This window comes from Macrosteles quadrilineatus, unplaced genomic scaffold (assembly GCF_028750875.1).
Source record: "Macrosteles quadrilineatus isolate MER2022 unplaced genomic scaffold, UCM_ALF_1.0 Scaffold_3__2_contigs__length_128488019, whole genome shotgun sequence".
Taxonomy (NCBI): Eukaryota; Metazoa; Arthropoda; class Insecta; order Hemiptera; family Cicadellidae; genus Macrosteles; species Macrosteles quadrilineatus.
The window spans coordinates 17,689,644-17,833,822 of NW_026542596.1; the positions used below are offsets into that span (position 1 = coordinate 17,689,644).

The 144,179-nt window shown below is 33.2% G+C and overlaps 1 protein-coding gene across 1 annotated transcript; it reads left to right on the forward strand.

Annotated features, from left to right (window-relative positions):
* Positions 1 to 30,146: 30,146 nt before the first annotated feature.
* LOC128989023 (uncharacterized) lies at positions 30,147 to 111,147 on the forward strand. Its single transcript, XM_054410878.1, has 7 exons — positions 30,147 to 30,300; positions 41,145 to 41,285; positions 43,247 to 43,513; positions 55,691 to 55,828; positions 97,688 to 97,753; positions 103,110 to 103,204; positions 111,037 to 111,147. Exons 1-7 carry the CDS (start codon positions 30,147 to 30,149, stop codon positions 111,145 to 111,147), a joined length of 972 nt encoding a protein of 323 aa, XP_054266853.1.
* The last annotated feature ends 33,032 nt before the right edge of the window (positions 111,148 to 144,179 follow it).

Consider the following 144,179-nt stretch of genomic DNA (forward strand, 5'->3'; position numbering starts at 1 on the left):
AGCGAAACTTCGCAAGACCTCTTACTATTTTACATTGCCTTCTCACCTTGTACTGATATTCAACTAAAAAAACGTGGCTTTATGTTCCTGTTTTAATGCTATAATCATGACGTAATCCTGATGCTTGTATAACAGATTGTTCAGCATATAAATAGAAAATGCTCACAAATTTTAGCCAGGGGAAAAGTTTTTTTTTGCTCAAAATAATCAGAAAGGGAATCAGGAGACAAAAGCTTCCCTGTAAGCTGGTATAAACAAAGCTGGATCGTACCAGAGATCGATTTAATCCTACGGTGTGTATTACATGGAATATTTCTTTGTTTTAACCCGATTTTTGTGGTTGTTTCTGTTACTACTCATAAACTTATTAAACAAAAAATTTTAGACTCTTATGGCACGTCTATTATCAGTTTATATAACTCCTAGTTGAAGTATTGTTATAAGTAGTTGCCTTAAATCAGTTACTGCATCATTTTAACAAAAAACTATTTGTATGTTATAAGAATGAGATAGAGTGTTAATAATAATTTTACATTAGACTTTGTATTACAATTATTTAAAAAAAATAGTTTTATCGTAATTATTTAGATTAACAAGTAAGAATGCCAAGCTAGAATTAAATGATTAATTTAACCGTAGAAAGTTTATTAATGTAAACAGCACTATCGCTGCAATCGCATGCATCTTACTAAAGCCCTCATGTCCCCTTTTTAATATAAAAGAAGATGCCTTGGGGTCAGGGATTTATTTTATAGAAATTAAAATTAAGTTTATGGTATACAGTAAAACAGTTTTTTACGGGTTTTCGTGGAGGGGAGATTAAAAAAATCTCTATACAAAATGAATACCCCATCATTGGTCTGGGCCTTGATAAAGTAAAGATTATATCCTAAGAAACTGTACAGAGATGAATCCCTTATAAAGTGATAGAAATATACTAGTTGCATTTTGGGTTATTTTGTTTTACTCTATTCAGGATACTAGGGTTTACGTATGAAGATCTTACGTAAATTATGGACCGACAGGAGACCAATCTGTTGCAATAAAAAATACAAATTAAACCATCAACTAAATGCACAACAAATTGCAGAAGCCATTAGCCAATTGATCTTTGTTTGGAATTTTTTTTACCATTCTTTTTACTTAAAGAAAGAATTTTTTTTCTAAGAAAGTCTATACAGGTTTTTGCACGTATATAGCTCTTTCTTTTGCAATTTTAAGTAATTATTTCACACAATAAAATCATGGGAGGTCAATAATAGTAAAAAAATACGTGTATGTGTACTTCTAAAAATATGGTGCTATTGAAACCCTACTTTGAACAGTTAACCTTTTTTCAACAACATTGCTTGATAAAGCTCGTGCTCAGTGTAGTCTCCCATAGTCTCGTCCTGCTGTAACATTTAACGCTAAACTGCTCTGGCATAAACCCAGCTAGTCCAGCTTGTTTGTGATTAAACAACAGCGTTCCCGCTGAATATGTAGGTATTATAGCGCATTGCAACTGTGTAAGCATCGTTTTACTATATAGTTTGTCGGTTAGTTCTTGTTATTAACAGAATGATCATAAAAAATGAAGAGCATAAAAATATATTGTTCGTAATTGAAATATATTTTATGTTGAGTCATAGGCAAATATATTGTCTATTTTACAAACTATCTATTTTTTTTATTGGGGTATTTTATAAAGTAAAGACAGAATGGGAGCAAGTATATGTTTATATACCGTATGAATGCAAACGGGCTGGTAATAGTTATTTGTGCAACTAGTTGGCAAAGGGAGCAATTGACTCACTCGAGGGAAAAACTTACTCACGAGCCGTAGGCGAGTGATGAATGGTTTCTCGAGTGAGTCAATCGCACTTTGCACTCGAGTTGCACATTATATTCTTCCTACAGTTACCATAGACCAAATAAATTGGTAAAGAAACGTGACATATTTTTACACAGAAGTGAACTTTTAATATGACATTTAATGTCGTGACAAATACAACAATACAACAGCTGACCAGCTGATTTACAGCCAGTGCTGCCATCGTATTTCGCGCGCATACAACCTTGTCTGCATGTTACGCGCTCACTATTTCGTGCCTTCACGTTGCAAATCTGGAGTGAGACAAAGTAATTAGAGTGAGACAATGTTAACATTGTCTCACTGATGAGCGAATTGGCCACTTTCCCTTCTCAAACCAGTGAGAGAACATGTACATTGTTAGGTAACTGTAGGAAAAATTATTTACGATTCAACCTAGCCATCTCGTGTGCATATGCCATATAAATCTAGGAAACAAAACCCAACAAAATTATAAAATTTAATAACAGTACTGTAAGATGTACGCTAGACGTTGGATTAATGCAAGTAGCCTCAAATTGTAAACTTTGTAGGTGGTTTTTGTGTATAATTCAAATCCGATAAGCTAGTGTTTCCTTATAGCAATAGGATAATAATCATAGAACCAAATCATCTATCACCTATTTCTTAGGTTGGGATGTTAATTTTATAAAAAGCCTTCAAACATAAATTACACCTGGAACTAAAGATATTGTTGTGAAATATGCACGGTTCAACCTTGTTTGAACTACCAAAGCACAAATTACTACAAAGCGAGAGAGAGACAAAGAGCCTTGATGCCTTATAATAAGTTAAACAATCTTCTTTTATGAGGATCTTTAATGTTTTTGGTGTAAAATTACAAAAACAGGATATTTCATTGATAAATGTCTAGTTTGATAAAACTGGTTTGCTAATTGTATATTTTTTTTTCAGACACGAGCCTGGCATTTGAAACTGACGCCCCAAACAATGTAAGTAAATTCGTAGCTTGTCCTATATATGGGTCTTCTAGCTGAGCTGATATAGTACTCACGTGATAAAATGAAGGTCACTCAATAGTTTAAGGATCAGTTACTTTATAATTATTTAAAAAATGACCCAATTATCCCTGATTTCAATCAATGATCTTGGATGAAGTACAGTCGTTCAGAGTAACGAAGCTACTACGTTTTTATTACTGATATGTTATTAAGTTAAAATATTCCTTAGTTGGGTCCCGATTAGACAAGATGTAATTATTATAATTTTACGTAAAAGTGTTAAGTTTTAGTATTTGAAATACTACTATAACAAATATTACATGACAAAGATTAGTGGGACGAATATTATTATAATCGGCTCTATAACATGATAACTGTGATGGTATGTTATAACATACCACATTATTGCATAATTTTCTCATGATCCTTTAGTTTGACTGTCATAATCAATTCAATAAATATGATAAACGTAAAAACAGTGTTAATCATTTCTACATACAAAAAAATTGTTTATCCTTTAATATCGGTAAAAATATACACTGAGTTATTTCCAGGCATACCCATATACAGGATAACGCAGAAAGCTGCGGTTAAAGTTATTGTTTTACATTAAAAGTTACAGCCTAGTGATCAAGTGAATTTATTAACAGATAATCCGTTTTATCGCATTCCACAACTGGACAGCATTGGTAGATAAACCAAAACCTTGGTCTGGTGACGTCACAGACTGTATTGACCGGTCACGTGACCACGACGGTGGCGGTGAGGGGTGGCAATCGCAAGAACTAACCACCCTCTGCATAGTGCTGCTGCCAAGCGGCGATTTCTGAGACTCTCCCCAATAATTGCAACGCATAAATAGCGCTTGGCTTTTCTATTTTCTTTCACACTTTACTGCTTTCATATTTAATGCTTGCGAAAATAAATTTTCATCTGTCAAAGACCGTTGGTTTAACTCTCTGTGAATACTTAAAAGTTTTGTTTTCATCCGAAAGCGGATATTTTTGTTTGACTGTCTAACTTATAATCAACGCTTCCATTATAAATCTTTTATTCCTCGCTGACGTTTCATTAAGGTCATCATTGTTTATTTATTTTACGCTTCTGTTTTAAATTTATAACTTTGCTATGTGTAGAACAATATTTGTTAATCCCTCGACAAGTTTTTTTTTTACATCTGTGTAAATTAAAGTTTGATACCGAAACAGAATTATTTTTTTACTTATATGGTAAATATTAACTTAAAAAAGGTTCACATTTTGATCAACTGTTTTAATCTGTATCACCAAGGTTGCCTTTGATTATGAGTTGTTGTTCAGAATTACCAATTATATGATTTTAAGTAATTTCTAGCTATTATATAAATATATAAAACTGAACCTTGCTTACGTTCTAGATGAAAGTTCGTAAAATATGTGTTTATCTAGTTTTTATGTACCGGTACCTTGTTTATGGATGAATATTTGTTTGAGCTCTAAATTTAGTATATAACAATTATTTAACCTTTTGTACTCGTGAAATCATTAAATACGTTAATAATAAATACAGTTTAAATGTAACAAGGTTTATTGATGACAATTGAACTAAACTTGGATATGGGAAGATTTGGCGTTAAAAAAGGTTTTGAGTACCTAAAATATTGTTTTAGTAATGAAACCTCAGGCAAGTAAATTTGACTTTTCAATTACGTATATTTCCACTAAAGGAGATTATACTTTAAATCATTCCTATGGCACAACATCCAAAATGTTGGTCCTATTCTTGGAATAAACTCTAGGTATAAACATTTTTAATGCAATAACTTAAACACTTTATAATAGCTTTTCCTTATAAGACAAAATTTAAGAGAAACCCAGGTAAATTAGAAATATTTGCAGATAAAACATCTAGCATCTAACTCCTTCTGTGCAGATATACAGTATTTTATGACAATGGTATGAATAAAAGCTTATAGATGAAATGAAACAATTTTGTTTCAATTTGACGTACAAATTTGAATTATTTTCAATCACGTACGCCCATAAATTAGACACTTTATCCGTTCCCTAATTATGTTTGTTATATTAACAGTTTTACATGACAAACTACCTTTGACCTGTGATATTCTTAATTTAACTCTGTGAATGAACATTTTACAAAAAAATTATTTATTGAAAGGTTGTGATAGGGTTTTGTTGACGGAGTTAATTGTTCTTAATTTTATAATTTGTTGTTGTTCATGTCAGAGTCTCTTTGTAAAGAAGAATCACTATCATTTACAAGAGAATGGGGTATAAACCGCTCAATATTTTTGTCGACATGTTGGGCATCGAACCCGCACCTCTCGCATTTAAGTCTGAGACTCAACATACATCAAAAATGGTTTGAGGACTTCATACTGTTTTCGATTCTTATAAATAGGTTCAACACTGTAGCTGATTATCTTCCAAGGATTTATTTCTAATATAAAAATGGTTTATTTTACCTTTTTGCGTCAAACGATCCGTGTGCAGTTAGTACAACTACAGCTGTTTCATACCACTAGGGTACATCTTCAGGTTGTTGGTAGAACCATTGACTATACACCTGTATAGTCAATGGTAGAACGTTAGATAAAACAGCATTCATTCATAGATGAACTTGTTGAAATAAATAAGTCTACATACACGAGATACACAAAAAACATTTAAATAACACGAATTTACGTGACGCAACATCCACCTGTCTCGTGTGTTCGTCACTTGGCCAAGTTCGTAAATTCGTGTTATTTAAATGTTTTTTGTGTATCTCGTGTATGTAGACTTATTTATTTCAACAAGTTCATCTATGAATGAATGCTGTTTTATCTAACGTTCTACCAACAACCTGATGATGTATCCTAGTGGTATGAAACAGCTGTAGTTGTACTAACTGCACACGGATCGTTTGACGCAAAAATGTAAAATAAACCATTTTAATATTGCAATTTACGATCCAGAGGCTTATCCACCATGAGATTTATTTCCGATCAATTCGAAACTTCTTCGTTTCCTGGTTATATTTTCTACATTCACCCTCTTGAACTACCTCCGACCTGCGATATTTACCGAGAGGCAAGTAATTAAACGAGATCGCTCGCATGATGTCATCACGGGGACATGTTTGATGTAAATCGACTAATTAAGTTGACTCCTCTCTTTCCAGCAAAGCTATGCAAATTCCATTTCACGTTCCCGCGGCGTTCCTCGCTCTGCAAGTCTGATTCTCTTGTCAGGAACGCGTCTTTAACTAACTTTAATACCTTCCCTAACTTGGCTTTTAAAATTACGCTTTGTTCGTTTCGCTGGTTCCATTCAGAAAATGGAGTGTACACTACTCGGTAGTCGCTGCTCTTCCGCATTCTTTTTGCCTTCTATTATTGTACTGTAGTAATGAGATAGTATATACTTACACATCTTACAACTGATAAAAGTCAGTTGTTTTTTAATAGTTTGGAATCGGAGATAATTCTTTTGTTTAACATTATTAATTTTGAAAAATATTGCTTGTTTATAACATTTTAACATCTCCCAAATACCTTGTTAACCTGCTTGTTGTAGTTTTCACATACACATCAGAAAGTAGTCATTTAAAACCTGAGAAATAACACTAGGTATTTGATGTTTTGAGACAGGACCAGACGTCCTCGTACAATTAACTCTTTTTAATAGCTCAGACTGAAGCAATAGTTGGTATTAATCAGCAACAACTACACAATACACGCATATGTAAATACGTGTAATGAAAATTAGTATATATATGTTTGATGGCTAATAGACTATATTGTTAGATGTTAAACTAACCTAATGTAAGTCTAACTTATAAACATGATAAACAACCGAAAATCTTCTGGACGTAGGTAACGTTAGACCTTTTTAAACTATTTCCTAACAGGGTTAGGTAGGTAAGTGAAGCTATCGAATCTATCTGACTTTTTGGAAGCAATCTTCTTACTTATCTATCTTATGTACCATAGGGCTTAGGTTTAATCGCATCTAGTTCTTACTTATGTTCAATTATGTTAGGTAAGGCTCTAAATCATGTTAAAACTAACGAAATACTGTTTATTTTCCTCAAATCATAAATAACATAGTTTTAAAATACTTTCCATGTCTTTAAATAAATACGGGGATCTTCTATAAAAGATTTATGGGTTTTTGTCACTACCGTTACCGTGCCAATATATTAGTCTACTATTTTGTTATGTTTGTATTTAATTTAACTTACGAGTGTTACAAATTTTAAAATCTTTCCATGGGAGTATTCGTCACTCCCATTTATTTACATTTTTACATTTTATGAAAACAACAGCAATCGGAAAATCGGAAAATCAATTTTCACGATCATCGAAAAATCGGAATGCACGTGTTAATAGAATACAGGTTAAGTGCTGGTTCAAAAAGAATTATTCCTCTTTCACTCGGGTAAATCCCCGCTCTTCACAGTGGAAGACATTATTTGTAATGTTATGACAAACACAACTGGCCGTAGTGGGGTACTGACGTGGCCCGGGGGAGCCGAAGCCACAGGATTAGGCCAGCAGCACGTCCACACATTAAGTGGTTTTTAATGCCCCTTTTCCATTTTGTATACGTGAGAGCGAATGCATTCAGAGTCCATGCCACCGCCTCTCGTAAGCCGGGATATGAAATTGTAATTCTGGTTACTTAACAGGCTTTAATTACAACCAGCTGGTCTCAGCGAAAATCGGACCACGTGGAGGTGTTGCAAGCATGAAACTCTGCTCGTCGATTGGTTTAGTGTTCACTTTTATCGGTGCTTTCCTGTTAAAGGGAACATTAATTATTATCGATCTGATTTCTTTCCGATACATCGATATTCTATTTTTGATCCGATAATGAACGAGATGTCAGCTGACAACTACGATAAGTAAATAAAAATTGTTCATTATCAACAAACAATTTAAAAATATTATATTGAAATGAAAATGTTCTAAACTAACCTTACCTAACCAACCAAACTTGCTGTAAAATTTCCAAATTCCGTTTCATGTTACTCACATGCGTTTTCTGTTATCAAACGAAATTTTTAAATGATACAGCAAACCCAGCAAGTTTGGTTGGTTATGTTAGGTTAGTTTAGAACAGTTTTACTTATTTATGTTTTGCCTAAACAAGATCAGTTGTCAATTTGTAATTTAAATGTGTTTGAAGATATTAAAACAGAAGGTATGGATCGTAAAGGAAATCAAAAATATCGATATATCGAAAGAAATCAGATCGATAATAATGAATGTTCCCTTTAACAGGAAAGTACCCTTTTATCCTGTATGGCATTCATACCTTGCTATATTGGGGTTGTGTTAATGCTTTTGACAATGTAATAACAAAGTGACTCGGTGGTTGTCTAAAGAAGGATCGCTACCAGCGGGCAATGACGTATAAAAACAGTCCAGTATCTCATACAACAGATGCCTTATGTTAAAAGCTGTTCCGATTTGTGTAATGCATTTTCAATCATCACATTATGAGTAATCAATCACATTAACTGTAGTTCCAACTTATATTATACATGAGTGATAGTAAGTATTATAAGAGTAGGGCTAAGAGTGGTTGAAAGGATAAGATGCAGAACTTCTGCTCTGTGGCGTGGGTTCAAACCTACGTGGTGGTTAAGAACACACTTTAAACATAAGGTAGGTTATAAGTTGTCTAGAGAAAAACTGCTTGTAAGTACTAGCCATTAAAGAATTTTATCTGTATTAGAAAAATTGAACACTTAAAATTAATTAATTTTATTTTATTTAATCTTTAGACTATTATATATAAAAAGTGTCAAACTAAACGTACAAAAAAAAACGCTTACAAAATATATTTGTTAGTTGTAATTTTAAATTTTACTTTGTAAAGTACAAGACTCCATACAATAAGGCTAATATTAAATGAAAACAAATAAATATTTATAACTTGTAAATACTATCGAGTATATTTTTATTAAACAGTAAGTAAAAATATATTATTTCATTTATTCAAAATAGTAATTAATTGCCAACCAGCAACTCAAAATGACTTGTAAAATGTTTCATCTTGTTATATATTTTTAACAAGAGGTTTTTTTTTTAATTACGTGGCTTATGGGTTTTCCACAATTAAGAGGAAAAAACATCCAGAATCCAGCAGGGTAAAATAATCCTTTTTGTTTTATAAGTTTGAATTCATGTGTCTTATCTAATAAATTCTGTATTTTTCTAACTAGGTAGTTAGTTACCTTACATTCTAAAATTGTAAAAATAACTCTGTTCACAAATATATAAATATTTTTCCTTTTTGTTACTTCGAAACTTACTATTTAAAAGCCAGGTTTGTAATCACAAGGAAAGAAAATGTAACATATTTTAAGCTACATAAAATGTAAAAAAACTTAAGTAATGATAAACTTTAATCCTCTTGATCTCTCTCTAATGATAATCTTTATTGATTAACATCCAGCAATATCCATTTCATAATCTCCGGCTTGGAACAAGTTTTAATTAACCCTGGAGACTGAAGGTAACAAAGTCATCTCGTGAATGCTGAGTGTATTTTTAGTGGCATTTGTAAGTTTTCTTCCTCGAACAATTAATGAGTCCTGCTACAAAGTGAATAGTCTATTGATGTTAAAGTTTCTAAATAAAATGCCTATTACTATTCGAAAATCATTATAAGTTATTTCCTATGAAGTTATTTATAAATAAGGTAATTAGTATTATAACACTAAACTTAAAAAAATGAAATGAAATTTACATATATTTGATGTTCTGCTGTAAACATTCACAATATGGCAAATATACATATGAGATGTACAATGCAGATGGATTTTGACTTGTCACACCGACCATCATCAGGCTTAATCAAAGACCAATCGCCATTTTGAACTCAATTGTATTTCTTCTAATTAAGTTTTGTTTAGGCTAACTATTCACCCTGGACACAGCAAGTAGCACGAATAGTAGAAAAATACCGGTATGGATCATAAACATAAACAAATGACGTTGTTGGCCCGAATCCTATACTAATAGCATTGAACATATGTTTTGGAAGTTCCATTTAAGCAATGTTAAAATCATGTTTATTTTCGGGCCAAAAACGTCATTTGTTTATGTTTATGATCCATACCGGTATTTTTCTAGTAATTATGGCAAGTAGCCATTCCCGGTTGCGCCGTAGTAACACATGTTTGTCTCTTATATTACGCCTAACTTGCTAACTTGACTTTATAAACTCTGGTCTAGAGTACAAGCAGCAGTGTTCTTAATACAATTACATCTGGTTGAAACAGTTTTAAAGCAGATAAATATACAGGAATAAACATCAGTCGTGTATGTGAATTCTACATCAACCAGACAGAAGAATAAGTTTCGATTGTGTCAAGCCATAAGGATGATATAATTTCATCATAACCTTATAAAATATAAGGTTATTGCTATGGTTTAACTAATCATCGCTTTGGATGGAACATTTTCGTATCCCAGCAACAAACCTTTTCACAAAGGGGATTACAATGTCTCGACCCACCCACCTTCACTTCTAACAAATTCATAATTTGCTGTTTTGTTTATAATTCTTTGTCGATATTATGCATTTCAGCATTTTAGATAACTCAGAATTTTCTCTTTAACATTTTATCTTTGACTTTATTCACTTAATACGTGGTTGTATATATAAAAATCATTAAAACATTTTCTTTTTATTTAAATAATGTGACAATGAATTAGACAAACAGTATTAGACTCCTCGTAGGTTATATTACACTAATACCCAAACAAATGTCCTTGAACATTATTTGGTATATTTAAAATTATTATTTACTGTACAAACATATGTACCAATGTACAAGTTTATACTGTATTGGCCCAAGTAAACATTGGTAAACAAGTTTCGATCGAGCACACCAGTCATCATCAGGCTAGTTGAAACTGGGAGAAAAAAAAATATGCTGTCCATGTTTCAATAAAATTTGTAAGTATGAACATGTATAAAATATTTATGAAATTCTGAATCAATGAAAATGTAACCCAATTATTTTCTAAATGTCGCTATCCAAGACATTTACGTGACATAAAGAATAAAGAATTATAATTTATTTTGGTATTTGAATACACAATCTATTTTTCAACAGTTAAAACTATTTTAGCAAACATTTTAAATGGCTAATTACCATACAACATTTTTGTTGTACTGTATCAACAATTTTGTGTAGTTTAGTTAATATTTTCGATTTATTTTTTTGGAACTATTGTCTTTTTCTCATCTAAAGCAGTGATGTCTGCCTAGTGAGAGGACTCCCCTACTGTAGTGACGTCAGGGGGTCTATATAGGGGCTTGTCCGTGTTGATAACAGTCAGTTCAGAGACCTAGAGTTCCTACTTGTCTAGTCAAAACTCGATTGCCTCTTTTATGAAAAAAATTTGTAATCTTAAATTAAATAGTATGATTCTATTGATGTATTTACAATATTCAGCACAAAAATGGGAAATGATTAAGATGAAAGGAGTAAAACCACTATATATAGTCAAAGGTGTAGGAAGACAACGTTTCAAACAGCAAGGTAAGTTTTACCAGTGATTGTTTTGACATCGTGACGCATGTTAGAGGGGAGGTTTGAAGGTGTTTTTGTACCCGAAATACAGGCATTGGTAGGCTCATTCGTAAAATGACTAATTGTGATGTATATAATTTTGCACTTCTTCATATCGGGCTGTTATAAAAAACAATGTTTGATTAAATAAATAATACTACCTTTATATAATCAGAGTACTATTCTTCTAAAGTATATTATCTGAACACAGGTATTTAGTCGACAGCCGCATTCGTCATCACTGAGTGTGTACATAAATAATAAAAATATTTTAAAAAGTAGGAGTATATTCTAAAAATATCCAACTGGAAGGAAGATAATCTTTTTTCTGGAAGTAAGATGATTTTGGGAGATTTTAATCTCTTTTGACGTGAAGGACTGTTGCAGGGGAGACTGAGAAGGGGGGAAATGTCAAACAAAGTAACTGTACACGTAAAATCATACACTACAGGAAATGTTTTTAGTATCGAGGAATACAAAATCCTACCTTTGTTCCCCTAGAATAGAGAACAACAAACATTTCCAGCATAATAAAATACGCCACATCAGGTTAAATTGGTGCACCACATGTCGGAAAGATATAATTTCCTTAGACAAAACTCATACTAGACAATACAATAAATAAAAATAGTTATAGTCTTTGAGTTCAAGGAGGGAGTAAAGACCTAAAATAAAGTTTGATGCTTATTTATGATACGGCTATCGATAGAAATATGTCATACGCAGCAAAATAAATAAAACGTAACAATGAAGTAAAAGTTAACCAATTTAACTCGAAATGGCAAACAAGGTAAAAAGATCACTGAGGACCTTAAATTCACCTCGTCTGAACGTCAGCATATTGAACCAGACTAGAGACCTTTGGTAAGATTAGAAATGATAAAAAAGCAAGCCCCCAAAAAAACTTGTATTTATTCCCCTTATCATGCTAAAATGACTTATTCTCTTTTCGATTTCAAAGATCTTTGTTACTAACCAAGGTATTTTTTACTATATAAAAAGATGCAAGAACAATATCTTAAGTCCGTCTTGGATTTTCAGCGTTATTATTTTAATTTGTTGTTACCTGTAAATTTCTATCATAACCGATTTTACTGTATTGATCCCGCCACAGAAGCTTCTTCGCTCTATGTGTACCATATACAAGTCAAATGTAGCCACTTTTAGATGGTTTAGTGGAACAACGCTACCCTCTGTATGTCTTCTGAATATTACACAACCTTTACGCTAACCATTGAATTAAACCGAAAGGAATACTGCGTTTTGAACGTTATGTTTCTGGTAGAAGAATACTTAAGATTATATAATTATGTGTGTCTTTTAAATAAGAAGCTATTAGAAAATTTGAGTAATTCTGACTGATAACACAATAAGTTTCTATAATAAATCAGGGAATTATAACTACTTGCCACTCTACTTGGCCTTCTAAGGTTTAATACAGTCTAGGAAAATTATTCTAGTTCTTCTTTAGGCTGAAAACTATTCGCAGTGAGTTTTTTTTTAACATTCTTTCACCAATGAGGATGGTTATGAATACACTCATCAAATGCATATTTTTTGCATGTCTATTATTTTATTCCTATTGTATTGTACCCATTTTTTCTCAATTTACATGATTGTTATTCTTTTATGCAAGGCTTTCCCTGATGTTTGTATATATATCAGAACATTTTCCGCAATCCTTTCAATCAGCCGATCCATACTATTGTAATAATGATGAGATAACTGTTACACAGAATTTAACACTCAAGCAGCTGAAATTATCAAGCTTTGATGTGAACACAAACCAACTTTAAAAGCTTTACACAAATAAAGGGTCTTTGTGAGTCAAGGGGTTGTAATTTAAGAGATACTCGACGCCTGTGTTACTGTTTAGTATACGATGCATTAATACGAGGTCAGATGGCGTTTGATTATTAAAAGTTTTTACTAAGCAAGTTATTTTAATTATATTTTTTGGAACTTGTATACATTTTTCACGTACATTCCAGTTTATATAGGATGGAAACTTTCAAGCAGCTTGTCAATTATTTGCTATAAAGTATAATAATATAGAATTAGTCATTTGCATTTATACATCGTTTCCTTAATTAACTCAATTAGCTATGTATACTCTGCCATATTTGCCAGTGACAAAAATCCCCCCAACTCAGCATTTACAGGGTCTGTTTGGTCACTTCCTGAATCATTTACTCGTAACTTTACCCGCTGTTTGTCTTGTGAACATTACACCCCCCTCCCTCTTCACCACCACGACATTTTCCCGGGGGTAAAACGCAGGAACTGTTTGTTTTGCATAGTTATTTGGCGTTAGCACCAAAAAGTCCTTAGAGAACCTAAAATGTCACATGTTTTGAGCGTACTGTTAAATTTGTATATAAGTTGTATGTAAGTTGTATATAAGTTATTCGCTTGCGATTAAACTAAATAGACGTATGTTAGTACTGTGAAATATTGTTTAGCTTTATAATTACCAAACATATATAGAAGGTCAAATAAACAGTATCTTACACATATTCACGCACTGCCCCTGAACTGGTTAAGACACTAAATAATAGGTTCTAGTAGGTATTTTAATAGTATGGAATCTCAGTTTTCCATAAATAAACCATCATGATAAGACGCTGGTAACCTCTTAAATCATCAAATCCACTATGTAATGTTCAACAAAATGATTGAAACTCAAGCGACGCGACACTGGCGCAATCTAGTAGCGGAGAATCAAGACAATGCAGAGGACAAAGGTCAGGTAGACTCAACAATGTTTCAGCTGTTTGTGACTCGGATGTCACTAGTCGCGGCCGAGAACTCGCTGCATGTGCGAGTCATGCACAACAACAGTCGGTAAATGATTATATTTATTTCCATCCTTTTATATGTGGACTTTATGTAACCGTACCTCAACCATATCCAATGATCCAATGGAATGACTACGTTTCACACTGGTGCCTGAAGATAGCAGAATAGTGAGGTGACACCTAGGTTGTAAGAACAAAATTATTATATTTGAACTATAAGACAAGTATTGTAACTAAACCATTATTAGTAAGGCCTAAACAATATTATTGACTATTAATAGTAAAAGTAAACTGTCTATTTCTTTAATTATTCAAAACTGCCTGATGTTTGCTACGCATGAGTAGGCTACACTGGTTATACGGAATGTAACTCTTATTTTCAAGGAGGTTTTTACAATTTGTTCCTCACGCTTTTATAATAATACTACAGAACATAAAGAGCTTCCAAATTTGTTTGTAATGAGTTTAAATTAACAGTAATAGGAGACAACTAAATAATCTTTATATATGCCGGATAACAACATACCTTAATATCCAGATAATACACAATAATGATAAAGGTATAGGGAAGGGTAGTTAGTCTGTCACAATATACTGTAAATTAGGTATTTTTTTAACTACGCACAATATTTGACGTAATTTTATTCATCAACAAAGCCACGAGATATCACCGTAGATGTCGATATAAAGAAATAATTTTTACATTTAGACTTCACATAAACATATGGTTTGAATTTAACTTAATATTAAAGCAAGTTGTTGCATTTAAATTAATGTTGGTGGAAAGTGTTGCCTAGCAACAAGATAGTTTGTGTATTGTTTAACTGACATTTTATTTTGTGAAAAATAAAGTCAGTTCTATAACTGTGTGTTCTCACTTCTATAACAGTAAAAGTAAAAACCCAAAGTAAAAACTCAACAGTCGAATCTTATCTCGGTAGGGTCAGTCAAGTCCGGTGTACACTGTGCACTGTACAGCTCATGAGAAGCTACCCGTGGCAGATCTGCAGAGGACAGGAACTTAAAATAAACGTAGTCAGCTCAGGTAGAAGTTTATAGGATGGATACAAATACTCACAAAAACAACTTAAATCAGACATGCTGCAACATTTTGCATATCCTCACTGTATGGGTGACCACAAAAACCTGTATGAAAAATTTTATATCTGTATTCACAAAATAAAAGTAATACGAGATGAACATAGGATACATTATTAGGAGGTTAATCTTTAAATAATCCACTTAGTTCAAAGATTCGATGTGTAGTTTTGCTCATATGGCTTTGAACTTACTAATTTTATTTGTTTAACTAAATGAAAATATTTTATAACATTACATTTATGATATATATAGGTGAATTATTAATAGCGCATGTTAAATAGGCAGGGGAGTTCTCACAACTACTTACAATTTTCGCTATTTATTTGTTAGCTATTTAGCTGGACGATTCACTAATTGTAAGTACTTAGTATTTTCTAAAAACTAATATTGAGAAATTACATCAATACCTATCCATACACTTTTTTACTATACTAAAGATTATTTAACTAAATTGTAAATGAACTGATTTTAAATTTATCCATACAGGATGTCAATTACATTGCAGACTCCTCTGTTACATGTAACCACAAAAACAAAAACCACCCACACAGATTTATTTCACATATCAGACAAACATCAAAGTATAAATCAGATTTCAGATCCTCTTTATACAAGATTACGTTATACGAATCTATCAGATTGAAATACTCTAATACAAAGGTACCAATTAAGAGGATTATGTGTTTCCCCTAAGGCACTGCGCGTTGGTACAGATTTTCTCGTTTCGCAACAAATGAATATTGCGTAACGGTTATTTAGACAAGTATTACCAAAAACCTTTTATTTATATGGGGTAATTTGGTTTGATTGAATTTTGATACGTGTTTGCTCTAACCGATAAACTGATTTAAAGCTAATGTATCTAAGTTAAGTGAAATAACAATACCCTACATATACCCCGCTCAAATTATAGTTGTTTTTGTAATGATGTGGATATTTTTCGTTTTATAATAATAGGTGGAAGATACAAGCTTTATTTACAGCACTAACTAAGTGGAAAATACTTTGTAGCCAGAGAATTATTTAAATATTATCTAACATAAGTCACATAGATATTTTTATTTTCCGAGTGATGTACACCTGATCCCAAGGTTTAAAGAGAGTCCAAGTTTATTTGGATTTAGTTTGATCAATGTTTTATTTTTACATCTAATATTTTGACATGTTTATATGAATATACCCCCCCCCCTTTATGGAATTACTTGAATTACTTATTATTGAATTTCACTATTTATTTCCTTTTAGCGAATTTCCCTATAGGAAATAAGCTATTACCGTAGGTCTCATGGTAAGACTTAGTCCCGGGGCCGATTTACTTTTTCATTTTGATGTCCCTAGAAGCCAAAAACACCATCTTTTCAAATTCATATATATATGTGTCCGTTAACACGATAACTCGAGCAAAAATGTTCCGATTTTGATGAAATTTGGTACAAACGTGTAAACCTACGTTTATTCGAAGGAGTTCGCGAACCAGCATGATCGGACCATGGGAACGGGATTTTATGGGGGGATTTATGGGGTAAAAATTTGTTTTTCTCATTTTTGACCTTCAAGACATAAAATTTCCCAAATTTTTTCTAGACCATTTTGAAGAGCTAAAAAAACCGTTAATTCAGTATATTGAAGTGTTTTTATATGGTTATTTGTTACGGAAAAAATTATAAATTTTAAATTCCCATGTTATTCTTATGGAGAATAAGTAAACTGTTGTAGTTTGCTTGTTTATGCATATATATGGATCAAACTTGGCCAATCTATTTATTTTATACTAAGCTCTATTAATATTTTACTAAAAACACACTTTATTACCCGTAGGCAGCAAACCTAGGTAGGCCTACTCGTTAAACCTAATGTTATTTGAATAGATTTAATTGAAAATCAAATCAGGCAAATGGAAATTAGCTTAGTCTGCAGGTTTGCTGCGGCGGGGGTATTATAGTCTAGGAGAAGGTCAAGCCATGGGTTGAATGAGATTAAAACGGATAAAAAATAAAACAAAACTCTATTATGGTTTTTTCATAACCAAAAACGGCAGTTTATTTACACTAATTATTTCATGATTTCATTCACATGATTTCTAACGAAGCATAAAATATAACAATACTTTTAACATACTTAATATTATTCTGTTGTAAAGGTAATTATTTTATAATTATCTTGAGGGTTATAAATATACTTTCCATTATTATGAAAGAAAATGCCTTCAGAAAAGCTTTTACCTTCATTGTCTGACCCAAGGGATCTCTCGAGCATCATTTCAAGAAGAAACAAACTTTAATTAACTAAGATAACTTGAGTGGTGAGGAAAACTCAATTCAATAAATGGTTAGTTTCCATTACCTCGAGATACTTATCATATTTTATACTTTCCATCATACACGACAAAACCTAGATCATCTTTAATTTATAACACATTTTTGGATAACTAAAGAATTGCACAGGAAAGAGGCATTTCGGTTAAAGCTAAAACATTAAATTTGTATCCGAGGTGGAAAATTCCTTATCATGAGCATCAATAAATAAATATATTCAAGTTATTATTGAAGCAAGTCCACTTTTATGTTGAAAAAGAATATTAAATAATTTTGAAGAAATATACAGTAAGATGGATTTATAAAATAACGTTCATTTTGAGTAGAATATTAAACTGGTATTTCAACATAGAGATGGAAAGTAAGATATTTTATTTATATTTTACAATTTATTAACATATTTTAGGAATACAAAGATATATCTTCTTACCTTAACAAATCATATTCAAATGAGATATACCAATATATTTTGAAACGATGCATCCTTTCGTTCTTTTTAAGAATCCTATAAAAACGCTAAGTACAAACCAAGGACGGTAAAAACCATTCTTAAGATTAGCGATTTGAAAATGACAAATTTGTCATACTTTAAATTAATTTTTGCCTCATCAAAACCATCTCAGTTAATTAAAGTTCATTCATCTTCAAGATAACATTGGCAATCCCCTAGGAGAAACAGTAAAACGATAGCCTCTTTAACTCTTTAAAAAGAAACTGTTACCTCCTGTGAACCGAATAATTCATAAACAATTATGTTTCTTGTTCAATGGTCAATTATGTATACCAATGATGGCATTGCTAAGTTGGACATCATGTATATGAATGCACCTTTTGAATTCTTTGATTATTACATGTTAAAAAACATACAGTTTGATACTAAGATCAAGTTTTTAGCTTGAGTGGGTACCAAACTACGAAGAAAATGGCGTCCAGAAAAGAGAGTCCTCCTCATACAGAACGTCAAAATATAATCTTTACTGCTGTACAATACAATCTGGCATAATGTTGGCTGGTTAGCTTTTGGGGTGAGCCAACTTTGTAATATTTCATATTTTACTAAATGCGCCCAAAGTGGTGCGCAATAAAGTGGTTTTGTCCTGGAGGACATGGTTCAAAACTCGCCATTTCAAGTGAGTTTAAGCATAGATAAAACATACTCCAACAACATTCTTGTGTTGGTTAGTCTATGGTTTATGTTATTTGATGATGCCTTGGACCCGTTGTTTACATTTAAATTTAAGTTGGATTTCCCTATCTATAAAAAAAGGAATATCCCTATTAGGTGAGGAAATACCTTTTCTAAACTTGGTATTTGCAGGATTGTAAAAAAACAGTTTTTCTTAAAAATGCAGGCTACCACTTCACACTTTATAATAAAGTATACTATTATTTATTTCAAATTGTATTCTATTAAAGTTTCAGAATGCTAGTCTTATAAATCAATATATACTAAAAGAGAAGTCATTACAATTGTGTTCATTTATATAAATAATGGTATGAATGGTATAATATAAATAAATATATACTATAAATTATGGTATTTATATAAGTAATGGTTGAATTGTTTACCATGTAAAATAAACAGTTAATATCTAATAAAAAGCATGTTACCAATTTGATTGAAAATACTTTAATGAGATAATTTTAACTTGAAAATAGCAACACTATTGCGAAACCGTTAGGGCTACCCTTTTTTATGAAATACCTCTCTTAAAAATGTAAGGGCAATGTATTCTAAATTTATGAATACGAAACAGTGTATGAGTTACAAAACATCCATACAGGGGCACATTTTTGGTTAGCTGTAAAAGCTGTAAACTACTGTCCCGATGACTATAAAGATCAGGACAAATCAATAAAAGTAGCTTAAATTTATCTGGGCTTACTGCAGAGGGACTTACTTGTACTTATACATCACAGCTTGTAAAATACACTTCAATGAGTTACAGCCTAAGCTACATGCACATGATAATCAAAGGTAACACACAAAGTTTTAACTCTCTAGGTAGCCGAGTGGTTATTTGTCTCACCTTAAAACCTGAAGGCTGAAGGCTGAAGGTTAGTTCAAATCCAGGTTTTATCGATTCTAGACCCAGATGATGTTAAGCTCAATGATGTTAGCTAACAAAATATCAACATTCGTAGTGTTTGGAGCCTTGTAAGGGAGGGTTTGGAGCCTTATAAGGGAGGGTTTGGAGCCTTATAAGGGAGGGTTTGGAGCCTTGTAGGGGAGGGTTTGGAGCCTTGTAGGGGAGGGTTTGGAGCCTTGTAAGGGAGGGTTTGGAGCCTTATAAGTGAGGGTTTAGAGCCTTGTAAGAGAGGGTTTGGATCATTGTAAGGGAGGGTTTAAAGCCTTGTAAGGAAGGGTTTGTTCTGTTCCTTTACAATAAACCCAAACAATTTACTGTGTAAAGGCGGTCGCAATTTTAATGAAAAGTATTAAAGTACACACTCTAAAGTACAATTTAAATAACTAATTTTGTTAGTGTTCATCTCCTTGAAACTCATCCTACCCTTATTTAAGCCGGGATATTTGCACCAACGCATTCCTCAACTGTGGCCCCTCGACTCACAAAGGCCCTTTATTTGTGTAAAACTTTCAAAGTTTGTTTATGTAAACATCAAAGCCTGACAAATTTAACCGCTTGAAGAGAGTTCATCCGTTATATCCCCTCTTGAACGTATCGTCTACACAATCCCATACTTGACGTAATACACTGCGTTATCCTTTCACCCAAGTATTAATTAAGTGTTATTTAATTTAATTTTACTTAGGCTTTTACAACTTTAATTATAATAGTCCAGTCGTTTAAGGATTTTAGGTGGAAATAATTCCCTAAACGGGGAAACTTTGCATATGTGTAGTAAGTTACTAGTACCCAGTAATAACATAAAATGAACATTCGTGCATGCTGTGCTACTTTCACTCTTTTAACCAAAATTGCACGAACCGTTAAAAATACAGACATTTTGTTCCAAAAGTTAAAGAACACAAAAAATACTAATTTCTGTTACGTCACTATTTGCTGCATCCCTAACGGTTTTTGAGGAAAATTTAATTAATATCAGCACGTTAGTTACCAACAGTTATTGGGGACGTGGTTTATTCCGTAGTTAACTTAATTACTACAGAAGACTAAACTAGTAATAGCATCGAATATGTGGTCCACAACGAGTTGGGTGAAAAAGTGGTTAAGAGGTTTTCAAAATAAACCAGAAGGACATTTTCATTTATCAATTTAACCTTATTTTGTTTCGTCCATTTAATGAATTGCTGGCATGTAATTGCATATGGTACCTTTGTTTTGATGTTGGTGGCAAAAGATTAGCACAAACAGTTTGTGCTCTCATTTCTATCTCGTCAACACCACTTTCACTAACTGATATTTTAAAATCAACCTTCATTTAACTTCCACCAACTTAGGTTAAGAATACGCGAGTATCAACAGGAACAAGCCGGATCAACAATTAAAATTGTCAACTGATCAGCTGATTAGTTGACGTTCGAAGTATTACAATTGTACTTCTTTTCTCTCAATCCTTGAACCTCATTGGTCCGTTACCCGTGTTGATATGAGAAAAACTATGCTGATATGAAATGAAACTATGCTGATATGAAAGTAAACAGCTGTTAAGTAATGGGACCCACTTATTATCGGCTATAACTTTTTTTTATTTTTTGAGAACTAACGAAAAAATTTGTGAACTTTCGAGAACTAACGATGAACTAACGATTGGTATGATCAAAAGTGGATACGCTAATATGGGTACGCCAACTTCACGGACCTGTTAAGTGAAACTTTTCAATTCTAAGAACTGAACTGAAATGGCTACTTTAAAAAACGGTCGTAGGTAAAAACTTTATTGTTCCGCTCAGCTGGCCCTCTCTGTTATGAAATAAAACCTAGTTTTATTGTAAACACCCTCATCTTATATTACTGCACATTTTAATTGAAATTGACATTTATAACTAAGTAAAATAAAATAAAATTAATGTTTAGTCTAAATAAATATAGTCAACGTAAGGCAGACTAGTTCTGGCGTATTTCCGCAAATAATTATTCATTGTGTATATATTTCTTACGTTGAAACTACATAATACGTCAAATTACTATTTTGAAGAAACATATTACTAAACATATGGGCCGGTCAAAGTCAAAGTGGTGTAAGTCAAAAATCATAGTTTTGAGATAAACGGTTTTATTTACAAAATTGTCGTACGTCAAAGTAGTTTGGATTTTGGAGGAAATTTTTTGACACATGGTACAGACCATATGTTATTACCTCCCTAAATTAAGAATGTACAAAAATAATTGTTTATTTAAAATTTATTAGTGTTTAAAAAAACTTACACCACTTTGCCTTAAATAATTTGTGCATTTTGATATTCATTCTCATTAAAGTATATGTTCACAACAATGGTCTAAGTCAGACTTACACCACTTTACCTGAAAGGGTGACTTAGTTCACTTTTACTTTTAAATCTTTGTGCTTATGAATTTTAAAAAAATAGATGAAAAAATATGACTTACACCATTTTGCTAAAAAAATAAAATGGATCAGAGTAATTGAGTTTAATGAGCAATAAAAGTCAATATTGTTACAAAGATTTTTTTATTAACACAATTTGTTACTAAAATTTAAAATTGTCCTCAAAGTGCTTCATAGAAATGTCCTCAATTATTTTCGATATGTTATATACCATCGTCCTCTTCGTCGTTCACTTGTTCTAGAGGACCAATGTCCTCGACACTATCACTGGTAATCAAACACTGGTAATAAGCATGATAAATTGGTATGTAGGGCAACAGCTCTGTCATGTTTTGTTTTTTCCCTTTGTCACTGGTAGAGGTGCTTCATAGAGGCAAGGCCAATTAGACCAGATACCTGTTCAGAGAAATAAGGCTTTTTCTTTTTATGATTTGACCAGACAAGAGAAACACTGTTAAAAGGTACATCTTCTTGTATTGCTTCCTTATAGAACAGTTTGAAAGGTTCTTCCCTTAAAAACCTTATCCATTGAGTTTTTAACCAACTAAATTTGCCTTTATCCTCATTTTTAGTTCTCTGGGTCACTGCATTACATAGCTTTTGCTGATTTAAACTCCTCACGTGTCATAGAAGTTACATGGAATTTGTTTTTGGTTTGTTTTTGGAAGTTGTGTGACCAGACCAGCTGTAAGTAACTAGTTCCAAACACAGTGGTGTAAGTCAGACTTGGGCCACTTTGCTTACTTCACATAAGTCATGTGTTTATACCAAAAAAGAGACATAATGTTGTAAGGCATAGTGGAGTAAGTCAGACTTGGATCACTTTGCTTTGAAACAGTTTCATACCAACACAATGTGGAACAGTAAAGTGCTGCCTCCTAGTGACGCTAGAAATGAACTATGACTTAGCTCATTGTGCCAAAAGATGAATCAGTGAACAAGGAATCAAAATATGGACTTGACTCATTTTTGCCAAAAATTGACTTACACCACTTTGACTTTGACCGGCCCATATACATGTCTATAAGTTATCTGGGAAAATGGAAAGTATTTTAACATATGATTAATCAAAATGCAATGAAGGTAAATGCAACCGATTGTTATGATTTTACTGACAACACACTGACTTATAAACTTATTTCTGTTTATAGCAACAGTTTATATATTTTGAGCCCTTTTGTTTTAAATGTTTGGCATTCAAACTAATATCTGGCTGCTCGAGTAGGGAAACAGAGAAAAGGATTATTTCGAATCACGCTTCCCGGATTTGGTAAAACTCTGCATGGTCGGTTTCAGCCTTCAATTTTAAATGCCAACGCACGTTGGTGGTGTACGTTTAGTTTACATGGGTTTGGTTGAAATTAAGTTGAATGAATTGCATCTTAACAAAAAAAGAAAAGCCATATTTCCAATTCACAAACTTTATTAACCTTTTTAAACTTGATGTGTCCTCAATGATTTTCTTTTACTGATAAATGATCTAAATAATGTTAGATTTGTTATTATGTTCAACAGAGGGGTATAAAGACGCATTATGATACTGTATAAATATGTGTTCACGTACATCCAAAACATTCCAAAGTACATTCACAATATTTCTTAGGAAAATAGAAAAATGCCTTAATGTTGCTAACTTCTGCAATGATTTATTTAATGATGATTGATGGATTTATTGTGGGAAAAAGTTATATTTCCAACAATACTCCTTGCATTACGCAATCCAATGTATAATTCAAAATTCTTTTTGGTAATGAACACAAAGAAAACAGAAAATTTTGGAACAAACAATTAGTTTTGCACTATTAATAAAAAAAGGCTTTTTATAAAATATGTTTTTTTAGATTTTCTTCTTATATATTTCATTTAAATTTATGTCAACAATTTAAAAGATCGATGTTTCTATATTGTTATTTGCAAGGTTGTGTTCTTTTAGAAATTGCTATGGGATTTGGGACTGGAGGTAATCTCGGGACCTAGGGTGGTTTCTGTTCTATATTTATGTCTTTAGTCTTCTCGCTCACACTTCTGCGTTCAATTGTACCTAGCACAGTTATACAGAACTAAATATTATAATTTATAGTTTTATTTGTATACTTATTTCTATCCAAAAGATCGAGTTTTACATCATAAAAATATACAGATTTTCATAGGAACTAACCTGCAGCTTTCACAGCAATAATTAGTCTATTTTTTTTAGTATTGGTTTTGATACTAGTATACTGAAACTGTTGGAACATTTATTTAATTACATACAAAAATTGTCAATAAGCTTTTAATTATTTGTATCAACTCGTTTGCTTTTATACATTCTTTCTGAATGTTTTCAGAATATATGATGTCGCAAACTAATTTGTACGTTGGAATGTTGATACCGTTTTAAACCTTATATTAACATGTATATAATCTGTTTAACTAATTCAGTTATACAAACACGTACAGAAAAATACAGCAAATTCAAAAACACTCATTTTTAGCGAATTTCCCATATAGGGAATAAGCTATTACCGTAGTACTCATGGTAAGACCTGGACCCGGGACCGATTTTTTTTTTCGTTTTGAGGTCCCTAGAGGCCAAAAACACCATCCGTTCAAATTCATATATATATATATATATATATATTTATATATATATTTATATATATATATATGTGTCCGTTAGCGCGATAACTCGAGCAAAAATGATCCGATTTTGATGAAATTTGGTACAAACGTGTAAACCTACGTTTATTCTAATGAGTTCGCGAATCAGCATGATCGGACCACGGGAACGGGGGTTTATGGGGGCTTTTATGGGGTAAAAATGAGTTTTTCCCATTTTTGACCCAAAAAACATAAAATTTTGCAATTTCTTTCTAAACTATTTTGTAGAGCTTAAAAAAACAAATAATTTAGTATATTGAAGCGTTATAATGCGCCTAATGGTTACGGAGAAAATTCCAAAAAATTGTAAATTTAAAATTCCCTTGTTATTCTTATGGAGAATAAGTAAACTGTTGTAGTTTGCTTGTTTATTAACATATTTTGCCCAAATTTGGAAAATGTTTTTATGTCAACGATACTAACTATTAAGATTTTACATAAAAAAAACCCTTTTACCCTCCTTGTTGCAGCAAGCCAATGTTTTAAACTAATTCTATTTAAATAGGGAATAAATGTGATATTTTGAAGGAGACATTTTAGTGAAAATTCATTCAGGGAAATGGAAATTCGCTTAGTCTGCAGGTTTGCTGCGGCGGGGGTATTACTTTTATAACATGAGATCGTTGTGTATGGAGGATCAATTTACAACGAAGATGTAGTGATACTGATTAGAACAGACGTCTAGTCTGCAATTAATGTGGGTAACGCCTTTCTGACACCCTGAATCTCCAGTAAATGGCTATCCTTCACCTGTTACTGTGATCGGGGGTAGGAGAGGACCCGTCTGAAAGAGTCTTAGGTTTGCAGTATTTTCTTTCGTTTTGGATATTTTAGAAACGATTCAAGCACGTAGTGAATTCTAGCAAATGTTTGTTTGATCTTCTTTGGATTTATCAGGTAGAAAATATGTAACTGATTCATGTGTTGGAGTCAATGTTTTATGGAACTGGTTGACTATATGGTTATGTTTTGTGTAGTTTGTTTGTAAAAGCATAGCACTGAGAGCTATAGGCATTCTTCAAAAGTTCAGGACGATAAATGCTTTATGCTACCATAGCACTGTTAGGGCATAAACTCTGAGCTGTGGTGAAGTTTTACCCAATTATGTATTGAGGATGATTATAGAAAGAGTGAAATGCTTTATGGCTTTATTACTAATTAAAACTAACTTATTTATACGGAATATTTCTTCGTCGTGAATTTTCCTAGTAAAAATGCGTCTCTCTAAGCACACAATAAATAATCTACATTATCATTCTTATGGATCAGTTGAATATGATTTTAAAATAATTTCTATATGGCTCATTTATAGAGCATTTTGCTGTTTATTAGTTTTTATTGGTTGTTTATTAGTTGTTATTTGACTACCTTGAAAACCTACACAAACCATTCCAAAATAAGACAGAAATAGTCAGAATGCATTAGCGAACTCATCATAACATTTAATGTTTGTGTAAGTACTGTTTCAAAATTTTCAATAAGGTGAAAATTCTACTTGCTTCTAATGCTTCTACTTTTTTCTCATATGCCAACATTAGTATACTTATGATGACATTGTAAATATTGACAGTTTCTTGTTACTAATTTCTAATGATCATGTTAATTGCTAAAATACCCTCCTTATAAAAAATTGGCCTGACTGCCATATTAATACAGAACGTTTTCTTGTTTAGTATTATTTACAATCAAACCAAGACATGTTAAGCTACTTGGAATCTCCAACGTTTGTACATATTAACAACAACACGTTATTATTAATCGTCATAGCGACCACGTGTGTTATAAATGTAGCCTAGTATGGAAGCAGCCGTGTGATGTAGTATCCTAGGTCAGGGGTGAAATACGACCCCAACAACACGCATACATTCTCATTAATTAAATACAGGACACGCCAGCGTGTGGCCGACCCACCCTCATACATCGCACTGTACTGTGTACTATATCTTGCATACTCATCACCACTATGCCATTTAGAATATGCGAAGTGTTAAAATAATCATTATGAACTAATTTGTATAGTCCCACTCAAATTATAATAGAACAAACGTAAAAAAGTTATTTTTCTTAGAGTGTTGTTATTTTATGATTTATTGATGTTATCACTGTGTACATGTTCTAGGTTGCTTGTACAGGGTGAGGCAAAGAGAACGCCACAATTTGTTTTAGCTGTCACATGTTAATTGTTGCAACAAAGATTGATCATCTGTGCTTATAACATCTATTAAACTATGCCATTTTAGTAAATATTATGCCTGAGGCTATTAACACTGAGATTTTTATGTCGAAACCTATTTTAAAAATAGTGATTCTTGTGCAAAAACCCAGAGATTGTTTGGACCACATTCCATCCTTGTTCAACATGGCATTGTTCCCGATTGGAAAACAATAATGAACAGGGTCAAATTATTTAGGATAAACGCTTAAACCTAAAAAAATAAGCGGTGGGTGCCGCAAAACTCTTTGTATACCAGCAAATGTTGAAAGAGTGCGAGTCGCAGTAACTCAAAGTCCAACTGAATTTTCCAGGAAGCTTTTGTTGTTGAAAGCTTTACGTTGGCTCCTTTTTTGGGAGGGGGGAGGGGGGTTGTTCTAGTAAGCTACTTGAAGTTCGAGGTTTTTCAAGAAGAAGGTTTTTCAAGAAGCTAAGAATCGTCCAAAAACTAAAGTGAACCTGAAGAAATGCTGGAGAAGTATTTGATGGAATTGTGCCTTAAAAGGAATGTCGAGTAGGACAAGGACGTCACTTGCAGGATTTTGTTCTCAAGAAATGGAAAAATGACTTTGTTAAGTTAAAATGGCAAAAGATAAGCTGTGTTTTGATGTGCTATTTATATCTATAGGGTGAATATTATTGAGTTTTTACAGCTTATAAATTGGGGTGCTTTCATTGCCCCACCCTGTATATTTAAAATAATGTAAGGTACATATCCTTCAATAATTCAAAGTGATTCCAGAAATAATATGGAGAAACGTTTGAGGATTAGCATGTAGGCCTACATATGCACTAAAAGTCGTAATATTAGCAAGTGAAAACTATCTCGTAAACCTTTATCACCCCAACTTAACTATATTTTATCTTTTAATACGATTGAAAAGGTCCTTATTAAGTAAGGTGAAAATGGGTTAGGTAGAGGTTATAAAGGCTTGGGTTGGGTTTAGATAAGTTAGGTTACGCTCCTTACTTTGTAAGGTTAGGTTGGGGCTCGTGAAGTAGATACAGCCGACGTCCATGAACATTTGATAGGTGTTATGATAGGTTGGGTTAGTTGAATTTGAATTTATATGTATTTTATTTTTATATTTTCTAGGGAAAGTTGCGTTGTAAACAATGGGATATCAGGTAAAACCTTAGGTTAATTATACAGTATACTAGCTGTTGTAACCGTGCTTTACAACGGGAAGAGGACGCGAAATATAAAGCTTTTTGATCTTTCATAAACGTTTATGGCTTTTAAATTAAGTAGTGAAAATTGACCTTTTTGTATGGATTAATTTTAAATCTTACCAAATTTTACAAAGACATTTCCATATACTTGATTCACCTTCATCTCCCTAATTTACTTATCTTTTGTATTTATTTTTGTCATTTTGAATTTCAATCAAAAAATTTTTATAATAAAGTTTCTAAGTTTAATTGTTTAATTTAAATAAAAAAAACTATTTTAGGTACATCGACCTCCTTAAGATCAAATCGCAAAATCCTTCAATCTTCATTCTCCACTCACAATAAATCATTTAAATACACAAAAATCAGATGTTATAAAGGTATGTTGTGCCTTATTAATAAGGGTTCGAAATTTATTAAAGAAACGATATGTATACTTTATAAAGTTGTAAATTATTAATTTACCACGTATAAGTAGCAATGCTAATTATGATTTTTTATTAATAAATAAAACATTAATCTTTGTATCTTTTAACAAATTAAATTTAGCATTGAAGACTACAAACAACACAAATATGAAAACCAAAACATCAAGCACTGAACAAATTAATGGTAAAAATATGTTTCATTACACCTCTTATTCTGCACTACAAAAACATTAACCTACAACATAACATTAACTAACAGCATTACATTAAATAACAGCATAACATACTAACCAGTTCTTTTTACCATGGATCCATTGCATATACATTTACATATTTACCAATGATTAAGGAAACATAGTAACAAATATTTCATGGGTTTTAGAAAAAAATGAACACTTTACAGCTTAAGAAAACAGTGTTAAGAAAAAATATGAGTATTTAGAAACATCATGGCACTCAATCGTTATCCATACATGAAACAAAGATAATAAAAGCTTTAGATTTTGCAATAGGATACATGTAGGTAAATGATAAAAATTCTAATAGTTGCTGTGTCGAAAGTCAATAATAGAAAAAAGACAAGTAGCCCTGTCCCTTTGAAAAAAATTAGTAGTAATAAATAATCATTATTACTCTGCTATGGCACAGTCTAATAATATAAAAAAAATTATCTGTATACCGGTAAAAAAAAAACAAAACAAGTAATAGTGTACAAATAGTTCTCTTGTATTTGTAAACATTTTACATTCATCTAGTTTCGAAAAACCAGACAATTTGTATTTTAAAGTCTAATAAAAACATAATTCAGTTTTCAGTTGTTAAATTGTTGGTTGTAAATTAGTTAACTAACAAAATGTAAAATCATTTCTAAACATGTAATCCTTATAGTTTTTTTTTTTTTTTTTTTTTTTTTTTTTTTTTTAATACTGTACATCTTAAGACTACACTTTAAAAACTCAGGGAGAAATCGTGGAACAACGGTTATTGATTCTTACTTAACTCCATAATCAATGATGGAATCAGGAAAGTTAAAACCAAACCTATCACATGGTTGAGAAAAAATGTTATTCCATTTGTTTGGTTCAGCTGTCTGAAATAATTGTGAAATGATCAATTTTGACAGTTCTGCTTGTTTACATTGAGATGTTATAGAAAAACATTTAGTCATGGTGGTTTTCTCATTGCAGCCATCGAGAACAATCAATATTTACCTTTTGATTCCTCACCTCAGACAATGAATCCTCAGAACTTGGTCAGTATCGAAGCGTGGATTGTCCTAAACGGATCATTGGTATAGTAGTTCTATTTTGGAAGAAGCTCAATCAGTAATCAGTTCAGTAATGTGTACGCCAATTAGTAACACACTTACGAACAGACGCCATTAGATCTGATTAAACATATAGATGTTTTAGTATACCAATAGTTTGCTTGTTTATCTACTTCTGTATATCATATTTTACTATATTCTAACCAACTTTATGTGCCTTCTGTTTCAGCCGTGACGAGTGACGAGTGACGTGACGCGACGAGTGACAGTGACGCGAGTGACGGTGACATGACGGAGTGATCGGGAGTGAAAGTGACGTACCGTGACGCGACCATGGATTCGTCACTGGGGCGTCGCAGTGGGGGTGTGATGCGACTGAGGAGGGAACGTCGAGGAGAAGATTGGCGGGAGTGTAGCACCAGCGAGGAGGAGCGAGAGAGAGAGGTTTATTCTGCTGGGCTGGCGTCCATCCTGGCAGGATATGCGAGTAAGTACTTCGTCGAATGTGATAGAGGGATGAGTCGAATGGAAGATTACATATTTTTGCAACTGGATACAAACAACGGTTCGGTCTATGCCAAGGTCCTCCGACGGCATGGGAACCGGAGTTTTGCCAACGGGTGTCAGGTAGATGGGGGGGATGCTGTTGGCCACCTCTTGATGCGGAGATTTGCAAACGGTGGGGGAGGGAGAAAGAGTGTGATAGAGGGAGAGAGAGAGCGATTGTCAGGGTTGTCTACGCTTGGGGTTGACGAGCAGGGTGATGACCGCGTTCATATGAATGCAGTTATGCGCTTGTCGCAGTGGGTTAGGTTAGGTTAGGTTAAAAATACAATCCATTTCTTTTCACAGTCATAGGTACATAACTGCATTCCTTTGAACACAGTCAGCATCCTGCCTGGTTTGTCCATCTCTAGCGGAAGCCACCCTCACTGTCACGTGTAATCTCTATCCCTCCCCCTCTCGCGCCCACCCCCAACCGATGGCAAAACTCCGCAGTATGAGGAATTCGCGTATAGGGACCAAGGGACCCTTTCTACCTGATACCCGTTGGCAAAACTCCTACACTCCGATGGCATAATGTGGCCCAATCATCACCGAGAGCAACGAGCCCTGGCGTTGACGTGACACATTTCCTTCTCCCACGATCTTCTGCTGACCAACTATGACGTCACTAATGCGGAGCCTTTTGTCGGCGGAGGATCTTGGCATTGTTGTGTCTCCTGGTAGAGTAGTCTTGGTTTTCCAGAGATAATGGCATTGAGCCTAAAGGTTCATTTTCAAGCTGTTTAAAACTACCGTCTTTATCCTTTGGGTTGTAAGAAGTCGCGTACACATAAATGAATACATGGACATGAAAACATAGAAAAAGGCTTGACAAATTATAATAAAGTACTAAAAGCGGATAATGTGAAATGCCACCAAAAATATTGATTGACTCAATGGGCAGCGCTATTAGTCATGACAGTACTGTAGACTTTACAGTAAAACCTCATTAATCCGGAACCGTTAAATCCACTCTTTCTATACAATTTTAGGATATATAGTACGGTAAACTTTGCAGGTATTGTAGCTAGACATCACAAAACTGATGGTGTTTCAAAAATTAGAATACATTAGAAAAGCTTCTTATAAAGGCGTTTTAATACAAAAACAAGGCGTATCCAAATTGTCTTGGAATAGGCCAACAGTTTTATTTTTCTTCATATGACTGTTATTTCATTTGTTTCGTCTTACATTAATTAAGATGACTTGAAGCCTACTACTGTATTACGAAATACTGAGAGTAGGTCTATACTGCCAATGAGCGACAAATATTTGAAGTGAATAATGTTTTGGTGATGATATGCAGCCATAATAAATACCCATCTTGTGTTAAAGATGGCAAAATCATATAGACAAGAGAACATTTGAGATGTTAATAACTCTGGACCATAATCAATAACTAAACATATTTTATAATTGTTTCAAAGTTTCTCTAATTTGAAATTCACATTAATTTGGAATCTTTTAAAATATCCATATTCAATTGCACCAACGCATCATAACTGTATCACTTCCTTCATTACTGTTGACTATTTACTAATTAATTCTCTTAAGATAAATAATAGATTTAAGGGGGTAATAATAATAGGGGGGGGGGCTGACACAGTAGGAGTGACTTTTCCTTAAATCTTTGGTAAAATATAAAAATACATCGATATGCAAGGCCCTTATTGTATTACACCTTACAAGATATTTATTTTCGCTCTTTTGAAGGTAAAGCAATAAGCCGCTCTTACAAGCCCCCTTTATTAAAAGTAAAGATATTAAAAATATTTGTCTTGCACCTCTCTTTGTGTTTTACTCCTTCAAACTTGATTTTTTCTCAAGGATTTCCAAGTGGTGGTTCTATACTATATTAATAGTAAACGTATATTAAAGGTTTTTTTATTTATATATAATCATGTTTCAGGAAGCAATGTTTAACTATTAAATTATTTACATCATTTTATTCAAATCTCCACCATTCGACAAGTATGTCACACAAAAAAAGCTTACATACTTAAACTAAACACAATAATTAAAATACCTACATGACGCAAAACATGGTACTATCGAAATCGCAAAATATGGCACATTAATCACTTTAAAATACCAGAATCTTTTGTTCACGTAGATAAGATATCTACTTGCAGTATGTTAAGCCAAATGTGTATTTGGTTCATATAATGGAATGCCTATTTGCAGTATCCAAAATCAATGGTACGTCTGGTTCACGTAAATGTAATGTATACATTCAGTATCTAAGGCCAGTGGTATTTTTGGTTCACATAAATTAAATTGCCTATTTGCAGTATCTAAAGTCAATTATGCTTAAGCCTAATTGGTTGTTCATTTTATTGCAAATTATGCTCTACGGAATTGCTCAAATGTATCTTCCCTTTTGGTCTCTGTTTTAATGAGCTATGAGCTCCAATGATTTATTGATAAACATATGTTAAGACGCTTTTATTTACATGTAATTGTTATCTTCCAAACATTGTTATGGCGATCAATCAACCCATATGGCCCATGTTAAATTTCTGAAAGTTTTAATTCATGTAGGGGGTGCACTGTAGTCCGATTTTGACTATTTCACATTTATACCTTCCTATAGCTATGACTATGACTGTGCAAAATATCGTGCGGATCACTTCAGCCGTTCAGGGGGAGTATTTGTAAAGCAAAAACAAGAGTGTAGTATAAGAGCTTCGCTCAATTAATTAGGACGAAAGAAAATTTACTCCAAGTCAAATTAAGTTACACTTTGAGAAAATCTTACGACGGCTAATGTTAATTTGTATCTATTGCCCTTTCGTGTTCCTTAAGGCAGTTAATCATGCACATGATTGAATGCCGGGCAAATGCGGACACGGAATATTGGGGACACATCATTAAAGAGGGCATAAGCGGACACTAGAGATTAAAGCTACCTGACTAGGGGTTGACAGGTTTCTGCAAATATTTCAAGGGCGGAACATTGCGGACACTTGTATCTACGACGGGGAAAAAGGTGCGAGGGAGGGAGGATTTTATACGCGTTACGTTTGTGCTTACAATGTTTATTTTTTCTTGAGTTATAGTGCTAATTGACGCAATTATAAATATCTTTATATTGCACTTACATATTTGAACGAACTGTTTTTGGCCTCTGGGGAGCTTAAAACAAAAAAAAATCTGTTTCGGTTCCGGGTCTAGGTCTTGCAATGAGACCTATGTTTAGTGAATTTCCATTTGTGCTATTGGATATACCAACCCTGTTAAACTCGCTAAATTTAACTCGCTTAAATTTAACAATTTACTTGAAACTAAATTTTTATAACTAACGTAATGATAATATTGTTCAGAAGTACATATGATATGTTTCGTTTTAGTTTTACATATGTTTACAAATGTAAACTGATTTCACTACCATTTAAATGTTTATATATCGACCCCCAATATAATTGAAATTATACATATCACTTGAGTTTAATGTATTCTTTATGAAAATACCTATTGTTTGTATTTTAATTACTTACTGAAAGCTGGAATATAAGTTGAACATCACTCTGTTATCGAGTTCTATAGGATATTATTAGTTTGAACAAGTAGATAGAGTGTTGTCCATTATCATTTATTAATTATTAATTATTACAAATTATTGTCAATAAACACGCATCAAATTACAATGCAAAATTTTGGATAAATATAACGCTTTTTGAAGCTGGACAACATTAAAATTATACAAGGCTTAATGTTATAAAAGTTAATCTTGTACCATGTATCATAGTTTGTAGGCCCATATTTGACATCGGGTTACCTTTGTCAATTGATTGCCAAGCCGATAGGCACGTCGTACAGTTTTGACATGCCTACAGGAATAGGATATTACACTACTAGCCCGGTAAGTGGTGTTTTACCGTGCAGGCACGACAGTTCGCAGATTTTCGCAGGATTTTCGTGCGAGAACAGGGAAGCTTACAGGGCGAGTACGGTAACGTACGATACCTGACATCATACTACACAGAAAAATAAGTACATTTTGAACTCATGAAACAATTTGTTTAGGATATAACATAAATTATAATATTTTATATTTCAGAAAATAAAAAAAGCCGTTGCATTTTGCTGTTTATTTCATCAGCTGACTAAGTGCACGGTAAACAACTTTTACACCACACTACATTATTTTGACGAACTTTCCACGCAAGGATTTAGTCCAGAAAACAGCTGTTTGCCGCCAGCTTAATCAAATGGGGTTTCATTGCATACTACTGTACTGTAATGAGTTTTGCCGGACACCAATCAGCTGATTATACTGTATTTGGATGGCAGTGAGTAGTTATAAACAAAAACATAACCTATCTAAGAGGTTATGACTAGTGATTTTGAGTCCTTTAGTTGGTGGTAATATATAAGGATTTGTACAGATTTAGTAGTATGGCGTAAAATATCGTACGTCACTCGTCCAAAATGTGTTTACCGGACTCGTATGGTAATCCCGTTCTCGTCCGGCAAACACTGATTTTCAGGACTTGTAAAGTAATATACTATTTTGCCACACTACACTGGTTTAACGAATTTCCCACACAATAATTTAGTCCAGATAACAGCTGTTTGCTAATAAAGTAAGAAGCCTCTTAGCGATGCCCAGTCTTCATTCTTTATTTTATTAACAAACATTATCAATCTGGCAAGCAATCTCTAATGAAAATATAATTATCAACAGCATAGCTCTACAAAATATTCATAATCAATAACAGCATTTGTTGAAGGCTATTAGTTCCAGTTTTTGAAATCCTTAGAGCAGTGTTTTAAAACATTGTAAGCACAAACGTAACGCGCCGTAACGCGTATAAAATCCTCCCTCCCTCGCACCTTTTTCCCCGTCGTAGATACAAGTGTCCGCAATGTTCCGCCCTTGAAATATTTGCAGAGACCTGTCAACCCCTTGTCAGGTAGCAGTAATCTCTAGTGTCCGCTTATGCCCTCTTTAATGATGTGTCCCCAATATTCCGTGTCCGCATTTGCCCGGACACCACATGATTCGCGCCTCAGACTCGCATTAACAGCAACAGCGCGCCTTGTGGTCGACAATAACACTAACTCATGTCTACTTGTGTTAATAATTACTGGCGGGCTACATAATTGTTTCACCGAGTCAACAAGGGGCAAGACACATGGGCTACCCGAACTAGGGATAACTTGTAAAACATACATTCTGACATACGCAGCTCACACAGTCTATTACCTATTCGACGTGTACACTAAATTGTTAATAGCAAATTTGTTCACTTTGTAAGAGTGAGAGTAGCTAGAACAAGCTCAAAACTTTAGTAATAAAAAACAATAAATGTGTTGTTAACACCACGAAAATAAATAAAACATCTACTTTGCTAGGCATAGGTATCAAGATTACATATGCTAAATAACATGGACCCCCTAGACTAACTTTCCACATTAAACTTTCTTTTGGAATTTTTTCTCTATCTTTCAACTCCTAACTTTCGAATTGTTCATATAAAAGACATGCGAATTTTGCATTTATATGTGTTGTTTTAGTCTCACTGGTTTGTTCGGCAGGTAGTTATACTTTAAGCACCAATAAAATATAATAATTACATATTTAAAACTAAGGTACATTAAAAAAGGTGAACTTAACTATAGAAGTATATATTTTTGGTGATTTGATCACTTCGCTATTTGTAAACGAAAAGCATATTTAATAACGTCATACATATCTGCAAACCATACAAATACGTTATGATAAAAAACTCTAGTTGAAATTAATAGAGGAATAAAATAATATATCACGATACCTACTCAAAATTCTAACTCTAAATAAAAGTTATCAATAATTTTTAATCTTCCCCATAACTTATATAAAACATACTTTGATATCGGTAGACATAAATAAATCGTAACAGAATAAAACCCAATAGCACTTAATTAAAAATTTAAAAAATAAACTTACCGAAAATATACTTAGTAAAATGTAAATGCATAAACGAAATAACGCAAATCGATGTATCCTAATACAGTACTCGTAAATAAAACAAAACCAAAACTACTCATAACTAATTTGACGAAGATTACATAAGACGCGGATCGAATATATTTATGATATCCAACTATGTTTATATATTTGCTGTTGTGATTCAAAGTGTCGGTGAAAGCCTAGTTTCCAGGCTGCCCGACCATAACAAGCGCCCGGACGTTGTATAAATGATTCAGCGAGAAATAAACGTCAGCCCCGGCAGTATCGCTGAGATATTTTCACTATTTTCCGCATCTAATAAGCTAAAATTTTCTCACCTCCAGCATACTGATCGGCTGTCTTACTCTCTTAAAGTGAGCATTTCTGTTGCTTCTGGATCATCAGTTGTGCATTTTCGCAAGAATAATAGTAAATATACCTACTTCTTATCGATGCAACTCCAAAGAAATATTAATTATTTTTCGGTCGAAAGATTTATTTGTGCTACCATTTATATCTAATAAAGTTTAATTTAAACAAATATTTAATGTTGGATTCCCCCAGCTATTTAGTGGCGTCTTCAAATTATGTTTTACATAAATGTTCAGCATTTTGAAATATGATTAATCTTTGGAATTAATAAAATCACTAACTCATATTTTATGTGTTGAATTTAGATACATTTCAAAATTCTGAATCTTACTAATACTTCTGAATCTAACACCAACAGCTTAGAGACATTACTAGTGAACATTTGATTTTGTGTCTGTAATCAATGCAGGAGGAACATTTTGATGAAAAAAAATTAAGAGGGTATGTAATATAAAATATTTCTATGTCAGCTACAAGAGTTATGTCTGGTGGAATCTTTTCCATTGAAACAAAAGATGAAAAATGTATAAAGAATAAACTGTATAAAATAAATGTATAAAAAAAATTATAAAATGTATAATGTTTGTTTTCACTTATTCTTGTTTTAAATTTAAATTTTAAAGTTTTTAAAAATCTTCATGAAAATTAAGGCTTATAGAAATGTGGAAGGTTTTTTTTATTTTTGGACGATTGCGTTTGAACACTTAATAAGAGTATATCTGAAACAACTAAAAACAAACCAGTAAGTCTTAAAATTGCTAGTAAAATCTGCACCTGTAGTCTAAAAAACATAACGACATATCTCCAAAAGATTATTTAATGAAAATCACTATAATCTTACAGAAAGCTTTGTACGATCAATTATATCTTCTCTATCAAACTCGAGGTATTTCAAAACACCTTATATCAAACGTTCATTTAGCTTTTAGGTTGGTTTTGTCATCAAAAGCTACAGTTGATTGAAAACATTGGTAGTTCAATGCCACGGAATAACAAAGATATACTGATCCCCTAAGAGCGCTTCCCTCTCAATAAATCTGTGACCACCCTTAAAAAGGGCCACAAATGGGGCCAACTGAGGGACATCTTGTCCCTTAAAGTGACAGTTACACTTGTTTATGGCTTTGTTAAGCATGTTAATGATGCATAAGTAATATAGTTTGTATGCTAAAAAGTAAAGGTAGTCATTAAAATGTAAAAAAATGTAGCATAATACACAACAATACACTTATATCACCCGAAATGAGGTTTTGTTTAAGATATAAATATCTTAAACAAATCTTAAATATCTGTCGCAGATTAGGCAAGTTATAGTTCATATGACTTTACTCTTATTATGTCTGAATCATTTTTTGTGTTATTACATTATCTATTTTTTCATTCCGACTGGTAAATCATATTTACCTGCGTGATGTAAAAACGCTCTTACTACACTTGTAAGGTATATAGCTATTACAAAGTAATCGTACCTACTACTGTCGGAAATATTTGGAGTTTATTCATCTTTTCACATGAAGAGATGTGATGCATTACTGTATTGGTTCGGTTATCCTTTATGTGTAATGTTTTAGGTACAATAAATGCGTGATTCCTATACGATATCATATTATTTAATGGTCTCATTTAACGGTTTTCCAAATTCGGAAAATGTACGCTATAAATAATAGTCGTATCTTTTGATTGAACGATATAGTTTTTTTTTATAATATGGCTAAAGTAATCTGGTAATTGTGTGAATATAAACCCAAGCCTCTAGATGTTCACTAGAGCAACCGCAGTTTTTTTTTTTTTTTTTTTTTAAGTAGGCCTAATCGTTGTATGTCAACCTCTCTGTTCTTAATTTTACTGCATACTACTTCATTGTATTTTATGGAAATACGAAATATGGAATATTGTTTGTAAATACTACCACAGTTTCTAATGTAATCGATTGTGCGAAAAATTACCGATACAAATCAACTTCAGTTTTGAACATGGTGAGACAAATTACTTAACTATTATTGTGGTTGTGGCGTAAATATTAAGAGAAATAATGAGATGTAGGCCACGGAAATGTGATTGTGTCGTTTGTCTAGAGACAGCTCCGCGGAGACGCTGCTCAAGATTGAAAATGAAAATTTAATAACGGCAAAGCGAAGTGGAGCCCGTCTCGCCGAGCGGCTTTTGTTGTTACTATACATAACGTGGTGATGTGTTTATCACTGGAGAAGTGTAAACAAAGGGGTAAATGTGTGGAAAATAGCCCTTTTCAGAGGATATAAGTTCTTGTTTAGGATTTTTGAAACTTGTTCGTTTTGTTAATCGGAAAAGTCACATTAGCCACTTGCAGAATAAATAAATTAAGTATATTAGGGGTTTTTATTAGCGAATTTCCCTATAGGGAAGTAGCTATTACCGTAGGTGGCACGGTAAGACCTAGACCCGGGACCGATTTACTTTTTCATTTTGATGTCCCTGATGAAATTTGGTTTTAAGGTGTAAAGCGGGATAAACTTGAATGAGTTCGCGAACCAGCATGATCGGACCATGCAAACGGGGCTTTACGGGGGGTTTTATGGGGTAAAAATTGGCTTTTCTGACTTTTGACCCTCAAAACACAAGATTTCCCAATTTCTCTTTAGACCTTTTTAAAGAGCTTAAAAAAACAAATAATTAAGTATATAACAGTATTTTTGTTCGGTTATTAGTAACGGAGAAAATTTAAAAATTGTGAATTTAAAATTCTCATGTTATTCTTATGGAGAATATTGTCAAATGTTGTAGTTTGCTTGTTAATGGATATATTTTGATCAAACTTGGCAAATTTATTTTTTTTGTACTAAGCTATCAATATTTTACTCAAAACACACTTTATTAGTTTCCTTGTAGCAGTAAACCTAGGTACTCGTTAAACCTAATGTTATTAAAATATATTTAACTGAAAATCAATTCAGACAAATGGAAATTCGCTTAGTCGGCAGGTTTGCTGCGGCGGGGTAGTATATGTTATCTTTTGTTTGTAATAGACAAATACTCAGAACAGTTTATAATGCATTAGTGAATTCTTAGATGGAATATGGTTTAACCATATGGAGAGGAACTAATTCTGTAAACTTAAAGCCAATTATAAATATTCAAAACACATTTTTTAGACTAATTATGAACAAGAAAAACCCCGACCACTCTTCCTCACAATGCTATTCAATCGTTAAGGATTTTACTACTTAAAAGCTTGTTCTATTTTAAAGTGTTACATCTGTTTTTTTTAAAGAAGTGGAAATAGGAAAGATCAGGAAACTTATTGATCTGTAAATTTACGAAAACGCGCATAGCAATCCCCAGACCAAACTTAACTCATTTTACAAATTTTTACTTTTACTCAGCCCCGAATTTTTTCAATTGTTTGCCTACAATATTTAAAAAATGTAAAACCAAAAACGTTTATTGGTGATTTATGGGATTATCTTTTATAAATAAATAGTTTTATTAATATGCAGATACATATTATTAAAGTATCTTTAATTATTTATAAATGTTGGAAAGGTTTATAACAGTGTTTATGTTTAAGAAACAGATAATGTGCGGTAGTTTTTATGTTTCTTTTGTGTTTATAAATGAATAGAATAATATTTGACAAGTGTGCCACCCACCATTACTATTATTGAGTTTATTATATCAAAGTAGATTGTGCAAATTCACCAAATCAGATTGAACATGATGGTTATTGTTTCGTGTACTGTAATTGCTGAATTTTAATGTTGTATGTAATATTGAAACAATAAAGATTTTTCTAATAATAATATAATATAATCGTTTAAAATATTTCCTATCGATGAAACTCTTGAACATGTAACAGTCCTTATGATTAGTATAGTGTTTTAGGGTTATATTAGTCTAAAAACGTTCAACTATATGATAAACGCCTTAAAGAGTAAGTGGGTAGCATAGGCATAGTTTATACTACAGTTAACTAGATTTTACTAAGTAATCAAACATAACAAGATTTGGTAGGTAGTTCATTTACGCATGGATATATCTAATGTACGAACTAATATCACATGAAATACACGTTATAAACAGTTAAGGGGGATTTTGTCGTGGAACTGCGGTATTCCATTTCTTAAACTGGGCCAAAACTAAACTAAGCATTTTTTGCTTACCAAAGATCTCAAATACACTTTCATGCCAAACATCATATTACAGCCTAGGGTGAAGGAGGTGTATGATATTTTTTGTCTCTAGTGGCTCTAGGTATAAATAGCCATTAACGATTGGGTTGATCTAAGCCCGGCCTGCACATCTGGGTCGGAAGTCTTGTATTCTGATCCTTTGATCAGGTGAACTCATACTTTTTAAATTTGAAGACTAAATAATTTCTTTTTAAAATTTAATTCGCGATAAAGTAGGCCCCTAGTTTGATGCAGTTCTCCAAATAGTCTTCTTTAACTCACAAATCCCCTTTTTTGCCTGCCTGTTTAAAATTATTGTTGTTTTCCCAGGAGGAGAGTCCTATCTAAGCAGTGCCAGTGAAGATGTGCCAGTGACGGAGAGGAGACCCCCAAGTGGATCAAACTCTCCCACATTACCTGCCCACTACCGCCACCACAGTCCTAGTAGACAGGCCTCACCTTATCCCATTGGTGCGTCAAATATCACACAATATAACTTTAGGTACTTTCCTGTTAAAGAGAGCATTTTTTATTATTGATGATTGTTTTCGATTTATCGATATTTTTGTTTTCCGATCAGAATATTGACAACAACAACTAACTGATCTTGTTTAGGCTAAAATAGTCTATATGCATTAAGAAATGAAACTGTTCTAAGCTAACCTAACATAACCAACCAAACTTGCTGTACCATTTAAAACTTCCGTTTGGGTTTGATAATAGAAAAGGCAAGTTAAACACGGAATTTTTAAATGTTACAGCAAGTTTGGTTAGTTATGTTAGGTTATTTTTTTATAACAGTTCCATATACTGAACAATATTTATCGTAGTTGTCAGCTGATATGTTTCAATTTGTTAATTCGATCTATCGAAAAAAATCATCGATAATAATGAATGTTCCCTTTAACAGGAAAGTACCTAACTTTATCTCTCTTCACATAGTTTCATATGCTAAGGTGTAGCTTAAATTATATTGAAATCTTTTGTAATCTCTAGATAAAGGTTTTATATTAATACTGTTTTCGTGATCGTTTTTATTAAATAAAATTGTATTAGTAATAAAATTAGTTTTGTTCCGTTTCAACAACTAATAAATATAGACATTCACTGATAAAATACACTTTAGTAGCGCTTAAGACTCGTTTCACTTCAGATAGAAAAATTTTTATTTACATTCCGTTATAATGATTTTAGTTCTACATATAATAAATTGCACTTTTAAATCCAACGCTTAAGAATCAGAAAACTATCTTTCTAAAGTATGAACCTCCATAGTATGCAGTGATTTGTCTTATATTTCTTCAAAAATATTAATCTGTCTTATATTTCAAAATGCCATAGCACTATCTGAAGCTTCAGTGATATATTTTATATTAATTCACCCAAGCATGGGAGCTTTGTAATTCAACCATTTTTTTACTTTTTTCACATTCTCCGAATCTATTTTTAGAAAGTCTACTAAATCTATGATAGAATGAATCCCTTTTATGCGTACGTAAGTGCAGATTGTTCGTGAAAGAGTCATTTTTGTACCTAGTGAGGAGTTTGTTTGTTTCATGTTATAATGAGTTAAATATATCAACTTTTTAGGTGGATGTTGGAATCGTTTTCCTAAACTTTATCGACTTTACTTGGTAATTTCTAGTGACGTGATTATACAGGATGTCCCTGTACTCTCTACTGACCTTTAAAGGCATCAGTCCTGGACCAAAGACAACCCAAAATATCAGGTTAAAAATTTCCAAATTCAAATATTACCCTTACAGCATCCATTTTGTTTTCCACTCATAGTATTCTTAAAATAAGTTAACTCCTTTGTTTATGAACAGGTTTTCTTAAATGTGGTATTGTAAGAATTTTAAGGGGCTTTGTTTACCTGGGTAGTTTTTTTTTTATTTTTAAATTTTATTTTACAGATAATGGCCGCCATTTTGAAACTACACATGAAAAAAATGATGGCTATGCTGGTAATATTTGTTAGAAATTTTTAACATGCTATTTTAGTTTGGTATTTGGTTATGGATCGATTTATTAAACGGTAAGTAGAGAGTTCAGGGACACTCTGTAGAAATATCTCTATGTACCAAGATTATAATTGTATCAGAATGCGCATTCATAACTTAATTTTACATCACAATTATGTTTGAATGGTTCTTTACCATTGTTTCTGGCAATATATTTAACTAGCTGTTACCCACGGCATTCACCCCGTTTGACATCATAAGTATTAATAAAACTATTGATTGTTTAAGCTGAGGTACTTTTAATTACGACCTTAAAGGGCAATTTTTGAAATAATCGATAGTTTTGCGCAAGGTTTCTCGTCATGACGAACATTTTAAGTATATGGTTTATGGGGGTATGACTGGTAGTGTTCTCAAAAGTGCATGGGTACTTTTGACTTTTTTTATAGATAAGCAAATCTGTTGCAGAATCAACAAACCTAACGTCGGGCACGTCAACTCCGGTGAACCCTAGTCTGAGTCCTAGGTTTGCTGCAGGGAGAGCTCAGGGGTACAAGAAGTCCTCTTCTCTGACCGGAGTAGTAGTGGGTGGCAAGAACAGCACAGGCACTCTAGGCAGCCGGAGAAAACATGTGACGTCATCGTCCAGTATGACGTCATCCGCCAGCTCTGACAACTGCTGTCACAGTGACGTCACATATCCCGAGGTCGACCGAAGGAAAGACCTTGTTGAAGGTAAGAATATTTTTCTTATCCAATTTAAATTGCAGTAGAGTCTCGATTATCTCACCTAAAGTGGCTGTGGTCAGGTTAGGAAAAAAAAAACTTTGTAAACAAGTAAATATTAGATAAACAAAGTTTTTCCGTTTTCACACCGATTGAAGACTTAAAGTTTGTCAAAAAAAAACGAATGCTTTTAAGTTTTAAGAAAAAAACTGAAAAATTTCAAAGTAAACCAACAATACTACATTTGTAAACCACATGTTATAGCTATACTTTCTTGTTCTCTCCCCCATAAATGTGGCCAAGACTAGGGTTATAGAATAGATGTATTAATTAATGAACTGTGTGATATAAAATATAACCAGGTTCGAATCGAAGGGGGTACAGACAGGGTCGGCGTAAAACAAACGCCGATAAACGCTATTCGAAAAAAAGACCAAATTCTAATTCATGTGAAGATCAAAATCTGATTAGCTGCTGCTACGAAGACCCTCTAATGGCCAAATATATGTTGTTGGCACTTCTAAAGCAAACAAAACTAATCAAAGGCACAAAGAATGGCGATTTAAATTGTTGGAATATCTAAAGCTTTATTAAAAGATTAATATTTACAGTTTTCTAAATGAGCATCGAAAGGAATGGTTGTGCCTTGTGTGAGAAAGAAATAATAAATTGAAACTTCGATTCGTAGATAGCATAAATATTAATTCTTGAGGCCATAATTACAGACCGAAGATAAAATAGCGTGGTCTGTATAATCTGTGGCTCTTCAATTTATTGTTTACCATATACTAGAAAATCCAAACTTCTAGGGTCATCCCTACTTTCGAATCACACTAGCTTTTTGTAATACCACCAATAAGTCACAAGGCAGAACCTTTGACATGCCTGGGATATACCAGTTTTTTTTACCCAACGACAATTATACGTTGCTTTAGGTGAGGTTAAATTCTAAAAGGAATAAAATACAAGGGTGTTTGTACAGGGAAATTATGATACCTATTTATTTTGTTTGTTGGATTTTGATAGACCAAAAACAATGATTTTTATGACATCTGGGTTTTTAGGGGATTCTTATGGCTCTCCAAGCTACTTATAGACTTATATACAGGGTGTTGGAAAAGTCTTAACACACTCAAAAATAGATTAAACGGCGTAAGATAAAGTTTTGCAGCTTAAACATATTATTATATGATGACTTTTATAGCTTTTTGCAAGAAATACAAATTTTGCCCCCCTCCCCCTTAAAGGGTAGGTAGGAGGCAACTAAAGATTTTCAAATATAAAGACCCATCTTGTGACCCCTCATTTTCAAAATTCAAAATGACAGATTCAAGATATCTTTAAACTGCTGCCATTTTCTACTCGGTTATCTGTTTGAGTTTAAATTTGCGGCATGGTATTCTACTAATTACGATCTTTAAAATGAGGGGTCACAACAAGGGTTTTTATATTTGAAAATGTTTAGTTACCCCCTATCTACCCTTAAAAGGGGAATGGGCAAAATTTAGATTTCTTGCAAAAAGCTAGAAAACCATCATATAATATATGTTGAATTTGCAAAGTTTTATCTTACGCCATTTAATTTATTTTTGGGTGTGTTAAGACTTGTTCAACACCCTGTATAATTTCAACAAATACAATACAGGGAGGCTCACAAAAAAACTGTTTCTTTAACGTTAGTTTTGTGTATTGTACTTGGTCTGCCATTTATTTAATGCTGCAGATGTTTAACACTCATCTGCAGTTTTGAACATTCGTATAAAAGTAAGCATATTTAAGCTATTTCCTGACTGCTTTCTGTAACTGATATATATACCTAGGTAAATATAGTCAATGATACAAGTCAATCGACTCATTTTTATCTATCTTCCATTCAACTTATTTTGAATTCCTAACTTTGAATAACGCTTAGACTGTTAGACCTTACAAAAAAATAACATTTTAGAATAATTTACCGATACCGGTTTTCCGAGTTTCTGAGTAAAGGGAGGTAGAAAACGAGGGCTCATTAGGGAGAAAGCACAGTCCTCATCATTTTTGAACATGAGCTCAGATTGCCTCTGGCCTGGAATTTAAAGATAAGACCTCTGAATTATTTATATCAATAGCAACACAAGGTACGCTTTGGTGTCTTTTTATATTATTTACAAATAAGTACTCAAAACTATTGTTGCTACGTCATCAGGCATATTGAAATATTATTTATTGAGAAAATTCCCGGCTCGACCATTAACTAAAATGTATACGAGTTTTAAATTCATCCGGTAATGGTTACTGTTTGGGATATGATTACAGGGGCTTACACACTTTGAGCAGAAGAAGACTTTCCAAGAAGATTTGAAAATTAATTTTCAACCATTTAATCTGAATTTATTAATAATAAACACACAAATATAAGCAGGGAGATAATTAATTTCATTAAATTAAATCTACTTAAAAACTGCTAAGAAGGCAACAAATGGTAGAGAATCATAAAATTTGCATTAAAGCTTCATATATTGATTCAAAAGCTAAACACCCAAAACGTTTTACTTTAAAAATATACTTTGTTAATAATTCTGTAAAGCTATTCAACTGTAAATTATGAATATTGATGTTAATTGTAGAAAAATAGAGTTTGTAAATATTACATTTAATGAGACAAGTATAAATGTTTTATTACTAAGAAAAAAATCCGTAGATTCCATAGTAAAAAATAAAAAATTAAACAGACTAAGGAAATATCTACCTGTAATTCTGCTGCGTTGCTTCAAAAATACGTTTTTGGCTAATCGGTTTGGTCTTTATAGTAGTTTACGCAACGATTGTGTAAGGATAGTGTTAACGACACGAGTAGAAAATTTTAAGGTACGAGCCTTGGTGAGTGCTTTAAAAACTTCTACGAGTGTCGTTAAGACTATTTACACGAGTTGTGTACATACCACACAAGTGTTTACCTACGAAAGTGTTTTAAATACTAAAAATCACTACTTATAACTTTTAAGAGAGGTTATGTTTTCGTTTATAACCTCTCATTGCCACTGACAGTGATGCAACGAAACATTGTATAAAATATTAATTGCACCAATCAACAATTAAATTGGCCTCAACAGCTGATTAGTTGAATTTCGTATCATTAGAATTTTGCTTCTCCTCTCTCAATCCTTGAACCTCATTGGTCCGTTACCCGGATTGTTATGAGTAAAACTATGCTGTTATGAAAGTAAACAATGCTGTTATGTTATACTTTTCAATTCTAAGAACTGTACTGAAACGGCTATTTTAAAAAAAAACTGTCGTTGGAAAAATAATTAACCTGATCAATTGATCTCAAAAGGTTACTGCAGAAAAGTAAATCGTCATGCGATGACAATTAAGGTTATTAAATTTAACTAATAACATATTGTACATAACATGTTTTGTAATAACATATTGAGGTACATATTGTATTTCACATTTCATTTGTCACAGCTATTTCCCTTAGTGAATAAATATGATAATAGTTGTATCAGTTATTGTAAATACGTAGGGTGAACTACCATTACTTTAAAGTAACGGTCGTCACGGCAGCTCAGTAGGCTACTGTTCAGTCCCCAACTTTGGCCACATTTTGTGATAACTGTCTTGAATTATGTATTATTGTTGATAAAAGAGTGGGCCTTTCCACATACAGTTTGTGTGGATGTTTTTATACTTTGTAGTGTAACGAAATTAATGATTAACAAATCTTGACTTGTAGATTAAGTTACCGGTATACGAAAGAAAGGAAATTTATAGTCACTGGTAAAAATTAGTAGGGCCTGAGCTTTACAATTATGTAAAGTAACTTCTTGATCAGCATTGTACGTGTTATTAAATTTACGGAAATTAAATAAAAGAAACGTTTTATAACACTTAAAATTGACAAGACGTTTCTTTTATTTACTTTCCGTAATACTGTAAAGTATACACATGGGAACTTAAACTTAATAATATGCGCAAGGGAAGATGGCATGGGTTTAAGATGTTTAAGGAAATTAATTGGTTCCTGATATTTTGCATTGGGTAGGCTTTGTATTGTAAACAGAGTGATCGAAATCTAAAGGTTAAAGTTGCTGAAAAATTACTACCTTATTATGTCACATCTATTATATTTATAATAACAGCAGATTACAAAATTTAACTCTTAAATTGTTTGAAAATTATAATTTGGAATGCCTATATATTATTTATGGTCGTAAAAAGGGGTACGAAGACCCCCTTTTATATTTAATTAATACATAATTATATTTTTTTCATTTATCGAGTCTAAACATTACTGTTGTATTATTGAGGACACTAGATGGATATTTAAATAATATACCATATATTAAGATATGTATATGATGAGCCAAATAACTAACATTTTAAAAAGCTATTTATTTCATATAAAAAGGTGTTAGCTAAGTTTTGATGTCGCAACGTGTGTCATTTCCAATATAGCAGAGTTTCAGAGTTGGCTTGGCAATAGTTACTCTGACTTTGACACATCAGGACAACTTTTACCTAAGCCTATTTAGTGTTCATATCAGCATAATGGGTTCAACTATAGGTATCCTACGGGAATAGACGCGTCTAATCCAGTTGTTTACTTGCGCAACATATTCTCTGCAATACGATTTTTAATCATTTACATGAAAACCACTAGATATATGTTTATTGAAATTTTAAGTCGGTATGCTATATTGTTTCGGTGGGGGCTGCTGATCTTTTGCCCTAGAAATCTATATTTAAGTCCAGTGTTAAATGCCATGTTGGTTTGGAGCCTAATTTCAGCGGAAGGTCCAACAATCTAGATTATAAAAAAACTGTACTTTCTAAGACAAATGGACCGGTGATTTTAGTTTGATTTCAAACCCTAACAGTAGAGCTGGAAAATTGGGTTCAAACGAGCACAGTGTGTCTTATGTTTGGCATGAGTACGAGTTATTAACAATATTTACGTTTTTTGGGTAGAATATAACTATTTGATATCTGTAAATGAGTTACATGTTAACACATTTAGACGATATCTAGTCTGCATATGTTCATATTATTTTTGTACTTAAGCGTTAGTATGATGGTGCAAAGCTACAAAACTTACAAAAATATCCAAAGATCAATTAACACGTTCAATAGGCTTATGAAGTGTGTATTCCTAAAAAGATTAAAGACAATTTTTTAACTTGTCTATCGAAAAAACACTTTCAACCTAGATGTATAAAAAATGTATAGTCTGTGTCTTAGAGGGTCCATTCTTTGTTATTATTTAAGCGAAATGATATTAAAAGCTAATAATATTTGTAAATTTAACTATGCAAATTAATAAATTGTTTAAATACCTTAACTGTCAGGTTATCCTTGGAGTAGTATTCCACTACTACAGTTTCAGCCCTAAGAAGACTTTCTTCAGGTGTCAAAGGAAGTCAAAAGTCTAGACTAGCTCCTCGCACGCGTCAATGCCGGTACCCATGAAAAATGTTTGTGACTCTTACGTGTGTATTCGTTTTTATGTTCGTTTTCGTGTCCGTATTTGTGTTCTTGTAGTTTAAATTGTGATGAATTCGTATGAATGACAACTTTTGACTTCCTTTGACACATGAAGAAAGCTCCCTGAGAGTTGAAACTGCAGTAGTGTAATATTACTCCAAGTACCACCTGGCAGTTAAGGTATTTAAACCGTTTATTAATTAACTAGAGTGATTCGGAGGCTAACACCATTAAAAAAACTATGCAAATAATGTATAAACTAAGGCAACATATAATAAACACATAATTCTTTACATTAAACTATCCACAGACGTCGGCGTGGCCTAGTGGTGTGATGCCGTTGACCCAGCGGGTTCGAGCTCAACTCAAGCTTTAGGGGTACATTTATAGTATGAAAAGACCTTAAGGAAGAGAATACTCTGAATACGTCATGATATTCGTTGATACAAATAACATGTTAAGAATATAGCTATTTGCGAGAGTTTTATACAACAGGAGGAAGGTTGTGGGCAGACCCATTATGTAGACATGGAGCTTAAAGAGGCTTAGGTTTAAGTTATTCCGGTGATGCCAAAGTCAGACCAACTACTCGCAAGTCTATTACTTCTGTCAACGTCATGAGCCCAACTTACTGAGAAGTAGACATGATAGCGAATCTATTTAAGTACTGATATAGTACAGACCTTATATCATGTACTATGTTTGCTATATACAGTTTGTAAATTAAGTATTGAAACAAATCTGTATTTTTAGAACTGAAATAGATAGAAACATTCTGTTTGTAGCATTGATTCCTAACAAAATTTTCGCAATTGTATTAAAAAAATTGTTTAACTCCCCTAACAGGATACGGGGTAGGGTGTGACTTATCTTTTTCAAATAGCAATCCCTATTGAGTGTCCCCTAATTTTGAAGGGCTTGTCAAAAGAAACACAATGACGCAAACCCACAAACAGAATATTTCTATCTATTCCGGCTTAAAAATACAGGTTTGTTTCAAGACTTAATTTACACACCGTATAATCCAAACTACAAGTTAATTATTTTTTTCATTGAAAATAGGAACTGTCATTTTTAAAAGCATTCCATTTGTCACATAGAGCCCATCTATGTATCAAAATAATTATTACCAACCTATCCAGAATTTATAAGTTTTTCAAAATAATATAAATGAACAGTTACAAAACTATTACAATCAATCATATTTATAGGCAAGCATGTTTATCGAAAGCCTGTTTTCTCAGCCTGTGTGCATCGCAGGGAAAATATGTATACTAATAGAAAGATATTTTCCTGTTGATGTGCAGAATCTCTTTATAAATTAAAATAGGCTCAAAAATACTAACATAAAATTAATTTAAAATTAAAAAAATAATTATATGGGTTATGTGTTGCCATGCTGGTGACAAAATAACAGCGAAATATAAACAGACAATAAAAACAAATGGAAGAAATTCCAATCACAGGTTTTATTTACAGCGTAAGGTGAAAAATAGAGAAGTGTGTACATTACATTACATTTTTTCGGTAGAGTATTTGACCACTGAACGAAATAATACACACTATACACTAACTATCCATTCCTTTGTTTTTGTTACTCAATAATACTGGATCTAGGTTTTTTTTGCATGTTTTAAGTTATAAGGGTTCTAGAAGTAATAGCGAAAAAAGCAAAAAATCTTTGTCATAAGCCATTTTGAAACTATTATGATTTTGTTTATACCATATTTTTATCTGCTTTAATTGGTGGGTGTAAAAGTCGAACAATGGGTTTCAACGACTAAAAGGGAGACAGATTATGAGCGATCAACACTTCAAGATAAAAGTGTATCATATATTTGTTTAGTTTCAAAATTTTTCATTACAGAGTTGTTATTATTTCAGAGATAAAATGTCTATGGATTGTAATAAAAATGATTTCAGAAAATTTATAAAATGTCTGTTTACGACATTTTTATAACGATAAAATCCAATTAACCACAACCGAGCAAGGCTAGGTCTAATATTACTTTTTTGTATACAATACTATGTGAACATATTACTCTCAAGCCCAATGGTTAAAAATAAATATAAGTTGCCTTTTTAGAATTTGGTACCAAATATATTTCAATGACCTTTAGACCTTTAGATTCTAAGTTTCAGAATTTAATAAGTTAAAGAAATAATGTTGTATTATTCACGAAAACACAAGTTATTTGAGTTTGAATATATTTGATTGTTGTTGCTATCCAAACTATATTCTCTGTATTGATATTTCTAATGACATGACCTCAGAGAGTGACTAGCTCCTGTAATACCGAGATAATTGCCTCTAACGTTTCTGAGCCGAGATTTGTGGATCACCGAATTGGAACGATACTCGGAAATCATTATTTGATGGCGTATATAGTGGAGTCTACAAATTCGACAACAGTGAACTTAGACCTGAGGTTTGTCAATTCTATAATTTAGGAACTGCAAGAGAAATGTTATTATTTGGCATATTAATATTAGGTTTCGTCAGTACAGCCTATAGTGGCTTTTTTTGATGCAGGCTCACATTTTGACCGAGCACTCGTGGCTTGAGCGTTGATAAAAATAACACTGTAGTCGTCTTCTTACTTTCGTATTGTAAACGTCTTCGATGTAACTTAATGAAAAATTATTAAACAATAATAGCGAGTGTTGCACAGTGATCTATTAATATTTTACTTCATAATAGGGAAATGTCAGTTTCAATCATTAAACAGTCTGAAGACTTTATCAGAGGTTTTAGGAGGCCGATTATGTTGACATATTTCTAATTATATAAAAAAGCGCAATAACCGTCAAGGAATCAATTGACAAAAGTTGTACTAAAAAAACTCCACAGTGCCAGAGTTTGGTTTGTTCATTTAACGTCATTTACGGCGTTAAAACACAACCCCGCAATGTGATATTGGGGGCATAAATTAAGTAATACATAAAGGAGATAAGCATATAAGTTGCCTTTGGCAGTACTAGTTCATGGGTTGCCGGAATTGCACAAGCCCTATCTACTAAAAAATGTGTACCATGCTCTTTTCCATAGCCATGTCACCTATGGCATAGCGATGTGGGGACACGCACCACTAACTCAGGACATTCTCCTCTTACAGAAGAAGGCTGTAAGAATTATAACATCCTCAGACTTTGATGAACACTGAAGGCCTCTCTTCATGGAGCTAGGAATATTAACAGTACACAGCCAATATATCCTAAGCAGTTTGCTACTCCTAAAAGATAACCTCCACCTTTTTGATATGAGGGAAAGCCAACATAGCCATAACACTCGAAAGGCCCAGGACCTTGATCTGCCGTGGTGTAGGCTTAGCCACTCCATCAAAAGCTACCCTCGCTCAGCAATCAAGACCTTTAACACGCTGCCAAAAAGAGTGAGAGAGTTAGACAGGACTAAATTCAGGGCAGTACTGCAGGGCCATCTGGTTAAAAGACCCCTCTACTCTTTAGAGGAATTAAGGGAAGTGCCACTAAAAGTTAGCTGAAAACAGCACTGCAGTAGGAAATCAGTTATGAAATCAAATCGCCACAGCCCAGTTAATAAATAGTTTGTTTAGTAAAAAGTTTGTAAATATTAGTTTTAAATAATATGTAAATAAATAGTATGTTAATGTGCCTCTGACGCAATCTATCCGACATTGTCGGTCAAGGATTAAGGACACAAGTATCAAGTATCAATTAAGTATCAAGATATGTAAAATTCCGGCCCCTACACTCCATTTTGGTCGAGAAAATGATACGTCATCGTGACGACACTATAACCTAGGCGGGGTACAATTCTAGGGGGGGGGAGAAATTCCGCCACTCCTAATGCATTATTGAAAAAAAGCTTGTAAGACAACAAAATTATAACTTTTTGAACTTCTAGATTTATTTTCCCTTTAACATCATACTTTTGTAACGTAGTGTTCCTGTTGGTGATCGGTTTAGCTTGCTTGTGTAAAGGCATTATATATTATGTGTGGTTTGAAATCGATCTATATTTTTAAACTGTTGGACGAGATATTGTAGACTTAACCGTAGAAACGAGGTTATACTTTAAAATAGGGTACCCAAAAAACAAAACATAAACAAAAAATCAATGAAATTTTAAAGGTCTCAAATTATTTTAGTCTTTCATTCCTTACCTATCATTTGCTTACTGTTAAGCAGAATTAAATTTGCCCCATGAAGGATTACAGAAGGATTCCTTGAGGCACTGAAATGCTAAATAGCCCGACAACGTCAACCAAATGAAACCACTGGCTTTGTGCAGCCAGCATTAGAAACCCTACGAAGCATTACACTGTTCTTAATTCAGTTTCGAAATTAGGCTATGAGGAAAAGTACCCTCAAAGACACAACTAAGACCCTGTTTTTGTGTTAATATTTTATAAATCATGTTAAGTTTCTACAATGCAATGAAATAATAAAAACGCTTTCTGTAAAAACATGAGCTATGACTAAACAATTCACCTCTTCACGAAAGTAATTTTGCTAGTTTCCTTCGAAAAAACTCAGTGTAGATTAAGTCTGACAACTAAAACCAAGTTGGCTAGAAACGCGCAGACAATTAATCTTCTGTGGTAAGAAACATCAGCTGACTGATTCAAGGGGATCAAAGAATAGTATATTTCATCAATAGGGCCTAAAGTGACTGTTTTTGACCTGAGCTCAATTTTTACGATCAAGGCGAAACCAAGGTCGGAAAATGAGCAATGATCGAGGGTTTAAAGACACCTTTGGCCAGTGTGGTGAACTATATTTTTCGTCGTGTTGCACCATTAATTAACAAACTAAGCTAGAAAATTAAATAACTTTTGTGTAAAGATAACCTCTAAAAATTCATTACAGTTTGTTTTCAGTTCTGCTAATGTAAATAAGCAGCTGTTTAGTAAATGATTCAATCATGTCATTTATTATGATTGGTACATTATATCTATGACTAAACCATCGATATGTCGAGCGATTGACAACAATAGGCTAAAACCTTAACTAATAACTCAATCGATAAATGATTTCGATCGATACGATTGCCACAATTGAAATGTACAACTATTTGCAACAGCTGATTTTTACTCTCTCGAGACAAAAATGCTGCTTTAGACCCGCAAATCCTGCATTAAAAACGGCTGTTTTGCTGCAGTATGACGAAAAAGAATAAATATCAAGATCTTAGAGGTGTATATTTCGTTCGTTACTGCGTCTTAAAAAAATATGTTATCTGATCATGGTCAATAACAAAACTGCATCCCATCTCACCCACCGTGTGATGGGGTTAAAGTATGCCTAAATAACATTTTCATCTCATAATAATACATCAAAATCATATTTCTGACAATATCGTTTGTAATAAATGTTATAATGTCAACTATACGTGCCCGTAGCAACAAGAAATTGTAGATTTTAAATATTTATCCTTATTAACACACCTTTTATCCACAATACGATGGGTATTTTGACAGATAATTAAACTGAAAAAAACCATTTGAATAGTACTGTTTAGCTCAGTGATACACAATTGAAAACAGGAGCCGTTATAAAGAGAAGACTAAAGACATAAATATAGAACAGAAACCACCCTAGTCCCGAGATTACCTCCAGTCCCAAATCCCATTGCAATTTCTAAAAGAACACAAATTGCAAACAACAATATAAAACATTGATATATTTAATATTAATTTTAAAACTTTATATAGTCGATTCAAAATAATTTTAATGTTACTAACTAACCATAACTAATCAAATGTGTACTTGTTTGTTATTTTTTTAGCAATTTGTATATACTTATTATTTAATTCCATTTGGTTATATTTTAGAACAACATTTGGCCACAAAATATACGAGTATTTCACTACAAATGCAACTAATAATTTTTTTGTGTTATAAAGCTAGTACTTGGTGGACGAGTCATACATAGGTCGATGCAGTTTATTTCCATTGTACCCCTATAACGAGTAATCTTCAGTGTAATCTTTGCTCAATAGTATCAACTGATGTTTTCCCTGTGTACTTTATTTTGTAATATGCTAGTACTTTATGTGGATGACTTGTTATAAAGACATGTTAGAAGCCTTTTGTTTACGACCAATTTAAGGAAAGGCCAATTTAAAAAAAAATGACGTTCAATTTCATTTTTTTACGTAGTTGGATTTTTGACAATTTTAGGTCAGATATAAACTATTTACAACATTGAAAGGAAATCGTCGAAGCCTTTTTCGAGATTTGTTTGCATACATACACGCACTCAAGCAAACTAACATTGCTCATTTAAGAGTATAGCAAGTATGCTATGTGGAATTTGTATATACTTAAATTATACAATTAACAACAACAAACAAACAACAAACAATACAATTAGTAAATTGTATGACCCAACAAACTTATCTAATTAAGTAATTAATTAGTAATCATTAATTAATTAATTAAGTAATTAATTAAGTAATTAATTAATTAAGTAATTAAGTGTTGAGTCGGTTTCTCAGTCGGTAGCGTCACGGACTTAGGGCCCAAGGCAGTAGTGTCGTGGGTTCGGATCCTGGTCACTGCCACTAACTTTTATCAGTACAGTTCACCTTTGTGCTGTACCGCGGCTCACCCCTTGCTTTGCTGGATACGTTCCACGCACAGATCTGTAGTCTATGTGGACGGGCAAATGCAAGGTTAAAAGAGGCCACCAACCTAAAAAAATATATATATATATATATATATTGTGATTTTCAGAGCCCAGAGACCATTCGCCCCCAGAGCCGGCGCCTCCGGAGGTTCCTCCTAGAGGGCCGTCCCTGCACCATCCCTCACTCGGCCACCGCGCCAGGACCACCCCTGACAGCGTTAGCAACTATGTCTTCCCGGCTCAAGGTGAGGCAGATACATTCATATGTGCTTGGAGATGTACTTTGTACTTTACACCGTCAAATATTACTTTTTGTTCATGTAAACATCAGCTTTACAATAAGGAGCCATATTGAAACATCATCTAGCAGACTCTACGACAACGTACTACTAAAAACGGAAAAACAGGTTTAATTAATTTCTACGAAATGTATAATTGTTGTAGGAACTTTGGAAATAAGTTTTTCATTTCACTTGCACAATGAAACTTTTAATCGTATATGCAACAACAAACGGTACATCATTTGGATTTAAGTATTTTGAAATATCTGCATTTTAGCGAATTTCCCATATGGGGAATAAGCTAAGAGCTAGGTCTCGTGGTAAGACCTGGACCCAGAACTGATCCCTTTTTAATTTGGAGCACCCGGATGCAAAAAACCCCATTCGTTCAAATCCATATAGTTATATACGTGTGTATGTATGTGTGTCCGTTATCACGATAACTAAAGCAAATATGATCAGATTTTAATGAAATTTGGTATACAACTGTAAACCCACATTTTTTTGAACTGGTTTTGCGAACCAACATGATCGGACCATGGAAACGGAAGTTTATGGGGATTTTACTGGTCAAACTAGATTTTTCCCATTTTTACCTTTAAAATAAAAGTTTTGCAGTTTATTTCTAAACCATTTTGTAGAGCTTGCAAAAAAGACAATTTGGTGGTTTTAAGCGTTGTTATGCGCTTAAGGGGAAAATTCCATAAAACTGTATATATTTTAAATGTTCATGTTATTCTTATGACATTCCATGTAGCAGCTAACCTAAGAACTCGTTAAACTAATATTATTTAAATAAGGAATATAGATTTGTAATTTTAAAGGAGATATTTAAGTGAAAATACAATCATAAATCGAAATTAGCTTAGTCTGCTGGTTTGCTGTTGTGGGATTTAAATACTTTTTCCATACTGAATCAATAGTAAAGTTAAGCGATTCTCGAATCAATCGATAACAATTCCAATATTCAACTCTGCTCACGTTTGAATCATGACAGGTGTAAGACAGTTGTGATTTCGTTTCAAGCCAATGTGTGTTATTAGACTACCTGGTGTCCTATAAACCGGTAATTAGTATCTTTGACTATATGATTCATGGTTCTGCAATTTTCGAATACAAATCAATATAGTTAGATTTACCAACATGAAAACGCATCAAAATAGTCTGCAGACAGTATTGGATTATAAGTCTACTTTCACACTCTTAGCCTATAAATTACCTTAACTATTTTTTGGAAGACTTTTAAAACTAGATAAGTATAATTTTAAATAAGTTTTAATGTACAGAACGTTTTAGTATAATAAAGGGCACTTGAAAAGGTATAGTTGTTAAAGTATTGCAACTGAACACATTAATTACTAATTAACACGTAAAGTTGGAATATTTGTGTACATGTTCAACAATATTTTGCTGCAAATACTCGTATCACTTTACAATTTGTATTAGCAAGTGGAGGAAATCACTCGCAACCTCATATCAAATTGGGCAGCGCGTCATTCAAAACACGTTGAAAGGGCGTTGTTAGGTGTCAATAGCACGTAAATGAAGAGAGTTAGTCGCAGAATATTAACGAACGGCTTGCAGGTGGCGTTCACATCACAGAACCAGGCTGGACATAATTAAATCAGGACAATAAGGGAGGGAAGTCTAATGGGGTCTGTCGATTAGCGGACCCTGCGACCGGATTAATGATAACACTGGCCTGCTCTAAGCTTCAATTTATAGGCGAGGGGAGTAGATTGTTTACGGATAAAGAAAATACTGTTTGCTGAAGTCATAGTGGAGATTGGGTTATATTAATTGGCTAGTGTAAAATGTATAATTGAATCGGTTAATTACTTAATTCTAAGTCACGGGTCTTTCAAGGGGAAACCTAATGAAAAATCTTCAGTGTGATTAGAGGTTCAGCACATACAGTCCCCGTTTAAAGTCGGAATAAAGATCAACACATATCAGTCCAGTCACAGTTCGGTTGTTGCATCCGCAATTCCTCAGTCCACTGTCCGTCAGGTCTTCCGTCAATGTATTTACAGTGATTTTACAGTCAAGAATTTTTAATTAAAACACAATATTCTATAACATTTTCATCACCCAGCTTGTTGATTGTTACAAACAGTACTAAAAATATAAACACAATCATTTAAATAGCACAAAAACTATTTTCTAACCTCTAACACGTCCGTGAACAGTTTTATATACAGTAGGTTATGTATGATAGGTTTTAGATATCAAAAACTAAAGTTCAAATAGACATCAATTATAAGGGAAGTCAATTTATATGGTCCATAATGATCAGTGAAAGAGACAATAAAACCTTAAAATCTTGCCGTTAAGAAGTAGAAATAAAAATATACAAAGATTAACGTAGACTACATCTTACATAAAAAATTATCCGAATTACGAATTGTGGGTCGTTTAGTTTATTATGCGTGAAACGTAATAGAAATTAGAATAAGACAGAATACAAAGTTACCTTATATTGAAATTAAAATATTTCAATTTTGAGTAAATGACTAAATTTTCCATGACAGTTATTTCATATCGAAATTCTGCTCTTTCACGCTTTAGTTCAGACTTGCATTATTACATTATCGACTTCATTATTTAAACTACTTCTGAGGAAAATGAAAAGGGAAAGTAGTGCATTTAGCTGCATTGTATGATAATTTACTACAATATTTTAGCAATTGACTCAACCATAACTCCTGCTAATGCAACTAAATAAATGTGATCTTGAAGAATAATGCACCCAGGTTATTAGTGTAATGTGTTTTCCATATTAACACCTTCCCTAAATAGGCTACCCTTTAAACCCGCATTTGAACAATAAAATGGTAGGTATTTCATAGGAACAAATTCGTTAGAGAGGTGTATGATGCAAATGAGCCAACGAAGGGATAAAAGAATTTGCCCCCCTGAAGGGCGGAACGCGTCCGATTAGATGGGGTGTGAAAAGTTAAATTAGTCACTGGTATCCTGCAATTTTAACATCATTTACTTAGCCTCAATGAATATCTTCGCTATTATTTCGGTTATTTTAAAATTATAAATCTGGGTCCTATAATCAAAAACAAGAACTTGTACGGACACACTTTTATTTTTGTACGAGGATTTTTATTTTTTTGTTTATTCAACGTATCAAATTGGACAGCGCGTCATTCAAACACGTTTTACCTTCGTCAATACATCTAAAACACTACATAGATTATCTGCAACTAAAACAACATTCATTTGGCTGGTTTTGTAACTATTGTAACCACCGGCCAATGTATTTAGCCACGAGAAATCGATTGGAGTTGGTCACAAGGCTGGAAAAATCCAGTTTCCGCCCTACAGACCTTTAAAGTACCCATGTTATCGTCAATACATTTTTGTAGCTGCAGTTAATAAAACAGCTGATACAGGTAATTTTTATAGCAATCTATGTATTTATATAGGTGTATAACAACTTTTTCTTTGTGTAAACTAAAATTTGTTCACATTGATTAAAGTACATACTAAATATCTTTAATTTAGCTCAATATTTTATTTAATAAATTTAATGTTTAATTCAATCCGAGCAAAGCTCGGTCTTCTGGAACTGTTGAATAATTTACTAAAACATATAGGTTTTAGTCAAAGTTTGTATCCAGTTTAAGTAATAGTCTTTTCATATAAGAAACCATATACTGTACCATATACCATATACTACCATATATGAAGACTTATAGTACAACGGATACCAAATAAATGTAACATTATTCCGTCACCAAACCATTGGTGAAAGGTGGGATTTGAACCAATGACTCAAGGGCAGAAATGCCAAGCTCTATACACACGACCATCCACACCATGCAATGGCAATAAGAACAAGCACACTAAACACCGATAACGAAAGGTTCCTATTTATGAATCGTACAAAGAAACGTGTTTTAAAGATTTACAATTGATAGTTTTGTACTTTGGTACTATATGGAGGCCATATATTTTACAGCGCGCTGCGGCGGTTAGGTTTGGTTGGGTTATCATAACTATGTTTGTAGGACTTTGCTCGTTTCGTTATGAATATACCATATTATATTCGATACCATACATTCTATTTATGATCTATCTATCTATTTATGGTAGGGTGGAAGTTAGCAGAATGGACGGAATCTTTGTGATTGTCATCTATGATTTAAATATTTTTTTATTTTCTCACATTTACTACGTTTGTTCGCTTTTATTACAATAATTTAGTTTTCTATGTTTTTTTTAGTAAGGTGAGAATATGAAACAAATGGGCACAGTTTAGTTAAATCACTGAATGCTCTAGAGGAATTCAATTAGCTATCAAACAAAACGTGGGATATAAGTATATTCAACAAACATTCAAACTTTCAGATGTTTAACCATTGAAACAGAAAGTTATTTTCAGCTAATATAAAAGCCGGAACATGGCATTTGCAAGCCGTGTAGGTGCTTCGTACGAGAACCCTCGTCCATTAGGCCTTCAATGTGATTATACGCAAGGTAGCGAGGTAGCGAGGTAGCGAATACCACCCTCAGCGTGCGATTAAATTGTAGCCGATGCTATCAGGAACTAATGGACTCGATAACTCTCTTAGCGAGGCTTTTAAGATAAAATCACTTCTGGAGGATATCGGATGGTCCTGTGACAGATTCGTAGCAAACACTTATAGCCACTTTGAATATTACTGTAAATGTGACGTTTTATGACTACAATTTATTCCAAAGGAGCTAAGTAAATAAATGTAAATAGTTTAAAATACGATAGCTAGAAGCAAGGGGTTTGTTTTTTATATTATTGGATCAGAATTAATGCTTTAAAGATTTTCTCAAGTTGATAACTGTTTTCAATTCAAAACTGTTTCGAATAAAAAAAATCTCTTTTACCATAACTGTCTTTACTAAACGACTAATTTTACTAAATGTTTAAGTCAAATCGTGTAAAACCTTATTTCGAAAATATACCCAAATTTCTTTTTAAATAGTAGAGCGTAAGAAAGGGTAAATGGTTTTAGTATCGGTGTCAAATAATAGAAATAATAAGAAAACATTTAACGAACACTACATTTAAGGGAATTGTTCTCTTATTTAATACACAATCCTTGAAACCTATGTGTTTTTTTCTGTTTAATGTCGAAATACATACTTTATTTGCTCACTCGAAATTCAAAAGGCCTTGATTATTATTATTGAATTAATGTGCAATTACTTTACAGTAAAGTGTAAAGCTTATTTTTTTAAACATAACTTTATATACTAAAATATTTACTAGACTTACTGTTTTATTATTAAATCTAGATTGAATCAATATTTTTCAATTAATTATCCGACCACATAATCCACCTGTAGCTGAATACAGTAACCGCGTGCGTAAGATAATGGAACAAGACAGGCTCCCCTCATAGATTAGCTGGAGAGTTGATTAGGCCATCCTCCCATCGCTTGACCATTGTTGTAACTGATTGCCTTTGCATTGTTATTATCATGAATTGCTGCTATTTAGCCAGATATTTAAATAAATCTTCGTTGTGTATAAAAACTTGTATCTTATGTAAATAAAGCCATAAATCTTTGAATGTGTCATCTGTAAATCTTCGTTTAGCATATTCAGTGTATAAATGAGGCTAAATATAGTATATGTTATTTGTAATTTTCAATATAGTTGATTTATAGTTAATTTGGTAGCCTAGTAGGTAATGGCTAACAATGGTAAGGTTTCGATTTTGAGAAAGGTTAGCTATTTTCGGATATTTCGAAACAGAGCTCAGCTGCCCTGTGTCATTAGGCTATGAAAAAATAGCTATACCTACTTTCTGTTGGCATTTCTAGATAATTAAAAAAAATTTAAACGACATGAAATAGGGAATGGTTTTTATGCATTTCCTTCCACTCATGAACACTTCAATTTAAATGTCTACTTACTTACAGAAGTTTTAAAACGCATTAACTTGCTTGGTGATTATTTTGTATGAAGTAGTGTCCCAAAGTATGTTTTCTTTATTGTTGAAAATCCTATTCCGTATCACATATAACTTCAGAAAAGTTGTTCCCTTATTCTCAAAGTCGGAAAACGAAGTTGGACATTTTCTTGTTTATTTTGTATTGGAAGGTTCGTATTCAGGTGCCTGATATTAAAATAGTTTTCCCACCTGTGCGAGAAATTCTGAAAACTCTTCAACACTCGATCGCCCTTCAGCTATTCTTGTTTTTTTTTTTTTTTTTTGAACAAAATTTATAAACTTTTATACTCTACAGCTGGCAGAAAGTAAAAAAACGTAGAACGTTTTAGATATGAAATGACTTTTATTTGTTTTGATTTTGTTTTTAAATTTTAGTTGTAGATTTACAATATCGTTTGGTGTTTAACGTATTTATTCAGGGTAAGCTTTAAAAATCAATTAAATAAAGTACTTCGCCAACAAAGTCTAAATTCCCCTGCCCTTGTAACTTGGGTTTTAGTGTGTCTCTAGTCTGTGTGTGACCTAATAAATTAAAACTTACATTAAATTATATTGTAAAAAGGACTCTTGTTTAAAACAAATATTAAGAAGTAAAAGGAAATACTCATTGTGTTCTAAAGAATAATCGTAATACAATTTTAGTCGTCTTTTACTTTTTAGCGAATTTTCCATATATGAAATAAGCTATTACCGTCACCCGGGACCGATTTACTTTTTCGTTTTGAAGTCCCCGGAAGCCAAAAACACCCTCCGTTCAGATTCATAATTTGTTAAAAACGTCAAAACCTACGTTTATTCGAACAAGTTCGTGAACCAGCAGGATTATGGGAACGGGGGTCTAAGGGGGGGGGGGTTTATGGGGTAAAATTGGGCTTTCCTATTTTCGACTCTAAAAACATAAAATTTCACAATTTCTTTCAAGACAATTTTTTACAGCTTTAAAAAAGAAACAATTTTGTATATTGAAGCGTTGTTGTAAGCCTAATGGTTACGGAGATGATTAAAAAAACCTTTAAATTTAAAATTCCCATGTTATTCTTATCGGGAATAAATCAACTGTTGTATTTTGCTTATTTATGGATATATTTTAATCAAATTTGGCAATTTTGTTTATTTCATACTAAGCTATCAACATTTTAATAAAAACACACCTCAATACCTTCCCTGTGGGAGCAAACCTAGGTACTCATTAAATTACATGTTATCTAAATAGCAAATAAATCCGACACTTTTCAGGGAATATTTTAATAGAAACCCAGTCAGGCACATGGAATTTCGCTTAGGTCTGCAGCTTTGCTGTGGTGGTTTTTTTCTATATTTCGAAATATTCTTGAAATCTAAAATCGTTGGTTCTTGTTACATTATGTATGTATATGCATGTACATACGAATATGTGTAACATTACCTCAATAACATATATCACATCATAAGTTTTAATTCTACAGCCTAGAAGTTACTTTTATTACAAGTTTTCACATTTTTCAGCTAAGCTGGAACATAAAATTGAAGATTGTAGCTTATTTTAAACATTTAAAAGGATGAGTGTTGCGCGCTAGATAGTGCTCAACTGGTGATTGATCTGGCGATCAGTATAAGAGGGCCAGTTTAAGGTAAAAAAGTAGCTTTTTGATGTTTCAAAATGGAGTCCACCGATGTTATAAAATTGGTTTGAAAAATACTCTTCATTGGCAACACAACTGGGAAAGCAATTGACTCATCGTACATTCTTTTTAACATAATTTGGTTATAAAACACACAATAACTAGCCCGTATTTTCCTTTTATACTGTCTTCACCATTGAAATTCAATATACAATGTACAATCTTACATATATTCAATGTACAATCATCACGCTTTTAAAGAAAGGCCGTGAAAAAATTAAACTTGTTGTAATATGCCGGTAATCTAACCAATCGTTTCAACCAAGTCCGAAACTCAAACAATTAGGCCTACAACACTCCCAGAAAACTTAAGAAGTGATATGGTGAACACTCTAAATCGGTGATATGTTAAAAGATCAAGTGCATCACACATTTATTGTAACTAATAATTCAGGAAGAAAGTGCTGTCTAATATTTCATACTTACCTCAACTACATCCACATTTCGGTGGATAGATGGATTTACTTGTTATACCGTTTTCCGTTTGACCAACAGTTGGGTCCCAGTTAGGGTCACCAACCAGCCACTGATGAAGTAATAGCTCCATGATGTTCTCTTTATTGTTATTAGTGTTTCTTCTGCAGCTGAAGCCTTGCGTCTCTCCGTTTGTCCGTGTTCAGTGCTTTCCGTTTTGCTAGTTCGGTTTTGTGAAGTGTTTATTTGCTACAAAATGTTTGTAATTCTAACAACAATGTTTTTGTTAGTGTTTTCCGATTCAACTAATTGGTTGGGTGAATTTATGCTATGCTTTTTGTGAATTAAAAATTACAATTTGAAGTGTTGTAGTGCTTCGGTTTATAGTTTCACATTCAGGCCTTAGTGGATTGTAAGTACACAAATGTTCCTTTCCTATAAGTTATCATGGATAAATTATCATGGTTTTCGTCCAAGATGTAATTTAAATATTTATCCATGCAAAGAGTCAATAAAATAACCAAATGTCTACAGTATTTTGCTAAACAATTAGTTAACGATTTTTATTAACATGTTTGAATTACCTTAATTTTAATTCAAACGAATTGCACCACGATTGTTTTTGTAAAAAAATACAGATTTTTTAAAATCGATAAGCATGCTTTTTGTATATTTACCGTCTTGTTAGTAACAGTATAAGCGTAAATATACGTTTTTAAGTGTTATGAGACGATTCTTTTATTTACTTTCCGTTAATATAGTGATTAAGGGTTAAACATACTGATTTAAAATTTGGTTAGTACACAAATATTTTGTATTTAGATTCAAAATCAAATAGAGTAGTCATTCCGAAAACTGGAAGTACACAAACTGCATAAATAAACTCTGAAGTAAATTTGAAAAGGCGGAACGCTGGGTAAATAGAACGGTCGCGTCAGGCTCGGCGCGAGAAGGGTTGTATTTTGAAATATTACATGTTGGTGATGTGACAAATATTTACTTTCAAATATTTTGTTGTGTTCGATTTTACCGGTGTGTGTTTTCTTTTGGTGCAGCCCATTACTTCTCGACTGTATTTGTGTTACTGTACGTAGTGTATACTCGGAAAAGAGTACATATCGAACACAAATCATACAAGTTGTGATTCCAATTGTTACATAATGTGCGATGAAGCTGATAAACAATATAGTGATAAGCATTTTTACCGCTTTTGTACATAGCTTTTGTATATAGAACTTAAACAACCAGTAATTTACTCTATGAGCATAAGAATATTTGGTAGAAACTGTTTCAATTATTCCAACGTCATCAACACGATGAACTGTTGTTTTATAATGTTCTATTGGAACAAACAAAACAGCGTTAACAGCATTTTCCAGTACACATTCTTAAGAACATTTACACTCGGGCTCGGGGGGGAGGGGGGGGGGGGGTTGTTTCGGGTATTCAGTCCGAAGCAAAATTTTGAAAAAGCGTTGCAGGTATTTTGTGTATTTCGCTTAGATCCAGTGTTTGTGTAGTTTTCACTGAACCTAGTGTTTTTCATAAACTCTTTCCACTAAGGTATTACATTTTAAAAATGTTACGTTTCAATTGATTTTTAGTTCTTCTTTTATGTCATTACGTCATATCATCCATTTATATATACAGCATGGTTGAAAAGTTCCAGAACGGTGTAATAGATTTTTACCATTATAGATTAAAATTAAAACTTAGTATATCAATAATAGCCGTAAATGTGTATTATTTTAAGCTATGATCACTTTTTATCCCTTAAGGGGACGGTCCACGAAGAGTCAGACAAAATTCTTAAATAGCAGCATAGGTCGAATATGGTATTACGTTAAAGGTCATAGTAGAACGCATTGCCGCAAACCTAAACTCAAAAGGACCACTGAGTCAAATTACAGCTGTTCAAAGATGCATTGAACCTGCAATGATATTATACGCTACATCCTCAGAGGGCCGACCGCTAGAAGTAGGAAGAAAATCATAAACCTAAGTGTAGGTTTATATATATATATCAAATTAAAGGTCTTAATTGGTAGAATACAATACAGTAAATTTGAGCTCAATAGACCTAGGCTACTGAGTAAAAAATGACAGCCGTTCAAAGATTCAAAATCGCATATTTAAGAAATATTTTTACAGCTGTTATTTTTGACTTAATTGTCCGTTTGAGGTCGGGGTTGCAGCTATGTGTTCTACCATACCAAGGTTCTACCTACTAAGAATTTATATTTGATACCAAACTTGACCATGCTGCTATTTAAAAATGTTGTCTGACTCCTTGTTGGTCGCCCCCCTAGAGGGATAAAAAAGTAATAACAGCTCAAAAGTCCTATTACTTTATCTATAGTGGTAAAAAATATAGTACACTTTTTCGGGTATTTTTTTAACTACACAATGTTGTATGATGTTTATATGTTTATGATGATTGTATGTTTTATAATCTGAGAAGGATATTAACATTAATTATTTCACTATATTTTTACAGCAATATAATTTGGGGAATGTAAACAGCCGTAAATAGCGAATGTATGTGACAAACAATGTTTCGCAAGTAAAAACAGTTGACCCAACAAAGTGTAACAGTGATGAACTAAATACAAAACAATTATAGTGAATGCACCAAAGTGAGAATATAGCAGGGAAAAATAGACTGCAAAATTGAGCAAAACCCTAACAATACAAAGGTAATAAAAAAAAGTAGTGCGTTAACGAAAAATTTCATAGATAAACAAGACAACTTTTGTTTATATTCTGACTGCATAACATAAATAATTTTTTATTGTTCATTATTATTTGACCCTAATGTTGTTCATATGCATTTCTGTGTGCGTTTACCAACTGGTATAAAGAATAAAAATATTTAACCTAAATAATTTCATATTAATTAAGTTACAGTAAACTGTTTAAGGGAATGCAGTTGAACGTTTGTCCGCGGTGCAGCGCTACTGTCCTTGTGGTGTATTCCACCCCCGCCAGAGTGTGCTGTTGTCGCAGTGTTCACTGTAGGAGAAGGATATATCGATTATCATACCTCTGTCTGTACACTGTGTAGATTGTGGACTGTAGGGTCCAGCAGGAAGCTCTTATCATAACTGTCCACCGGGCTTAACACCACTTATCTAATGACTCGAGAGAACTGGCTCCAATCAGATACTCCCCTTCCAACCCAAACGATGAAATCTAAAGCGCTTTCAATTTTGACTCAGATGCTGAAATTGACATCCCCACTTACCTTAATTCATTAGTCCTCCGGGAACCAGATGGGGTTGACAGATCTCTGTATTTTCTTTTGTTCGAGGGAGAATCTTTAGAATTTGCGCCGGTTTAGGTTCATAAAGCATGTATAAGAAATGTTACATGGTTCTGATCATTTACGGTTGTTCGGTTCAATCGTTTGGAACTGTTGTAGTAATAAACTGTTTGCTTTTGATAAATAAGTGGCTTCGAATAAACGTAGTTAAATATATACTTCATCATACACTAAACAATAAAAGGGGTTACTTCAAAAAAAATAAATAAATATGAATTAGTTAAATATTATATAATGAATTTGTTTACTTGCTATAAAGTTTTTGGATAAAATATTTATAAGGTTTGTTAACACTTTGTATTTATAGTTTCCATGAAGAAATAATAACCGATTGAATATTAAATAAAAACAAAGTTCACTGCACTTTTTACTTACATATTTGGCTTATAAAAGTTTGTTTTTTTATTGTCTATGTTCGATAAAAATACGGTTTACAAATATTCACAAGTTAAACACTGACTTGGCATTTCAAAAAAAGATAAATATATCATGCCAGAAGTATCCCTTTCTCATAAACCAGCCTTTAGTATTGCACATTTTAACCAGCCTTAAATCATTTATCGTATATAAGTATCTCTATAATTTGTTTAAAAACTACTAGCAGAGTAGTCCTTCGTACGGGGTTGGCATATAAGTTTAAAATGCTTATTGCAGTTATACTCAAGCTTCTCGTTTGCAATGGGGAGGACACAGTTTGATAAAATTTGCTTCTTTAAATTTACGGTATACTATAGTATTACACATCTACCATAGCCATAATATTCTACCACTTAATTAAAAACATAAACATAACCGTAAACAATCCTACCAACAAAACAATCAAATCAGCCGTAAATTACATCGTCTTGGGTGGTAGGGGGGTATAAATAAATAAAACAGTTCTCATTGCGTATCACAGGTTTTTGTTGCTTCTTAGTTCAAATTAGCTGTTTACATAAATGCAAAAAATATTATAGTGCTGCACCCTGTTGGTAAATCTTGTAACTTTTTAATGCTTTTGTATATCATGGAACCAACTTTTTTTTAGTTTAAACAGCTTACTAAATTCTTTAATTCCCTTTAAATATGAATACTCATAAGGTTAACATGGGGAACTACAGAGCCACTGGGGCGGAGCCCAATAGAATTTTTGAGATAAGAATATGCCTATATGTTAATCGGGAATGTGAGATATCATCATGCAAAATTTCAGCCCAATACGTCCAGTGGTTTATGCGTGATTGAACTTCAAACAAACACACAAACTTTCACGTTTATAATATTAGTATGATAAACCTTTTACAAATCCCAAACAAATTTAAATGTAAACGTCCTTATCACACAGCATATACACTCCTCTATTCCAATGTAGTTTGGTCCCCTACTCAATCATCTGGTTGGTGACGTCATCTCGGACACAGCTGGGCGTCGACACGTGCTGAGGAGATGAACTTGTCAACAGAAATCTTATCATCTGATATCGCAGACAGTCAAGGGTTGAGGGGCTTCGTTATCCCGCCGGCGGCGCTGCGGCTTGAATGTCCCCAGATAAAATTTCATTACCGTCAGAATTCGTAAAAGCCTTTCAAAACCAACTGTTATTGGTGTGTCTGTGAGCGAAGTTCTTTCTGCGGCCGTTATTTGACTTTATTGGCCGCCTTTATCAGCAATCGGAATGGTAGTTTTATAACCGGTTGGATTATTGGAGTCGCAGCTGTAACCGTTACTTATACTTATGATGGTAAAGTCTGAACGAATCTTTGCCTTGGAGTTGTGATAAGACTTCGTATAAAGAAAACTTGTTTAACGAGTTTGACTTAGTTGTTGTTTACAATGGAGAAAGCTTTCACTGCAGTGGTCTATTTAAACCTTGAGAACGTGATTTAATCTGATTAATAGTATTTGTAACCGGGAGTAAACTGTTCTAGTAGTAAATCATAAGGCTTTGATTCCCGAGGTATTGAGTTTAAATCCCGCCAATCACTAATGGAGTTTAGCTTTGTGATAATAAGGTGGCCTCTCTATGTCCAGTCTGAAGTAATGTAAGTATACCACGAAGCTATCCTAGCGACGATCTCCGCTGAATCTTTTTATCTCTTTGTTAATGGAAAATATACAGTGTGTTTTTACAGTTTACTCTTTGGCTGTAATACCAGAGTATAGGCAGAATTGTACAAATAATAGTTTTTTCAGCTATAATAGTTTAAAAGTTAAAGTGTTTAAACACTGTAGTTAATAAAATAAATATGTGAGGCTCAAAAAGATTTTCCTTGAAAATTACGTATCCTTGATGTCATGATATGATAAGCAATGTCTGTCAGCTGTAACATCTTAGCTTGGCCTGAGTCACTAGTTAGAACGAATGAGCTGTATAACCAGGTAAATAAAACCAATACATTTACTATAGTATATGGCGTTTCTACTGACCTTGTATCAAGGCTAATGCGATTCCCTTTTAATAACGATTTAACTAAAGGATTATTGATAATTTTAACATCTTGTGAAAAACCGATGAATTCTATATATGGCTATTCAAACGTTACTTCAAGGCATTTACTTCTGCCCTATTAACAACTGCTCAAGTACCACGAACATTTCAACCCTCACACACCCCTACGACACACACACACACACACGTAAGTGTAATGAAGGGGTGGAAGGGGGAGTCACCTCCGCTATATTAGCTGCGGAGTCCCCACCAGGCTTGTTTTACCAATATCAACACACCTACCCTCCAAATACAACACATTTTTTCATTTACAACCCCCTTGCTACATTTAACCGCTACCCTTCATTTCATTTGTAGTTCATTTCATTCCGTCCCGTTGTCACGCGGAACAAATGTTTGCACATGAAACGCCACTGTTATTGCCCAAAGGCACGATCCAGCGTCGAATGTTTTTGCGTAATAAATAAGGGTGTTTCGGCGATAACTTTCTTTTACCGATAAACGGTATTGGTTTGGTGGCATTTTCATGCTTACTCTTGTGGTTAATTATATTTTTTATTCAGTTGATAACTTTAATGAATTTGTAGAGTTGTAATTTACCACTGATCATATTTTAGAAACTCGAAGGAAAATTTTCAGTATTTACTTACAATCTTTTAAAGTTTTTTTTTTTGCTGACACGAGCTACTATTCATAAAGTTTTTTTTCCTATTCAGGTTTACAATTTTAATGTCTCAATCCTGTATGATGAAATTCAAGTAATTATTTTATCTGTTTAGTCAAAAATTGCATCAATCAATCATCAAACAATAATGAATTTAATTTAATTGTATACTGGTCAGACCTTTGCATAGTTACTTATTAAGAAATATATAAGGTCATTACGTTCATGTTATTACAACTTTTGCATGTCCTAAAGTCACATTCTAGAACGCACTGCTCTGGCATGGGACCGTTTTATACATTACTTCGGACTAGGCCTGAAGGGTCGAGCTTGATCTTTGCTGAAGCCATTGTTAACTGGAAAGATTCGAACTCGGGACTCCCTGCTCTATCACTAGTCCAGCTTGATTTCTAAATAGTGGTACTCTACAGGAATCATAATTGACTTTTTACCGTGTATCACCTTAAAGTAAAATGTTGTGTTCGTGGTGGCTTGTTATACTTGTAATATATACTAGGGTTGCTTTCAGAGAGGTGAAAGCCAGTTGAGCGGAACAAACGTGATTTGATATTTGCATAAGTAACTAAATGTAAAAAAGTCAATAGATAAACTAATGCTGGTTTAATGTTTAAAATTATAATAATTCAGATTTGTTTTTACTACATCTTGTTATTCAGATACCTCTTCCAAAAGTACCTACATTATGGTAGTTTTGACCAGGAAAATATTATCAGTTTATTTGGTGCAACACAAATAAACAACTCGATCAATTACCTATAACCTAACTTTACCTTACTAATCTCACCTTACTTCAAAACTCTTAATGTAGTCACGAATACTCATAAACCCCGACCTACCTTCCCCATATGCCTAAATTAGATCAGTGTTCAATCTGCGTTTTATTAATAAGTGTAATAACTTACTGCACCGTCGATGTAATTCAACATAATATAACCTGTGATGTATTATCGGATTAAATATCGATTTCGATTCGGTTCAATATATCGCTTATTAAATCCTGATTTCTAACATTGGCTATTTCTAATCAGCTGGCAACACAAATATGTTCATGGTTTAAAAATGTTTAAAAGAAAAGTCTAGAAAGTTCAGAAATACCTTATGATTCTCTTGTTTACATTTTTCTTGTAAACAAAAAACTGTCATATAGCTACTTTAGTCCCATAAGCCTAATGTTAAAATTTGGAAATTTTAAGTTCGTTTTAAATTGCATTAACATTATCTAATTGAAATTTGTTTGTTTATTAACCATCTCACTATTAGTCTATGTAATCTTGTTAAGTTTAGCTGAAATGTGTTCTGCCGTTATTGAGTGATGTTGCTTTATTTGTTGCATTGAAGTTGATCCCAAAGAGCGACGCTCGCTTCGCTCGCTCCGCTCAATAATATTTTTAGCTGCACCTCAAGTTTAGCTTAGTGTTAAACCACCTTAGAATTGATTTACATAATTAACTCAAAGTTAGGAAGAGCAATGAGTCCCCAAGCAACACACTTTTAATCCACTTCTTTAAACCTGATCGCAATTTACAGCTGGTGCGGTGCGAAGTTTTAAATAAATATTTTGGGTTTCCAGAAAAACAATCAAATCAGCCGTAAATTACATCGTCTTGGGTGGGGGGTATAAACAGGCCGAGTAAATAATTGAGGGGTGGGGTGGCAAGATTGGATTTCCTTAAGTGGAAAATGCAGCCAGAGAGCCAACGCGTCGTCTGGCCCATCCGTCTTAATTAATCTTGGATTTGGAAACTTAAAAATGGCTGCGGAATGTTGATTGGGTGTGATGTAGGGTGGGGCGGTTCGATGACACATGTTTTGTTAGCCATGGATACCGCCATAGATCAAGTGAGTCACCGGGGATTAGGCTGGTTAATATTGCAGCTCCCTGGGCTAATATTGGCGACAGACCGGACCCCCCCTCCACTTGCCCACGCAACGACACGGTTACTCGATAGCCGATCATGTGTTAAATAACATATCATAATCTGTAAGATGCCACCCAGCGTGTACAGTTTGCTTCGTTAACGGTATTGGAGTGGGAAGTATTCATGAAAAAGAAAACTTAGCTCCCTACGGTAGCAATGAGGGGTTATAGTATACCTAGTGATCAGGTCATTGTGGGTTTTGTTTGGAAAAACCCGGACAAACTGGTATTTCATGAGCAAATGATCTCCGGATCCAAATTTGATAATTTAATAAATTCTTATTGCTTAGGACACAGCTGGGCTTACGTCAGCAACACAGCTAGACAAGACATTACACTCCATTCTAAAGTAATTATATATTCATATTATTGTTCAGATATTCCCTTCTCAATTTGTAATACGCATTGAGTTTGGACGCTGAAGAAAATTACCTTTAAAGAAAGTTATAAAAGAGGATGTTTGTATATATATTTGGCAGTGATAAACTCGGACACCGCTGAACCGATGGACACGAAACTTGGTACATACGTGTAGAATTTCATGGAATAGGTTTATACACCATCAATTTCGTGATCCGTCCAATCGGCTCCGCCCCAGTGGCTCTGGAGTTTCCCATGTTAATGGAATTAATGAATCTTAACAGCTGTTTCAATTAAACAAGTTTGTTCTGTTCTATGATGTGCAATAGCATTTAAGTTATAAAGTTGACCAACAGGGTGCAGCACTATTTTTTTTTTTTAATTTATGTCAACAGCTAATTGGCAACCAAAAGGTGAGTGAGCGTAGCGAACGAACTTCAACCCGGACGTGTTTGAGCCATGCGAACGAGTAGACTTATGAAGTAAAACGGGGCAAGCCCGCGGATACAGCTAGTTAAGTATAAATTAAGTAATATGGCTACAGCTGGTCTATAATAAAGATAGACCAGCTGTAGCCATATTACTTAATTCAAGTAAACATCGTTGAACGACCGTGCTAATGTTGAGGTACTACTTCCTCCCTGTGATAACGGTTGGGGCATCCGTCGGTGTATATTACAAAAAAGGTCAACCTTGATATGACTAAAATATGTATCTTTAATTACTACTCATGGGAAATGACGTTTATTTGAACCTTAGTTGTTGCAAATCATAGTACTCTATATAATCGAATAGATATGTTACATAGCATTCAAAACTCAACTTACGAAATGCATTCGACCTGGATAATCTTCTCTTGACTTGACCGAGTTAAACATTCTGCTCTATTTAGTTTTGCTGGTAAACAGAATCATCAAACGTATATTCAAAAGTGGCTTTGACTGTTCAATAAATTGCGTCTATTAATTCAAATTATGATCTAGTTTTTTTAGTGCAATTTGTAAGCGTGAGAGTAGAATTTATAAAGTTTTTATGTGATTGAAAATGTTATTTAAGTTAAGACCCCTGTATTAAAAAAAGGCAAAACTGTTGTAAACAAAAACTGTCCTTGTTGTCAATACACCACCAATGTAGGTTGTTGAGGAGTTTTTACATTAAAATAAAAGTGTATAGCCATTTCACTACCAATTAAGACGGATACGTAACTAAAAAACTTTTAACCCAATAAAAATAGTCAAGAATGATTTTCAATTAGATTAGAATTGTCTTTGTGACCTATTTACTCATCAAGACGGGATCTATTTTGACCCAACCCAAAGTAAACATTAAATTATATCAGTGCTGTAAATATCTATTCTACCTAATTTATTTACACATTAATGTATCTATGTCGTCTTTCAAAATGCCCTTACAGGATACAGCTACAGATTTTTATGGTTCAAAACATATTACCTTTATTTCCAGCTATCTTAGATCATTGCGCATTTAATTAGCGAGCTTGGGTAAAACTAACAGCTGATATAATTTAGTAACACAGCGACAACACATTATCACTTCATCCTACCAATCCTACGTTCATCCTTTACTCATTTCAGTAAACTATGAGGTAAGGTGTTTATGTGTGTGAATGCCCATTTTAGATTGGCAATAAGATTGATAATTATTTGTACCCACGTGAATTATCAAAAGCCGTAAGACAACTCCTTGGTATGCCTACATTCATTTTAAGTATAATATGGAATATAAAACCTAAAATAAAATAAATTCTCGTCAGAACACATTTAAATATGAAAACTATCACGACTTTGCTTTTTTCTGTCGACCACTTGTTTTAACGTAAACCAAACGATTTAAGAGTGAATGTGTTGTGGTGGACTGTGATTTTTTTGCGGTGATGTCATGTGTGCTTGTCCACTTAGCTTTATAAGTTACCTGCAGTTTATTATTTGTACTGTACCAGCCCACGGGTGGCGTCGTCCTGTAATCCAGCTACTAGGAGGTCACGAATTGTGGATATTTATAGGGATGCACTGTGGATGTATGATGCTCCCTGGTGTGGATTAACGTCCGCACTAGTGAGTACTTACGACTATCCGCAGTACTATCCTGGTAATTAGACCAATTCGTAAATTACAAGGAAAAATGTGGTTCGGATTCCACTATAAAATGTAGGTCCCTTAGTTGCCATTAGCTGTGTGGGCTATTAAATAACAGCTGTGTCTAAGGAATATGTCGGCGTTAGTCACTAACAAGACTACAAGATCGCGCCACTCATCCCACACTCATCCTTCACTCATATTTGGGTTAAAATACGCACATAGTGGCGTCCCCATCTTAAATAATTGATAATTGATAATTGCCTAAAACCTAAAACCCTTTTGAAAATAAAGTGTAAGATGGTGTCCATATTCATTAGACAAATCACTACTTTTTACATTTTACATTAAATGTAGAGTGTAGCGTTGATGTATATCGATCACTACTTGTGTGGATCGTTACAGTGTACACATGTTCGGATTACCCTACAGATCCCCATACAGCCCGGGGCCAGGAAGGATTCTAGTGATTGATCTCTAAGCTCTCAGGCTCCTGTCGTCCCGCATTTGGCTTAACATCTCACGTTTTTGCCGATCTTGGTCCACTTTCTCGTCAAATTCTCCTAGACGCTTTTCTCTAAAGATCTGCGTAGGTAATTTCAGTTGTGAAATTTTAGGGGTTTCGTAAAACATTCCTAATTTTTCTAGAGCTTTTTTTACTTATATGAAAATAACAATCATTGTAAAGTTAAATTCCATTTTGTAGCCCCTGAACTGCGTAGTATAGACTAAACTTTACATACCTCGTCTTCAAATATAGTCGTCGTGCAGTTCAAATATAGTGTTTTATGTCCACTACATATGTTTCGCCATACATGGCATTCTCAAGTGGTCAACAGAAAAATTTTATCCAATTTGGACTCGTCAACATGTTACTTCAAATACGAAAATATTTACATTATAACACCAAAATAAATAAACGAATAAAAACATTGAAACATGTAGGCCTACAACACATAACCCGACCAACGGCACTGACTAATTTTGGTGTTATAATGTAAATATTTTCATATTTGAAGTAACATGTTGACGAGTCCAAATTGGATGAAATGTTTCTGTTGACCACTTGAGAATACCATGTATGGCGAAACATATGTAGGGAACATCAAACACTATATTTGAACTGCAAGACGAGGTATGTAAAGTTTAGTCTATTGTAAAGTTGCTAAAATATGTATTTTGTATAGATTTTAGGGATTAATCTATTACGGAGGAAAGGCTACTATGCCCAAGGGCCTGTAATTTTGTGTGTTTACTATTTGGTTACGAAGCTATACATAACATGGTCTACTGAGTAAATAGCATTTGATAGCTATCCATATAAAGGTAATCACTACGAACTTGTGAGGCAACCGTAAGCCGCACACCTATTAATCGCATACTTGAATGAAAGATCTTGATGTGAAACTTCCCATAAGAATAACAGTTTTTTGATAAACCCTCTCCTAAGGACATAAACCTGAATAAGGATAAAACTGTAAAAGAAATACAATTGTTAGTAATATACATTTTCTTTTACACTGTTACATGAATGTCCTTGTGATGACGGTGAATGGAAACCGTATAAAACTAATTTTGCTCTTTCGGATTAATCCTGGAGCGTACGAGATATTGGTGAAACCTGCACGAATTTATTAATCTAGAATAGGGTTTGATGAATTTAAGCTTGAATACAACACACATCTGCATTTTGAAATATTTTTTGACAAATGAAATAGTTTTATTTCTTTTTAACAATTGTAATTATTTTATTATACAGTTTACATGAATCTTGACATGGTAAGCTGATAAATTGTAGGGCCTTTCAACTGTTTACATTAACCACGTCTGGAACTATGAGGTATGAAATTGTCGAACAACATGGTACTTTCCTGTTAAAGGGAACATTCATTATTATCGATGATTTTTTCGATATATCGATATTTTTGTTTACCGATCCATTACATATTGACAACTGATCTTGTTTAGGCTAAAATAGTCTATTATATGGATTAAGAAATGAAACTGTTCCAAGCTAACCTAACATAACCAACCAAACTTGCTGTACCATTTAAAAATTCCGTTTGGGTTTGATAACAGAAAAGGCAACTTAAACACGGAATTCTTTAATGTTACACAGCAAGTTTGGTTAGTTATGTTAGGTTATTTTTTTTAGAACAGTTTCATTTATTTTATTGTTTGTTGATACTGAACAATATTTATCGCAGTTGTCAGCTGATATGTTTCAATTTGTCAATATCGATATATCGAGAAAAGAATCATCGATAATAATAATGTCCCCTTTAACAGGAAAGTACCAAAAACATATTATTAGTTAAAATAAATGCCGGTTGCAGTTATAACGGTGTATTTGTGCCAAAAGAGCGGTTGTAGGCGCAAGTCTCTCCGTGGACGTCTAGACTGAGGAACGCCCACCAGTATTGATTTTCTACTTTATTGGAAGCACATCTTAAGGGTATATCGTTAAATGAGTTTTCTAAGGAGTTTAGCCTTTAGCTCAGGTAACGTTGGCAATACTGCTGCACGAAATGACATATGTAAACGTTGGAAATCAACTTATTCAACGGAAGCAACCGTGTGAGCTGGTCAAGTAACTGAATGTAAGGATCGTTAAATAATGTGAACTGTTGAAAAATGTGCCTTCTTTTAATGCATTAACTCATAAATATTTTTCATATAACCAACACTATCAAATGTAATGATAACTAGTTGATTGTTCAAACCCTTAGCGTCTTAAAATAAACATTTTTGATCATCATATGCAAGAAAATTAAGATTTTAACTTTTTTATGATTTCATTTCCTGGACATTTCCACTTTATTAGGCTGCTGTTGAACAGTTACCAATTTTTCAATCTACACTGCTCAGTATTATTTTTAAAGTTCTACACACATAGTTTAAAGTTTTACATACCGTGTATTGGGAAAATCCAGTATTGTCAACCACCATCATTCATTGGTATTTTTATGAATGCATTTTTGATGCACAAAGAGAATATTTGACCTGGAATACAAACATTTTGTGAAAAGAGGTTAAGCAAACAAAAATCAACAATGCATTCAACCTCTGCATATTGTACAGTCTTTTCATTGTAAATCATTGCACAGTAAGGTAGGTTTATTACGTTTTGTATTCTGATAATAAATAAACTTGGATCTAGGGTTAGTGACTTAAATATAATTTTCGGAAAATGCATGGATCATAATATTATCATACTATGTTCACCTACACATTTAAAACAGATCATTTTACATTCCAGCTTAATAATTTGATCGTTTATTTTGAAAATTACTTATAATATTATTAGTCAAAATTTTCCTGTGCATGTATAATATTCCTGTAAAGAAAATTTTCGTTGTCACAGCTTATTCGTTTCTTAAATACCCCATAACACAAAAACCCTAGCCAAGTAAATTAACAAATCGTAATCTAGGTATGCTATGATTTTACAAGAGTACCTACTACTGAAACTAGAAAACACATTTATAACTATGCTGCTCGTTAAAACCAAAGAAAATACGTAAAACACAATTTAAACCCTAAATTGACCCCCTTTGATGAAGTTGCTTAAATGGTCAACTAGGAGATTGGTTTTTCTCCTAATTTTTGGTCTGATCGTAATTGTACGTATTTATTTAAAAAAACAACTACAAATCGGCTTTTTTTCGTTAATATGTTTTTTATTTGGTTTTTGTCAGATTTTAATGTGTTAAATTTAATTTCATTGATATTTTAAAGTGATTTGTAAAGTTATAGTCCACACCCTCGCCTTGTTACCGTAACTCGATCTTTGTTACACAGCATCATTAATTACCAGCCAATCTAATTACAAATTGCATCTGGGTCCAAACTGACATTTTAAAAAGATAAATTATTTCTTCTCCTTTCAGTTTTCCAAAGTTTTTAGTAAGTTTTTTTTTACCAACCAAAATTTGTTATTCAAATTTGTTTATTAATTCCTCCATTACTAGAAAAGCAATATGTTTTAGTGAGCTCCATTCTCCTCACCACCCTCTTGCTGGCCTTTATAGGTAAGGGGGGAAAGTAGAGAGTATAGAGAGTGCATTGCTGGCAAGAGAGGCCGTCTAGACACTACTGTCCCCAGCTATCGAATACACGACGTCGTAGAGAGTATAGAGAGTGCAATGCTGGCAGGAGAGGCCGTCTAGACACTACTGTCCCCAGCTATCGATTACACGACGTCGTAGAGAGTATAGAGAGTGCAATGCTGGCAGGAGAGGCCGTCTAGACACTACTGTCTCCAGCTATCGATTACACGACGTCGTAGAGAGTATAGAGAGTGCATTGCTGGCAATAGAGGCCGTCTAGACACTACTGTCCCCAGCTATCGATTACACGAGGTCGTAGAGAGTATAGAGAGTGCAATGCTGGCAGGAGAGGCCGTCTAGACACTACTGTCCCCAGCTATCGACTACACGAGGTCGTAGAGAGTATAGAGAGTGCAATGCTGGCAATAGAGGCCGTCTAGACACTACTGTCCCCAGCTATCGATTACACGAGGTCGTAGAGAGTATAGAGAGTGCATTGCTGGCAAGAGAGGCCGTCTAGTCACTACTGTTCCCAGCTATCGATTACACGAGGTCGTAGAGAGTATAGAGAGTGCATTGCTGGCAAGAGAGGCCGTCTAGACACTACTGTCCCCAGCTATCGATTACACGAGGTCGTAGAGAGTATAGAAAGTGCAATGCTGGCAAGAGAGGCCGTCTAGACACTACTGTCCCCAGCTATCGATTACACGAGGCCGATGCACATTCCTGCCTGTGTCGTTGAAATAATTCTTTACTGAGGGGCGACTTGAATTAAACTGTAAAAAATATTTTAATTTCACGGAAGAGGGTCTTAACTTTGTGTTTGACAGAATATCTGGGGGCTGTCGAAACGCTTTACGCCGAGTTAAAAAGCGATATCACAAGAGGTTCTTGTAAACGATCCCTACCACTTTTACGCGGAGAGAGTTCTTAAGTTGAAAACAATTGTGTAACATATTAAAGAATTTCTTTTAGTGGGTAAAGAGAATAAACCATTCTTTGAGTACAATATATTTCCTTTAAAATTTTCCTACTTATTTGATGAGTTTTTATTAGGGGGTGGGGGGGGGGGAATTTCTGTAGTTTACCTCTCCGAAGTCTTATGGACCACTTTTCCATTAGTTAGATGTGGTTGTTTGAGCGCTTATTTTAAATGTAATCCAAACGGGATTTGTTATATGAGAATTATGATTATTCGCATACATAAGCAAGTAGAACAAGAAATACTTCTGCTTTACAAAGACCAAATTCCCAGACTTCCTTTTGATTTTGAACAGTTTAACCTCTTTTCCATAATGTGGAAGATACTGATGTACTACAGATTTTGTAGTACTATTAATTAGTGGGTCAAGAGTATTAGTTTCTGTTATTTCTGGACGGCTTTCATGTTATTTTAATAAAAAAACGATATTTGAAAACTAGAGAAAACGAATAGTTTACTAATAACTCTTCATAATTTATAAACATATGCATCGTGGTGTATATAATTATTTCATATTGTTAAACATGGTTAAATTATTGCCAAACAGTGTTAAACGAATAACTCTCTGCATTGTGCTGACAGAAATATACTACTACAGTTTTGGCTGATACTTAGTGTGATAAGTCGACAATGTATCTTGTTTAATCTACTGTTTTACCATAGAGTATGTGATAAGAGTTAATTCATTGTTTGTAGTTTCGATGAAGACTGTATTTCCTTTCGTAATCTACCAATATAACCTTTGTTTCCGCAATAGCTACACGCAGATTTTTCAATAAATATTTTACCTTGGTTGCAATGATATTCCCATGCATTTGTTCTTTAAAAGTATACTGCTTATTATTTCTCTATTTGCTGATGCTAAAACCCCTAATCGGTCCCGGAGGTGGAGCGTAGGCCAGTCAATGTCAACATTGCTCACGTTATTGCTGTCTGCGCCCTTTGCTATGTTAATGTGTGTTTATTTAGGTTATGGCGTCGCCGTTTCAGTGAAGTTGCACGTAATCAAATACGGTAGTATTACATTGGCCCTGTTTAAAATGGTTAAACATTGTGTTTTAGAGCGAATCCTTCGTTAAATACACTGGAGCTTTATTGTGGTTTGTCAGGAAACTTGTTTAATTACTCTAAATATAAAATTCTTCAAACGAATGATTGTACATATTAAATAGTATATTTCGTACCTAGGGCCGAAAATGAGGTTTTGCCGGCTCGAGATAGTTTTTGAAAACGATAGAGAGCTGGAAACCCATTTTGGTCCGTGGTAAGAACGCTATGTTTCACCACACTATACCCTGTTACCACTATTCACCACTATAATAATGCACGCTGATAGTCAACACAACTACTACTTTAAGGTTTTGTGAAGAAATAATTTGAGGAATCAGCAAAAATAATAATAAATAGTTGCTAGGCAACGGTGACAATAAAACAATTCTAATGCAATGCTATGGATACTGATTGTGTATTTAATATGCATTCATGTTTTAAGTAAGTAAGCGGACAGCTGATTTTGTGGCCCTAGGGATGTAAAAACCTGCTCGGTCCCAAAATAACGATCACAGTTGGCATGGCCAGCAAAACGTAACTGTCAGCCACTAATTGGCAGAAAACTATGTATTTGTTTAACTAATGTTATTTAAAAAGGTAGTCAATTTGGCATTTTAAGAAGATATATTAGTGAAAATATAACCGCTTAGTCTGCAGGTTTGCTGTGGTGGGGGTATTTATTATCTCGATAAACTCTCTCGATACAAATTTATAGTTATATAGTCATTATTATGAATATTTTTTGTGCCTTGTTGTACATATATTCTATTATAAAATCTAAAGCCTTTTTGATCTGTGTGTGCAAAGTCTAAAAAACCACAAAGTCAATAGTGAGCACATAATCCAATTTAGTATACAAATATTTTTTATTCCTGATGTAATCTGTTGGGAAAATAGAGTAACATTTTTATAATATAATCTCGTGTGAAATGCCAGTGATCCGTTTGCTCAGTTTGTGGATTTGGAAATTTCGCAACAGACTAGTAAACCCTCTGTTGATACCTATTGCATATTCATTTACTCATAATTCATCTTTAAGCAGGTGGAAAACATATTTTAATGATTCTGTAATTAAACCATACATATTGATCGATAAATAGTAGTAGAGACAATATCCCATTGAGAAACTTTAGTTTTATGAAGTCCTACGAAAGGTTCTGACCTGTAGTACCTGTTGTTAGATTAAGAAAAAAATATTCATAATATATTTCTTTTTGAAGCCTACTTTCAATACTAATTGAAAACTATAATTAATAGTGACATTTATTATAATATTTTTGTAAAATCTGGAAATGTTTTGGTTAAAGATAAATGTCATTCGTCGATTTCTGCAAAGTGTTTCTCCTTTATCTTTGGTTGCATTTTACAGAGTGGGATATTTACTTATATTTCTAGAACAAATTCAATCTTTTACAAATAATTAGATAGTAAATTGCGGAGCTTTGATAAAATTTTTAGGCTGGTAAAATTTGCATGTCAATAATGGTTATGGGCGAAATAAAGTGTAATCGTGTATATTACAACACTTTTGCAAAACTTAGGACAGCTAGCCTAACCATACTACTGGACCGAATTTTACGCGGGTTGTATCAAAAGAAAGGTTATCGGTCCTATATTTGCAGGTTTCATTTGTATTTTGAAAATATTTATGTTAATGGGGCCGAAAATGTAAATTAAACTTTTATTGTGGAGATAAAAAATGGGGAAAAAATATTTGTAAATGGGGCCAAATTTATAACTTACGACAGCCACCCTGACCATACTACCAGACCGATTTACTCGAGGGTTGTACCTAAAGAAAGGTTATCGGTCATATATATGCAGGTTTTATTTGTATTTTGAGAACATTTATGTTAATTGGGTGAAAAATGGAAATTCAACTTTTAAGTTTTGGCCAGAGTTGTGCACCTTATTAAAAAAGTAAAAGGAAAAGGTAATTATGATAACCTAGGGGAACCTAAATAATCCAATCAAAATTTCTCAATTGATAAAGAAATGTATAATAATCTAAATTTATCAACATAATTTGTCAATTTATCATAATCAATTGAGATACGTTCTTTTGATATTTAAATTTTCCTAATTCTGATTAAACTGACATGTCTTATTGATATTAGTGCATATACGTTGTAAGTGAAAAATAAAATTTGCCTCAACATCTGTTGTAATACAAGAGTCTAAACGGTCTAAACGTAGACTTATATGTCGGCGATTATTACCACATTCTGTTAAACTGATCTCGATATACCTATTAAATCGATATAAAAAAATTGGAATATTGTTATCGATTCATTTGGTCTGAGAAAATATTACTATTCCAACCCTTGCTACAAATTTGCAATAGAAGTATAGTTGGAACAACTGAAACTCAAAATACAATATTTATTTCAAAGGCAAACTATTACTTCATATTTTGGTTCACTTAGTCAAAATCATTCGGTAACGTTGTATTCAATGATGTAGTAAAGTAGACAATGATTATGAATGACTCGATTTCGTCCAGTTTATTTCCCGAGCCAGTCAGTTCCAGTTCCAAGCACGGTGGTTGTTGTTTGAGTTTGTTAAGCCGCAGGCGTCCGTCCACTCTGTATTTATTCTTCTCTTCATTTGTACAATGTAAATTTGCATGTTTTATGATTGTTACATCGTATTACTGTACATTAACACTGTCATATATGTGATGTATTCAGTTTTTTATAATAACATTAATGTTTTAAAGTTTTGTGAAAATTAACAGAATAGTTTATACAGGTTTTGTAAGAATTTCACTGTTACGTTATTTAATTTACTACATGCATTGTAAGCTACAAAGTATAACCATAATATTATATTCTTCATAGAATCTATATAATTAATACACTAACACAAAATGTGTCCTTTGAACTCCTCTGTCATTAACCGATTTTATCCATTGACGTCTCATTGGGAAGAACGTGTCGCGTTGATTTGCAATCTGACCTCAAAATTTTGAAAATATCCCATTGGCTTTGCCTCAGTGGCTTTCAAAGTTCCCATGTTATCGTTATGCTGAAAATATATGTATACAATATGATCAGCTGGATAATTTAATTGCTGTTAATATTTATGTTGCAATTCAAGGAAATGCGTCCTACAAAAATTAAATCTTACCATTCTTACTGACCTGGTTGAAATTAAGTATTTACTCTTTTCAAGACCTTAAGGTAATAAGAACAATTTTTTTCTTTATAAAAATGACTGAAATTCTTAAAATTACTGCTGGCGACAAGGATGGTACCATGCACGAACATTTTATTTGACTCTTTTAAACTGATTGTAAATATGACTGTTGTTAGTTTTTAAATAACTTTGCAGCTACTTGAATTTGAGCAACATGTACACTAGTTAATAATAAATATACACTAACCAAAGTTTTTATTGGAGGATAATAGTAGTTTACGCAACGATTGCGTTAAGTGAGTCTTTACGACACGAGTAGAAAATTTAAGGCACGAGCCTTATTGGCGAGTGCCTTAAAAACTTCTACGAGTGTCGTAAAGACTATTAACGCGAGTTGCGTACACTACTTTACCTACGACCGTTTTTTAATTACTATCAATCTTGATTTAATTACTAACAATCACTACTGATAACTTTTTAGAGAGGTTATGATTTCGTGTATTGTCATTGCCACTGAAAGTGATGCAACGACTTGTTGTATAATCAGCTGATTTCCTGTAATTACGTGTTTGTTAAACTTCGTTAAATATTACATTGCTAGCAGCATTCTTACCATAAATAATATTGTATCAGGTACAATTCGGCAAATATTTCATTTATTTTTGGACTTCCACCAACTTAATTAAGCATATACGCGAGTATCAACATGAACAAGTCGGATCAACAATTAAATTGGTCAACTGATCAGCTGATCAGCTGATTAGTTGACGTTCGAAGCATTACAATTTTAATTCTTTTCTCTCAATACTTGAACCTCATTGGTCCGTTACCTGTGTGGATATGAGAAAACTATGCGGATATGAAATGAAACTATGCGGATATGAAAGTAAACAGCTGTAAAGTGAAACTTTTCAATTCTAAGAACTGGACTGAAATGGCTACTTTAAAAAACGGTCGTAGGTAAAAATATTTTCGTCATACTTCACTCTAATGTAAATAAACTTACATGTCTTTCATTTCACTATTAAAAAACATAATTTTAATATTGAAATTCCATATGCCACAGTGTCTCTACTATAGTCGGTTTCAATTCAACGTATAGACGTATATTACATGCAATTACAGCGACAGCGCACCCACTATAACCTAAACAAACATGTATTAACATAGCAAAGGCAGAGCTCAGCGATATTGTCCAGTATGGCTGACGGAGCGTTTCACCGCCTCTGTGACACTTATTTAGACTGTCGTAATGAAAAGTGAACTTCCAGTTAAGGACCTTAAAGCTGTAAATAAACTGATGTACTCTATACACAATAGTGTATAATCGAATACTGCATAAGAGGGGTTTACATTACCCGTGAACATTAAAGTGGTGATCACTATAACCACTTACCTACTGAGCCTATATTGAATTGCTAATGCAAGTAACTGCCCTGAAAAAATGCTTGTGTAATATTACCAACTTGTACAATGTTAATTGATAAGCTATTTAATACATAGATTTTAATTATACAAGTTCTACATTGTTCATACATACAGACTGTCCCAAAAGTCCCGGGCCGGTTTAATATTTTCTAAACGACAACAGATAAATCAATAAAAAATGGTACATTAACACCACACCTAAAAATCTACTTTTTTAAGGAAATATCAATTTTCTGTCACATCATGGGGACGTCCCGCAAGAAGTCAGAAGGAAATCTTAAACAGAAGCATAGGTTGACATGTACATCAAACTAAAGGTCTTTACTAGCACAATTTAATGCCGCAAAGTTGAGCCCAAACGGATAACTGAGTAAAAAATGGCAGCCGTTCAAAGATTTCTTGAATCTGCCATTTTGAATCTTTGAACGACTGTCATTTTTTACTCAGGCATTCTTTTGAGCTTGAATTTACGGCATTGTAATCTACTAGTGAAGACCTTTAATTTGATGTGCATGTCGACCTATGCTTACGTTAACAATTTTCTTCCGATTCCTAGGGCTGTGCCCCCCGAGGAGTAATAAGCATTGCGAATAATATAGCAATGTAAATTAAATGAATCTTTGAACCACTGTCATTCTTGACTTGGTTGTCCGTTCGAGTTCAAATTTGCGGCATTATATTTTGCTAGTAAAGACCTTTAATTTGATGTACATGTCAACCTATGCTTCTATTTAAGATTTCCTTCTGACTCCTAGCGGGACGTCCCCATGATGTGACAGAAAATTGAAATTTCCTTAAAAAAGTAGATTTTTAGGTGTGGTGTTGATGTACCAAATTTTATTGATTTATCTGTTGTCGTTTAGAAAATATTTAACCGGTCCGGGATTTTTGGGACAGTCTGTATATTTTGGAAATATACCAATAATTAAAAAGGCTAAAAGCGAGTTCACTCCCCGTGTATACACTGTCCACATATCGGAAGGGCGTGTGCGACGATACGTCATGCTGCCTATCTAACCCAAGAGACGGATAACCTCAGTCCATTAAGTAATAAGAACTTTCATCGTTTTAATATCTCATAAATATAAACCAAAACTATCTGAAATATGACGTTAACAATAGATATTACTAGTAGATTTCTGATTTCAGAAAATATAAAATGGTTAACCTTCAGAATATGTTTATTAGTCTTTATCTTCGGATCAACTCAAAGATAAAATTTATTTTTATGATAGTAATCTTGCTAACTTAAACGTTATGTTTTCAATGATGAATCTGCTTTGGCAGTATAATGAATTCTTGTAACATAATGTTTCAGTATTGTAGAAAGAACAAACTCCTCGCAGATTTTATCACCACATACGAATCAGTAGAAAAACATTTGAACCTAATTGGAATAATTTGAACCCCTCTATAAACAAATTTAAAGATTTAAAACGCACTAGCTTACATGCATAGGTTTAGAACATTCTGCAAGCGAAGAGGAAAACAAACAGAACACGGCCGAACGCCTGCGGCTGCCCAACTCAAACATGGCGGGCAGTTGGGTTGGTAACTTACTACCACTTATCAGCACAGTTACCATTTGATTCGCAAGTCAAGCTATGTTCGGAATCTGAGGGATAATAGCAACGGGTTTTCAGTGGTTCTATAGTAATGATTTAATTATAAAAATTACCCCAATAACTTTAAGCTAAATTACATCTATAGTAAGTTTCAAATTTTAGTAATCCATAATTTCTCACTATAATTATGAATTTTGTAGTTGTATTTTGTGTTTTGTAATTTTTTTTGGCTTTTCATCAAATACTAGTCGCTCGCTGTACCTTTGTTTCACAACGGGGAGATGAATAATGTGGTATTTTATATATACTTCACAAAACACATTCACCATTGATTTGAATGAAACCCCAATTCTATGCCTTAGTTTGATAAAATATTATTTTTGATATCTGTTGAGGAGAAATTCCTTGGTCTACCTACCACATAAGTTCATTTGAAAAGATATACTTGCCTAAATGCTATTTAAAAAACCACTTTACTTACCCTATATTATACTTTTATGGATAGCTATAAAACGTCTTAAATAATCTTACATACTGTGCCATAGCGGAGATTGATAATAGTTATTAATTCAATGCCATTGACGGAAAACTGGTAATTTAATACGTTATCAGTGAAGAAAGCCACATGTAGATAAATAAGAGGCTTACGCACGAAAATATTTGCTAAAAAAATTAACCTGTCATACGAAATGTTTACCTTTATGAAATGTCCATAGACAGGTCTCTATTTAGCGATATGAGAGATTTTACAAAAACTAGAGTCAGCTTCAATAACCTCCGGTCTTCCATTAATAACAACGAGCGCTAAAGCTTTGTGTTATCTGACAGGTAACAAACACATGTCCGAATCGTTTAAGCCTAATCTGAGATTATCAATGCTACAAACGATCACTTCTCTGACACACTAGATATTTTTTGAATTTACATTCGCTACTTTCTAGATTGTAGAAAATTTTACTAACGTAAATGGTTTTAGTAGAGGAAACTACCCGATTCCCAAAACAGCTGTCTTGGCCTGAGAGAATTGTATTTTTCTCTATCTAGGGTTCAAAGTAAGCTTAATACTCACGAGTCAAGGAATTAACACAAAGATGGTGAATTGTCATTTGTACCCAGTTACCTATGGTTTAAGTCCACTAGGCCACAAATGACTCATTGTATTTATTAATAGCACTTAAACGTTTTAAAATGATAAAAATGGCACAAAACAATTACCTACACACACATTACAATTAACAAATTAATATTTACAATGTTAACAATTAATATCTTAATGTCTTTGAAATCAAGTAATTCATTGATAGTATCAAGGGTGTTGCTAACTGCAAATTATTTATATACGTACAAATCTTCCTTTAGGTGTAAGGTGAGGGAAAACGTAAATAGTTCATTGACGACAATTGGTAATTTATATATACTGTATATATATATATATATATATATTGTATAATATATCCAATATGCATATATTGGTATTTGATAAATTTAATAAGCTGTTTGATAACTGATAAAAAATTACATGAACTCTAAATTTATGGAAGAACTGAAATCTTGCTTGGTAAAAAATGAGTATTTGCTTGGACCTATTGCCTTTTTTTTAAAATACTAAACGGATGCCGCATTCTTTCAGATTTCGACAAAAAGGTATTTTATTTTAACACCTTATTCCGTAAAATATATAAGACTCTGGTGCGGTTGTTGAATTTGTTTATTACAATACAATTTTTAATGCCACTTTAAGATGATGATTAGTAGGCCACCGATATTTGAAAACTTAAACAAACATTTTTTCTGTGATTAATAATTTGATTTTAAAGTTTTGTTTTGATGATAGTTTTTGTAATGTTACCGTATAATCTTTTACAAAAGGTTATTTACTAACCTAGAGCATCATCAGTTACAATAAACGGATAAAACCATTAACAATTTTAACTAAATATAATAACTGATAAAACACAAATAATATTCATCCAGAAAGCAATGCTAAATCACTTGAAGAAAACGTGAGTGTTGTAGCTACAAACGTCGTAAAATAAAGGACTTGGCGGGAAACGTTCGAGAGAAGTAACAGATGTTTCTGGATATGAGCCAATGTTGTTAAATGGCAAAGCAATATGTTACTACTGTGTTATTATTCATATGTTCTACATTGGTTAAATGCAGCATTTTAGTTTCAAATTTTCTCTACAGTGCTTTTATTTGTATTATAGCTATTTACTTTACAAGTGTAGTAAGAGCGTTTTTACATCACGCAGGTAAGGGTTGTGCAACGAGCGGAAGCGAGTTGCATAATTTACCTAAGTGATGTATAAACACGCTCTTGCGTAACGTGTAACGTACAATATTTTACCTGACCCGACAATATACAGGAGGTTACGAACAATATTAATCATTATCCATTTCACTCATCTTCTAACAGTAACGTTCATGTACAAACAAAAGCTAGGTTAGGAAAATTCTTCAAAACATAACAATAAAATTCAAGAGCACAGCTGATTTCTAGCGTTGAGCGTCGTTGGCTCCATAGAGGTATATTTTTTAAGTAAATCACTCAATGTTATTTAAATGGGTTTCATTACATCACCGAGTGAGTTTTTGATGTTTTACATCACTCGAGAAGTAAGGAAGTTGTATACATCACGCTTGGGATAGGGAAGTTTAACATGGCGGGTTAGGTAAAAGAATTAAAAAAAGCTCGAATAAATATAGTTTTGTTCAAAATAAGTAATCAAAAGTAATTTTTCCCAATAATTCAGTTATTGACTAATTTAGTTGTGTATTTGTAAGCTGTGTAGCCCGTTTCTCATCAGCACCCTCATGAAAGTGATAGCATCTAAGGGTAGTTGTAGAGTAATAGCAAAACTGAACAAAATAATTAGTTTCCTTACTAATTATTTTGTTTATACGAACATCTTACAATAAATTAAAAATTTCCTTCCGCATATTTGACAGTCCAGCTGCATATTTGAATGCAGCTACCGTATATTTCTAATAACATAAATAATCTTGCTACACATTTTATAATCATAACACGCATATTTTACAGTATGTAAAATAACTTACTGCATATCAGTCACATAATCAGAAACATACTGCAGTCTATATTTTATCTCCCCATATTTGATGGATGCAGACTAAACAGACCAGAAACCTGGTACAATTTCCATTTTACAACTTTTGCAGTTCCGTGAAGTCAAAAGTGAAGGTTTTTGTGTTAGCTGTCACCATGACTGTGTGCGAGATTAAATATTTATATTTAAAAAGCTTTCTTCCATTAGGCTCAGTGAGATATAAATTGATACGTCCAACTGAGTTGATACAACATGTCTCTGTTGCCAGTTTAACTTTATTCGAGGGCTTTATGATTTGTATTTTACCATAAAACACTTAACACTCACTTACTGGTATGGGTGGGTAACTATTACAGTTTTAATATACGCGGAAGTCCAAACCAGAAAATTTGATTTTTTACAACATTGCTTTCAAGAAAATGTGGAATAAAACAGGATTTTTTTTTAACTGCAGGTACAGTTAGATATTGGTACACATTTTTACCACCATAAATCCATAATAAATGCCAGTTTCTAAAAAAAACTTAGAAAATACAAAAATATGATAAGGTCAACTACCATTGCTAAGGTCTTCACTTGAATGCACTTGAAGAATCTTCAAGTGAAAGTCCATTACCAAAAAAAAACTTCAGGTCGCTCCTAAAGTAGAACCATCCTCTAGTTACTACAAAGATCGTTGTAGATGTTTTTTTTTTTTTTTTTTTTTTTTTTTTGTAGTGAGGATGATTGGAGAACAGGCGTCTCCCACGTTTACATTTTGTTCAAAACATTCGACGGGTGATCGGATGACCCTAGGTTTCCGAAGAAACTTTGGTGTCACACCCAAAGACGTAAGAAACGCAATCTTGGCGAGAAGTATTTCAAAGGTTTCCGGGGTTGTTTCCATGGGTTTAATTTTTGTTTTTGTTTTACTAAGTGTGAGTAAAAACCACACACTCTGTTCCTTTTCGAGTTCTGGATTTAACTTTTCCACTTGTAATAAGAACAAAAATAGATGGAACTGCATTTTGAGAAACATAATGATACGTAAGTTTACTTTTTTATGCAATTTATTTAAATTTTTCTGGATAATTATCACTGAAAAAGCTCACAAGGTTTTACAATGAACTCATAAGACAGTTAAAGCAGACTACAATAAATAAAATAAACAAGAACCAATAGAGTGACACTGGCAATGCCAATGACCTATCGTATTTTCCGATATAAACTCCTGAGGAAAGCTGGTGCCTTAGGCGAGTCTGTGTACACAAGACATTATTGCCTTGACTTACCTTCCCTACCTTTCTCAGGTCACGAGTACTACAGACCAATGAAGCAACTAAAACGTTGGTTCCAGTTCTATTTAATAATTAATTTGGTTATCTGTTAAACTCTAAAGAATACGTGGTTTCTTCGTCTCTGTCTGGGATTTCTAGGTGAACAAACCACTACTGGGTAACAGGGCTTAGAAAAAAAAAAATGGTAGATTGTTTCTTAACAGACCAACTGAATTAATTTACATCCATAAAACCCAAACAAGCTGCTCCACGAAACTGCTAATAGCAATATTGATTGGTATTCATGCAAAAAAAATGAAAGAAATAATATACAACTCCTTGCCATTTTTTAGAAATATTGACAAATCAAAATACATTTTTTGTGTCTTTGGTGTTTTTTTTTACGCCAATTGCATTTTTTTACGTCTTGAAAAGAAAGGGTCCAAACCTAGGTTTTGTTACGATGTTTTTCTTTTTATTAGGTCAATATGGCATAGTTCATTTAATTTCCGATGACAAATCTCTCTTAGAAGCGTCTTTTTATTTTAAATTACTTTTTATTATAGAACAAAAATAAAACTATTCCAAAATAAGAAATCTAACTGTTAGTTTCCTACCATAAACGAATAATTTATCTCAGTTTCATTATCTATATTTTATTTTCCTAATTATTTTAGTGTTCATATTCAATGTAGAAACAAACAAAGATCAATCCAATAAAGAATTCCAAGTTTTTGTTTCCAGCACAAACCAATACCTTATCCAAGTTTTCAAACTAAAGTTCCGTCGTGTGCTTTTATCTGAAAGCAAAGCTAATTTCTATGTGAGATTTAACAAGTTCACCAACTAGAACAGCGGCGCCGCCCCTCGCATGCTCCAGTATAGAACGAGATTAAAGGGAGTGTGGAAGGATAATCATATTGGAGTGGCTACATTGAACTTTTATGTTTGATAATGGAAGTCACATGGCTGTTTTAACTTATAACACCATTACTCTAATGCAGTATTGGGTTAACTATATTAGGTGGCCAACAATGGAAAATTGGGGTTACTTCATATAATATAATTCAATGAACCAATATGAACTAAAGCAAATATTTGGAAACACTTTAATGTTTTAAATTAATTTATAACAAGGTTTTTTTACTTGTCAATAGTGATTTTTAACTGTATGAGGATGAACATAGTAATTACATATAGATTAATATAATTGACTAATAATAGTCAAAGTTAATATATAAATATAAACGGCAGCTTACCAAGATTGGTTATTCGTACACAGTGGTTAAAGCAAGAAATAAAAATCGTGCAAAATGTAACATTAGGGGGTTGCTTTTCACTGGCATGGACAGAAACAAGATTTTTAAAAACCGACTAACTCTTGGGAAGTCTAAAGGGGATTTTAAGACACTAACATGCCTATGAGTTGGTAAATTTTACGATTTTCCTTTGTGTAACATTTCAGCATGACTGTTTACAGTTTTAGCGAATTTCCCATATAGGGAATAAGCTATTACCGTAGTACTCATGGTATGACCTGGACCCGGGACCGATTTACTTTTTCGTTTTGAGGTCCCTAGAGGCCAAAAATACCATCCGTTCAAATTCATATATATACATATATATTTATATATATATATATATACAGTATATATGTGTCCGTTAGCACAATAACTCGAGCAGAAATGATCCGGTTTTGATGAAATTTGGTACACACGTGTAAAACCTACATTTATTTGAACGAGTTCGCGAACCAGCATGATCGGACTATGGGAACGGGGGTTTATGGGGGGTTTTATGGGGTAAAAATAGGGTTTTCCCATTTTTGACCCTAAAAACACAAAATTTCACAATTACTTTCCAAACCATTTTGTAGAGCTTAAAAAAACAAATAAGTTAGTATATTGAATCGTTATTATGCGCCTAATGGTTGCGGAGAAAATTCCAAAAATTGTTAAAATAAAACTCCCATGTTATTCTTATGAAAAATTAGTCAACTGTTGTAGTTTGCTTGTTTATGAACAAATTTTGATCCAATTTGAAAAATACATTAATTTCTTACTAAACTACAGTATTACCATTTTACAACAAAAAATACCTGTTTACCCTCCCTGCAGCAAACATAAGTTCTCGTTAAACTAATTCTATTGAAATAGGGAATAAATGTGATATTTTTAAGAAGACATTTTAGTGTAAATCCAATCAAGCAAATGGAAATTCGCTAAGTCTGCAGGTTTGCTGCGGCGGGGTTATTTCTACGTTTAGCCAGGAAATACATCTAGAAACAATCGGTATTCCTTCTTTAAGGTACTGACTGAGTAAAACATACTGCCTCATTTTTACCTAATTCGTCATCTGAAGATGAATTTCAACCCTTCAGTTCTTTTTATTATTTGTTTAGCTAAAGAGCCAATTTAATGTGCCTGTCCCCAGTATATTATTTAGAGTAGTTTTGAAGTTTACTGTCACCAACGAATATTTATTACGACCAAATGGAATATTTATTTTGTAAATTGTTCATTTTCCTTATTACTAACGAATATAGCGCACATCCTAAATTCACCCCAAAATGTAAGGAAAACATTAAGTCAACATTACGATTCAAGCGTAGACATGGATCTTACACCTAAACAAACTTTAGATTTACATTTAGATAAGGCCTACCGAAAGTAAACTTTAATATTTAAAATAATTGGAATGTTTATCAGTTTGACTTAGCTTACTCATAATTTAGGGAAAATATTAACATCATTTATAGAAATATAAGGATAGCCAAACAGTTATTATATGACAATATCTTTTGTCGGAATCTATGGAAGTAAAATCTTTACACCCGGATATTGTTTTGACTATGATGGTCCAGTCGATGGGTCATATTTTAAATATTTATATTTTAAAAGCTTTGTTCCACCAGCTTAAATAGAGATCTCATATGAGCGAATGAATATGCATCAGGTATCAAACAAATGTGGTCATTCACTAGTCTGTCGCGAAACGTCCAATCCCACAAACTGGTTAAACAGATCACCGGCTTTTCAAAATAAAGTAAGTTTAAAACATTTTACTCTATTTTCACAACAGATATTATCATGCATGTTGTCATACTAAGGCACAAGATATAATATCATTAACGAACACGTGTATCTTACAAAGTATAAACCACGCTATTTACTTTAAAACAGAATATAATAATATAAGTTTTGCAAGGCATATACAGCAGGACTAGCAGAATACCCGTCCGTCTTACGGGGTTGGCGTATAAGTATAAAATGCTTATTGCAGTAATACTCGTGCTTTGCGTTTGCAATGGGAGGGTTTCACCTCTCTACAACAGCTAAGCGAGTGTAACTTTAGGAGACTTAATTTTAAGAGAGGCATGAGAATCGCAATGTATACTCATATTAACATGGGAAACTCTAGAGCCACTGGGGCGGAGCCCGAACGGATTTTTGAGATAAGAATATGTCTATATGTTAATCGGAAATGTGAGCTATCATTATACCAAATGTCAACCCAATCCGACGAATAGTTAAGCGGGATTGTACTTCAAACAAACAAACATACAAACAAACAAACGCACAAACTTTCACACTTATAATATTAGTATGAAGTATGATAGTATGATTACTTTGATACAACAGCTAGGTTCTCTTGCATTGGAAGGAAACAAATGATTGATTCTTCGTTACTTCAAAAGGCCAATTACTTATATCGATTCATTTTAAATATAATGGAGAATAGAATATTATATGAATTGGGTGTGACCACGCCCGGCCACGTGACTTCTTTGTTCTTTAGTCTTAGGGTGGATCATCCCCTACAGTAGCATGAATTAATCGTAATAATTGTATTAGCGAATTTCCCTATAGGGAAGTAGCTATTACCGTAGGTGGCACGGTAAGACCTAGACCCGGGACCGATTTACTTTTTCATTTTGATGTCCCCAGAGGCCAAAAACACAATTCGTTCAAATTTATATATATATATAGACTTATATATATATATAAATATATATACGTCCGTGAACGCGATAACTTGAGTAATTTTTGTCCGACTTTGTTGAAATTTGGTTTAAAGGTGTAAAGCGGGATAAACTTGAATGAGTTCGCGAACCAGCCTGATCGGACCATGGGAACGGGGCTTTACGGGGGGTTTTATGGGGTAAAAATTGGTTTTTCTCACTTTTGACCCTCAAAACACAAAATTTCCCAATTTCTGTTTAGACCTTTTTAAAGAGCTTAAAAAACAAATAATTTAGTATGTAAAAGTATTTTTGTTCTATTATTAGTAACGGAGAAAATTAAAAATAAATTTAAATTTTAAATTCCTATGTTATTCTTATGGAGAATATTGTCAAATGTTGTAGTTTGCTTGTTTATGAATATATTTTTATCAAACTTGGAATTCTATCAATATTTTACTCAAAAACACACTTTATTAGTTTCCTTGTAGCAGCAAACCTAGGTACTCGTTAAACCTAATGTTATTAAAATATATTTAACTGAAAATCAATTCAGATAAATGGAAATTCGCTTAGTCGGCAGGTTTGCTGCGGCGGGGGTATTTAATTTTCAAACATAAAGCAGCGTTTGTTTTAGAATAACCCAATACGCCTTATGCGCTAAAGTAACTCAATATTTCAAGTCATTTGTATTAAAGCCATCCTTTGAGGGAGATCTAAAGGAGACATCCTTAGTAATCAAAATAGTGTTACCAAAGTCGGATGAGAAGTTTACTTTCAACGATAAAAACATTGGTTGTATCCACAAGGTACCTTTACTTCGAATTATTTATGTACAATTTGAGGAATGTCTGGTTAAGTGCGCCCTCTAAAATTCACTCTAACAAAGAGACAAACATTTATAAAATTGGTAAACTTAACGTTTAATGACATTATCAGAACACACCTGCATCTGTTTGCCTACGTGCAGTCGGTGTTGCAGTATGGCATCCTGGCTTGGGGTGGTGCCCTTCCTACTGTTCTGGAACCACTTTCTGTCGTTCAACGATCTGTTATCAAAACTATTTTAAACAAAAACTCTAGATTTTCTTCCTTGCAACTGTTTTTTGTGACTTTCCAGTTTTAAACATTCGACAATTGTTCATAAAAAATCTTCTTATTTTCATAAAACTTAATAAATGTTCGGTTTTTTCTCCTGTTCAACATCGTTATTTGACTAGAAGTAACATTAACTTTGGCTTTTCTTTTCCCAGATTCTCCCATTCAACCCTTAAAACTATACCTTATTACGTTTGTCATACATTGTATAGAAACTTGCCTTCACATATTCGAGAGGCGGAGAGTGACAGCGTCGCTGTGTTTAAGCATAGAGTCATTAGGCGTCACCAAATCACTTTTTTTTCTTTCACTGCTAAATAGCACTTACAATCAATAAATTTGAGTTTTGGATGTTTCGATGCAATTAGGTTTTTTTCTCTCTTGATCTTGTTAATATTTTTTTTTTATTTACTATCATCATTAAGTGTCTAAGTACTCCTGAATGTTTATGGACATGTGTATAGCTGTATTAGCAACTCATTCCCAAACACAGACGGATAGTCTACTTGGGAATTATTTTTCCTGTACACTCACAATTTTTAACAAACATGTAACATTAATTCAGGAATAAAGAGATTTTGATTTTTGATTTTGTTTCTGACGCCAGGTAAACTCGCGGTATTCAAAGATAGTGGCACTTTTTGGAAAGTATGTTTTGTGATGTTTGGGTAATCTGTGAAATTACACACAAAAGATAAACTATGTGTGCACTAACGCAGTCAAAGCCTACTAATAGAGCAAACAGACACAAGCTTCAGATTTTAATAGGGTGAAATGTCTACTTAGAGAACCCAAAGTAAATCACTGAACTTAACAAAAGTTGTTGGGAAACGTTGTCCTCACTGAAACGGTTAGGAATTGACCCGGAATACCACAACTTTGATGTAACAAGCAAGACAAACGGGAGTGAAATACCAGCTTGGATTGTTTTCCTGCTGCCGCAGAAAGTAAGAGTTGTATTTAACTTTTGAAATTGAATTTGTACGAGCTATTGATGTAACACCAACTAAATTTTAATCAAACTGTTTATGGTTTGGTGATTAATTAAGAGGAGCTATAAACCTCCTCATTGAGTAAGAAAGGAATGCTTCAATCAAAAAAGATGCCGTGTATTTTGAGTCTAATAATGTTTATTTTCTTAAAGGTACTTACAGCGTGTTATAGAGTGCCAACTACAGAGTCCAAACATCACAAATAGATCAGTACTTTTCCTACAAAATAAATAATTATTGTAGTTCTTATACACTGCTATGCATCTTTTAAGACGATTCTCAGTCCTTTAAACGTAACAGAAGGTACAAACATAGACTAAAACTAGCCACGAGCCTTTTAGTGGCATATAATATTTGCATGACTTACAAACGTCTTGACTTAAACCTTTCTCATGTTTCAGTGAGCTACGATGATTGTCCGGATGAGCTGAAACAAGAGAAGTCAAGGAAGGAATACAACAATAAAGGTAAGTCTTACATTTTTACGAGTATATCCAAGAATGTAAATTTTATATTTGGATAGTGTAATGAATTGTAAACATTTCTATTTTTGCGGAGGTGCTACATGGAAGTAACCTGTCTAGCTTTGCATATGAACTTAACATTTAGGCTGACTAAGAAACTTTAGTTAAGGCATTTTTAATAATTTTGTTTAGACCAATATGTACATTATTTTCCTTACAGAAAGAGCCAAGGGCATAAGTACAAAAGTTACAAATTGTTCTTCTTACAAATCACTGCCACCCTTAAGGCAAACTAAGCCACGGAAAGGTAAGTTACAAAACAGTTTAAATACCTCGATAGAGCTTCATGCTCAATTACATTGACGCCAGATGGCACTGTCGCAGGAATCGAACCGGAAACACAATTCAGACCCTGTCGACTTCCGCTTCCTACGTAGGCGCAATAATTCCCCCTTTGTTAAGCATTATGCGAAGGGAAAACTGAATTCGTTACAAATGTAATATTGAACGGATTGATGTTGAAATATGACTCGTGTCTCCCTCCGTATCTTGATTTATAACTCGATAACGCAGCAAAGATTCTTGGAAACTCAATCCTGCATTTCATCATTTGATTTGTTACTTTATGCATATGGAATATTACGCCTTCTTGTGTGTTAGAAAAATCGCACATACTATGGAAAATCAGTGGTTTTGTCTGTTTATATAACCTAAATTGAATCTTGATTTGTATCAGAATGTCATTATGAGTTAAAATTAGAAGCTGCAATAATTATTTATATGATATGTGTTTTTTCATTGAAACAGTTTTGCAAACATGTGGATTTGTACTTTGTTATTAAAAAAAAGTCTCTCGTAATTAAATTAGTAGACCAAAAAAAGTTATGGCAATTTAAATGATTCTAAGAAATCCATAATTATTTTAAGCTAACTTACTTGTAGTTTCGAACCTATAAACTTCTCCTCTTTATCTAAGTATTAGGAAAATATAATAAACACTGAAAATAATTTATAAGTTATAAGTTAACAAAATATTAAATAGGTTACGTTTCTTACATCTTGCCGAGACGGCCCGATACATTAGGTAAATTTAAGGTAAATTAGATATAACATTACAGAAACTAACTGGATAGTTGTAAAAATTACACAGTAGCCCTCTTTGGCTACGCAAGACGCATCTCAGGGATAACTGGACAGATAATTTCTTAATAAACCATTGTGATCAAAACGGTTTTTAATGATGCCCATTTATCAATCACCATCCTCATTTTAAAACAGGTATTAAATACTAAACAAAAATGTAAAGGCGTACTTGGGAACGGGAGCGTGTGTTTCATAAGTATATTTCCTAGATAGGCTACTTAATCAAAAATGTTATTCCAGCCAGGTTGACGCAATGTCCGGTTGAAACATACTATTATTTATTGCTAATCTAAGTTTACAAATTAGAAACAGAGGGAGGCTGTTGTACGCGTATATTTACTGAACTTAACCTAACGAGTAACACTTATTGGAGTTTTTCTTTAACATCTTTCATGTTTGTAAAATCCAGTTTAAACTGGACTTGATATAAAATTGTTAAACAACCTATTGTTTTAATTTACCTTTCAGTTCATTATGGTGGAAATGAAGTGTAGGGAATATGAATACTCTAAGAAAACCCTTGATTTTCATATCCGACCGAACATGGCCGGTTAAAACGAAGTCTTACCAACAGCTGTGTCCCGGTTTAAGAGTATCCAGATAAATTGAGCCTATGTACATATTTATTATTGCTGTGTAAAGGATAACCAACATAAACCAATAACGCATTGATTTTGACCTTATTTTAGTATATTCTTCGCCAATAAAATGTCAAAATATAGTTTCAACCTTCAAAACTCTACTTAAAATGGCGAACACTAACTAGTAATCCTATTCCCAATGCTAAGGTGACAATGTTGCGTGGGGATGATACTAGCCACATAATATCAATCTGTCAGGAACACCATACCACCCCAATCTCGTACCTTTGCAATTTGTTCTAAATAATTACCCCTCCCCCCAACCTACCCTGCACCATCAGTTACACCTTTGTCACCAGTAATAATTACCAATCAATCAAGGGGGGTGAATCACTAGGGTAATTAGCCTCGACATAAATCATTATTGGGTTAAAAATCGATCAATAAATTGCGGAAGAGAAACATTTTTAAGTGGATAATTGTGAAAATAAAAAGTTGTTTTCGCAACATAAGAAGTGTTCTAAAAGCATCAATACTGTGGTTATGTGTCTAGGTTGTGTGTAGTTTTCTTAGAGTTTTAACAATTTTATATTTGACATATTATTTAATATTTATGTACAATTGAGAAACTTATCTTAGAGTTTAGAGTTTCTTAAATGTTCCTCAGGGATAAACAGAATATTGTTGTTTCTTAAAACGCTTGCTTACAAGAAACCCAGGATGCTATTATGCTTAATGTGCAAATATGGTATTTTTCTTTTTTCTACTTCAAGAGAAGGCAGTTAAGAAATTTTAGATAAAACCTACTCATTTAAACTTTTAGGTACATAGATTATTATGTTATGTATATTTAGGACGCCTTAGGGAGCGGTGAATTGTATTTTTCAGATAAAGTGACTGTACTCAAAAAATTGTTTTATAGACTTTGCTTTCATTTGCCCAAACTATTGGATAATGTGGTAACGTAGTTCAAAGAAAAAAAACCATTTTCAAGCTAAATACTTTTCCATGCAAAAAATAAAACCCTAGGTAACTAAAAATCGTGTTACCTATGTAATCTAATAATCTAATTATTAGATAAGTGTCTAGGTCAAATCGTTCTGACTATTTCCCTTCTGAACAGCATGTCATTAATATTAACAATCCCATCAACTGAGGTTGGTTTAAGGCTAAATCTACTTAATAGCCCAGTTAGAACTGGTATCAAAGTCCTAATGAGATGGTTCAGAGGAAGGTATCGTATAACTGAGTTACCTACGTGTCGTGAATGATACATCTGATGCTGAGATATGATTATGGTTATGATTGAAGTAACACCACAGCAGCACCCAACTGCTGCAGTAACTGTATAATAATATGATTTGCTGGGAAAATTATAACTCATAGTTTTGGCTTCAACTTTAACTTTTGGCTATCCTATTACCACGTAGAAAAGTCATTGGTGATTAAGATGTGAATCCGTACTTACTTACCGGTACTTGTAATACTTGTAATACTTGTAATACTTGAAGTATCCGTCCGTAGTCCAGGGCAGGAATTGGACAGGTCAATAGGTTAGGTCTAATAATAATAAATAGTATATTACGTTACTAGTCCTGAAAATAAGTGTTTACCGGACGAGTGTGGTCGTTCCCGTGCGAGACGAAGTCGAGTACGGGATTACCATACGAGTCCGGTACACACATTTTGGACGAGTTACGTACGATAGTTTACGCCATACTACTTAATTCGTACGAATCCTTATATATTTCAACCAACTAAAGGACTAAACATCACCAGTCATAACCTCTAAGAGAGGTTATATTTTTGTTTATAACCAATCATTGCCACGCAAATACAGTATAATCAGCTGATTGGTGTCCGGAAAAACTCATTGCAGAACAGTACTACGCAATGAAACCCCATTTGAATAATCTGGCGGCAAACAGGTGTTTTCTGGACTAAATCCTTGCGTGGGAAGTTCGTCAAAATAATGTAGTGTGGCGTAAAAATAACTTACTGTATGAGAAAATCACATCCTAGGCCAAAGGGCTCCGTTTTGTGAAATTTAGAAATTCTTCCACATCATAAAAACCATTTTTTGTCAGGAAAGATTTGATTTCTGTTTTGAATTTGGAGATTTTTTGAATGTTTTGAAGTTGTTTTGGCAGTGCCTGAATTTTTTTTAACCGGAATAATGAGGTTTTTGTTCAAACAATTTTAGTCTGTGTTGTTGAGCATGGATTCCTTTGTTTATAGTGTTGTATTTGTGATCTATGAAGTGAGGTTGAATCTGTACTAACAGTACAGATGTCCTGTGCTCAAACCACTAATACAACCTCCCACCATTGCATAGAGATGCACTCAAAGTTTCTTTCAATTTGGTATGTAGTTTAAAAAAATAGCATACCTAGAAAAGATGCATTCAAAACTTTCACTTTGACTCTATTTTAAGTGAATGTTTCCGAAGTAAACGTTTTTACTTCTTTCATAATCGGTCTAAGATTAACTAAAATTTTTTATCTGTGTCAGTTTTACTCTAAAAGGTTGATAAGGTAAATATTTAAGAAGCAAAAACTACTTGTTTAAAAACAAATGTTATGGTTAAAAACCATGAATAATTGTTTATCTTTTACAAATTGACCTCTGTTTTTCTAACAATCAACTGTCTTAATTAGACATTTTGTAGTATATTTCCATCCGTCTGTAATCTCACTTTAACAATTTAAGCATACATTCTGTTATAATAACGTATTCCATTATTTTGTAAACTAAGCTCAAAGTTATAATTAAATTTAAAGGGTAATTCTGAATAGGATTACTACCTTGTAATAACTAGCCTGTTATTAAGTTGAAGGTAAAATCCCTTATTTTCGATCACCCTCTCAGGTTTAGCTCGCCACATAACAAGGGGGAGAGCCCGCTGTTTGCCTACTTCATTATCAAAGTCGATCAAGTTTCTTAATTTTCTCCTCAGGAAAATCTTGTCTCGTCTAAATTCCATCTCAATTGGTTTTGTAATAACGTAGGCTGATCAAGAGGTAATAAATAAATAGCAATAACTACTGCTGAGTGGGGTTACAGATCTATTGGTTACTGTGACAGTCAAGAAGGTTTAATTTTGAATCTGGCCAAACATCAATGGTCAGTTAAGACTATTAATAGAATAATAAACCAATTTTAACCTCATTTTCAAAACGGAAGTCTTATTAGAAAGTTGGTATTATGACATTTTTGTCCATTTATAAATCTATTCACAAAAATTGTTGAAATATATTGTTGAAATTTAACAGAAACACTTATCACCTGGAAATTGTTGAAACTGCACCGTATCACTTGATCTGTATTTTGTTTAAATACTTATACATGGTGGGGCAGCATAACTTCCTTTTTTTTAAACGTGCGCCATTTTGTTAGTTGACGTCATAGCAGAGCGCTTGTAGTCTCGTTTAAGAGGCATTGTTGTAAAGTTTTGTCTTTGCAGAGTTCGGTTGCCATTATGCGTTGGAACTGTGAAGAGCGTGCGTTTGCCGTTGAGGCCTGTTTTAAGGGAACACTTTCCAGAGCGCCTTATTTCAATCAGAGGTGATTTGCAATGGCCGGCTCTATCACCCGATTTGTCCCCTTGCGATTTTTTTCTATGGGGTTTTTTGAAGTCCCGTGTTTATGTGAACCGTCCAAGAACCCTTCAAGACTTAAGAACAACATCCAGGAAGAAATTGCCAACATAACGCCTGCTATGCTTGAAAGGGTATTGACAAACACCAGAAAACGGTATACTGAATGAATTCAGAATGGGGGACATCACCTACATGATTTACTGTTCAAAACTACATAAAACAAAACTTTATGTATGTAAAGTTTGGTTTTTCCAATGTAAAAACCAAATAAAGTTTGACTGGCCCATACAATGCGTTTTATTAAGTTTATAAAAAAGGAAGTTATGCTGCCCCACCCTGTATTTTAAACGCTTTGTTTCACCAGCTTAAATAGAGCTTTCAAATATGAATGAATGAATGTGTATCAGGTATCAACCAACAGTGGATATTCACTAGTCTGTCGCGAAACGTTCAATCCCACAAACTGGTTAAACGGATCACTGGTATTACACACTAAAATTTGTTTTCAACAGCTTACCGTTTTTGTATAACATTACGTAATATTACATATTTGTTTGCCAGGTTTCAATATACGTTTGTAAATTTAATAACACGTACAATGCTGATCAAGGAATGATTTAATAATAAGAAAAGTGCATGCGATAGGACCTTTACATTCTGAATTATATGAAGGTGCATAGGCCTAGTATTCAGGATGAATTGTGCTGGGGTGAATGATCTATTGAAAATCTTAAGTTAAGGATGCACTAGGTATTACAAAGGTAATTTTACTTATGCAAAACTTAGTAATTATTTAGTTTAGAACTTGATAAATTGATAGGTGTCTTATTCTTTTGGGACGCACTGTATGGTTTCTCTTCTCTTGTTGTGTTGTCTCTCCATTGTTTAACTTATGAATATATTGAAAAAAGTTGGTCAAAATCTTGCCACTGAGCAAGTATATGGTAGATCAAGAAACACCCGACAGTCCTTTGAAGTCTGTAATAAACTTTATTATGTAACATATAGTTTTTTTTATCATTGCATCGTGAAGTGTAGGCCTACAACATGCGTGTTTGAACCTAATGAGTGAAAGACGAACGTAGAGTGTAGTGAAATGCCAGCTGTTTTAATGAACATGGTGATGTGAAACAAACCTTTTGATCAAGTACAGCTGTAGCTGTACCCAGTTTTGAACTATCAAAACTCGATTACTTTTCATCGGATCCAACCTGATACCTTTACCACTATTACCTTACACTTGGTGAACAGGACCAATAAGACTACTCTACCTCACTCACCTGACTCAATCCATCGATATAATTTAACACTGAATGTATCTAGGGGTAAATATAGTGGTAAAATAACAACTGTTTATGGGATGTACTAAGTATACATACGAGGCTATAACACTGTTACCCGACTCTATATAGCAACTGTCTCATCAGTTGCTACAGCGAGCACAAATTGGACGACAAACTGAATAAGAGAGTTACGAAACCTGTTATTACTATGGCAACTAGTTACTATTTTACATTATAGTCACAAAGTAAAAAATGCTGAAGGTCAATATATTTTGAATTGTAGGCGTGTAGTAATAGTAGTTTACGCAACGATTGCGTTAAGTTGGTCTTTACGACAAGAGTAGAAAACTTCTACGAGTGTCGTAAAGACTACTAACGCGAGTTGCGTACACTACTTTACCTACGACAGTTTTTTAATTACTAACAATCTGGTTTTTAGTTACTAACAATCACTACTCATAACTTCTTAGAGAGGTTATGTTTTCGTTTTTTGTCAGTGCCACTGAAAGTGATGCAACGACTTATTGTATAATCAGCTGATTTCATGTTATCACGTGTTTGTAAAACTTCGTTAAATAATAAGTTACCTTTTTCAGGGGACTTTTTAGGTTCTGCTAGCAGCATTCTTACCATAAATACTGTATCAGGTACAATTAGGAAAATATTGCATTTAATTTTTTTTTTGACAACTGAATGATTATAGTGAAAGAGTTAATTTACAGTTAGATCTCAGCATCGAATATTATAGAATATTATAAGCAGTTTGTGCTCTCATTTCCATCTCGTCAACTTCACTTTCACTAAATGACATTTTAAAACAGTTTAAGTCTACCTTCCTTTAACTTCTACCAGCTTAGGTTAAGAATACGCGAGTATCAACAGAAAAAAGTAAGATCAACAATTAAAATTGTCAACTGATCAGCTGATCAGCTGATTAGTTGACGTTCGAAGCATTGTAATTTTAATTCTTTTCTCTCAATACTTGAACCTCATTGGTCCGTTACCTGTGTTGATATGAGAAAAACTATGCTGATATGAAAGTAAACAGCTGTTAAGTGAAACTTTTCAATTCTAAGAACTGAACTGAAATGGCTACTTTAAAAAACGATCGTAGGTAAAGTATATTCCATTAGAGAAACTTTGTTAGACTGAAAATAAAAAATATTTATCACATTTTATTTTTTTATCTAAGGTGCAGGTTATCATGTAACAGACAGTATATTTAATGTGGGTAGGATTTGTTGAAACATCATTTTAGTGGATAACATGACAATATCTAAACAAAGCAATGTTTAATTGATTGATAAGATAATTTATTAATAGCTTGGATAGCAAAAAGTATACAAAGTAATCATGAAATGGTGAATACATCCCTTGAAAGAGTGTGTTTTTATAGCTATGGCCGCTTTATTCGTATTGGTCATAATCTGGATTTGATAATAATATTGCTACAGACAACTTATTGGTATTGGTAGGGTGAAATGTTTCGTTACGTTGATAACAACTAAGAAATAAAAACGAGCTAAGTCCGTTTTATTGGATTTCTTAAAAACCCACACACACTGCTCATAAAAAGAAATATCTATTGGAGTGTGGGTTTTAACACACACAGATATGGTCGACTCGTAGGCATCAAATTCAGTTTTCCCGGTTACATACTGTCTGTGAATACGTAAGCTATTACATGTCGTATCAAAGGCACAAAACGTCGTCTGCAATCCCGCTTGTGACAGACGTATTTGTTAGAAGATGTTCCTATAACCGTTCTAACATATGCTTATAACCTCACACAGTTTTTATTGTAGTGGTTTATACATTTTAGTCAGTAATTTAGGTACTACTTACGCGTTTTTCTTTTAACAAAATCTTTGCTAATAGTAGAAGGAGGAAGGGATATTCTTTTTTTATGTTCATGTGAAAGGATGTTTTTATAACATTTAACACTTCTTTAATATACAGTATGCAGAAACTGTACAACTGATTTGTACATTTAGACTAATTTTAATTGCATGTTTCAGCCTAGGATTAAAATATTTCCGACTATATTCTGCTTTTAGTTTATATTGTTTGACAAATTAGTACAGTTTCTTACAAAAACCCACAAATCTGTCTGCAAATCCGTTTTGTACATTAACAACAACTCCCAATACGCTGTAATTTAGTGTCTATGACGAATAAGAACTCTTTATTCTTGTTCCCTATTTTGTGGTACGGTAGTGAGGTTATGTGAGAAAAAATATTGCCGTCGTTGAGTAAATAAGTTCTTGATTAGAATTTTTACTTGCTAGTACTATTCTAAGTTAACAACAAAATAAGTCTCCCATTACTTTTCGATATGCACTTACACTTTAAAAATTCAAAACAAGATAAAATACTAGGTAAGAAATTAAGTTACTAAGATGAAAACTCTCACATTGACAAATTAATTTTGACTAGCCATTCATGTCATCATCAGGTCCAATCGCAGAGAGCCCCAGTCTCCAATTGAATTTGGTAGTGATCAGTATTACTGGTTAAAATCTTACGGTAGTTACTATTTGATTATATACTAAATTGTGTTATTATGTGAAATGGCAATAAGTATTCGTAAAACTTATATTTTTGACAAAGCGCAAAACGAGACTTATGCCTTTCACTCTCTTGCCTCTCTGTAAGACTAACTAAATAATCAACATCATTTAACTAATAGTTAATTATACATTTTCTACCGAATTGAGATGTTTAACGCGTAGCCTAATATTAACAACAAACGACAAACCAAACACCGCGTAGCTTTGACTGCGTCACAATCAAGCAACACAAACATTGGTTGATTAAACAACAATAATTTGACATAATGTCATCGCTGCCACTTTGACAACATCGGACTTTGAATTAGAATTAATTACTGTATAACATAAATTAGTTCTGTCGCTGTGAAACAAGTTTGTCATCCTATTTACGGTAGCACCTCTCAATAAGTAAATATTATTGTATATCTACTCTTGTAGTAATGCAGTTTTAAAACTCTTTGTACAACAAAATATACAGTTCTACTCGACCGATTTCATTAATCTATGGGTCGTTGTAAAGCTTTTAGATTTGCTAATATTATAAAAGTTATTTTTTCTTTGGATTTATTGTGAATAATTATAAAAAACAACATTTTTTCATAAAAATACATTGAAAACGGGGTTTTCCAAATGTTTTTTCGATTAAAGTTTTGGCTGTTATACGTGTTAGTAATTGATAGGAAATATAATTCTCTTTCAGAATATCCCCTTGCACTTTGGTCGATTTCCTCACCAAGTCATTTGCAAACAAGTTAAGCAGCCTAAACATTTATTGTGTTGAGAAAAAACTGAGTTAGAGATATTTTTTATTACAACTTTCACTACTAAATTCACAGTTCTACTAGATCGATTTCGTTAAACAATAGGTCGTAGGAAGGCTTAACTCGTGTAGATTTACAAAGAATTATGAATGTTTTATTTATTTACTATATTAAGATTTGAGGTGAAAAGTATCACAAGAATACAAAAAAAAAGGGTTTTAAAATTTTATTCGTAGCCGAGTTTACGCTGATTTTATTGAGTATAAATTTAACAAATGCATATTAGTAATTTGTTGGAAATTTTATTTCCTTTCAAAATACCACGATCCACTTTGGTCGATTTCCTCGCCACGTAAAGGTTATTTGCATTTTAGCTAAACAGCCTCCCTATACAACCTCCTTATAATGAATATTCTTTTTTTTACATTTTTTTGTTAACGATTTTCATTAATTATGTACTATTTTTCTAGATACCATTGTATTTAACCACAACGGTCTCTATTGCTAGTCTTTATTTTAGATGAATCAGAGCTATTCGTATAACATGTTAAGTTTGATGAAAAAATAGTGTTGTCTTGAAATGAAAATCCTTCTTTATTGAGGCGAACTTAGGACCTCATGGTCCTTTGTTACAGTTAACCTCTAAATAACAATAGTAATAACAATAATACATGATATGAACAAAAGTAAAATACACATTTCGTAACATAATTAATAATAAACAACATAAAACATGTGTCATGAGACATAAGGTTGAATTTTAATTTGAAAAAATAATATTGTACAAGGTTTAAATAGTCTTTCTTGGATGAAATATGAATACATTTTTAAGCAGTGGGATACGAGAGTGTTTATAATTCTACTTATTAGAAAACGTATTTTACTGAAATGCGTCAAGTAGCTGACTATTATTAATACAATTGAACAGTGTGTGTATGTCAACAGTACTAATTTAAGTCCCTTCATTTATTTTAGAGTTACCAAACGGGTTAGTTAGTTAGTGCATATTTTAATTTAAACATGAGCAATTGTTGGCACATAAATATATTATGCAACTGAAATCAACCTGTTATATAACTGCCTCTGGTGTTAGTGGAATTGAAAGCGTCAATAAGATTGACTGTGAATGCAACTGAGTCGATTTACAGTTCCTACTTTCACTTCGGAGGACAATCTTGGTGATGACATTGGTAATTCAATACTTTTGGAGCAAAAGCTCAAATATATTTACTATTTTCATTACTTTATTTTCGTAATGATGAAGGAAATCTTGCTGATAAAACCTTGTGTTATCGTATCTGTAAAGTACAGTGTAAATAACACAGTGAACTTGGTGTAGAGGCCATACTTGAGTTTTAGTTATAAAATAATTCATCTTTGGACTTTTTAAAGGAGTGGAAGACGATCTCCGTGATTGGGAGAGGTCTGGTCTAGTGGTTAGAGCGCGGGACTTCGGTCCCCGAGGTCCCAGGTTCAAATCCCACTAAATAACCAATGGATTTTATTTAAGTGATAATGACGCAACCCCTAGTTCTAGTCTGAACTAATGTGAAAAACAATCCCGGGTTCGTGCCTAGCGTCTAAATGTATAAAAGGAAGCGTAAATGTTCCTCACAAAGAAAATGTATCTGTGATACAAAAATGTGTAGATCAACGATAGTAGTATTTTGTAACCAGAATAATCGACAACTACCCAGCTAAGATAAAACTGCATTGCATTCCTGTATTATAGACGAAGTTTTGATGAGATTAATTTAAACGACGTAGTGTTATGAGACGTCATCAAACTTTTAACGCTCGGTCATCTCATATAGAGTAACTAGGGTCAGCAGCCCGACGTCTAAGGGATTTTGTGCATGGAGGGTCATAACAACTTCATATTATTTGCATAAGTTAAATTGGTTTGTTGTAGTTCTATTTAGAAATTATAGTTCGATCAAATTAATTGCTGAAAAAAAATAGATTTTATTGAAATAGTGTATTTTTGTAAAACATAGAACTAATCATATTTCATCACAATAAAAAATAGTATATTCTAACGTTTTGTTGTTTTATTTTAGTACACTCGTTGAACCAGGAAAACTGGTTTTATTAATTTTTGGTTTGCAAACTTCGAGTTTACCTTTAAACGATCTCTTATTTTTATTGTTGTGATGTTTACAGCATGAGTGTTACACTATTTTTTACGCAATTTAATATTTTTTTTATTAAAAAAATATTTTTTTAAATCTGTCAACTTAGTAAAAGAAATTACTTCGATCCATGTGAAAACGGCATACCTTATTAGTTTGTACACATTTAAATGCTTTACAATTATATATTTTTGTTCTTTCAATATCTCTATATCAGAAGACAGTAACGGAAAATCTTTTGCTGAATTCAAATATTATTAATTTTTGCATTATTATTTTTTATTGTCTTTTTTAACACGCCTTATTATTAAAATTAAACATAATATATGTACCCAGTTTACATTGAAAATGTATAATTCGAATCCTCATTTCCTCATTTTGCGATATACGAAACAACGCGTATCACAATATTGCATTGTCACTGTACCCAGATCATATGTGCATTCTATTTATTCCAAATAAAATCAGAACACACTGGCTTCCAAGCATCAAATTCAGTCTCCCCGCTTACACGCGTTCAGTAGATGCGAAAGTTATTACATGTCATATAAAAGGCACGAAGCGTCTCCTCACAATCCATCTAGAGTCAGTCATATTTGTTGCCAGACGTGCATCGCCTGAGGCGTATAAATGTTACTTTTAGCCTGCCTTTACCTGAACCGACATACAAACCATTAAGTGAACAGTTTAGCCACTGAAAAAAAATAAATGAATATGCTTATGTATGAACGAATGTTGCAATAATGTTCTACTTTAACATATTGCAATATTCTAAAGCGACAGATCTTTGCAAATTTTTTTATTTATTTTATTTTTTTTTACCGGGTAAAATATATTATTATTACAACTGACTTAAGAAGATAGCATCAACCAATTGTATGTAAAGGGGTTTTTCCTAAGGGAGAGGTGGCAAAATGCATTTACGCACACTGGTGGCAGGCCTGTAGTGTGGGACTGCAACGGGTTTAAGACCCAAAAACTACCCACTAAAAATCTCCTCTACTCTTCGGACACTAGCCTGGGAACACTTGTTGCACTTCATCAGAACTAGACAGAGTTTGCCTTCGCCCGTTTGGCTTACTCCGTGTATATCCGTTCAGTTCTTACACGATCTAGACTGCTATCCGTTCTAGATCGTTCTTTTTAACTTGAAGGAAATCCCGGACTAATTGCAACCAGCAATCCCAGTTGTCCTCACCCTTTAGCAAGGTCTCATAAATCCATTCAACTGACAGCACCCCAAGATGTTGAGTGGCCTCACGGTGGAGCATATCCCATCGTGGACAGCGGAAAAAGGTATGTTCCACGTCGTCGGGAATGCTCGGGCAGTAAATACAGTCAGGTGAGTTGGTTTTGGCCATCAAGTGCAGGTACGTATGAAAATAACCATGACCTGACAAGAACTGAGTGAGAAAGCAGTCGACCTCACCGGGCCACCGTTCCACCCACTGTTGGACCTGTCTGATAAGTCTGGCAGTCCAACATCCTCGAGTTCCCAGTTCTCTTGCCACACCTTGAGCGCTCTTCCGTACTTGCAGCGTCCTTCCTGATGTAGCCTCGTCTCTGGTATATTGCATTCTTCTCCGCTGCCAAAAGTTTGACAAGATCCAGAAATCACCAAAACGGCCGGTTCGGACACCGTGAGGTACACGGAAGCGACGCTGAGTGCCGCCTGACTCTGCACTCGCGAGCCTCAACATTTATGCTTCCTTGTTGAGCGTGTCTGCCTACACCTCAGAGCCATAGAGAAACATGGACTGGACTACAGAGATGCGTTGAAGAGTCTTCTACGGCTGGGCCGAGGACCCCCCGACATTGGCTATAAGCTTACTAAGAGTAGCGACACTCCTAGCAGTCTTGTCCGCCGTACGAAAGATCTGATCCCTCCAGCTCAACTTGTTGTCCACCATTACATCGAGATATGAAGGCTGATATAAAGGTGTCAAGGCTATATAAAGTTACAATAACTAATTGATAAAAAAACTCATATTTTAAAATTTATTTATATGGTGAGTCGGTGGCTCAGTTGGTAGCGTCGCGGACTTCGGGCCCAGTGCAGTAGTGTCGTGGGTTCGGATCTTGGTCACTGGCACTAACTTTTATCAGTACAGTTCGCCTTTGTACTGTACCGGCTCACCCCTTACTTTGCTGGATACGTTCCACGCACAGATCTATAGTCTATGTGGACGGGCAAATGCAAGGTTAAAAAAGACCGCCAACCTCTAAAAAAAATAAAAAAAATGTTTAAACTTATTTTGATGTGGACTAAATTTTTAAGGAAGTACATTTTACTGGTTAATAAGATTTGCTTCAATAGTAGTCAATGCTTATAAAAAAAAAAAAAAAAACTAGGTAAGCCTATATTTGATTTTTGTTTGGAAATTAGTTATTTAATTACTAGAAGAAAACGTTGTTAAAAGTACTAGTTTAAGAAGCTACCGGTAGCTATTGAATTGACGGTGGAATTGAATGTGTCAATAAGATTGACTGTGAATGCAAGGGAGTCGATTTACAAACCCTACTTAGACATGGGGGAAGAACCTGGTGATGAGATTGGTAATTTGAGATAAAGGGTAAATTCCAAAGTTTTATGTGCTGTTGACAGTAGTGACTTAATACTTTAAAAACATTGAGTAGGATCATACAATGTAATGAATGGTCAATGAAATATATTTTATTGTTAAATTAAAATTATAAACCAATTTCTTTCAGGTTATGAAAACGGCACTTTCATAACCTTTACATAATCGGGGTTTTATTAAATTTGTTTGTTAACATTATACTTTTTATACCATAGTCAAAGGTACACATTAAACCCTTCACTAAAAACTAAATATTTGATTCGATGCGTATAATGTATATGTAAAAATATAGGTTTAGGGTTTTTGTATTCCTCAACTATTACTAATATATTGTATATTGCATAGCTAAATCGTTTTTTTAGTTAAACTATTGTACTATTGTAAGGTTTAATAAATCTACGTACCATTTTTATTTTAAGCTTACATAATTTTTGTGGGTTGCTAAATTGTATTCATGCTCAAACAATAAGCTATATTTACGGCAACACTAGCTATACTAGATAAAGAGGCAGCATTTTATGGGATGTCATGAAACTGTAATGTCCAGGCTTCCCATGTTGAGTTAATATACACTTGGCTGCAATATGAAGTGGAGGGATTACATTTATACTGGGGAGTTTAATCCTGTAAAAAACTGTATATTTTTTGGATTAAACAGGACTTCTTGATGTCCACTTCCATGAAATACAGAAAATACAATTGGAGTCGTAGCTATTCAATATTAATATTTTACATTTAAAGGCTAACAAACCATTCTGATTGCTCAATGTAATTTAATTACCAAATAAGATGGGAACCCATCATACTAAATGTTTATGTTGACCCAAATATGAGCGAAGGAAGAGTGGATATATTCTACACTTCATTGTGAGATGCATTGTGTAGCTTTGTTACTAACCGTTATCAGCTGATTCATTAGCCAGGACCATTTATGAAAAACCCAATGATCAAGGAGAGTTTGTTTTGGCTTCGAACCATAAAAAAGCTAACCATCTGGCTCAATATTGAACCAGTAACCTTTTGATTATTGGGTGAGCTCTATAACATAGATAAAACATAGTCTATGTCTATAACCACTCATCTACATAGTTTTAATTAACATGTTTGATTCATAATTACAGTCGGGACCACGTAAGTTTGCAGTTGGTGGCAGCCAATCACAAGACAAGGCTAGTGCAACGTTGCCACATCGCCCGTTGACAACACTAATTAAAATATACTGAGCAATATTTTCAAATCAGCTGGTATTATTAGATTTGGCAACACCGCACGGTTCTCATTGGTTCATTCAAAACCATATGGTAAATAGGCTCCTCCCTCAACTGCAAACATGTGGTCCCTACACTAATCATCAATTACTACACATTAGCTATAACCCAATTTTATGACATAAAACTGATCACTAAAACTACATAAAAGCATAAAAAATGGCATTACATGTTGGAGTATAACGCTTTCCTCCGTTCTACTGAATGTGTTTCTCTGTCTCGGAACTTAAAAAAAGACAATACAATCCAGAGTGAACTTGTATTATTAAAAAGTGTATTATGAATACGCAAAACTATCACAGACACCCAATAACACAATAGTGTATAACCCGGTATACTAGTGTATGGAAAATAACGTTCTGTTGCAAAGATTGATAATCCAAAACAATAATTAAGATTTAAACATTTTTGCCACCAAGACTGATATTCGAATATATAATATATAATATATAATATATAATATATAATATATAATATATAATATATAATATATAATATATAATATATAATATATAATATATAATATATAATATATAATATATAATATATAATATATAATATATAATATATAATATATAATATATAATATATAATATATAATATATAATATATAATATATAATATATAATATATAATATATAATATATAATATATAATATATAATATATAATAATATCAATCGTCTTATATGTTCCGTAACTTGTGTTTTTTTAATAATGAACTGTATGTGTCAACTTGTATTTATATATTGATGAAGACTTCCGTCGGAATTTTGACTAGCTTCTACATGATGTTTTGAAAAGGATTTGTCAATGGTTCTTTGTACCCGAAACTAGTCATCCATTGACTAAAATAAGACTGAAGACGGACCAAGGTACGTAACCTATTATATAATAATTAAGACCGAAGCAATAGATCGGAGTTTTATGGAATGTCGTCAAACTTTAATATCTAGGCTAATAATTAATATCCCATTTTAAGGTAATATTAACTGTGGTCCAACTATACTGTGGGTGTTAGATTTAAACTGGGAAACTAAAATCATAAAGAATTTCATATTTTCTGCAATCTTGTAACATTCGAGTGTTATGTACATTTAGATAGATTAGATGATTAGATATATCTATAGTTATGTACATTTAATTAAACAAATTCTGATGGGCTTTAGTTGGAATAAGTAGCAAATGAAAAGCGATGTTTTTTCTTGCCTAAACGTTTTCAATTTTTCTAGATAGGTACATTATCTTCTATATACCTTTATAATAGTTTTTAAAATATATAGGCCACCTAGTGGTTCGGAACCCAACGTAAGCTGAAAATCCATCTATATAGAAAACAAGGGTACCTCAGTGGAGAAGAGCTGTCCCAAGAATTATCTTTACCGCAAACTATGTAATATTTATCATATTATTGTCCATCTTCAGATTGATATTTTATCGCATCCAGCAATAAAGATTTAAATTGCTGGACACAATTCTGGTATGAGCACATGCCCTCTCCTTTACATATGTCTACACTACACTAGAGATATTTGAGGTTTGACGTACTAAACGCATTGTTTTGCACAGGTAACCTACAGCCCCCTGGGGGATGTGACGGATGATAAGGCTGTTATTCTTGTATGATATGAGCCAACATTACACGGCCTATTATCTAAACGAAGCCTACATTATCATCAACCCTTCCCATTCAGTACTTTCTTGACTGGATAACAAACTCAATCCACTTTACACTTATCGAACAAAATACTTAGACTAATTATCTTTTTATAGTTGGGTATAGTTTTTACATGTGTTAACCAAGAGTAGTACTTATTTATTACACATACTGTTCATTTATGAATCAGTGATGTAGTTCTCCGTTAACGATGGGAAAGATATTGATGAAAACCAAGAGAAGAGAGCTGTTGATGGATTTAAGGTGGAATTGAAAGTGTCAATAAGATTGACTGTGAATGCAAGGGAGTCGATTTACAGTTTCTACTTAGACTTGGGGGAAGAACCTGGCGATGAGATTGGTAATTTGAGGCTTTTAGGCTGAAGAAGAATTACTTATTTAAATTTACTTTTGGTTCAATAGACTAACTAAATAGTTTCTATTCACTTTAACATTAATGAACAAAATTTTAAAACAAAGGAAATCCAAATACTTAATCATAAAAATTAAAATAAATGTTGATTTACTATCTACGGTTTCTTCGATGTATTGATTTATTATTCCAAACACTATTGCCTTTGAATACTACTTACATTTATCTAACATTCGGTAAAATTGAACCATGTTTCCATGTTGTACATTTAAGTGGTAGGTCTAGTTTGGCAAATCATTGTGTATTGTTTATAAACTATAAATTGTGTGCTTTGCTATTGGGTTAGAAAAAATCAGCAGAAGAATGATTTTGAAATATGTAACTGTATTTTATTACAACTGGAATCATGAGCAATACGTACAAAATATACTGGATATATTGATACTTTATAATCGTCTGAAAAAAATATACTAAAAGGATGTAACGACGTACCATAATAAACATGACAACACTTAGATGTTACATGTTACGTCGGTAATTAAACATGCAGGAAATAATTTGTCACCACACTACGATGTTTTTAGCCGTTTTACAAACGTTAATTGGAGGCTGAAAGCTTTACGTATCTTTCAGCCTCCATTTCAAATGTTAAATATTAGTTTACATTTTTTTCCTATCGTTGAGACTACATAATATGTTAATTGCATTACGCAGATGGAAACAAATTTAGAGTTAAAGAAGTTCTACCTTTACTAAATAACGTGAGTAAGTTACAAATTGAATATACATTAAATAGCAAGGTTTACGCTATGTAAGTAAATTTAATTTGATAAAAAATAACGAAGGGATTTTCGAATGCCACAGTTTGACAAAATCCCTAGCCCTGGCCAGCGGCTGATGATGAGCCGGTGTTATCCCCACATGCGTCAGGCTGACATCAAAATTTGATGACCCTTTGTTAAGCCCTCTGTAGCCCTTAAATGCTATATTGCTTTATTTGGCAACATTTAGTCATAGAACCCCATGTGCCAAACATAGGACATTTACAACAGACCCTACTATGCAATAAAAACATTTTGTATTTCGTACATTTTACAATTGGGCTGGTGCTGTGATTCTATGCTGTAAATTAGAAAAAAAAACTCTTTAAAATGGATTATAAATGCCTTCACAAGTTTTATCATTATAAAGCCACTCTTTGATACATAAAAAGTCATTATAATGTGAGAATTTTGAAAGATTATTGTTCTGTAAGCATATATGTTATTTAATAATTGAAATGACTGTAGACTAATTTTAGCTATAAATAAATTTGTTGCTATATCTTATGTTATAACGTCTAAAGATAAAAGGTTAAGTGTAAAGTCGAGGCTCTTGAATTTCAATAGAAGTTCTATTACATCTAGGTAAATGTTGTAATTGCAATTAAACGATTAAAATCAATATGGAAAAGCATTACAACAACTCTTTCAACAGTAGTTACTATTTATTTGTACTCCTTAGACAATTTGTTTATTGCTTTGTAATAGTATTAAAGCATCACAAATTTATAAGATATTTGCATGAGTTATTTTGAACAAACTTTGACAGCAATTTCATCCTGCCTTTTATAATAAAAGAATTCAATGAATCATTACAGTGATTAAATAAGGTGTTCAAATTCACAACTTTCTAATTCTCTTAGATGCCGAGAACCTTATCTCTATTTAAAACTCCTTCCACTAAGTGCCATTTGCTATTTGTAAATGCAAATAAACGTATACTGTATAAAACAGTGTTACAACATACACAACAACATATACAGTATACAGTGGAACAACATATTGAATAATTTTTTTAAGTCCTCATCTGGGAGAGTGGAATCCCTTATGTGTTGGACCATAGCTAGCTGGTTGGATATTAACTTAACATGGGGCGCCTGGACATTAAAGTTTGACGATACTCCATAAACCCAGCTCTATCGTTTAGGCCCTAATTGTGTTGAATTAACGGAGTTTCGCAACAAAAATGTTATTATGCATACATTTGAGTTTTCCCTATGTTAACCCTCAATTGAATATACAGGGTGTGTGTTGAAAGCTAAAAGAGATAGGAAGAGTAAATTGCAAAGTTGTTAAGAATAAAAAAAAAAAAAAACTTATAAAATGATGTGCCACTTGACATATTTCGCTATTTGAAAATTGCAAAACAATGGGCATTTGCAAATGATCAAAAATCAATTATTTTGGAATTATTATTGTTAAAAACCCCGTTTAAAAAAACCTGCAGTAAAAACAGAATTTTTTCATACATGCGTTGCGAGTCTAATGCAGCTATTTTATTCCATAGAGAGTAAAAAGCCTTTTTAGTCCCAAGGGAGTAAAGTCAGCTGTTGTAAACTTAGACTGTAATCAATAATTGCATGTTTCGACATTATACCTAGATTTTTTTATGCATCCTTAGCTATTAGTTTGACATATCGATAGTACAATATACAGTAACACAATTGTAATAGACGAAATGATTTAATCACTTACTAAACAGCTACAAGTGTTGATTAGCAAAATTGAAATTAAGTTTAAAGTCATTTTGGGAAGTTTTACATGAAAAGTATCATAGTTTTATAGCTTAGTCTTTTAAATGATTTTACAATATGATAAAAAAACAGGCAATACATCACATGGTCAAAAAATTAATTTTTATACGCTGACTAATTTTCGGACTTCGGCTTTGCTTTAATCAAAAACTCGAGCTCGAGTGGAAAAGAGTCACTTTACGCCCTTGTAATGAAATAATTAAACTATGTGTATTTTATGGATTCTAAAATTTAAAATAACAAAGTATTCTATTACCATAGATGCAATTTATGATACTAGAGATGATCACGATTAGACATGTTTCTAGTACTATGAAAATACTGTATTTGGTGTTCCTGTGATGAATTTAATACAATTTGAAATTATTTTCTTGTGGCAACCAATTTAATTAAACACAAAATTGATTAATATGTCTTTGTCTACTGTATTTAACACAGGTGACAAAGTTGATCAAAATAGACTCTCAATATCAAATGCGTTTTATTGTATATTTTTAATGAACGACCGAAATTTACTGAACGATAATAATAATAATGTTGGTATACTATCCTAAAAATCAAATGTATCTTCAATTGTCTCATTTAACGAATTGAAAACATTTTAAATTTGTTTTCAAGTTAGTTTTTAATGTGGTATAAATTTAAAATATCAATAAAAACTGTGTATAAATTAACTAGATGTTTGTGATGTTAAGGATGATCTTGAAAATTTATCTAACATATTGAATGGGCTTTACTAATTCGCAAAAATAACCTGTAGTACGATTGAAGATTACGACTTTCAGACTTGAGTACCTTTACTTAAAAACACAAATTTGGTTTGATAAGCGACGAAAGTTTTGGTAAGTGATGTTCTTATACAATGTTTATGTCGCCAAAGCCAATGGGTATTGAGCTATGGCCGTCAGGTGTCAGAGGATAAGACACAAAGTGCGCTGACATCTTGCACTTAGTGTCAATCTTGCCAGGTTCAACTTTATTTCACGGCGGAGTTGGTTAAATAAGCGGAAATAACGACATTTACAGTTTTATTGTAAATAGATAAAAGAGGTAAATGACACATCATAATGAATATGCAATATTTAGTTTTATGTATAAACATTTGTATTATTTGTTTAATTTACAAAACATATTGAGATGATTTCTACTTAATTTACAGTTGAGTAAAACAAGTCGCTAATGCCTCTCAAAATCTTTCTTTGTTTTGACATTCATGTGATGGTTCAGTTTCAATTTACTATGTAACAAAATATTAAAATTATGAGGTTTATTTAGATCAACTGATATCAAAGTTAATGTTTGCTTCTTTCCAATATACTTCAAATAAGTTTTACGTTTTGAATTGTTCTTCTTTATAATCAATGTAGTCAATAATATTTTAACCAAATAAAATGTTTATTGGTTGTCCTAAATACATCTCGGTTGTCCTCTGGAATTATACCCAAATCACAGAGTTAAAATATACTTTACGATTAGAGAAAATGCATTACTAAGTAAATCATCGGTCCACTCAAACGTAATTGGGCACGAAAACGTCCAAACTGGTTCCTAATGTTACAATTATAAGTTTACTTTTAATGTCTAAGATTAACTACTACAGTTAATCTGTATTTCATAAATATTGATTTACTACTGGGTTGATTGACTATTTTAGTTTCAAGACCAGACCATTAGATGCATAAAAGCGTAGTAGTGTTATATAGTCAATGATAAAAGGTCTATTTTAAAACACAGATTGGAATACTAATATTACTTTGTTCATTAGAACTTGTAATATATTTTAAATGTATTTTTCTATTTGTACTCATAATATTTAGGATATTAGGGAATGGTATTAGACAATTTTAATAGCAGCCTAAAACGTATCAACACTTGATATGAATATTATAGATCAATTCGGAAACAGTCTATACTTCAGATTTCCTGCGATGAGTAAATAATGAAATTTGTTTGATTTTTTTCAAAAATTGGAGACCCAGCGTTGATCCAAAATAATGAATATATATGATCATGGTGAACAAGAGAACCGGTAAAACAACATTGGATTTGTATGTAATTTGCATACGTTTATTTACATATTTCGTCGCACGCACAAACATGTCAAAACTGGACAGAGTGATTTTGTTATAAGTTGAAATTTATTGAATATAAAAACTATTAAATTGTCCTTATGTGTATTATGTGAGTAATTCATGAGTGAAATGCAACTGTATTTCTTGAGATAGCTGTCAGAATCCATAAATCTATAAGTGACGAATCAGTCATTTATTTTTCCTGCTACGCTTGAGATTACTCATCAGAAACAAGTTTTTTTTCCAAATTAATTGTTTTTTATTGTTAGTTTAATGTATACGACGAATATTCACTACTCATAGAGTTATAGGTAGTATTTAATCTACACTAACAATGAAATAAAATAAATAAATAAGAAATATATATAAATATATAAAAAATATAGAAAAATATGTATAAAAATAATATATGAATAAATAAAAATAAATAAAATACATACCATATAACAACCTGCCTTACATACTGAATATGCTATCTAAAGCTCCTACACTTTAAACAGAATTTTTTTTAAGAGTCCATTGCGATTTATTATATATTTATCACTCAGAATATTCTATTTCTAAAACAATCAACTCCAATTAGCTCTGAAATTTAATTTCACTGCAGGATTTCAAGGCTTAGCATTGTACACAGTTGAGTAGCAAAGTGTCAGCGATACTAAACCAAGTTTAATCACGGTATGAAACCTTGAAATCCTTCAGTTATAATTACTTCCAGGCTTTGCCGGACATATAATTGGGTTCATATAAAGTGGAGAGGGGCTAAAAGGATTTAAGGGCCGAAATTCATATTTCCACAATAATCCGTTCTCATCAGAGGGGAACCTTTGAGCAAGTAAATTCTTTATTTCATGCTGCAGGCTTTACGCAAAAAGGTGTTAATTCAAGATATATAAATACAAATCCTGTGTAATTTCATAAAAATCACATATATCGTAAACTAAATAAATAAAAACAAAATTTCTTTATTAGCCAGCGTTTCTCTGATACATATCAGTTTTCATAACAACTTTTGTCACTAAACTACCTACAACTAAACATAGAATTGTTTTAACTCAATCTTAAAGGTATTGCTGGATGCAACGGTTATTAGGCTCTCGGGTAGTCCGTTGTACAATGTGGGTCCAAATAAGAGAAACCTTTCTTTCCCAATTCAAAGGCGACCCTTGGAAAGTGAAGCCTCCCACCATGACATGTTCTACGTTGGATGACCTAATCTAGGAGAGAACGCATTTCACAAAGACACTCAGCGGGGTTGGACAAACGTTGAAGAATAAAACTTGAAAAAAAGTATTATATCGGCGATCTAAATGTGACCAGTCACAACGTTCATCATTAAGCTCCACCGGAGACTGTATGATTATGGTTATGCGCAGCGAAATACAAACTACCTCTGAATATTTATTTCTGTATCCCTTCTACTAATAATAAATGCAAATATATACCATATAACACCGTAAATCTGCACCCACACTAATCAGAACAAGTTCGACAAGTAGTATTTATTGCTTCCAATACTATGCACTAGTGTCTAGGGGAGGCGTTAGTATTGAAATATCATATGTTAGAACTACACAACTCAGCTGTCAGCTGTCGCCAAACAATAGGTTTGTGGCTAGGAGGGTAAACCAGCGTACAGTGATGACCGAACGTCCGAGGGTGGCTGTCTAAACTATGCGGATGCGACCATATGTCCGCCGGTCTATGTCAACTATGTAAACGACCATATATTTGGTTTAGCCGAGAGGGGATGGACATGGGGCGAGGCAATCAGATGTGTTGATTCATTCAATACTGAGGTCAAGGGACCATTGGTATTCGATGTTGAACTTTGTGAGGTTTCTATGTGGTTTTGCTGAGTAGTTAAAACCTTAGGTAAATTATGTGACTGGTTGAGAGCTTATAATGTACATGATTCTGAGTTATTTAGTTTAAGCGTAAAATTAAGTGAAAATTTATTTTTGATCATATTATTTCGTCATTAATTGTAGACACCAATTTAGTATAATAATGGTCATTCAATGTGTCTAATTTTACAAGATTTGTCCAATTGTCTAACTTATTACATGCGGTAATCCAAAATTTAGTGATTTCTAATTAATGTTAAGTTTTTAATACAAATTAAAGGTTCATAAAAAAATATCTAGTTATAAACATTTTGCCTCTTTATGTTTGAAAATTAATTGTCGGTCTAAAGTAAAGTTTTATGACATTTGGAAATTCTTAAGATGCTTTAACTTAAAGTTTGAATTGATCATATTACATTTTATGAACAGATTATTAAGCTTTATGATTATTAAAATAGTACAATATGGACGGGAAGTGAGCTCCTCTAGATGTTGATGCTTTGGCCATGAGGTTCTAGATAAAAAAAAAAAAACTAGAGCTATATGACAATGCGACCACCCTTTAGCCAATTCATGAATGGGTGAAATGGTTGGGCTACATTATTTCATTCTAGGCTATAAATGAAGAACGTACAAAATTATAGAAACCTATTATGTCACCATAACTAATATAGATAGTTTTTTACTGGAACATACATATTACAGCACTAAGATTTGTAACTACTTACTACTAACTACTAAGACTTGTAAACCTAGGTTTTAAAAAGTACAGTAATTACACATATTATGTATTAACAAATATTTCTCTATAAAAAGGTTAATTGAGTTAAACGAGACAACTCACAGGCAAATGCTGATGCGTATTCCACAAACATATATCCATTTACCGTGATTAATTTGATTACTATTCCATCATTACTATTAGCATGAGGCTAAATGCTCTTCAAAATCAATGACGCTCTAAGGTAAACAAAATAGCTGAATTATTAATGTGGACATAAAAACGAGCGTGTAATGTAAGTTTAATTCAGGGTTGTAATTGTCGCAATGCAAATCCTGGTTTGTCAACAGCGAAAGTAAAATTCGGTAACGATTGGGAGTAATTAGATAAACAAGCATACACGTGCGGGTTCAAACACCGGCAGAGTGTTTTGTAATTTGAAACATTAGGAAGTTTAGTTTAATAAAGAGAAAAAACTCGTTTATTTACCATTGGAGGCGTTTCATATTACAGTGGAACCTTGATAAGAAGACCCTCGATAACAAGTGGCCCTTGATAGCAAGTGTCATTTTCAAAAAACCTTGAAATTATTTTATCCCTAATCACGTGTTATTACAAACCTCGATAAGAAGTCAACATTGATAACAAGTATTATTTTACAACCCCTATGAGAGTCTTGTTATCAAGGTTCTACTGTATCATAATTTTTTCCTGCACAAACAATATTGCATGTATAAAATTATTTCCTATTTTAGTTAAAAGGCAGGGATAAGCTAGCTGCTTGGGTTGATGATATTCAGCTGTATCGTAAATTTCATAAAGCAGTGAGTGGATTTTGTTGTTGATTTGGTTGCTCGGATGACAGGGTAATGGGCTGTAACACAAAATTTCTTGAGTTCTGGTGCAGCCACTTACAATTACATTTTATCAGTAGTCCACTCATGCACTGTTCTAGTTCATCTCTTACTTTGCTTGACACTTCACGTAGGCGTTTGAGGTCCATGCTGATGGAAACGTTAGGTGTTCATAAACCAACCTCTTTTTCGTTATAGCTGTTGTAAAATAGTTATTTGTGTTATTAGTGTGAAATAGGTCTTTAATGCACATGAGAGAAACGCTTACGCACGAGCTAAGTGAGTGCGGAATGATCTCGAGTGCAGCAAAGGCACTTTGCACTCGCGTTACACATTATATATTTTTACAGTTACCATCAAACATATAAATAATTAGACTTTAAAACAGCTATCTAGCTATTCTAGAAGTGGGTAAACATTTGTGTACCTGATCGGCCTATTTGTTCTAACACGGAATAAATTACTTTTTTAAAAATAAACTATACGTTCTCATATACTTTGTGTTTTGAATTGTTATAGTTTAAAAAGTATTTATAGACGAATGAAAATGAACATAAAATCTGTTTTTAAACTACTAATGTTTTAATAAAATAATACACCAAACGTATTACATCGAGGAGCTTTATTTAAACTACCTTTACCTACTTACTAATAGGCTAAATCAGGATTTCTAAAAATCTGATGGTTAAGTCTTTGTTTTGAATATTTTTGTAAAGCGGGAAATATAATTGATTTTATTCAGTTCTCTCCTAAGTTTAAATTGATGATAATATATTTTCGTCAAATTTGCATAGTTTGGTTTGTAATACATAATCTGTTTAAATTAGTTTATCTCTTCCTCTGTTGATGAAAATGTCCCTAGTAAATACAAAACATCGTAAAACTATTTGGATATCCTTTTCATATTTTGTAAACCAGAAATCTATAAAACTAGAACCTAATATGACAAAAGTATTCATAAATTAAAATTTGTTTACATAAGTCCCAATTTAAAACGTTCACAACAACGGTATCGTGGACGAACGTATACTGACTGAATACAAGAAAAGAGACACAAATTGCTACATATGTCCAGTAAAACCTAGGGATGTACCATTACCGAGCTGATGATTTGTGTGTGGGGGGAAGAAATATCGCTGCAGGGGCAAGTGGAGTGGGGGGGGGGGTTACAAGTGGTAATGTAGCATTGTTTCTTTGGTGAACGACAAGGGAAAAGTACTTCGTCTTATTATTTACACTTACCTATAGAGTTTGAAACCCCTATGTAAAACATATATGGGTCATAGATGTCGTTAAGGTTTATTAAAACATCACAATGACCTGAAACTTATCAGTCCTTATTTACTTTAAGAAGAACATGTGAAGTAAGCTCGTGTATACCGTCAAATTAAGTTAATTTGGTGTATTTGTATGAGTTAAATATTGCCAAAAGTTAGGATAGCTGAGTAGTAATAGTGTTCACATGGTTATCATAAAGTATCTGGTTAGATTCTGAGAAAGGTCAATGGCCTTTTGATGTTCGGAACTGGATGCAATTGTCCTTGATCATTAAGAGTTTATTCAGTTGTCATGATAACTAATGAAACTTAAGATGTTATTTAGCAATAAAGCTAGGCCTACCCGAGACATCTCAGTCTATACTTCACTTATTATTCCGGAATATTATGGCTTAGTTATTTTATTTTCTTTAATTTCTCAATAAATATTTATTGCAAGTTAGCCACATGCTTGGTAAAACTTTGACCTTCCAAACTTCACTACATTTATAAGGGAATTATAAAAGATTGAATAAAAGTAATCAAAATCCTAGAATCCTTTGATGTTCCATTTTTCTCAAAATTGTGCTTTAAATGTTATGCAGATTACTGAAATATTTCAGTAAATCTAATGCAGTTTAGGGTTCCATTCTCTTCCTTTTTCTTAAACATACATTCTCAAATGTCCTCTCTGAATGCTATTATTCAAATTAAATTCTAATTTACCTCATAAATATTATTAGCATAATTTGTTTAACTGTTTATATTGTTAAATTATTTTTTATTTTATTAATCAATAGGTGTAGCTATTATACCAAATACAACAACAATTACTGTTATGACTTTTAAAGTATTCAAACCCAATAAAACCAATTTTAACAAAGGATTGTCAAAATGCTACGTTTATTCAATTCACAAACATTAATTTAGGACACAGTTTCAAACGTAGAATTATATATGAACAGTTGCGAATGCGAGTTATTTGAGGACTTCAGGCCAAGAGATAATTGCCTTTTAGATTTAGGTGACACAAGCCAGATAGTAATTATCTCAACAAACGATGTTGAACAAAGAGAGAATATGAGAGTGTTTCTTTGACGTGTTAAATGTTCGTTAATATGTAACGTAATTGTGATGGCCTTGATGTTAATGGTGATGATACATACAGAGTGTCCCGTAACTCTCAGGACACTTGTATATAGCGTTATTCCTTAGGTCAAGACAAACACATTTCACAATAGGAACATGGGTCTGTGGTGTCTAGTTTACCGTGTTTTTTACAAAAAAAACTAATAACTCCTAAACGGTTTCATATACAGCTTTGATATTTTTCAAAAATGTTAATGTTATTAAGACCTACTATCGTTAGCAATTATATAAAAAAATTATTAACCGTTTCAAAATGGCGGCCTTTTAATATATTTCATGCCAAATTTCACGAAAACCGTTAACTCTACAAAAACATTGCATGAGACAAAAAAGTTTGTAAATTCCATGTAGTTTTCAATGATACCTTATTTGTTAAGATTGGATAAATAATAACGGTTAATGATTTTTTAGTATATTTTTTAACGATAATAGGTCTTAATAAGATTAACATTTTTGCAAAATATCAAAGCTGTATCTCAAACCGTTTAGGAGTTATTATTTTTTTTTTGTAAAAAAAACATAAATACCGACAGTCGGTAAACTAGACACCACAGACCCATGTTCCTATGGTGAAATGTGTTTGTCTTGACCTAAGGAATAACGCTATATACAAGTGTCCAGAGAGCTACGGGACACCCTGTATAGAATATATTTCGTTTATATTCTTTACCTTGAATATACAAAACATGTGTAGTGATGTGTGGAGGAGGGGCGGGTCTAATATTTAAAAAGTTGAATTTCTATCCAAAGACCAGGGCTTATATCCCACCGATCACCTATATCCTAGAGCTTTGTGACAACGGTTACCGTTTTGTCACAGACGTTTATAGCATTGTGACAATGGTTTATATCTTTGTGATAATGGCTTATAGCTTTGTGGAGATGGTTAGTGCACTTCCGTGATCCTATGTTTCGTAGCCTCAGCAAAATGGCAAATACTTTTTCCCATTAGTCGTAAAGTAAATTTTAACCGTATTTTTTACAGTACTGCGATTGGTGCAATTTTGTTAAAGAGTTAAAAATACTATAACGTATTTTATGTTAATCAAAACTGTTTGAGCTGGTTGTGTGGAAATGATATTTTCCATTTATGGTTTTTGCAATTAAAATACCTGTGGATAATATAGACTTACCAAATTGATTCAAAATCGGGCGACATGATTGTGTCGTCTGTGGATCTTAACACATAAATACACGCACACAAACACACACAGACATCACTTGGAAAAATACCTTTTTGGGTTCAGGGGGCCCGAAACAGATTTTTGCACCTAAAAGTAAAACTCAGAAATTTCTACGAAACAATCCTTCCTTCAAAATGGTATGTATTGAGAGAGTAAGTAGAAAAGCGAAAGTCCTTTCAAGCAAGCAAAACTGCCTCTGTATTAACGAACTCCATCCATCAAAAGACATTTGAACTTATGATATACAGTGTACTGTACATAATAAAGATCAGGGTTTCAGTTATTGATGTACAAGACTGATTTGTGTATTTCACGTGAAAGAAAATTAACCACGTTTACAGTAGAACACTTAAACACCATGTAGGCTTTACAAATCAAGCTCTATAATACCTAAGGATTAGGAAATGCGTTAACTATTAAAATAGCGAATCATCATTTTACTTGGTAACCAAATGAAATGAAATATATCCAAACATATTTTAGGATACGAAATCTTTACCTGGTAATTGAGATCGGTATCAAAACGTATATAAAAGTACTGACTATACTTTGAACGATATTCCACATATTGGACTGAATCTGGGTTCACAGTTTCAAAACCAATTTTCCCTATGGATCAAGCTTATCAATACCGAGAATCGACTGCCGGGGAAATTAGTGCTCTTCCTAAACAACATCAAAAACTACTATTCCTTCCTTATATACAGGAACGAATAGTACATGTTTTATAGTCTGAATATTTCTTTAAACCAATTGGCAAGACGTCAATAAGCATGCCGTATTCGAACAAAACATGCTATTACAGTACTAAACCGATACCCACAACATTTAGTCAAAGTGACATAGTGACAGTAGATTAAAGATATTTTTTTTATTAGTTTTTCCAATAATTGAACATAAAAAAGCTTCTCGTATTTTAGCAAGTGTATAAGGTCAGGGTGAGGCAATGAGAACGCCACAATTTGTTTTAGCTGTCACATGTTAATTGTTGCAACAACGAATGATCAGCTGTGCTTAAAACATCAATAAAACTATGTCATTTTAGTAAATATTATGCCCGAGGCTATTAACACTGAGAGTTTGATGTGGAAACCTATTTTTAAAATAGTAGTTCTTGTGCAAAAATCCAGAGATTGTTTGGACCACATTCCATCCTTGGTCAACATGGCACTGTTCCAGATTGGAAAACAATGGTAAACTGGGTAAAATTATCGGCGGGTGCCGCAAAACTTTTTGTACACCAGCAAATGTTGAAAGAGTGCGAGTCGCAGTAACTCAAAGTCCAAAGAGATTTGCCAGGAAGCTGTTGTTGTTGAAAGCTTTACGTTGGCTCCTTTTTTTGGAAGGAGGGGGGGGGGTTGTTCTAATAAGCTTTTTGAAGTTCGAGGTTTTTCAAAGTCACCCCACAAATTTGCTTGAACCGAAGCTAAGAATCGTCCAAAAACTAAAGTTATTCCTGAAGAAAAGCTGAAGAAATGCATGCTAGTGCCTAATGTCAAGTAGGACAAGGACACCACTTGCAGGATTTCGTTCTCAAGACGTGGAAAAATGTCTTTGTTAAGTTAAAATGGCAAAAGAAAAGCTGTGTTTTGATGTGCTATTTATATCCATAGGGTGAATATTATTGAGTTTGTACTGCTTAAAAATTGGGTCGCGTTCATTGCCCCACCCTGTACAATACTATTGATATAATATTTCCTAGGATTTATGTTATAATATAGAATCTCATGCGAAAATCGGTGGAATAACCAGTGTCTTAAAGATTCGTAACAAAATTTTTTTTCACAGGTAAGAAGATCGAAATTAAGTCTTTAAGAACCTCAACTAATATGGACTCATAGGGTGAGTATATTGCATAAAAAACTATTCGTGTAAGTATGATTTTGATATACAATGTTTTACTTGTTACAAAATACATTCAAGTCTTTCGTATGCATCTTAAGATTGTTAATCATTAATTTTTTTTACAATTTCAATTCCTTATTGTGCTTTAAACTACTCAGATGTCTGTGCAATGACTTATGCGAAAATTCGCAGTCACAGATCAGTACATACAATATAAAACTTTTAAAACTTTTTTTACTGGAAATACCAAAATCATTCCCATTAAGGGAAATCATCAACTAATTGAGTTAAAGAATTATCTTACCTTTTAAAAGCACTTTTGAACGTAACGACATTAAAAGATAAAACAGGAGGGGCCACCTTGCAAAAGCTTTAAAAGTATTCAAAATCAGTTTACGTACATTTGCCGGACGGGGTGTCATTATTTTTTCATCCCCTGGCAAAGTGGCCTTCTCCAATAGCCCTTCCACCTCAGCGTCTATTATTAGATTTTCAGTTTTAACCCTCAGTTAGCCCGTTTTACATTTTGAAGCACTTTATTACAAATTCAGTGTTGAATAAGCCGAGCCCCACCAGCGTTACCACGACCCCCCCCTCCCCCCCACCGGACACAGAGCTTTTAACAGCTGATCAATACACGTCCATCCCCGTCGGACATCCCTACACGTGTTGGTACACCTGTTAGATAACACTTTGCTGTGCTTTGTTGGATTTTAGTGAATTTCCCTATAGGGAAGTAGCTATTACCGTAGGTTGCACGGTAAGACCTAGGCCCGGGACCGATTTACTTTTTCATTTTGATGTGCCCAGAGACCAAAAACACCATTCGTTGAAATTTGTATATATATGTATATATATATATATATATATATATATATACGTCCGTGAACGCGATAACTTGAGTATTTTTTTCCGATTTTGATGAAATTTTGTTTAAAGGTGTAATGCAAGATAAACTTTAATGAGTTCGTAAACCGGCATGATCGGACCATGGGAACGGGATTTTACGAAATGTTTTTTTTTTTTTTTTGACCCACAAAACACAAAATTTCCCAATTTCTCTCTAGACTTTTTTAAAGAGCTTAAAAAAACAAAAAGAATTGTATATCAAAGTGTTTTTGTACGGTTATTGGTCATGGAGAAAATTTAAAACATTGTAAATTTAACATTCCCATGTTATTCTTATGGAGAATATTGTAAAATGTTGTAGTTTGCTTTTTATGGATATATTTTTGATCAAATTTGGCAAATTTATTTATTTTATACTAAGCTATTAACCTTTTAGAAAAAGTACACTTTATTAGTTTCCCTGTAGCAGCAAACCTAGGTACTCATTAAACCTAATGTTATTTAAATAGATTTAATTGAAAATCAATTCAGACAAATGGAAATTCGGTTAGTCGGCAGGTTTGCTGCGGCGGGGGTATTTTTATATTTTTTGTGGACAAATATTTTACAAAGTGATAGTTGATAAATATCTTTGTGACATAACCTGGACGGAAAAGCTATTCTAAAGTTATGTAATTCCTCAAGGCATGGGAAGAAGCTACATATCTTACAACCGTAATATAAAACTTTTATTGTCAACAAAATATAGTATGTTAATCTATACTGTATGGTCAGTATTAAGTAAATGAAGTTAATTAAGGTAATCAAGCAAATTGTTTGTGGTGATATTAGGAATCATGAGCAGTGGCTCCATGAGTAGTTGGCTATCAGCTACCGTCTTTGTTGTAGCATACAATTTATCAATGTTTCTAGTTATAAAAAGTTTGTTGATCCTAGAATATTAATCAAAGAACTGAAAGTACCTTCTCAAGGCCAATCTAAAACCAACATACCTTAAAACAATTATATACCCGTTTTAATGTACAGGTTTATGTATATTTTGATTGTTTGTTGGTGATTGTGGTAGGTAATCTTGATGTATAGAAAATTATTTCTGCAATCGCAGTTTATTAAATTAAATTAAGGTATCTAATTGGTATTCTTATTATAAAATTAAATATAGAATTCAGATGAGTGTACTGAAATTTACTGCTAATAAGTGTTGTATAATGATGATAATCAATACTTTCGGCTTGTAAAAAGAAGAAAAAAATTATTTTAGAGAAAATACAGACAAGTAATGTATTCTATACAAACCGTGCAAACTGCCTTACAACAAAATGACTTAAATAGCCTAAGACTATAACTGTTTAGTCGGAAACCAAAAGTAGTATTTTTATTGTCATATTCTTTATGCAAACATTCAACATAAATTTCGAAAGGAATAATTAAACGGATGAAAGTATTCAAGAAAACATAATGAAGAAACAACTGACTGTATTAGTGCACGAGGAGTGTAGCTATGCTCTATACAAGAGACCTAATGCAGTGTAATAGTAAACTGGGGACTTGCACATTGCACCACTTAGTTCAGGTAGTTGAGTCCGTTCACTACTGGAGGTGCTTATTGTGCAGACATTTCTATTGTCTATAAACTCGTTACAGATTATACAGCTATCTATCTATCTATACTATTATAAAAAAGAGGTGGTTGCTGTATGTGTGTATGTGTGTATGGGAAAAGTAAACTCGAAAAATACTGGTCGGATTGGGCTGAAATTTGGCATGATAATAGCTCACATTCCCGATTAACATATAGGCATATTCTTATTTCAAAAATCCTTTCGGGCTCCGCCCCAGTGGCTCTGGAGTTTCCCATGTTAACCTTATGAGAAATGGAATTATTGAATCTTAACAGCTGTTTCAATTAAACAAGTTGGTTCTGTTCTATGATGTTCAATAGCATTAAAGTTACAAGGATTACCAACAGGGTGCAGCACTATTATTTCTTTTACATTTATGACAACAGCTAATTTGCAACCAAAAGGTGAGTGAGCGTAGCGAACGAACTTCAGCCTGGAGGCGAGTTAGCGTAGCGAACGAGTTAACCTGAAGGCAAGTGAGCGCAGCGAACGAGCTCCAACCTAAAGGTGAGTGAGCGTAGCGAACGAGCTCCAACCCAAAGGTGAGTGAGCGTAGCGAACAAACTTCAACCAGGACGTGATTGAGCCATGCGAACGAGATAATTTTGAAAATTAAGAAGTTAAACGGGGCAAAGCCCGCGGGTTACAGATAGTTTTGTAATAAGCAAGAGAATTAGTTCAATAATAGGTCTACGTAGTATATTTGGGAGTTAAAACATTATTATTTAGAAACAGTTAGGTAATCCAAACGAAAAATACCGACGCACAATAGGAAATCTTTATTTTGAAGGTAAGAAAAATTCAACACAATATCGGAAAATAATTTTATGTTTTGTATTAACTTTCAAAAACGCATAGCTTGTAAGTATCTGCACGAATTGCTGCACTCATGAAACTTACTATCTGTTAAATGTGTTTTGTCAATGCGCAATGGTTGCACAATTAACTAGGTCTGATTTTCTACAAAAACACCTCAAAGGAAAGATTTTGTCCAAAAAAACTATTTTATTATAAAAATGTATATAATTAAAGTTGCCAGTTTTTATTTTACCAGATATTGAGTCAACGTGTAACTAGTTTCCATAGTAATAACAGGTTCCATAACTCTCTTACTGTTTGTCGTCCAATTTGTGCTCGCTGTAGCAACTGATGAGACAGTTTGCTATGTAGAGTCGGGTAACAGTGTTATAGCCTCGTATGTATACTACGTCACATATAGTTATAGTACAACTACATTAATGAGCCATCATAGTATGGTTCAACTTCTAGTTTATACTAGCAATCATGAATGGATGATTCTGTGTTCTTACAGTTTTACTTATTAACGACACCAAAAAAAATTCACATAAGCTGGATAGCTGAGTGAATATAGTTTTCGCCAATAATCAGATTGTTATCAGTCAATTCTGAGATAGATCAATAGGTTTTCTGGCTGGAAACCCATCTGCTCTTGATTAAAAGCGCTTTTAATTAATTTTAAAACGTTTTTTTACCCCAGCAAAAAAGCCGTTTTTTAACAGTGTGAAAAGCATTTTTTAGTCCCCAGTGAGTGAAGGTCAGCTGTTGTACATTAAAATCGAAATAATTTATCGATTGATTAATTATGTTAGGCTTTAGCTTATTGTTTCATTTTTCTCAATAGATAATATCGATCTCCTAATTTATAGTTACACAATTGTAACATACGAAATGATTGAATCACTTACTATACAACTACTTATTAGCAGAATTAAACAAGCTGGAAGTCGTTTAGAGGTTATTTTTACATTAAACGTATTTGCGTTTTTTAGCTTAGTTTGTTCATTAATGATGCAATATGACGAAAAATATAGTTCATCACATGAGCAAAAAGTGTATTTTCAACCCTCGCTCATTTTCTGAGGAAAACTTGAGCTAGGGCCGAAAAGAGCCACTTAACGCCCAAGGGATGAAATATACTATTTCTGGTCAAGGAAACAGCTGTTTTAAACAGTAGCAATATATAAAAATATTTGCCTTTTCTCTCAAAGAGGGATAGGTTCAAACAGTAAACTAAACATAAAAACATTTAAAATATGCTAAGCAATATCTTTCGGATTTTTTATTGATTCAAACTTTTTCACAGAATGAACGTGATTATTGGTCAGTTCACATTTTAATACAATTAAATGCTGGTTATTTTTAATTTATTTAACAGAGAAATACCGTCATTTGTAACAGAGAATTGCAGGAATTTCTTTTTCTAATTTGACTTCGTGAGGGTAAATTTTTATTATAAATGTTTCGTAAAATGATATAAAATAAATAATTTTTAAGATGTGGCCCATACTGATTGACATGTTTAACTAGCTATAATGTAGGTAAATCTGCACGAAATCAAAATATTTAGTTATTGAGCTCTAATTATATTTTTAGTTATTTTTGGTGTATTTTTTTGGGAATTATCACAAATTATGTATTCATGCTTAATATATTGGCTATAGAAATATATTTGAATTTTTATATGCAACAACCAAACAGAACATTATATGTATTATATTCTGCTCGTCTTAAAGTATTATTACCAAATAACAAAGTTTACTCAAAAAGGAAACGTACAACCAAAGCAGGATGCAAGTCAAAATCCATGGCATCACGCTTTTGCACAACTACCCAAAATTTGGTCTTCAATATGTTAAAATATTCGCCCTAGTGATATATTTATCTAGATCCTGTATAACAATCTACGGTATTAACTTTTAAAATGCACCTTTTTACCAAGCGTCGGTTGGAAAAAATTATCCTTTAGATATACAACACTCATATATAAGTAATATAACCACAATCAAAAATTGGTTAAAATTACAACTTTTATGTGAGAAATTTAAGTTAAACTTAGCTGTTGTCTAGTTCTAGTTCCATTATACTGAACAACTGGTGATGATATTGCCAGCTCTATACAAGGGCGTAATGCAGTCCAATTGTAAGCTAGGGACTCGCACATTGCACTAGTAAGCTCAGTTCCCCTAGCCAGTTATCCCCACCTAATTTGTGTCTGTTGTGTATTCATACTAACACTGTTCTCTTTGATGCATTTTGTCTGGGTCAACTCTGTGCAATAGCTTGTTTATTTGTACAATGCTAATTATAAATCCATAATATCAATGGAAACAAAGTTTTAAAGCGTTTGAAATAAGTGTTTTATGTTCATTTAGAGTATCACATTTTGGTCAAGAACTAAAGTCGAACAACCGAGGAAAAGCCGAGCTTGGGATATGAGCTGTATTTAAAAAGACACTTTTGATCCTAATGGTATATACGTGAAATGAGATAACGTACGAGTATATTATTTTTTACATTTTGTTTGTACAAGTAGTTTTAAAAGAATAACATACAGCTGTAAGGGATACAGCTAATTTATAAACTAAAAAAATTAGGGAATATCTAAAAGATTTTTTGATACACTTTGTCAAAAATTCATTTTCCTTCGCACCCCTCCCTCATTATTTTTGTAATAGGAAGCCTACATTTCAGTAAAATAACTAGTAAGTTTTAGTGTATCGGGGTAAGAATTTTGCTCACCTATTCACTTATCAATTATCTAGATATGTTATGTTTGAGTGCAGCAAAAAAGTTGGATTTTGGTCGCACAAGTTTTAGTGTATCGGGGTAAGAATTTTGCTCACCTATTCACTTATCAATTAGCATAGCTAGATATGTTCTGTTTGAGTGCAGCAAAAAAGTTGGATTTTGGTCGCACACCCGTACTCTAGACTTGTGAGATATATTTATTTGTACGTAAACTAAGCATTGATAACTAAACAGTTAGCTGAATAAACGGCTACGTCGCGATACAATATTAGCAGACACATTGTACCAGGTGTTCATAGTTATGTTTGTAGCGCATAAAGTTATATCGAACCCATCCGAAACTACCAGAACCGTACGATGTGCTATTAGGATTATCTTCACAGGTGTTGCAGTGATATTGTTGTTGCTATGGATACAATGGCACCTGGATTTGCTAAAAAGTAATGCAATAAAGTGTGATGAACAACTTTACTCTTAGTATGGTAATGATATTATATAACAACTTACATTGTAAATATGTTGTACCCTTTACTGTTATCAATTACAGTAACACAATGGATGTTTGTTCCTTTATTGTAAGTCATCATACTTATACGTAACGCTTTGTATTGTTGATTTCTTTCTTGTCTTCAGTATGTATTTGTAAACATTCCCCCAAGCAAAAATATATTATTTTAGCGTTTTCCTTTTCTCTTTTAAAGTTTTGGATTTTTATATCTATTTTCTATTATTAAATTATAAGAAGTACATAAATGATACGAATATAATACCAGGGTAAGGAATTTAGTTCTATTGAAGCTTAGTTTTACTATTTAATTCTTTTTGTCTATGGTTTTACCGTTTAACCCTTGAATCAACGATATTTTAATTATTACGATATGAAGCAAAACGGCGTTAACTTCCTATAATATCCTTAACATAAAATGCGGGGTTCAAAAAGTAAATAGCATTTAAAATGGCTAAACAAAAAGCATTATCTAACATATTCTAAAATTTTAAAATATACTATTTTCAATTAAACTGAACCACCCATGACCAAATCTATGATTTAATTATTTGCTATTAACTTTATAGAAAAAGTTCTGAATGATTTTTTGTATAATCTGTGGTTTTACCATAATGTATAAAATCAGAAGTAAGGGAGCATCTTGTTGTAGTTACATGTCTGGTATAAGCAAAAGGTATTCTACTAAGTATAGCATATACAGTCTATGAACATATATCTTATAGCTAATGAGATCCATGAAGTACACGATAAATGAGAAATATAAGCAGCATCTCTTGTAACCGTTGACAATGTAGGATGGATGATGTGGGCGTTCAGGAGCCCTTTATAACGTCGCCCACTGGTCACTTTATATCGTAACTAGGGCAAACTGAGTTGCATTATGCCTTAACCATTACCGTTAAAACTTGGCCACAACTGGAACTTGTAATTTATACACATTATTTCAGTAACTAGTGTTATAACAATTTAAATAGACAGATTTTTTTTAGTTAAAGTGTTTATGGCCTCACCTTTGACCGATTTTGTTTTTACCAGTAATGAAATTTGTATATTTTTTTAATCATGAGTACTAAAATTTTTATCTTTCGGTAGCACTAATGGTTGACACCCCTTTGAAAGTAATATTTAGTGTGGGAGGGGCTGGTTGACCTCTTAGCCCTAGAAAAGAGACCCCTTTTTCTAAGGTCTTAATGATGAGTATAAAAATTTATTGTATGGTATAAATTTTTATATTTATACCATACAACAGTACAAATTCAGCAGTAATTTTTGACACCACTCTGAATGTAAAGTTTTGAGTGGGTGGGGCAGGTTGACCATTTGACCCCCCCCCCCAAATAAAGAGACACTTTTTTTCATTGTGCTAATGATGAGCACTAATTTTTATACTTATACCATTCGACAGCACTAATTCAGCACTAATTTTTGACACCACTTTGAAGGTAACATTTTATGTGGGTGGGGCAGGTTGACCTCTCGACCCCAAAAAAGAGACCCCTTTAAAACTGTATAAATGATGAGCACTATTTTTTTTATCTTAACCAATCGACAGCACTAATTGAAGCCTTTGTGGTGAGCCAATGAACATCTATGTCACTACACTCTAGTTTCATGAAAGTTCGCAGACACATAGTATGGTGGGGATAAAGTGGTACTGAGATACAACTTGACCTGGTTGCCCCTCAGTAAAATGCACAGTAGGCTGAACTGAAGCCTTTGTGCTGAGCCACTGAACATCTATGTGACTACACTCTAGTTTCATGTAAGGTCGCAGACACATAGTATGGTGGGGATAAAGTGGTACTGAGATACAACTTGACCTGGTTGCCCCTCAGTAAAATGCACAGTAGGCTGAACTGAAGCCTTTGTGCTGAGCCACTGAACATCTATGTGACTACACTCTAGTTTCATGTAAGGTCGCAGATACATAGTATGGTAGGGATGAAGGTTGTACTGAGATACAGCTTGACCTGGTTGCCCCTCAGTAAAGTGCCCAGTGGGCTGAACTGAAGCCTTTGTGCTGAGCCACTGAACATCTATGTGACTACACTCTAGTTTCATGTAAGGTCGCAGACACATAGTATGGTAGGGATGAAGGTTGTACTGAGATACAGCTTGACCTGGTTGCCCCTCAGTAAAGTGCCCAGTGGGCTGAACTGAAGCCTTTGTGCTGTGCCACTGAACATCTATGTGACTACACTCTAGTTTCATGTAAGGTCGCAGACACATAGTATGGTGGGGATGAAGGTTGTACTGAGATACAGCTTGACCTGGTTGCCCCTCAGTAAAGTGACCAGTGGGCTGAACTGAAGCCTTTGTGCTGTGCCACTGAACATCTATGTGACTACACTCTAGTTTCATGTAAGGTCGCAGACACATAGTATGGTGGGGATGAAGGTTGTACTGAGATACAGCTTGACCTGGTTGCCCCTCAGTAAAGTGCCCAGTGGGCTGAACTGAAGCCTTTGTGCTGAGCTACTGAACATCAATGTGACTATACTCTAGGTTCATGTAAGGTCGCAGACACATAATATGGTAGGGATGAAGGTTGTACTGAGATACAGCTTGACCTGGTTGCCCCTCAGTAAAGTGCCCAGTGGGCTGAACTGAAGCCTTTGTGCTGAGCCACTGAACATCTATGTGACTACACTCTAGTTTCATGTAAGGTCGCAGACACATAGTATGGTAGGGATGAAGGTTGTACTGAGATACAGCTTGACCTGGTTGCCCCTCAGTAAAGTGCCCAGTGGGCTGAACTGAAGCCTTTGTGCTGAGCCAATGTACATCTATTTGACTACACTCTAGTTTCATGTAAGGTCGCAGACACATAGTATGGTGGGGATGAAGGTTGTACTGAGATACAGCTTGACCTGGTTGCCCCTCAGTAAAGTGCCCAGTGGGCTGAACTGAAGCCTTTGTGCTGAGCCACTGAACATCTATGTGACTACACTCTAGTTTCATGTAAGGTCGCAGACACATAGTATGGTGGGGATGAAGGTTATACTGAGATACAGCTTGACCTGGTTGCCCCTCAGTAAAGTGCCCAGTGGGCTGAACTGAAGCCTTTGTGCTGAGCCACTGAACATCTATGTGACTACACTCTAGTTTCATGTAAGGTCGCAGACACGTAGTATGGTGGGGATGAAGGTTGTACTGAGATACAGCTTGACCTGGTTGCCCCTCAGTAAAGTGCCCAGTGGGCTGAACTGAAGCCTTTGTGCTGAGCCACTGAACATCTATGTGACTACACTCTAGTTTCATGTAAGGTCGCAGACACGTAGTATGGTGGGGATGAAGGTTGTACTGAGATACAGCTTGACCTGGTTGCCCCTCAGTAAAGTGCCCAGTGGGCTGAACTGAAGCCTTTGTGCTGAGCCACTGAACATCCATGTGACTACACTCTAGTTTCAGCACATTTTTATGATGGAAGTATAAACAAATAAAACATTTTTCAATATAAATAGTAGTTCATCCCTTGAATTGTGTTTCAATATACTTTAACAAAAACAGTCAAAGAATGATTTATAGGAGTCAGGCTATGTATTATGACAAATTAGGAGAAATTATAAAGTTGTATTAACATTTCTGGCGATTAGTTTGGCTAACTTTGTACTTTTAAGTAATAATAATGGTCTTTCATTAAATAATATTTATTAACCAACAAAAACAATAAATCTTAAGATAAAGGTAACAGTTTTTTTTTTATTTCGTTATTAGTTTCCTTCATAAGTTATTTTTCTTTATTAAAACCGATTAAATGTATCAACAATTAAAAGAATATTAAAAAAACAAATTTTTAATTTGAAAAATTAAACTACTACCAACGCAATCAATTTATTTGTAAATCAGTATTCTCATTCGTCGTTTCCTCACAATCATTAATAATTATAATTAATCTCATATTGCCATAAACTAATTAACATTAATAAAATATAAACAGAATACAAATAAAATTCAAGCAAATTAAATACCATTTTGATTTACATCCTAACCATGAGCCGCTGTGATCATATACGGCGAAATTGATTGGTCAAAGAGTATGGAAGGAAAAAGTAAAGGATATGGTTTTGATCCTGTAAATATCCAAACAAAAAATATTAGATTTAAATTTAAATCTGTTCTTTTAGCAGTTTGAAATCCGACCACGTTGTGTCTAATAATTATTATTTTGGGAAAATATCATGGAAAAAACACTGTTAAATGCTATTGTTAAATCTAAACAAGTGGCTTTAAACACACTCACTACTTTCATTGTCATTTCCATTGTTGTCTAAATTACTGGGTTGAAATGTTGCAATGTAGTAACGTGATTTTAGAGTGCAATTTAAGCTTATGTCATTGAGGCTTACAAAGGTGATAAAGTATAAACTTGTTAAATTTTCATCGTAGGGCATCATAAGGTGTGCCCTAGTGGTTAATGGTGGTATATGGAGGACACAGTTCAAAAGCCAACATTCACGAAAGGCTTTTAGATACGTAATAATAACGTAAACGTAGTTCATTGCACCCTAGAATGTAGGTTTACCTCTCTAAAAAAATAAATAGGAAATTCATAGACTATACAATCTTTATCATAATTATTGGGGAACCATCTCCACAAGACACACATCTCTCTCCACAAGATGGCATGCGATTTTTTGGATATTCCTTCTAATTATGAATTCACCTTAAAACAAGGATAAAGTAGTTTGGGGAGCGAGCTGGCGTAGTGGTTAAAGCACGGGACTTCAGTCCCTGAGGTCCCGGGTTCGATCCCCGCCAAGTCACCAATGGATTTTATCTAAGTGATAATGCCGCACCCCCTAGGTCTAGCCTGAAGTAATGTGAAAAACAATCCCAGGCTCGTGCCTAGCGTCCTTAGGACGAAAAAACCACAAGGATAAAAAATGTTAAAACGTATCATGCATCCGATGAACCGGAACATAACAAAAAACATTGTTAACCCACCTTCATTGGTTTTATGGAAAAACACTTAAGCCTCTTAACACTGAAACCTACGATATCGACTCAAGTAATCTAACATAAAAAGCGCGAATGTTCCATAATGCCTTAACGTTCAACGGGACAGTGACAGATTTAGTCGGCGATTAACAATTAAAATGGTCAGTGTACAAGTGGCCCTGCAGCATGCGACGTTTTTGTTCCTTGTAATCAAACGTGAAATCACACTCGCACGCAATCTACCCACGAGTGTTTTGGTTTCATCTTGCAACGTGATACGAACTGTCACTCTGTACCAGTACTAGTATCTACTTAAAATATTACATTTACCATTGTACAATCACTGACGTTAAATTGTAACACGAGATAAAAAGAATTGGAACTAATAAAATATTACGATAACGTAATAGTATTGCATGAAGACTTTCTCATGCGATTACCAATTCTGTAGCATGTTTTTATGAATGTTTTATGTCCAGGGATCCTATTGGGCGTTTAGGTCAATTAAGTATTTTTCAATTATTTCACCCTAGGAGTTTTTGATAAATTGTTTTTAACTACAATATTTTCTTTACATATGGGTTGATCGCACCATTTTTTAAACCACACAATCGTAAATTAACCAATTTATAAGAAAATCATATGTAATATAGGGGAATATTTAAAATAATATGTATCTAATACTATCACTTGATGTTTAACTATAGGTACAGTAACTTTGAAATTATGATATTAAGTGTACATGCCTGTACTGACCACCTGCAGTCAGCTTTGTGTTATAAAAAAGTACGTATAATAAGCCATTCAAATAGCGTGCTTCAGTACAATTTTTTGTATTATATCGTAAGCTATTTTTACTGGAGTAGTTAGTGTGAGAGGAATAAGTTATCCTCTCGGTTTTCCTTGGTTAAATAGTGTACACATTTGACTGATAACAATAAAGATTTTTATCAGCTCACTCTTTTGTTGATTCGATAAAAATATATGTAAGAATATAAATTTCGATAAGCTGAATGTTTATTTAATAAACATTTTAATCATAAATCTAAACCAGAGAGAAACTTCTTTAGTAGTAGCTGGGTGAGTTGTTTAAGATGTATTACAGTTTTGGTTACACCTACACATTGAGTTTTAATGCGTATTAACTTTGAAAAAGACCTTGAAATAATCCTCATTTGCTCATTTCTATAACAACATTTGTTTACTTGAGACGTGGTCAGCCTAACATTATGTTGTAAGACAAAGCATTGTTTACATTTAAACAGTCAGATGCAAATACGCTGTCTCCAAAGGCAACGTCCATGCATGGTTTATAGCCTCTACTAGCTTCTTCCAACTGTTTCTCAGCTTTAACTCTTTCACTATCCTAATGGGGGGCATTAAAATGAATATAATGATACCATACCTTTCAATAGTGTAATAATAGTATATTTCTACAGCAAATTCTTAAAGAAGTTACTCTTTAGGTGTAAGGAGTAACTATTTTTGACTTGAGTTTCCTTTTAATGACCAAGGTGCAGCTAAGGTCGAAAATTAGTTAACGTAAAAACAACAGTTTTGTCGGTATGAGGAATGAATTATATTTCATTATTTTACTATATAACTCTTTAGGTAACTACTATACTGTCTTAAAATATTTCATACATCATATACTTTCTAATAATTCACTATATGGCTTCTTTCTTGTTTTCGTAATCAAAAATAACAGTCGTTATCAACAATTGATATAATGAAAAGAATATACAGCTAATTAGCTGATTATTGCGCTAGCGAATGCCTGGATATTGCCACTGTATTTAATATTTTACCTACGACCGGGTTAAAGGAGCCGTTTCAGTTTGGTTCTTTGAATTGAAAAGTTTCACATATCATATTTACATATCAGCATAGTTTTACTTAACAAAACGGTTATGTATCAATGAGGTTCAAGGATTGAGAGAAACGAAGTAAAGTTGTAATGTTGTAATGATTCGAACACCAACAATCAGCTGTTCAGGCCAATTTAATTGTTGAGTGGTGCAATTGGTGTTTGGTACAATCTTTCGTTGCATCACTGTCAATGGCAATAAGAGGTAATAACGAAAACATAACCTGTCTTAGAAGTTATGAGTAGAGATTTTTTAGTAAACTGTCGTAGGTTAAGTAGTGTACGAAACTCGCGTAAATAGTCTTAACGACACTCGTAGAAGTTTTTAAGACACTCGCCAAGGCTCGTACCTTGAATTTTCTACTTGTGTCGTTAGCACAATCTTTACGTAATCGTTGCGTTACCATAACAATGTACACAAATCTACAACTACCTTCTGTACTTTACAAAATTTAATTAATATTGAAGTTTACACCAAATAAATGTCAGTGTGCTATTATCCCCCGAATTTAGGTGATTATTTGTTGCCCTGGGGATACAAAACACTATTTCAGCCCCCACAACTTATGTAATGAAAACACCTATTTTAAATTCAAGATGACGAAAATTTTGGAAATAATTGTATTATAATAACTAGCAACAACCTTTGATTGCAATTTGAAGACTTTCAAGTGGATTTATGAACTAGATTAACCCTTATTTTCATGACCACTAATATAATTTTGTAAACCCCGTTGTTTTTTTGTTTTTTTTTTTTTCAATAGACCTAAACTTAGTTGAACCGTTGGCATTCCTATTTTACAAAAAGCTCTGCCGCGTTTCAGCCTACACGTGGACTGGTTATGTTATCAGTCCTGATCATTACTGAAAGTCAGCCTCGCCGTTGACACATCGGTAATTTACATTACAATTACATCAGATTGTAATTACACTTAAATTATACGCTCACATTATATCTACATTGATGATTTGGTTACTTATTACTTTAAAAGCGTAATTGGTTTTGAATAGCATTCAACATAGTAATGCTAGAATGGTAATCAAATTAGCTCGGCTAAATGCACACTGTTGGAGCGGTGTCCGAATATTCTTGTATGCGATTGAGCATGTGTAATTAGTAGGATGAATAGTTATTCAGCTTCAAACAAAATAAACTATTTACATGAAAATATACCTCAAAAGGTGTTTCGTTTCCTACCAACGTGTAACGAATAGGCAAATGTTAGGGAGGGGAAAAATAATTATACAGTGTATATTTTCAGTAATATACACTAATACTAATGCAAACATGAGGTATTTAATGAACTTGCTCAACAAACAAGGTAACAGAATCTTTACTATCGTTTAGTTATATTAAAAAATAACTTTGCTATTTTAAACGTAACTAATTATAAACACGTTTTGAGAGTATTAATTGCACATAATCCTTTATTAATTATTTTGCCTCCTGAACTGTTATTCAAAGTATTATCTAGGTTACGTACCTTATACAGTCAAACAGTTCTGAATCCAGTCACTAAAGGACGATGCGCATTTCAGAGCTTTAAGGCCCTATCTTCAGGTCCATGGATACTTATTAATTCATCTTCCAGATTCGTCAAAATGTTTTAAACATTAAAAACACATAACACTAACACATGATTCAACGTTTATACAGGTA

What these genes read in the sequence shown, in the direction of transcription:
- LOC128989023 (XM_054410878.1), top strand. Translation starts at nt 30,147, where the DNA reads ATGGATTCGTCACTGGGGCGTCGCAGTGGGGGTGTGATGCGACTGAGG. An exon ending in GGCCTCACCTTATCCCATTG is followed by an intron (nt 41,286 to 43,246) that starts GTGCGTCAAATA and finishes AATCTGTTGCAG; the next exon opens with AATCAACAAACCTAACGTCG. An exon ending in AAGGAAAGACCTTGTTGAAG is followed by an intron (nt 43,514 to 55,690) that starts GTAAGAATATTT and finishes TGTGATTTTCAG; the next exon opens with AGCCCAGAGACCATTCGCCC.